The sequence below is a fragment of the Tachyglossus aculeatus genome, chromosome 24 (genome assembly GCF_015852505.1).
Source record: "Tachyglossus aculeatus isolate mTacAcu1 chromosome 24, mTacAcu1.pri, whole genome shotgun sequence".
Classification (NCBI taxonomy): domain Eukaryota; kingdom Metazoa; phylum Chordata; class Mammalia; order Monotremata; family Tachyglossidae; genus Tachyglossus; species Tachyglossus aculeatus.
In genome coordinates this window covers 15,837,943-15,982,121 of record NC_052089.1, presented here as the reverse complement: position 1 = coordinate 15,982,121, position 144,179 = coordinate 15,837,943, and the positions used below count along the sequence as shown (strand labels likewise).

Sequence of the window (144,179 nt, the reverse complement as noted above, 5' to 3'; positions counted from 1 at the left end):
GGCCCTAAAACCTTTATGAAGAACATGCATTGCATTGGCTCCTGGCCTTATGGGGCTATTTCTAAAGGGGAGAAATTAAATGATACAATATTACCAATAAAAAGAATCAAAATATCACAACAGTAAGTGAATCAGGAACATAATGAAGCAGCATCTGGTCTCATCTTTACTAATGATGGTTTCATAACATGTTTAGTTGGGTTGGTAGTCTTCCCTTTATTGGATTCTAATATTTCAAAACAATATGATTTTATAGCACTCAACAGTCCAACATCAAATGATTGCCTTATTGTCAGGGAGGAGAAATAGAAACTTGCAGAACTAATCAAAGGTGCAGTGTGGAACTCTTTGGAGAGGTATTTTAATGACCTTGAAGCTTTGTAGGTCTTTCAGGGATTGCAGTCTGTGACCTGAAGCCAAAGGCAAAATATTAAAAACAGTGCACTTCGATCACAAGGCAAAGATTTGATTATGAACCTTGGTCATGTTTATGAAGTGTCCTTTTTGATATTGGATATTGATCATTTGAATTTGACTTTCCAAAGCTTGTTGATCAAAAGCGGCTGTCTACATGTTGTCAAGCAAATTTTCAGTTGAGAAAAATTATTTCTTATTCTACTCTATCGTGGGCTTTTTTCCTTGTCTTTATAATTGAGAGGCATATAGCTTTTCAACTAAGAGGGATGTCGGAAGTCAAACCAAGGGCTCATCTTTGTGGTGGTCATCCAGTAGGTGAGGAGAGCTGTTCCCTGGTTGGAATCTGTTAGAAGTTCACCTCCGTCAGGCATTTGAATTAACCATTCTGCCATCTCAGTGTGTTGTTGAGGCAACTCCTGATCGTCTCTGGAAATGGGAGATGAGGACATCATGAATAATTGAAACCCACCGATAATTCAAAACCTCATTTTAGCCCCAATTTCCACCTTCTTTCCCCAGGAGAGACCTGTTAGCAAGTAGTAAAATTGATTGCCTAGAGTTTCCCCATCTTCCTCTGCTACTGCACACTCTCTATTGGGGTGTCCAAAATAGTTCAGGGTGCCAAAAGCAGAGCTACAATGAGCAAAAAGTGCTAGGCTCATCAGAACTGGATAAACAGTTTGAATCGATGAGCACTGGCTGTCCCTAAAGGAATGGCATATATTATGCCATTTTACTAGTGAAATTAGGGAAACTGCCTGAAGAACAATGGGCTTGTAGTTTATGTAGTCATGTGGCCAGGGATCTAAAATAGTCCATTCTAACTTGGAAGAATCAGCAATTTAAAAATTATACTTGCATTTTTTGAATCTCAAATAGAAATGTGATAGCATAAATGTGGGTTCTAAAATAAGTGTGGAGTGGATTTGGATACCAGCATTTAGATAACTGTCATTTAACAGAAAAATGTACAACTTGTTTAGTTTGATTTTCCTATTGTCAGAGGCAGTAATATCAGTTTCGAGAGATTGCCTGGGGTTAATGGTGTCATAAGAGTAAACCTACATTTCCAATTTGATCCTCGTCAATGCATAGAGCTGAGCTTTGATGTATTTTATACAACTGCTTACACAATTTCAGTGAGCCTTATTTTGTTTTTTTTTTTTGCCTTGTGCAAACCTCTGGAAGAGTTTAGAACCTTATATCCTCCACATAGTTGACTTTGCAATGTTTAGGCCATATGAGCTGGGCTGGAGAGAACTCGGCAAATGTTCTTCACTTTGCTCTGATATTATACCAGAGGAATGTATCACAGTGTGAATATCACTGTTGCACCCAGCCAGCAATCATTAACCAGAATGAGGTGTCAGGCTGCTTAGAGCAGGAAATATGGGATTAGAGAAGCAGTGTGGCTCAGTGGAAAGAGGAAGGGCTTTGGAGTCAGAGGTCATGGGTTCAAATCCCAGCTCTGCAAATTGTCAGCAGTGTGACTTTGGGCACGTCACAACTTCTCTGTGCCTCAGTTCCCTCATCTGTAAAATGGGGATTAGGACTGTGAGCCCCCCTTGGGACAACCTGATCACCTTGTAACCTCCCCAGCACTTAGAACAGCATTCTGCACATAGTAGGCACTTAATAAATGCCATTATTATTATTATTATTATTATTAGGGTAATGCCAGAGTGTATCATTTTTGTCTCCCAGAGCTGCATTGGGGATTAAGACTGTTAGCCCCACGTGGGACAACCTTGATAACCTTGTATCCCCCCCAGTGCTTAGAACAGTGCTTGGCACATAGTAAGCACTTAACGAATACCAACATTATTATTATTATTATTATTCTTACTATATCAAGCTTGAAGCATATTGGTAGCTTCCTTCCTTCACAACAGTCCCTGTCTCCCTAAGTAGAACCTTGATTTCTAAGGATTTCATTCAGAAAACCCTTCAGACTAATTAATGGTGGTATGATATTTGTTAAACTTTTACTTTGTGCCAGGCAGATGTACGCTGTTGTGGGTATGGTATGGAGGTACAGCTCTTTATTGTGGCTGAGTCCCTGTGCAAGCCTTCACTGGGTCTGTTAGAAATCCACAGGAAGGGGATAATGAGAGAAATTTTGTAATGACTGGGAATTTGAGGAACCCAACACCAGAGAAAGGGCTCAAGCCCTAGGAAGCCAGTCTTACTGACTGAAAATCAGAATTTATTGAGGTTTTACTGTGTGCAGAGCACTGTTCTAACTTCTTGGCCTTTCCCAACCCTCACTCTGTCATTCATCTCCCTGTTCCCCTTTTCCAGTCACTTTATAATGGATAAAATGTCCAATCATCATGGAAGCTACTGAACTGTTGCTCAGAAGGAGAGGTAAGGACTGAGGAAAATTTTTGAGCAGAACGAGAAAAAAGGATTTGTTTGAATTTGGGCCTCCATCAAAATGACCGTTTACTAAGAAGTCCACTGGTCAGGTATTTTTTTTTTTAATTTTAAGTCCAAGCCAGTTACTTTGCTCTACCAATGAAAGACTAGACACAGTGAAATATAATTTCTCGAGATAGACACTGTAGATAAAACAAGAGCTAGTCTTGGAATGAAGACTGCACACAAAAGTTTCTGAAGTCTTCTTTTAGCTAGAATTAAAAAACAGCTAAATGGAAAGGTAGGATTTGAATTATTCAATTAGAGTACGGTCCTACTTATGAACCATTATAATTATCTTGGCAATCCAGCATCTGTTCTCTTCAGTAATGATTCCAGAAAGCACGTTTTAATCTTCTTGTTGCAGGCATCACCAACACCTATATATAATTTTCTGAAGACCATAAAGCCGTTTAACCAGAAGGAAATCTGCTTTCCATTAAAATAAAATTAGCAAATGAAGGTCTTCTGAATTTCTAATTTGGATAGAATTTGTATTTTATGGTTCGAGCTAGTTGACGGTAGTGCTGTCAGAATTCCCAGCTCCTCCAGCAATGCAAAATGCTGAAGCAGTCCAAGTTTTTGTAGCAACTGAGATTTTCCCTCCATATGCTGACTGTCAGATTTTGAAACCTACTGCTGCCCCCCACCCTCATCTGAGCATCTGGCGTAAATCTATATCAGACACGGAGGAGGAGGGGCAAGTTCTGCGGTCTGCATGAGAAGAGAACATCTCGACAGCTGCCAGTTTATTCCCCTGACAATGCAAAAATTTCTTCAAGGAGGGAATCCCATTTAATATGCAAAAACTTAACCTCCAACAGACACTTTTTGTTTGGGTCCATTTTAGTGGCACCAGTTAGAATGAAACATATCAGAATTTTTTTCCCCTGAAAAGTAAAGGAGCCCCCTACCCTTGTCTACTTGCCACCAGGTGACTTTGCTTTACCTGTTTAGAGCCTGAAAACACATATTGTAAATTTACTCAATAAGCGACAGTAAGTGAGTTGAGCAACATTATACATGAAGTTCATGTGCAAAGCACTGTACTAAGCACTTGTGCTTTCTTAGTGATCTCGAATTTCAGCCTAACCTTGGTGTAATTCTTGACTCTCTCTCATTCTAGACTGTGAGCCCATTGTTGGGTAGGGACCTTCTCTATATGTTGCTGATTTGTACTTCCCAAGTGCTTATTGAGCACAGTAAGTGCTCAATAAATATGATTTAATGAATGAATGACTGTGCTGGAAGAAATCTGGAGAAACCAGGGAGGTAGAGTTCTGAGCAGACCTCAACTGAGTTTTAATCCCACGCAGCTAACTGGCTGGCCCTTTAATAAGAATCTCCAGAGCAAGAGGATGCCTCAGCCTCCCCTGGGGTAGTGTCTCACCACTCTAAAGGCAGGAAGCAACTGGATAATACTCCACAAGGGCCTTGCTGCAGTGAGCAGGAAGCACAATCGGTATTCTCCCTAGCCCCTGCCCCACGCAGCATTCATGCCACCAGTTCTCAAGTCCTGTTTTGGTCCACTACCTAGAAATCGTAGCCTTTGGCACCATGACCAACAGGTTTAGAGCCCTTCTGGGAGACCTATTCCAGGCTCAGGAACATTTCCTGCCCTGAAGGCCAGGCTGGATATTTTAATTCCATTGTTCATAGGAATGGTCCATGGGTTTTCAGTTTCTGCTTTGAGACCAGAACAGATGAAAATCGGAAACTTGCCAGCCCACTCAGAGCTCCTCTGGATTAGAACCTAGTCTAGTTGAACATCTCCCACAGTTGAAAACCTTCCAGAAAAGTGAACCCTGATGCCTTGTAAGAACCTGATATATGGACCTGTGCAAATACTCAATTTGAAAACCTCAGTTAGCACAAGTACCACTGGTGTCTAGGGCCTGTCATTTCCCTGGCATTTTCTGATGGATTGCATATTGTGACGCCTCTCCACTAAAATGTTATTGAACTTTGAGAAGTATGTTAATTCATGTATGAGGCCTTCAATTCAAGAAATGCTGCATGTCCCTTTTGCATCTTGATGAGTTTCAGTGAAACCTGAATGAAATGTGAAATATGCTCTGAAGCTGCTCAGTAAGGAGCAAACCAGAGGCAAATCCCAATCAAATTATACAACCTCCAACATATCTTTCTGGCAAGGTAAACTTGAGTAACAGTATTCACAGCTGATATGTGCATACACTCAGATGAATGTAGGATTATAGGTAATGTCACACTAAGTTAGACTGATGATCCATCCCATTATCCTGTTCTCTACAGTGGCACTACAGGAGAACTAGGATAATGGCTGCTCTGTTTACAACCATCTCTTCAGATTAATAATCCAGTATGTCTAGGAGTATCTTTGTGTGTGTGTGTATGTATATATCTATATCTAGATAACTATCTCTGTGTGCGTGTGTGTGTATGTGTGTGTTGAGGTTGGGAGGATAGGGTGAGAGAGAGATAAAGGCACAAGTTCTTTCAAAACTATGCACACTAAAAATACTTTCCACAAAGATCATCTCTTGGCTAAACTCCAACAGATAGCATATGATAAAATGAGTCTTCACCCAAGATAAAGTAATACATCTTTGCATTTTGCAGCTAAGACACTCTAAAAATGACTACTATGATCAATATATATTGTATAACATTTTTGTATGGAAAGTGTCCTTTTAGAAATCAAAGATAATTAAGTGTACATAATGAATGTAGCAGCTGCCATCACATATCAATCAAACCTTGAAATCTGAGGACTAGTAAAAAATAAACAACTCCGACACAACAGCTTCAGAACAGGGAAATAGAACAGTACTGCTCGCTTTATACTGCTTGCTGTAACGTTAAGTTGAGGCCTAATTAAGGAGTCACTGGAGCCATGTCAATGACCCCTGTGTAGCCATCTTTTGATTTTCTGGGGAGGGGTTTAGAAAGGAGAAAACGTGATGTACTTGACATTAGGGTTTTTAAATAATAATAATAATTATTATTGTAGTATTCATTAAGTGCTTACTATGTGCCGAGCACTGTTCTAAGTGCTGAAGTAGATACAAGGACATCAGGTTGCCCCTCGTGGGGCTCACAGTCTTAATCCCCATTTTACAGATGAGGTAACCGAGTGGCTTGCTCAAAGTCACACAGCAAACAAGTGGTGGAGGGGGGATTAGAACCACATTCTCTGACTCCCAAGCCCGGGCTCTTTCCATTAAGCCATACTGCTTCAAAATTGATGTTTGTGCTGCCATAACTCTGTATTTTTACTTTTCCATTGAGCAATACACTTGGCGAAGGAGGTAGATTAACTCTGTCATTAAATAGATACAATTTAAGATATCTTAACCATATCCTTTCCTTCACTACTATCCAACAGAAGTTGGGATATACACAGCCTGCACTGTATTGATCACAGCTTCTACAGCTTGATGGCAAGATTTTGTTTCCATGCTTTCATTAACATGGAGAAATTGTGGCTTAGTGGAAAGAACACGGGCTTGGGAGTCAGAGGACTTGGGTTCTAATCCTGGCTCCACCACATGTCTGCTGTGTGACCTTGGGCAAGCCACTTAACTTCTCTGTGCCTCAGTCACCTCATCTGTAAAATGGGGATTAAGACTGTGAGCCCCATGTGGGACACCTGATTACCTTGTATCTATCCCAGCACTTAGAACAGTGCTTGGCATATAGTAAGCACTTAAGAATTACCATAATTATTATTATTATTCATTCTTCCATCTTAAACTGGGATTTTTCCACCAATACAAACTGAGTCACTGTCTCTACTAGGAAAAGAAAATTTCTAAGTCGTTTCCTCCCACCACCCATTGATTTTTTGAGGCAATATCTCAGTGATATTTGGTCCCAATCTATGCTCTCCAAACCTAGTAGACCAGAGTGGAGAATTAGAACAACACTTACATGTACATAACCCACAATTTTTAATGGTATTTGTTAAGTTCTTACTATGAGCCAGAGAAATAGCATGGCTTAGTAGATAGAGCATTTGGCCTAGGAATCAGAAGGACCTGGGTTCTAATCCCAACTCCATCACATGTCTGCTGTGTGACCTTGGGCAAGTCATTTAACTTCTCTGAGCCTCAGTTATCTCATCTGTAAAATGGGGATTAAGACTGTGAGCCCCATGTGGGACAGGGACTGTGTCCACTGTAATTAACCTGAATCTACCCCAGGGCTTAGAACAGTGCTTGGCATATAATAAGTGCTTAACAAGTACCACAATTATTGTTATTATTTGATAGTGAACTAGGTTCTGAGTCTGGACACAGTCCATGTCCCACCTGGGGCTCACAATCTTAATCCCCATTTTACAGATGAGGTAACTGAGGTATAGAAAAGTTGTGACTTGCTCGAGGTCACACAGCAGGTTAGTGTTGCTGTCTGGATTAGAACCCAGGACCTCTGACTCCCAGGTCTGTGCTCTTTCCACAAAGCTACGCTGCTTCTCACGGACCATTAGCAATCCTTTTACATTAAAGGGAACCCGCAGTTATTTAAACTAAATAGTATCAAGCGACTCTGAGCATATTTCGGCTGGGATTTAGAAGACCTTGCTTCTAGAGTCACCTGGGAGAAAAAGATTTCCATTGTTTGGAGTGGTATGGAAATCCAATTGTTTATTAAAGGCCAAATGCTGCTTTTCAACAGATCGGGGACAGGGGTTCTCTAGTCTGTCTAAATTCTCATTCTGGTAATAGCCCCCTCAGCTGTTTTGCTGGATTTGGTTTTCTTCCCCTCATCACGTCTTCAAATAGAAGATGTGATCTTGGATAAAGCACCCACGATTAGATCCAACATTCACTGCTAGGAAAATGATCAGCTTGGGGATATTGCACTATGTACCAAGAAAAATTGATATTTGCACTACCATAACTCTGAATTTTTACTATTCCTTTGAGCAATACACTTGGGGAGGGAGGTAGATTAATTGTGTTGTTAAATAGATTCAATTTAAGATATCTTACCCATATCCTTTCCTTCACTACTACACAAGGATCTACCAAGACTTTGTTGGTTCATCCTAAACTGCCTACCAAGAGACGCTTATCTGGCATTACTATTTTAGTAATGTTAGCCTTTCTCCTTGATGAGGAGTAGTTGCTGTTATTATTTTTCTCTTACCAGCATGTACTTTTTGAGAGTATTGGGTCAGACTGACCTGAAGTAATAGACCCTTAGCATTTCATACTATCCTGATTTGGTGGGATTTCAACTTATTCTGTATCACATTTGAGGCACCTCACTTGACTCCAAGAAGAAAAATGAAAGGAGAATGCGAAAATGAACCTGCTCCTTACCCCATTTTGAGCTCCTGTATAGTTCCATTAAATTCTTATTTTTTTATATGGAAATAATTTTCATCCTTATAATTCAAGAAAAAATATCAGTCAAATTTTCTTGAATTACTAATATTTTCATATAAGCTCTCTGAATCCTCCCCTCTTGCCCCATGAACTATTGTAAGTTCTGTTTATAGTAAGAGCTCAATAAATTGACTGACTAGCAATACTGTTCCTTGATCCTAACTGCAGAGTCAGTATTAAAATATCCTGTTCCCACTTTAATTTTCCACCAAATTTGAAATTATATGAATTTAGACATGAAAAATTTACATGAGTTTATATAAATTAGAGCAGTAATACTCTTGGTAGCACCATCATTGATCTATTGTTTTGAGTGATAACAGAATTTAGCTTCCTAAAATAGAATTCTTTTACTCAGAGAAATAAAGTTATAGAAAAAAAGGAGTTCTCCACAACGATAGCAAGCAAGAAAGAAAAAACAAAAAATGATTTTTTGGGGTGGCTCCATTGCAGCTTTACATAGGCTGAGAAATAGATTGTAATTCTAGGATCCTGGAGGGCACTTTGGTTTCTCTCTATCCTTCCCACCCCTACCCTGCTGAGAACACATGTGACTTGACAAAATGCCATAAGAGCATGCTGGAAAACAGTGATTTTACTGTGAGTGCTCAAAGCTCAGGCCTCAGTGCATTTAGATGAGTGCAACATATATAGCAGATGTAAAATCTGTGTAATAATAATTATTATAATTTTGGTATTTGTTAAGCACTTATGTGTCAAGCACTGTTCTAAGCACCGGGGGAGATACAAGCTAATCAGATTGTCCCACGGGAGGCTCACAGTCTTAATCCCCATTTTACAGATGAGGTAACTGAGGCCCAGAGAAGTGAAGTGGCTTGCCCAAAGTCACACAGCTGATAAGTGGCAGAGCTGGGATTTGAACCCACGACCTCTGACTCCCGAGCCCGGGCTTTTTCCACTGAGACACGCTGCTTCTCTAATCAGGTTGTCCCAAATGAGGCTCACAGTCTTCATCTCTATTTGACAGATGAGGTAACTGAGGGCACAGAGAAATGAAGTGGCTTGCCCAAAGTCACACAGCTGACAAGTGGCAGAACCAGGATTGGAACCCCAGATTCTCAAGTGGGGAGCACACTTCCAAAGACAGGAAATGAAGCTGTGCAAGAGGTATAGAGAAGCAAATGTTTTCCTGTTTGAGGGGAGAACTACCTCAGGCATGGTCAAATTACCAATGTTTTTGGATTCATTACTGCCCACAGTTACGTGTCTAGCTTGTTGCAGTTAGGGCTTTCCCTGGCTATTTTAGTAAAAGATAGAAGTTCTAGACTTTTCAACCCCTTACTGCACTGAAATTTAAAAAAAATGCTCTTTGGCTAACTGGAAAATGTAGTTTTCCCCTTTCATTCCTTAGGAAACCCTTGACATCACCAAAAGTACTTCTATTAGGATATTTTGGGCCACCCAACACTCCCCAGTGACTGACTGCCATAGTTCACTCTGGCACAGTGTAACACATATGCTTCTTTAGAAAGTAGGAGTTTGCCATTCCAGAATTCAGTTTCCTGAATATACTAGACTTCAGAACAGAAGCGTTGCTTCAGTATAAAGTTTATTCAGCCACTTTATACACAAAATCCAACTCAATGGGTTTAACTTAATAATTTTTGAAAGAATGGTGCTTAGAGGGTGAATACAGAAGAATGGCCAATCTTACTGAGAGCCCTTCTTTGAGAATTGCATGTTTTGGTTGAGGGGGTATTTTCATAGCTGCCGACTCTCTAGGGCACCTTACACCTCCTGAAGGAGGCTCATTTTTTGTCAGCTGGATGGGCTTCATGGCAAAAGAAGTTAGATGAATTTCCAACCCCCATGCCTTGGGCCCTTAACCTAGCCTTCCTCCACTCTTGGATACTGTGATGTAATGGATTTCCAGGCTTTTTGCCAAGATTGCCGTGGGAAGGAATGTGGCTCAGTGTAAAGAGTATATACCTAGAAGGCAGAGGACCTGGGTTCTAATTCCAGAGCAACCATTTGACTGCTGTGTGACCATTGGCAAGTCACTTAACTTCTCTGTGTCTCAGGTCCCTCAGCTGTAGAATTGGGATTCAGCACCTGTTCTCCTTCCTACTTAGTCTATGACTCCCGTGTAGGACAGGGACTGTGTCCAAACTGATTGGTTTGTATCTATCCCAAGCACTTAGAACAGTGCTTGACACATAGAAAGTGCTTAACAAATGCCACAAAAATTACCTCCCCACCCTCTACTGGTTATCTGCTGAAATATAAGCTCGGTTGAAGGCATCACTTGTGGAGTTGAAGGCATCACTTGTGGACTTTTATTATTAATACTATTTACAGAGCACTTTCTGTGTGCAAAGCACTGTATTAAGTGATTGGGAGAGTACCCAACTTCTTTGGTTGGCATAAAGAAGGTTTCTGTATTGGCCAAATGTGCCAAAAAGTGCTATACTACCCACTCTCTGATAGTTGAATTGAATAAAGAAAAATGATTGACTTAAAACAATAGAAGCTTTAGCCCTGAAATCTCTGCTGAATGAGCACCCAGTATCAGGTTTTTTTTAATGGCATTTATTAAGCGCTTACTATGTGAAAAGCACTGTTCTAAGCTCTGGGGAGGTTACAAGGTGATCAGGTTGTCCCACATGGGGCTCACAGTCTTAATCTCCATTTTACAGATGAGGTAACTGAGGCCCAGAGAAGCTAAGTGACTTGCCCAAAGTCACACAGCTGACAATTGGCAGAACTAATGGGGGATATGGTTAGCCTTAGAAATACCTCTATTGTAGTTTGCTGGAAACAAAAAGCAAGTGGTTCCGACAAACCTTTTTTTAAAAATATTCTTTTAAACTGTTTCAGAGAACAGTTTGTACTCATGATTGCTGGACATTGGAGAAATGCTAGTCTGTTTAAATAGATACCTGGGTCATCCCAAGTACTTCCTTATTATTTGAAATCAACACTCCAATATGCTTTTTGCTCAATTTAGAGAACTTGTTAGAAAGGTGAGCATGTGTTCTGTTGAGAGACATACTCTGAACTGCTTCCTTTCTTGAGATGACAGAGACAAAATTGGTCCATTCCCAAGATTCGTTGCAAATTCACTTATTTTGCCTCATCTGAGTGGAAAGAACTGAACTACCCAGTTTTAAATTTTCTTTTTGTTTTGTTTTTGAGGGAATCAATTTATACTTGTCTACTTTGAGAATTGATATATGATAGAATAATATAGGACATGACAAATATTTGAATCATTAAAATAATTAAAACAACGTTGCTTATTTAGTCAGCAAGAATTGAGTATTTAAACTGAAGACCAATTAGATGGCATTCAAATTATCTTTCTAAGCAGTTTTCTCAGGGGTCTTATTTTTAGTGAGGACCACTTGAAATTTCAATAATTTCTCTCAAAGTATTGTTTGGGGAGGGAAAATTCTCAGTACCAATTTAATAACCTGAATGAAGAAGCCTAAAGTAGAAACAAATCCATATTTGCCTTATCTTCAACATGCGTGAACTGAAAGGTTTATTCTCTGTGAAAAATTACTCAATTTTAAGTTTCCCCAAGGCTTGTTGATCTAGAAAGCAAGAATGACCAGAAGAGCTAAGCATTTTGTATCTTGTGTGCTGTGAGGAATAAAGAGGCTAATCTCCCTGACCTTCAAAGGGATAAAAGAAACCAGTGACAGGGGTGAGCTTTTCCCTGGAAGAGCAGTTGTTTGGTGGAAGAAGCCATTCAGGATGACTATGATGCCTTGAAATGTTGAATGGTACTTTCACCAAGCAGTTTTTAGCCAAGAACATGGAGTTAGTTTCCCAGTCCCAGTGCAGGTGTATTTGCATTACAGAAACTTATTCTAGGCCTTGCCCATGTGGTGGTAGAGTGATACTTTGGAAAACCTCAGAATCCGAGCAATTGCTCTTTCAGGGTGCCTCCAAAACCTTCCAAGAGAGCCAATGGCTAGAGATTGATTTGTTTGTCTGATCTGTAAATAAATATTGAGAATCATTTTACAGATGGTGTCTAGACCTGAAAAATTTTCCCAGAAGTCTTTCAGTGCAGTCATTTTCAGATCTGGTCAACAGCTGTAGGATTCCTAGACCTACAATGAATAGTGAAAGCTTTTTTATTATCAGTCTGGACTGTTTAAACCCTGTTTCCATGGAATATCTCAGCTTGTCCCAATGCAAGTTACATGAAATACCGGATACCTAGGTGGGTTTTCCTCATCTTAGTTAATCTGGAATTTTCTGGAAATGTTCCAATCGTCCTCCCTGGCACCTCCCATGGCTCCTTTCTATTTGGTCATTGGCTGCCTATACTGAATGGAAATGCTACATTGTTTAATCTCAGAGCATTGATAATGTTGAATATTGCTTTCAGTTAATTATTGGGTTCATGTGTGTTGACTTGTCAGAATCTGACACAACTAGAAGCCAGTAGCTATATCTTTTGTGCTTTTCTGGGAGAGACACACCTGCCTAACTCTACTCCCAAATTCTTGTCACATATGATACAGCCAATTGCTAGAAGCCTCTGCCAAGGAAGTTCCATCCCTTAAAGCACTGGCAAGAAGGGAATTTGTCCAGGCAGGTATTTGGAGATAGACTGGTCTCATGCATACACATAACAATAAGCCACAACGGGAAACATAGATAGCCATAGATTATGTCTATCATCGGTAATTGCTGATTACCTGTTGAATGCACGGAGTGTACCCATAAGTAAGATAGGCATTTCCTATTCTCACATTCAGCTTCAAGGCTCTCCCCCAAATTGCCTCAACTCAAGTACCTGCTCTCTTTACTTGCCACTCCCCTCCTCTATATCTTTGTTCTTACAAAGCTAACCTAACCCTACCACATTCTTGATTCTCTTGTCTCCTTTCATCACTCATACTATTCCCTCAGTTTGGAATCCCCACCCCAAATCTGAAAAACCAAAACTTTCTCCATATTCAAAGCTCTTCTAAAATGTTATACTCCTCTAACAAGCCTTTCCTGACTACTTATTAGCAACCCGATTGTATAAACCTTCCAGCCATCAGAAAGCAATCATGTACATACTTATATCCATTCTGACCACTTTCATAGATTCATTATACTTTTAATTATTTATTTTCCTTACTCATAAATATTTGCATCCCAAATGGCACCAATATAAAATCCAGGCATATTCAATCAGAAAAACAGGGAGTAAAGGATAGTTCTCAACATAATCTTTCAACTCTACCAGGAAAGAGCAAAATATGACATGTAATTGTCTCTCTCCCCCCTTCAAAGCCTTACTGAAGGCACACCTCCTCCAAGAGGCCTTCCCAGACTAAGCCTCACTTTCCTCATTTCCCACTCCCTTCTGCATCACCCTGACTTGCTCTTTTTGCTCTTCCCCCCTCTCCCCCACCTCAAAGCACTTATGTATATATCTGTAATTTTATTTATTTATATTGATGTCTGTTTATTTGTATTGATGTCTGTCTCCTCCACCCCCAGACTGTGAGCTTGTTGTGGGCAGGGATTTTCACTCTTTATTGTTGTATTGTACTTTCCCAATCATTTAGTACAGTGCTCTGAACACAGTAAGTGCTTAATACATATGACTGAATGAATGAATAAAAAATTGCAAAGCGTCTATCATAAGCTTTTCTTCATATTGATCTGTGAAATATTCTAAGGACTCCAATTCATTCATTCAGTTGTATTTATTGAGTGCTTACTGTGTGCAGAGCACTGTACTAAGCACTTGGGAAGTACAATTGCATGGTACTAATAGCTTGGGCATTCCTCTTTTAATATTAGGCTACAGAAGAAGCTTGTGTAATGTGATTCAAGGAAGCTCTCTTTCATTCATTCATTGTCGTATTTATTGAGTGCTTACTGTGTGCAGAACACTGTACTAAGTGCTTGGGAAGTACAAGTTGGCAACATATAGAGACGGTCCCTACCCAACAACGGGCTCACAGTCTCTTCTTTGTGATGCATGCAGAAAAGAGAGTCTCTGGGGGCAAAGGCAACAATCTCTCCACTTCCATCATTCAAATTATCTCTCCGACCCACGACAGTTTTGGGGAAGGTAAATATAGAGAGATGATCATACAGTTCCACAGGGAAAACATTTGGCTCCAGTTTCAAACATCAGTTGGACACAAGTGTAGGCTGTCATTCCTGACCGACTGCTGAGAAAGAAAGATGACCATTGATAGACTCAATTCCTGAGATGATATGTAACTTTGAAAGTCTCTCGTGCATGGGAGACTATGGCATCATGTTTATTTTTACAAAAAACCCTCAATTGGGAATGTGGATGACACATACAATTTTTAGTTATTTTTAGCATGGTTCAGACTTTAATTTCATTGGTGTACCTTTATCGTTCCAAAAGGTTCTGTAAGGAATAGGCAAAAGGGAAAATAATTTGGGGGAAAAGGAACAAAATTAACCTGGCCTAATCCCATGAATAAAATTCCCTAGACTTTCAACTGAGAGTAATGCCTCTAGTTGTGCTAGGATTGTGTTTTCTCATTCATTTCTTCCATGCTGTCACTCGCTTTCCTCACTCCTCTGGAAGCTCTTTTATTAGCACAATGATTAATTATCCTCAGGCATTAGATAATCACTGGACACTGTAGACAGCCTGGTTTTTTTTTTTTTCATTTTGGGGGGACAAATGTTTTCAAGTATTATGGTCAAATGGATTTATCTAGGCTCGCATCTCCCATGGGAATATCTCCCATAGAAACTAACTCAGCAGCCCAAGCTGTGTATTTCCAGGGATAATAAATGACTCAGTACAGGTATACACCAACTCTGTTAGTCCATCAACATCTGTAATGATTTGGTCCATGCAGAGCAACATGCATACTCCTAACAGAACCTCAGAGGTGACTCAGAAACCCATTGCCAGCATCCTTGCATGACTGATAGATCCTGCTTATCTGTGGGCCGGTTTCTTTGTTACGCTATTTATTCAGCTCTTATTCAGCAGTGGGCTAGGCGTTGGGATAGCATTTAATTCAGAACCCTATGCTCAGGGTCTGGAAATCAGGTGGTGGAGGTAGGAACTGTGTATGGGGGAAGTAACCAGAGAAAGTGTGAAGCTTGACATTGAAATACCTTAACTCTTTTGTCAGATTAGTTAACTGGGTAGTGACTTCGAGTAATTGTATTATCTTTGAATATCAAAGCAAATTCACAGGTTAAAAAGCAAATAAAAGTTCTTTAAAAAATTTCAATTGGTTTCTGTTCCTAGAATAAACCTCAGAATGGGGTTTAAATGCAAAATAGCAACAGAAGTTTTGCTTTAAGACGTAATTAGGTCTTGTATAGAGCTATATAGCAAGACTGCGTTGTTTTGTTCAGCTGAGAGAAACTGGGCAGCATTTTATTTGTAAAATATAATTGCAGGGACAGCTGGCCCAAAAGTGGAAGAATCTTAATCTCTATTGCCTAAGTGGTTGGTTGTTTACTTCCCATCCTGGGAGTGGTTGATAAGAAGAGCAGTCATTGTTCCCTGGAAGGAGTCTTTATTTCTTCTCATGTGGCTTAAATGAATTTGAAAGTGAGTTGTATTGTTAGTCCAGAAAGAGGCATGGAGTATGTGAGTCTCCCATTCTGTCCTCCATAGTTCTTTGTCTTCCCTTTCTCAGTTAATTTCTTCTTTAATTTTCATAACTTTCCCCTTGAACTATAAACATTGGAAAGAGAAAGAGGTGGAAAAACAACTGTATTTTGCTTTAATAAGGAAGTGCTGCTACACTGAGTATTCACAAATAGGTTGATAGTAATGTTTTCATTTTTATCCCAGGGAGCCACTGGGCTCTTGACTTTTATAAGTCAACTCCACTTTCACTCAAAGACATTACGTTTCTGGGCTTGGCAGAGTATTTATCAAATATGAATATGAATTTAATAAAATTGATGCAGTAGAAGAATGTACTCATAAAAGACAATAGACATGATTTGACACCTACCCATGTCTCGTTGTGGTTAGGGAATATGTCTGCTTTATTGTTATATTTTACTTTCCCAACCACTTAGTACAGTGCTTTGCAGAGAATAGGCCCTCAGTAAATATGATTTATTGATTGATCGATCGATCCATGCAGGAGTTATATTTGATAAGAAATCTCTGTTTCATTTAAGTGCCCATAAAAGACAAATCAGTGGAAGGGGGAACCTTTCGCCCATTCATCGATCCAATGTTTCAGTGAAAATGTTTGTCAAAATTGCTATGAATGTCTCAAAGTAATCACTTTTCTGAGTGATGGTTCACTAAGTGTATTAGATATCAGATTGATAACTGATTTTATAAAAGTGATAGCTTAGATTCATCATGCCTCGAAACAAACATCAAACTTATTATACAGATGAGGATGTAAAAACAACCTAGAGGTATTAACCAGATCTATTGCTTTTAAACTTCATTTTACAATTTCTGTAGCCTCAGGTTTTTAAATTTTCAAATAGCTCACCAAGCCTCTGGGTAATATGTGAAATAGCATGTTTGATTTTTCTCTTGAATTCTGTCATATTTTCTTTAAAAAAATGACCATTAGATCAATTTGCTTGTTGAGGTACCGTGGCCTAATGGATAGAGCACAGGCTTGGGAGTCAGAAGACCCTGAATTCTAATTCCAGCTCCTCCAGTTGTCTGCTGTGTGACCTTGGGTAAGTCACTTAACTTTTCTATGCCTCAGTTTGCTCATCTGTAAAATGGGGATTCAGACTGTGAGTCCCGTGTGGGACATGGACTGTGTCTAACCTAATTATCTTGTGTTTACCCCAGTTTAGTACAATGCCTAGCACATAGAAATCACTTAAATACCATTAAAAAATACAGAAATGTAGCCTGAAATGCATGCCTGCAGCAGAGAAAGGATGCCTCCGTTATGTTGCCTATAGGAATACTGATCTGATCTCACAGATCAGTTTTTAGGATGCCTGGAAGAGAGTTGTAGTCCCCTGGCCTGGGGAAATTCATCCCTGTGAGAAGTCAGGGAACATAGAGCAGAGGAGGAATAACTACAATTCTTGGAGAGAGATGTGGTGCTGTTGCAAAGGAGTTTTTTCATCACTTCACAGAACTCCGGAGGCTTTCGGAGCAAGGAGGGAAGGAAAGAGAAAGAAACTTGGACAAATTTGGAATTCTGATGGCTCTGGAGCATTACTAAGTCCTTCCAATTTCCTGATAGTTCCATGATTTGTCAACATCAGCATGCTGCAGACTATTTATAGAATTTGGGTCTTTTTACCAGTTGAGCTGAAAATTACATACCAGTGAATGAAAGATGATATTTTGCCATCCATCAGTTCTAAATTTCCCTGAATGGAATCTAGCCAGTTATATAATTATTTATAGTATTAATCAATAGTCACAAATCAACTGGCAGCACGTTATAGCAGAACTGTACTAAAATCTCTTACTTCCATGATACTCTTGAGAGTTCAGAGTCCAGACTTGTGCGTAGTTATAATCCTTGACGTATGGGCCCCTGCTGGTTTTTAATCAACTTTGAAACACATTAAGATTCAAAATAATAATCTGTGGTTTTCTACCTTTATCATCAAAGTTCAGTAGATTAGGGCTTTGTGTACATTTTTTGATGGTATTCATTAAGTGTTGTGTTCTAGGCATTGTACTAAGCACTGGGATAGATACAAGAAAATTGGGTTGGACACAGTCCAGGTCCCTACTGGGGCTCACAGTCTTTATCCCCATTTTACAGATGAGGTAACTGAGGGACAGAAAAGTTGAGTGATTTACACAAAGTCACTTAGCAGACAAATGATGGATCTGGGATTAAATCTCAGCAGCCCGAACTTCTGGGCGTATGCTCAATGAGAAGCAGCATGGCCTAGTGGATAGGGCATGGGCCTGGGATTCAGAAAGCCATAGATTCTAATCCTGGCTCCACCACTTGTCATCTGAGTGACCTTGGGCAAGTCACTTCAGTTCTCTGGGCTTCAGTTACCTCATCCAAAAAATGGAAATTGAGACTGTGAGCTCCATGTGGTACAGGGATTGTGTCCAAGCCATTTACTTGTATCCATACCACTGCTTAATACAGTCCCTGGCACATAACGAGGGCTTAACAAATACCATTATTATTATTATTATTAATATATTGTAAATTATCTATTTAATTTGAGTTTGAATAATACATTCTGTCTGAATTTTCAAAAATCTAGCATGGTTTTTGGGGGTTTTTTTTAATGGGGGTTGGGGTAAGGGCTGAAGTATATGGATAATTTAGGGCAAAGTGCACATTGTAGGCCTGAATTTTTCAGACAATGTGTAAATATAGACATAGTCTATATTCCTTTTGGCTTACCTCCTTTGACAGTTAAGACCAGATCAACTATCCTAGGGGATCTTTTGACATTTGTCTTGGGTCCCTATCCAGAAACCTGGGGAATTGATTGATGCTGAGATTCTTCAATGGACTCATCTGCTCATGAAGGCTATGTATTAGATTTACAGGGAGTGTGTTTGTTTATTGTTGTACTGCAGTCTCCCAAATGCTTAGTCCAGTGTTCTGCACACAGTAAGTGCTCAATAAATATGATTGAATGAATGAATAAATGAATTTAGGTAAGCTCACTAAGACACCCATCCCAGTGTCTGTAAGATAACTGTCCAAATGGGAAGGATAATCCTATTAGCTCCCCAAGTCTCTGGCCAGGCCAGTGGGAGGCCCTGTGCCTGTTGATGGTGTGACTGTCAGATTAATGATCTGGAAGCAGTTGTGACTCATGTGAATGGGAGAGATTCTACCGAATAGCAGGTCTCCTGCAGTGAGAGCTGAAATGGAGTTGTTAAAATAGGATCCTCCCACTTGGTGGCATTGGTTCAGTATCAAATATATTGTTAGTTATTATTATCAATTCAATTATTATCGATTCATAGTGACTCTATGCATCTATTTTCTCCAGAACATCCTATCATCTGCCATAATCCGTAACCTTTCTAACAGTTCTTCCGTTATTCATTCATTCATTCAATCGTATTTATTGAGCACTTACTGTGTGCACAGCACTGTACTCTTGGGAAGTACAAGTCGGCAACATATAGAGACGGTCCCTACCCAACAACGGGCTCACAGTCTAGAAGAGGGAGACAGACAACAAAACAAAACAGGTGGACAGGTGTCAAATCGTTGTAATGGTCTCTATCCATGTTGCTAGTCTGCCTCTTCCTCGTTTTCCCTAGACTTTTCCTAGCATTAGTGTCTTCTCCAGAGAATTAGTCCTCCTGATTATGTGTCCAAAATATGCTAATCTAAGGCAAGTCATTTTGGCCTTCCAAAGATCACTTTAATTTGCTCCAAAATCCATTTGTTTGTTTTTCGGGTAGTCCGTGGTATTCGCAAAAGCCTTCTACAGTACCACATTTCAAAAGAATCAATGCTTTTTCTATCTTTATATTTTTCCACTGTCCAGCTTTTGGATCCATACACTGTCACTGGGCCATAGAATTAACAATTTGTATTTTGGTGGCAAATGTTACATCAGCACAGTTCATGACTTTTTCCAGGCTCTTCATAGCACGTCTTCCTAACATTAATCTTTGGCATATTTCTTGATACTAGTTCCAGTATTATTGATTATCGATCCCAGGACAGAGAAATTGTCAACTATTTCGATCTTCTCTCCATCCACTACAAATGTGATAAAACTTTCAGTTGCCATGATCTTTGTTTTCTTGTCATTCAAATGTAGACATTCATTGTTAGTACAGTGACATAAATGTGGGAACCCTGGACTTTAGTCAGGCCCAGGGTTTCAGTGTCTCAACTACTGAAGTAAAAACAGCTCTCTGGCTGGTCCAAGAGCTTCACCCTTCACAGAGATTATGTTCAGCAATATTATAGCATATGCAGCCAGTAGGGCCTCTTCTGTAGATTTCATCTTTTCCTCACTTCAACAGTTGGCTATTTCCTGCCAATTCAGGCAGGTTGAGTTCCTTCACTGCCCCCCACAATAGAATTCCCTTATTCATCTCCCTTTTAATAATATTAATACTAATAATGGTATTTGTTAAGCACTGGGGTAGATACAATCTAATCAGGTTGGACACAGTCCCTGTCCCACAAGCGGCTCACAGTCTTAATCCTTGTTCTACAGATGAGGTAACTGAGGTATGGAGAAGTAAAGCGACTTTTCCTAGGTCAAACAGTAGACAAGTGTTAGAGCCAGGATTAGTACCCAGGTCCTCCTGACTCCGAGGCCCAAGGTCTATTCCCTAGGCCACGCTGCTTCACTTTTTGCTGGGGCTAATAGGAAAAAGTATTAGGCTTCATTCATTCATTCATTCATTCAATCGTATTTATTGAGCGCTTACTGTGTGCAGAGCACTGTACTAAGCGCTTGGGAAGTACAAGTTGGCAACATATAGAGACGGTCCCTACCCAACAGCGGGCTGACAGTCTAGAAGGGGGAGACAGACAACAAAACAAAACATATTAACAAAATAAAATAAATAGAATGGTAAATATGTACAAGTAAAATAAATAGAGTAATAAATATGTACAAACATACATACAGGTGCTGTGGAGAGGGGAAGGAGGTAGGGTGGGGGGGGATGGGGAGGGGGAGAAGGGGGAGAGGAAGGAGGGGGCTCAGTCTGGGAAGGCCTATGGGTTAGGGTCAGGCCAGAGACACCACCTCAACTTATTTGTCCTCCCCTCCTGTGACTTTAATTGGCCCTGAATCTGCTACCCAGAAGACTTAGCTGAAGGATTGGGTGTAAATTAATGGGTGCATATTTGAAAGATGGCCAAGCATGCAGTCATGCGAGGACCTTATTCAGTCACTCGATGGCAGCAAAAACTCCCTGGCAAGATCTTTTTCTACACTAACTTTAGGTGGATCTATGACAAGTTGTGCAGTTTAAGGTCACCAGGTCAGGGAAACTCATGGGAAAAGAGTGATAATACAGTTTTCCATGTTTTTTCTAATTTTTTTCAAGAAGTTTTATATAATATTTTCTCCTCATAATAATAATAATGGCATTTGTTAAGTGCTTACTATGTGCCAAGCACTGTTCTAAGCACTGGGGGGAGTGGAATTCAAGGTGATCAGGTTGTCCCATGTGGGGCTCAGAGTCTTACTCCCCATTTTACAGATGAAGTCACTGAGGCCCAGAGAAGTGAAGTGACTTGCCCAAGGTCACACAGCAGACAAGTGGCAGAGATGGGATTTGAACCCATGACCACTGGCTTCCAAGCCCGGGCTCTTTCCCCTGAGCCACTCTGCTTCTGAAAGATGATCTGCTAGCCTTTCCCTTCTTCTATCACATCTGGCTCTCAACCCATTTTACCCATCTAAGGGTCGTGGGTACGATAATAATATTTATGGCATTTGTTAATCGCTTACTATGTGCCAAGCACTGTTCTAAGCAGTGGAGGAGATACAAGGTCATCAGGTTGTCCCACGTGGGGCTCACAGTCTTAATCCTCATTTTCCAGACGAGGGAACTGAGACACAGAGAAGTTAAGTGACTTGCCCGAAGTCACACAGCTGGCAAGTGACGGAGCCGGGATTAGAACACACGACCTCTGACTCCCAAGCCCTTGCTCTTTCCACTGAGCCACGCTGCTTCTGAAAGATGATCTGCTAGCCTTTCCCTTCTTCCATCGCTTCTGGCTTTCAACCCATTTTACCCATCTAAAGGTCCTGGGTACATCTGAAGTCAGGAGAAAAGGAGAAGGTGAAAAATTCCCACCTTCAGACAAGTAGAATGGAGCAGATAAGAGGTGGACTTTCTTAATAATTTCTAAAGTATAGAAACATAATTATTTGAGGATTAGAGAGTTCTTCTTTTTCTATTTGAAAGTACCTGAATTACATGAACTTACGAACATAACATATACTGGGAAGCTGCAGAAGATTTTTAAATCAGACATATAAAGATAGTTTTTACTTAAAAGAGTTCTTCAAAGCATATTTTTCAATTGTTCCAGTGTACTGAAACATATGGCATGACCATAAAAGAGCATAAACCCTGGCTTTGCTCCGTGTAAAATTACCACCCGAGTGCCAGAAACCACTTGCTCTAGACTTTTTTGGATATGAGAGAATCGTGTCATTATGAAGTATTTCAACCCAAGGACAATGGACAGATATGCAACTTGAGCACAATGCTTGGCATTTATTACTTTTTAAAAATGAATATAAAGAATAAAGGTCAGGGGACCTTTATTCTTTTCAGTGGTAGTTGTTCAGTGCTTACTCTGTGCCAAGCACAGTACTAAGTGCTGGACTGAGCCCCCTTTTTTCTCTCCTTCCACCCCCCCGGCCCTACCTCCTTCCCCTCCCCCCAGCACTTGAATATATATTTGTACAGATTTATTACTCTATTTATTTTACTTGTACATATTTACTATTCTATTTATTTTGTTAATGATGTGTGCATATAGCCTTAATTCTATTTGTTCTGACTATTTTGACACCTGTCTACATGTTTTGTATTGTTGTCTGTCTCCCCCTTCTAGACTGTGAGCCCGTTGTTGGGTAGGGACCATCTCTATATGCTGCCAACTTGTACTTCCCAAGCGCTTACTACAGTGCTCTGCACACAGTAAGCACTCAATAAATATGATTGAAGGAATGAATGAATATTGATCATATTTTAAAATCTAGGAATTGGCAAGCCCAGCCTTACAGTGTTTTGGTATGAACACCAATGAAATGGATAATCAAAATAGTAAATGTTTTCATTAAAATGATAAATTTTAAAATTACATTATAGTGCTTGGGAGAGTACAGTACAATAGAGTTGGTAGACACGTTCCCTGCCTATAGCAAGCTTTCAGTCTAGAGGGGAAATTAAATAAAAGTTAGTGAAGTAATTTTAAGTTCTAAATTACCCAGATTCTTCAGTCCAATGTATTTATCATCAACAGCCACATTATAGTGTGTTACTAGTTTTTTTAAAAAACTGTATTAGTGCCCTGAGAAAACTGTTCTTTGAGAATCATTGAGAAGTGAAAATATACCAATAGGAGTAGTCCAACGTCTTTTTTCAATCCTCACCTGCCCTGTTTCCTGGAAGAAAGCGTTGGCCCTGAGAGCTGGAAAATAACCAAAAGGCTGATATAACTAAAGAGAGAAGAGTTGAGGATTTGGTCAGCCAGAGAAGCAGTGTGGCTCCGTGGAAAGAGCCCGGGCTTTGGAGTCAGAGGTCATGGCTTCAGATGCTGGCTCTGCCAATTGTCAGCTGTGTGACTTTGGGCAAGTCACTTCACTTGTCTGTGCCTCAGTTACCTCATCTGTAAAATGGGGATTAAGATTGTGAGCCCCACGTGGGACAACCTGATCATCTTGTATTCCCCCAGTGCTTAGAACAGTGCTTGGCACCTAGTAAGCACTTAACAAATACCATCATTATTATTATTATTAAACTGGTAATCCATTCTTGAAAAATCAGAAGTTGGCTTAGGTGTGCTTTCAAAGGAATAAAATCCCCCTTAATTTAACTTTCTGCTATTTGCAGCTGGGGCCAAATTCAACTTGCCAGAAGATAGGAATCAAGGCTGCTTGTCTGTTCTGTTTTGTGTTTTTTTTCAGTTTGTTTTTGTTTCCAAACCACATTTGCATAGCTTCTGTTCACCAGCAAAGCTCCAACCTTTTAGCCTTGCAAAACCATTGCTCTGCAGAACTGAAAGGGTAGCTGCATTATATAGGCAGGCATTCATTTCAAGGGACAAATTTGAAACAGGGAATGTCTTCTTGGCCAGCTTAGCATGTCATCTCCATTGGTGTAGTGACTCTGATTGTGGTGTGTTTGGCAGAATGCCCTACCTAAGTTGGTGTCTATAAATTAAACCAGAAAATGGCAGAGGTAAGGTCTTGGTGGCTAATTTACTTAGTGCATTGTTTGGTCTGGTTGCATTTTAAATTTACTTTGTTCATTACCTAATTACTTCATCTTCGGAGTAAAGTTAATCAAAATAAAAAATTTTGATTTTGGGCAACTCACTTCACTTAGAGAAGCAGCGTGGCTCAGTGGAAAGAGCATGGGCTTTGGAGTCAGAGGTCATGGGTTCAAACCCCAGGTCCACCAATTGTCAGCTGTGTGACTTTGGGCAAGTCACTTAACTTCTCTGTGCCTCAGTACCTCATCTGTAAAATGGGGATTAAGATTGTGAGCCCCCTGTGGGACAACCTGATCACCTTGTAACCTCCCCAGTGCTTAGAACAGTGTTTTGCACATAGTAAGTGTTTAATAAATGCCATCATTCACTTCTCAGTCCCCCAGATCTCTCAAATGTTAAATTGGGATTCTATATCTGTTTCCCCTTATACTTAAACTGTGAGCCTTATGTGAGACAAAAGCTATGTCTGACCTGATTTATCTTGTATCTACCCCAGCACCTAGTACAATGCTTGGCACATAGTAAGCAATTAAAATATCATTATTACTATTTATTATTACCTTGTCTCCCCACTTCCAGGCCAGTGTTCTTTCCACTAGGCTTCTTGCAACATTCACAAAATTCAGGGTTTCACATGTGGATTAATTATACTGTTATGGGTATGATTCCAAATGAAATTTTTGAAGGCATGATGAATGTATCCTACCGAAACTAGGTTTTGCTTAAGACTGGTACCCTTAACCCTTGTGTGATGGTGTTAACTCATTGCTCCCTGGAGAGTTTAATCACAGAGAGTTTTATCAAGGGATCAGGATAGTATAGTGGCTTATACCTTTCTAACTGCTAAATAAAGCTACGTCTACATAGCAGCTTAAAAGGATAATTTGGGGACAAAATTATCCTTTATCCTCAATTTCCCAGGGAACGCAGGTGAATGTGGTAATTTGGGCTTGAATTAACTAGATAATCATTCAGATTTTCCATTTAGGCCATCTCTAGATTGCACAGAGTGAAGGGGAACTTGGGCAATCACACTCAGTGGTCTTATACCATGAGCACTGCACCCTTGTAAAGCCTCTTATTAAGGAAACTCTTTGCTGTAGTACTCACCTGTCCTAATGATTCATGAAGATCACAAGCAAGGTTCTTCAATAATGCAGCATGCCAAGCACAATGGGCTCACTTTGTAGGAAGAAGGTTCCTCAATTCCCTAATCTTGTTTTAGGCTAAGCACATGTTGAAAACACATTATGGTCGAACTAAGTGTATATGATTAATTTGATTACCGCTGCTCATCAAAGTGGATTCAGTCAGAGCCCACTGTACCATTTTGGCCAGAATGATCTGGTTTGTCTGCATTCATTGATCAAATTAATGAGATGATTAGTAAATCTAGTCTTCAGGCAGTGTGCAGCTTCAGAGTGTAAAAACAAGGAGATTGTTCTTTAGAAGGGAGAGAAGCATAAAAGTATTTACAACTAGAGTGGTCAAAATAAATCAATTGAGTGGCTAGGTGAAAATAAAATAGAAAGTCCTGGAGTTAGAATTTTCACCAACCCTGCCCTTTTTCTCTCCTAACACCTAATTCCACCTTAGGATATATTCACTGGTAGTTTTGAAGGAAAATTAAGTACTCCCACAACAGTAGTAGTGGAACCCATGGAAATGATGCTTTTTCCTTGAGGGGCCTCAGCCTATGGTTGCTTTTTAAAATGTGAATATCTGTGAGCTATCATGTTCAAAAGTAGCCTCCAACCTGCCCTATGTGTTGAGGTTTCTTAAGTTTCACCTATGTTGACTTCAAAATATTTTCGTTTCCTCCTCAAAAAACATAACCTTGACTTTAGCATCAGGGAGGTTCATTCTGAACCATATGGGAAACTTGATACATATCTGTGATAATGGTAAAGATAACAGGGCCTCAAGATAAACAATTATTAAATTGTCCAAGGAATTTCAATATTCAGTTTCTATATTCAGCTCTACGGTTACAAGAATCAAGAGCCACTCATGAAAAATGAGTGAAAACTGAAATAAATTATTTTGACAAAAGAAGAAACCAGGTCTCTTTCCCCTGTAAGCTCATCCTTCTGATGTTTTCTTTCACAACCAGGCTCTTTTAAGCTCACAGGCTCACAGAATTATCCTAATTCTGACAAGGAGATGACAGTGAGGATTCTGATTTCTCAGAGTGAAGCCTTGCCAACTCTAGCATCTTCTGTTTGAACCACTGGAATTCCCATGTGTGACCCATAAGATAATTATACAACTCCCTTGCTAAGTTGAAATGCTCAGTGGGTAAGGAAGGAGCATATCCACCTGTTGTAGTACCAGATGAAAGAAGCCTATAACCAAAGACCTCCTTACTACAAATGTCTTGCCTACATTTTTCTTCTAATAGTTTAGAAAGGGCTTCATGATTAGCACAGATGTGCCCCACAGTCTATTTTCAGGAAAAGATCTTTAGTGATGTTCCTGGACTGTTTTCCCATTATTTTATAATTTACTGTGGAAATAAGCTTTTAGAAAGTCATGGTGTATGTCTTTAGAAACTGAAGTTATTTCTGTTCCTGAAAACACTGTTTAAAAGCAGTCAGTAGGATGGTATATGTGACTGCATGAGGAAGGGTCTGGAAAGTTGCAAGTACCTGGAAATTATAAATGATCTTCACTGGTAATGATCTCACATAACTCAGTAATCTAATTATGCAAAATTTGACAAAAATAATATTGTGATTTTTGATGGAATCTTCTATTCTTATAGGGCAAAAGGTCTAAGTGGAATTTTGGATAGTACTGCAGGGAAAGTCTGCATCTTTTGGTACCCTTCTCTACTGGAATTGATAGAGCTCCCATCTGCTTAGCTCTGACTAGCCTCTTTCCATATTGCAGTAACACTTCTCCAATAAGAGAATTAAGGATAACTAAAAAGAAGGGAATCAGTAAAATTTCCATGCGGGGAACAAATTTAGTCTCCAATTGTTAGTGGACAATTTTTTTTCCCCTTTGTCCAAGGTGGATTTGGCATGAGGGATCTGAAAATGGAGCAAAGCAAATAGCAAGAAAACTGGGTTATGACTACCATATGTCTTGGTACCTTTTATTAAAGAAAATGAGGGGGATGGTAGTGGTTAAGTAGTATTAGGCTTCAAACAGCTGGGATCGTGTTTGTTAGTATAATCAGCCATCTAATTATATTGGAATGTGGCAAAAAAAGTTTTGTTTTGACAGCTCAGTGCTTAGGATTCCCAACAGACAGCCAGTTAGAGACTGGAAAAAGGAAATAAATCGTAAAGGAAAAAAAAAAAGTTAAGCTCAGTTAGGAGATCTAGATTGATTTCTGTTATTAATTCCTTTGTTCAAATTCCGTTTCTTTTTTAAGAACATTTTCATTGAATGGAAACAAAAGATTCTTTTGCCAGGTGGCACGTTGGCCCCTTTGGGATTTTCAAACATACCATCCAGTTTCAAAATAACCTCAAAGGTGTTTTCACAAATATGAAATGCTATCACTGAACGCTTGTGGTGGAAACTCCTGATGCCAAAAAGAGTTAAATGAAACAGAAATGTAGGAAATGTTTCCAATATGATTTATAGGAGTTCTCTCCTAAGTGAATTTGGTAGCTCATCCTTTCTCCTGATGATAATCTCTTTTTCTAGAAACTGCTCAGTGAAGACACCGTCTTCCAGAAATAAGTGGTTTCTATTTATCTTGCTTTGAGGCACTTCCTGTGTGTAGCTCGTCATGCATTCATTCAGTCATATTTATTGAATTCTTTCTGTGTGCAGAGTAGTGTAGCAGTGTGACTTGGGAGATACAACAAAACAAACAGAAACACTTCCTACCTACAGTGAGCTTACAGTCTTGATGTGGGAAGACAGACATCAGTACAAATAAATAAGCTACAGATATGTACATAAATGCTGTGGGAATGGGAGGGGTGAAGAACAAATGGAGCAACAAATGGGGCATCATTCCCTGTTCTTGAAAGAATACTAATCTCAGACTCATTATAGTTAGGTCTGTCAAAGATCACTACTGCCCCTAGGATTCAGAAAATACTCTATAAAAGACAAGATCCTATCCATGGATATAAGTGATCTAAAAAGGCCTGTGAATAATGGGTACTCCATTCCACTCTGTTGATCCATGTAAGTGTTGCACTTCAACACGTTGAGGGGTTTTTCAGTCCTAGTAGCTACCAGTGCTTTTTTTATCTTCCTCTTGGTCATTCAACCTGTCCGAAACCTCTGCTCATGGACGACAATCTGTCTTCCAACTATTTCTACTGTGTTACTGCTCCTACTGTGTGTCCTGTCAGCCCACTCTACCACACTGCTCCATTTGTCAGTCAGTCAATCAATGGTATTTATTGAGCACTAAGAGAGTGCATTCCAAGTGAGAGGATAGATACAATCCCTGCTCTAAAGGATCTTGCAATCTTGGAGACTCTGAATTTGTCTCTAGACTGTAAACTCTTTTTTCTTGTTTTATTTCATTTTTACTGGTATTAAAGTGCTTACCATGTGCCAAGCACTGTACTAAGAACTAAGCTAGATCCAAGATAATGAAGTTGGATTCATTGTAGTTAGGCTCACAATCATAATCCCCATTTTACAGATGAGGTAACTGAAGCACAGTAAAGATAAGTGAATTGTCCAAGGTCACACAGCGGACACTGGCAGAGCCAGAATTGGATCCCAGATCCTCCATCTCCCATGCCCGTTCCACTAGACCACACTGCTCCTCGTGAGCAGGAAACACGTAAACCAATTCTGTAGTAGTGTACAGTCCCATGGATTTAGTCCAGTGCTCTACACAAAAGAAGCACTCAATAAATGTCATTGATTGATTGATTGAAAGACATTTAAATACATCACAGATGGGGCTGTGGCAGAGTATAAGAATATAAACATAAGTGCTGTGGGCAGTAAATCCAAGTGCTTAAGGAGTCCCTCTGACTTACACTGTGAGCCTCCATGTAGGACTTCATCCAAACTGATTATCTTGGATCGATCCCAGTGCTTAGGGAAGTGCTTGGCCCATAGTAAGCACTTCACAGATACCATGGTAGTAGTAATAATAATTAATGCTTCATAGAGGATTTGGTTTTGCTCCCTGATTTCTCTTATAACCACCATGCTGGAAATATTACGCTTGCTTGGCCACGCATTGGTCAGTAGCCATATTGCTATTCAAAGAAGCTTAGTTAAAAGTCTTCAGAGCTTTGTTGTACAGATCTATTACTCTATTTTACTTGTACATGTTTACTATTCTCTTTATTTTGCTAATGATGTGCATCTAGGTATAATTCTATTTGTTCTGACGATTTTGACACCTGTCTACATGTTTTGTTGTCTGTCTCCCACTTCGAGACTGTGAGCCCGCTGTTGGGTAGGGACTTTCTCTATATGTTGCAAACTTGTATTTCCCAAGTGCTTAGTACAGTGCTCTTCACACAGTAAGTGCTCAATAAATACAATTGAATGAATGAGTGAATGAATATGTTGCCGACTTGTACTTCCCAAGCGCTTAGTACACTGCTCGGCACACAGTAAGCGCTCAATAAATATGATTGAATGAATGAATGAATGAATGACATGGATCAGGTTGGACAGCAATGCCATACCTAGTCAGCCATCTCTCCATGGTGATTATGATGGCTTCTCTGACTCACAAATTATCATCATGCCAGATCTCCCAGATGATCCTTACAGAGGTGGAATTTCTGTGGGGATGGGACATCAGAGATTGATGATGTCCCTAAGGGACGAAGGAGTGAGTGGTGTGGAGATTAACTGCCACTGTTTCCTTTTCTCCCCTCCAAAAATTATGGTCTTCATCATGGACTTCCCAAACAGTTGTGCAAATGCCTCTGAAATATGGCCAGCTAGATTATTTCCCATGAGTCTTTCCTGGGTTAAGTTTCCGACACAGGTCATATAAAATGAGCAGGTTCACCTCTTACATGAGGGGTATAAGTGTCTTTCAACATGGCATAAACCTCTTTTATAAAAAGAAAAAACGCATTTGTAATCTTACATAAAGATAACATAACAGCCAAGTATACAGAACATCTGGAGAGTTATGCCCTAGGAAGATTAAACTGCCAGTGGTTGTATATAAAATGCACAACATCAAAATAAAGAAATGTAAATAGGGGAAAAATTTTTCACAAGATACTCAATACGTTGCCTGAAATACACGAAGGCTTACTGTGCTTTCCAGATTTCTTCGGTGGCACATTTTCTAAGAATGATGAATGTTGTATCATTTTACCTCAATTATTTTTTCTTTTGCGTTTAATTATCTTCCAAGTTAGATAGCGTTAGGCATGAATTTACACAAGTTAGAAGACAGACGAGGCAAATAACAAGTATTTATCCTTAACCTTTCCAATCTTCAGGAAGTAAACAGTTAAAAGATGGCCATTGTATGTGTCCAACATCAGTGTTTCAAATTCTCCCTCCAAACTCTAATTCCACTTTTTCAGAAGCAACTGTGTTTCTGCTGAGAATCAGGAGGTGGTAACAGAGAGTGGGTTATGGGGAGCTACAGAATCTCTCCTACAAGCATTATATTTAAAACATGCCTGAACACAGCTGAATATCCTGCTTTCAACTCCTTCATGAACATCCTCAAATCATTTGCTCTGAATGAGCAACAATTTGTGCAATTACATTTATCTACGTCACACCTCAAAAAATCCATTAATCCCAAATTTTAAACCTGATACACTCCCTCTTTCCCTTGATTTCAGACTCATAACCTCTCTCTAGGGGCTTCTGACACCAACCACATATCATTATGGACTGGAGAGTATAAATATAAATCTGCTTATGTTCTCTATGTGTCCATATTTATGTTTCCAAGTCAGAGATGCTACCGAACATCTGTCAGAAGCTTTTGTGTGACTACTACTTTCAATGAATAACTGCCCACCTTGGGGCTGTATCCTAGCAACCCCTTATCTGCCATCCAGTCCTCTTTTTAATCTCAATTTACCTATCTAGACTTTCTAAGAGATTCTCTTGGAGCCTCAAAAACTCCCAGGATATGTTAGGCATTTGTGGTTCTCCAGTAACTCCCATGGTCACTAGGACACATGTTTGTATTTTTCAGGGCCAGTGAAAACCCAAGGGAACTCTAATGAGTAGAATTTGCTCTTTGTGTCTGCCTTGCTGCCAGGGAGAAACTACAGCAGTGTGAATAATTTCATGATGAAAGTCTCACCAGTGCAGGCCAGCCTTAGGTATAGAAACTCAGAGCTCCATCTCAGATTGTCTCTGCTTGTCTGGGTGATCTTGTAAAGTAATTGAACCTCTGGACCTTAGGGACATCAGCGCTGTCTTAGCACAGAAGGCTAGTGTGAAAGGGACCATTGGATTACTCTCAAATACTTTAGAGAAGCAGGATGACCTAGTGGATAGATCACAGGCCTGGGAATCAGAAGGACCTGGGTTCTAATCCTGGTTCACCACTTGTCTGCTGTGGTAACCTTGGGCAAATCAATTAACTTCTCCATGCCTCGGGTACCTCATCTGTAAAATGGGGATTAAGACTGTGAACCGTATCTGGGACTTGGACTGTCTCCAACCTGATTAGCTTGTATCAGCCCCAGCCCTTAGTACAGTGCCTGGCAAATAGTAAGCACTTAACAAATACCATAAAAATGTCATTTCGATCCCCAGAAGGTATCACACAAACTTTGGGAAAAAGCAGCATCAGCTCAGAGCTGCAAAGGAAAAGCTGCAGGGCCTGTGAAACTAAATCTAAAAAAGAGGTTGAGAGGAAAAATAAGAATAAAATAAAGCGCTCCCAAAAGAGGCCAGATTAATGATTGAGAGATCAACTTGTCAATGCTGTGGAGGAGGAGCCTGGGGACAAATGATTTAAATATTAAATTCTACATAATCCACATAATCACATATTTTAAGTAGTGAAAAGAACCAGATCACTTTTAAAATTCTATTTTTAACTTGCTTGACCTTTGGGGCATTTATTAACATTGGATTTTCAACAACTCATTCTGAAAAATACCAGCAGCCGATTATTCCTAAAGCATCAACTCAATGTCTTCTTATTTTCATAGTGAATTAGTGATCACTTGCATGATCCAAGTAGTCTGTGTGGCCCAGTAGATTGAATCTCTGGTTCTATTACTCATGAGCGTGATACCTTGACACCACGCTTTGAACAAGGGGTTTGATTGGACACTTACTAAGTAGTAGTAATAATTGTGGGATTTATTAAGCACTTACAATGTGCCGAGCACTGTACTAGGTCTAAGGTAGGTACAAAGTATTCAGGTGGGACACAGCCCCTGTCCCAATGAGGGCTCACCTTCTAAGTATGAAAGAGAACAGCAATTGAATCCCAGTTTTACAGATGAGGAAACTGGGGCACAGATAAGTGGAGTGACTTGCCCAGGTTTACATTGCAGTTAAGTGGCAGAGTTGGGATTAGAACCCAGGTCTTATGACTCCCAGGCCCCCAGGTGTCTTTCCTCTAGGCCATGCTGGCATGAAATCATCAGCTCCAGAGGCCAAGCTCCCCACCCTATCACCACCTGGAATTGGGAGTCTCATAACTACATGAGAAGCAGCATGGCTCAGTGGAAAGAGCCCAAGCATTGGAGTCAGAGGTCATCGGTTCAAATCCCGGATCTGCCAGTTGTCAGCTGTGTGACTTTGGGCAAGACACTTCACGTCTCTGGGCTTCAATTAACTCATCTGTAAAATGGGGATGGAGGCTGTGAGCCCCACACGGGACAACCTGATCACCTTGTGTCCCCCCAGCACCTAGAACAGTGCTTTGCACATAGTAATACCATCATTATTATTATTACTTCTACTACTGCTACTATTAGCTTTCAAGAGGAAACTATTTCACATTCATATTTTCATCTGATTGCTCTCCTTTTTTCTCTTTTCTCTCTTTGTCTCTGTCTTCCTCTTTCCCCCATTTCTTCCCCCTGTGATTGCTTCTGGCTTGGTGACTGGCTGGGTGACTGGTTGGTGACTTGGTGACTTTCTAGACTGTGAGCCCATTGTTGGGTAGGGACCGTCTCTATATGTTGCCAACTTGTACTTCCCAAGCGCTTAGTACAGTGCTTTGCACACAGTAAGCGCTCAATAAATACGATTGAATGAATGATTGAATGAATCCATGTGCTGTGAAGCTGAATACTGTATATGGCTGGCCCAGCAGAAGCAGCTCCCTCCCTCCTGCTTGGCCCCATGGGGAAAACCTTTCCTCACAAACATTCCCATCTGCATTCCACTAGACACAGCTGGGCAGAGCTTGCCTTCCAGCATCTAGGGATGTAGGGAATGGACTGACAACTCGGTCCAGAGCAGTGAGGAGCTAGAAGAGCCAGAATACTGGTCTTCCTAAGCTGCAAAGAACTATTATATTCTTTAACTCGGTTTGGAATTGTTGAATTTAGTCTGTGACCCCGTAGTTCATAATGGCTTTCCTCTATGTGTCTTTCTTCCTCACCTTTAGACCATGAACCTCTTAGAAGCCCAGAGCCAAGATTTCATTTCTGGGCATTCACTACAGCACTCAGAACACTGCTTCACTTATTGTGGGTGCTTAATCCATATTTTGATGAACTAAATAGGAACCAGGAGATGGAATGGTTTAGTTGGAGGAAGCTGTGGGATCCCAAGAAGTCTTTTTAGCAAAGGAGAGACCTTCGTATTTTTGAAAGCAGTAGGCAAAGAGCCACCAGAGCAGGAGCAATTAATTGCATTGAGGGAAGAGATAAAAGTAGGAGCAAGAACTTTAAAAGGATGAGAAGGGATGGGGTCAGAGGAACAAGAGGAGAGTGTTGAATTGGAAACCTGGGAGAAGACTTTTTCCTGAGAGCCTGCTGGGAAGAAAGAGAAAGGGGAGTTGAGCAGTGAAAATGGGATAGAGGGATTTTGGGACTTATGTCTCTGAATACATTGGCTTTTATTTAGAAAAAATAATATACATATAAATGTGTCTGTATAGGTGTACACATTTACTTTAAAATTTTCTTTTATACTTTCTCACTCGAAAGAAGTCCAGAAGTTTAACTTAGTTTCCTAATTTTCAGGATTACATGTTCTGGAGCGGCATAAACAAGAATGAAAACAAATGACAGGGAATCTGTCATTTTTAACTTTTCTTATTTCCCAACATCTTGTTAAGTCCTGACACTTTTTTCTTCATGTTATAAAAATCCTTCCCTTTTCTTCTTCCCCCGAGATAAACCAGGTTCCCATTTAGGCCATTTTGACTTTCCCTCATCAGCATTCCCATCTGTATTCAACCGGGGGCAAGATTCCATGAGCTTGAGCAATATCATCTTTTTCGCTTGCCATTTCACTGATGCCTAGTCCCACACAGATTCTTCTACCATGTTTCATAATATCTTTCCTTCTTCCTTTGTCCTTCTTCATTCTTTCTTCTTTCTTCGGCCTTCTTCCTTATTTTTCTTCCTTCTTTCTACTTCTTTCTTTTTCTTCTTCTTCTTCTTCTCCTCCTCCTCTCTCCCCCATCATCCCTCTTTCCCTCCTTTCCACCCTTCTCTCTTCCCCTCCCTCCCACTCTCCCCTAAGTTGAATCATTGAGTCAGCTCTCCAATACCTTGGTAGAGGGTCGATAGTATTCTGAAGAAGTCCTTTATGAGTGGTCCAAAGTTTTAATTTAGCTTCTAAAGAAGACCCACTGAATCCCAAGCAGAGTTGATATAGTTCAACGTGTTTCCTGCAAAAAACACAGGCATATGCTTGTTGTAAATAATGTTCGCTGTTCTCCCACCAGAACGCATTTCCACGAAACCCAAAGGAAAAAAGAAGGAAAATAGAGGCCTAAGGTAAAAAAAAAAAAAAAAATGTCCCTCTTGGTCCCGTGCCTGATTCTCTTTAAGTTCACTGCGGTTCTTTCTGCCCTTGGGTACCTGGGCCAATATATTTTTTCAAGGCTCTGTAAGTCAGGATAGCTTTTTTGGTAATGTTGATCTGTATTAAATATCATATCCCAATTGGTAAAACTATTTGGGATTACTCCTGCCAACCAGGCCTGCTTCTGAACTTTATGGGTCTACAAAGCGGTATATTCTCCGACTAAGCATAATTCTTTCTCTGCTCACAGAAGTCAACTTTACCATAGTGCAAGAACACTTTTTTGCTTTCCACCTTCCCACACTGTGTTGAAAATGTGGGTGCCAGTGTTTTGCTCCTGCCTGATATTTTTATGACATGAATGAATCCAGAGTCAACAGCAAAACTCACTACCACTAATAACCCTGATAAAAATGAACAAACGGGAGTCAAGTTTGTTATACTTCACATTTCAGTGTATCGTTTACCTGAGAAAACCAGTGGCGCATTCAACCTGTGGTGTGATTCATATAAAACTGATGGAGAATTTGTTAAGCCGATCAGCAGCAGGAAATGTCAGATACACAAGTAGAGAAAGAGGATCCAAATAGTCCAGCTCTCTGCAAAGCTTTCCTCCCAGTCAAGTGTAGTACCATGGTTTTGGTTTTAAATGACTATTGTGGCTTTTGAGATGAGAATAAAACTTGGGCATTTGGAGATATGGATTGGGTTGAGGGGGTGGTGCGGGTGGTATGGATTGGATGGGGAGGGGTGTGTGTTATATCCAGGACCATGGCATCTGGCTCCTAATCATAAAGACATCCCAAAGCTTAGAAAATGATCTCCAAAGGCATCTTGGATGTCAGATAGTTCTTACACAACAAGAATTTGATGAGTTAAGTGTAAATGAATCAGAAACATGTGGATTAAATTTTCCTTAAAAATACACAAGGGCTTAAAAATTAAGGGTGAAAAAGTGTTTGGCATGATGCATTTAGATGATGCCAAACCAAAAACATTTCAAACAGTTTGAAATGCTAGAATGACCCAAAATGTAGGCTGTGTTCCTGTAGCATGAAATCAGTCTAAAAATAGGTAATGGCACTAAGTAAGGGGGCTGAATCAATAAGCTCCTCTCAACTTCAGGTGTTGAAACTGTTGTTGGATAGGGACTGTCTCTTTGTGTTGCCCACTTGTACTTCCCAAGCGCTTAGTACTGTGCTCTGCATACAGTAAGTGCTCAATAAATACGATTGAATGAATGAATTAATACTTAAATTTTTGTTTACTAATATGCCTCTATACCTGGTGTCATTTCCACCCTAGATTCCACAGAACAGCATCCATTCAGTGAGTCATCCTACGTAGACACTTTTATTTTATTCTTAATAACCTTTTGTTTAAAGAGGAGAGACACACACACATCTTTTGGAGGTAAGATGCCAGAGCTTGCCTTCTTGTTGAACTATCATTAGTGATGAGCTGTAGCCTCAGTTTAATTTACTGTGAGTATCACCTAGTGTTAAATTTGACTTTTTGTAGAAGCTGCTTTCTAGGCATTACATACATTTGTTGGAAATCCATGTGCTGAGAATATTTCATTCTTGTAAATGGGGGAAAAGATTGTGAAATATTTAACAGCTTTGTTAAGTGGAGTTGACCCACAATGTAGGCCAACACAGCCATATGCACAGTATCACATGCATCCCTGAATCTGGGGGCCAGCCTAGCCTTGTGTGGAGTGAGAATCAGGAAACTTGTGATCTCTTTTTTCTTTTGCTTCTGAGTCAGGCAAATGGTTGCTTTGAGGAATGGATCTCAATTTCCTGTCCTTTAATGGGATGGGGGAGACTTGCTTTCTTGCCTCGACAAGGAATTTGTGGGAATGAAAGGATAGGATGCTTCAGCTTTATTATTTCTTCGGAGAAAGGCACTTGAAAAAGGATAAAACAGGATGGTTGTTATGATTATCATCATCATTATTCTGAAGTTTTAGGTATCAACTTGATCTCTTCCTCATGGAAGGGGAGTTGCCAATTCATGGACTAATTTCTGAGTTTCAGGAAGAAGTTAAGTCGTTGTCTCTTCCCTCTGTGATTTCAGCACGTTGTCCCTATAGGGTAATACTGCTCATGAAAAGGGACTTGACTGAAATATTGGTGAAAACACTACCCACAGTCCTTCAGTATTCTCTGAGGTCTCACTTGCCAGTTCCTCGTCATTGCTCAGTGAGGATGTAACTGTGCTACTTTGCAAGTGGAAATTTCTTCAGGCTAGAAAGACAAAACAGGAGAAGAGTTATTGCAGATTTCAAAATCCTGAAGCAGGCCGACAGGGCAAACATGGACTTGTTATTCACCAAATCCTGCACCACCAAGAAAAGGGAACATTATTGAAGAGTGGAGTTGGTAAATTAAAAACAAACAAAAGGAAACACTTCACAGAGCAGGTTGTAAGCATATAGAATTTCTTACCATGGGATGTTTTACAAGTTGAAAATATCCTAGGTTCAAGTCTATTTTGGATTACTAGAGGGAAACAGGGATATAAAGGGGAAAATTAGGGTGTTAGCTGGCATACCCATCAATCAATTGTATCTATTGAATTCCTCACTGTCAATTTTAAGGCACTCAATCACCTCTCTATGCCCTACCTAACCTCACTACCCTTCCACTAGAGCATAGACCACACACTTCACTCCTTTAACAAATCTACTTACTATACCTTGATCTCCTCTCTCTTACTGCCAACCCCTTCATTACACCCTCCCCCTCCCTTCATCTCTGACACGTCTCCCCTCTCCCCAAATTCAAAGTCCTGCTAAAATCACATCCCCTTTCAGAAAGTCTTTCCTGATTATTTTCTCATCTCTCCACTCCATTTCCCCCTTCCACTGCATCACCTAAGCACCTGAGTCTGTACCCCATAAGCACTTTGATACTAACCCCAATACCACACTTACGTAGCATTTACATATACATCCTTATTCTCAGTTGTTTCCATGACCAGTAATTTATTTAAATATCTGTATCCCCTACTTGTGCTTGTACAGAGCACTTGACAAAGCTTTTAGGAGGTAGGTAGTGATAGATGTCATTCTCTCTGCCGGGTAGCAGAAGAAAGCACTATCTCTGCCCTCAAGGAGCTGGCCATTAGGATTGATAGTTAAGAGAAGTGATCACATTGTATCTCCTAGAATCCTTTGCCATTGTAGGTGAAGAAATACTGGGCTGCATGGACCATTTATCCGACCTAGAAACAGCATAGCAGTGTCTGAGGAAGCTGCTAACATCTTGGGAGCCAGAAGCCAATAGAGAGAAGAATAACCGTAATGGTTTTTTATCAGTTGCCCACTGTGGACAAAGTACACAAAGTAAACATTTATTTTAATGTCTGTCTCCCCATGTAGACTGTAAAATCCACGAGGTCAGGGATCATGTGTACCGACTCTATTATATTGTTATATCCCAAGCGCTTAGTACAGTGCCTTGTCCACAGTAAGTGCTTGGTAAATTTGAATGATTGATTATTTGAGGTTATCGACAGACATGTAAGAAAGATGAAAACAAAATGAGACGGGGGCAGTGATGGAAGACAAGGAGGGGAAAGTGGAAGGATGTTTTCCCCTCTAAAATATTGCTTATACCTGCATAGACCATGTCAGAAAGAAGCAGCCAAACTAGATTTTTGAAAGAGTGCAGTTAGGTGCATATCTTGATTATGATTTTCTTCTAAATTCCTTCCCTGAGGAACTTAATTCCCTGAAGAAACAAGGGAAAAAGATATAAATAGCAAGTTGCTTATGTTTTTCTGCAGCACAATTTAATGTACCCACACATCAAGCAGTCATAATTCATCAACCATTTGATGTATTTGAGTGCTTCCTGCATACAGACTACTGTAGAAAGTTCTCGGGAGCATTAGCAGACCTGATTCCTGCCCTCAAGAAGCTTCCATTTTTGTTAAAAGAAATTACAGAGAGGCTATGTAGCAGAGCATAAGGATATGTAAATAAGTGTGGTAGGGTCAGGGAGAGTATTAAAGTGCTTAGGAGGTACAGGCCCATGTGCATAGGTCACTGAAGGGAGGGAGACTAAGATGAGAGGTTAGTCAGGGATTATTTCTTAAAGGAGATATGATTTTAGAAGTGCTTAGAAGAGGGGGAGAGTGGTGATCTGTTCCAACAAATTCTTCTCTTACCCAAGATGGTCTAACCATCATTATTACCAGAAAACGTGTTGGGCAACCACTCTATGATTACCACTGACTTAGAAACTGTTGAGGTTTTTACTTTATCATTGTGCCATCATTTAGGATCCCATTGATTTTAGAAAATCCCTGGTTTCTTTGGGTGCCCAAACCTGTCCCTAGCCTCCAGAATTTGCTTATGCCCCTGGCTTGTTTCCAGATGACTAGACATTGCTACAAGCCCTGAAAAATTACAACTTGATGAGAAGATATTGGAAGATTTGTGAGACTGGTACTTCAGTTATGAGCTTCTGATGGTGGGACCACATCTGTAGGGGATTCAGAAGGAACGTAGAGGAACAGTGAAGGTATATGCATTTAGGGGGGTGGGGAGGAGATTCTCATTTTTTGCCCCTGTTTCCCTAGAATGAAGCATGCACGGGGAGAAGACTTGGGATATTATGCATCCAAGAACTCAAGTCACAGAGAAACACAAACAAATCTCTGTCAGTGGGATCAAATCCTACTTCACTATTGGAAACCAAAGCAAAAATTGGATCGCAATTGCTCCCCATTGAAGTCAATCCTCACAGAAGGCAGTTGGAATTAAGTCCGTGAGAACAAATGTTCAAACACCCAGGAACAAGTCCAAACCTGGAGCCCTGAAGGGACTCTGCACTCCCTTGCCAGTTTAGGGATGAGACAGTAGTAACCCTATTAAAAGCTGAGGTGCACGGAAAACTGTTTAGTGAAAAGATATCAGCAGATGAAACCTTGGTCACGTATGTTAAAATGAAACATCTCTATGGCAACTGATGCAACTTGATTAGAATTCGTGCAGAAATCTAAGTAAAGCCTATACCATGAAAATAATCCTGGCCTAAATCCAAGTGAGTTAGCCATCTTTCCACCCCCAATCAAGTTTGGTAGAGCATATTTTATTCAGGCATTTTCACACTTGCCTAATGATTTATCCACTTAGGTCATGATGTAGGCAGCATATTGCAAGGGCAGACTTTAAAAGTGAATTGCCAGGTTTGTTCGTTCTCAGTCCAGAAGTTCTGAATTTAAAGACACACTTCGCCCTGTCCTTTCCAGAATTGATTTGTGTAAGTCACCTGGAAAGATATCACTTATTGGTTTCCAAATACATTAGCGAAAGAGGGAAACACTCAAAAATTTAAATAGTGCTAGTAGTTACTAGATTATTTAATATTACAAGGGGAGGTTTGTGAACTGATTCCCCATTTCCCCGAAGAATGGTATGTCCCCCAAATAACTGCATTTTGCATCCAGTTCTCCTGAGAGGCCATTTTTCTTTTGTGTTACCCCCTTCATGGCCAAAATGAGGAGAGCAAAACTGAACTGATAAGTAGCTTAATTTTTTTTTTGGAAGAAAATCAGGCAGAGACCACAGAAGTGACAGATGATTTGGGGGGTTTTGAGGCCAGGATCAATGGCACCTTATCAAGGCCCACCTAAGAAATGAACATGGAAGTCATACTTATGGAAAATATGGAGCTGGCATTAGGTTTAGGCTCTGAACAACTTAATTATAGTGGACAGTTACAAATAGCGAGTGGATTAAATACCTGAAATAATTAAAAAAAATATTCTTTCACTGTTAGCAGATGTCCATTTGGAAAACAGCTCCAACCCCTGCTTTCTCAGCTCCTACTGTAACCTCCCATATTTTCCAGACTTAAAAGTGGACAGGACCCAAGAATCACCTATAGGCTACCCTCAGCTCCACTCCAGCCAAATAGCCTCCAGGGGAGAAGCCATCCCGAAGCTCCATTTATCCTTCGTACTGAGAGACGATGCTACTGATGGTGAAATTTACCCATGGATGCATGTGTGAATGAAAAGCCCAATGTGTGGCTCTCATCCTGACCTCAATGTGAACTCACGCAAAGGCTGATTTCTGTCATGTTTCATGTCTTCAGTGCCTGGGGCTGTTTTTGCTAAGCTTATATGAAGAGTACATAGAAAGACTCTCAAAGGAGTAGTAGAGGAATTACAGATCCCAAAGCAGTAATCATTAGGATGCCGCTGGTTTGTCCCCTTACCTTCCATATCCCACCCTTAAGAGGGCCTTCATCCAGGGATTGTCTCTCTTTATTGCTGAATTGCACTCTCCAAGTGCTTAGTACAGTGCTCTGCACACAGTAAACACTCAATAAATACAATTGAATGGATGAATGAATCCAGGGCCAGATTAATCTCCTCAGAGGAGGAGAATCAGGGTTGGCTGAAGTCGATCAAATTTAGGAAAGGCTGACGAGGTAAGGGATATTCTTTGTAAATTGAGAGTTTCCTAGGCTGTAAGCTAGTCTTCTAGACTGTAAGCATGTTATGGGAAGGGACTGTATCTGCTGTTGTATTCTGTTGCATTGTAATCTCCCAAGCACTTAGTATAGTGCTTGGGAGCACTAAGCAGCATGGCTCAGTGGAAAGAGCCTGGGCTTGGGAGTCAGAGGTCATGCTGTTGGGTAGGGACCCTCTCTATATAATAATAATAATAACAGCATTTATTAAGCGCTTACTATGTGCAAAGCACTGTTCTAAGCCCTGGAGAGGTTACAAGGTGATCAGGTTGTCCCACGGGAGGCTCACAATCTTAATCCCCATTTTACAGATGAGGTCACTGAGGTCCAGAGAAGTGAAGTGACTTACCCAAAGTCACACAGCTGATGAGTGGCGGAGCTGGGATTTGAACCCATGACCTCTGACTCCAAAGCCCGGGCTCTTTCCACTGAGCCACGCTGCTTCTCCATGCTATGCTGCCAACTTGTACTTCCCAAGCATTTAGTACAGTGCTCTGCACACAGTAAGCGCTCAATAAATATGATTGAATGAATGAATGAGTTCTAATCCCAGCTCTGCCACTTATCGGCCGTGTGACTTTGGGCAAGTCACTTAACTTCTCTGGGCCTCAGTTACCTCATCTTTAAAATGGGGATTGAGATTGTGAGCCCCACGTGGGACAACCTGATCACCTTGTCTCCCCCCCAGCGCTTAGAACAAGTGCTTTGCACATAGTAAGCGCTTAACAAATACCACCATTGTTATTATTATTATAGTGCTCTGCACATCAGCACTCAAATACCATTGGTTGATTGATTAAAGTGGTGAAGGGAGCCAGTCATCTGGTTTTATAAAAGACAGTCCAGTTTTCATCTGGTCTGTTGCTTGTCCAGTATGCATTTGGCCCTAGTCACCTTCAGCTCTAAAATGTTTAAGTACCCAGCCTTCCTCTGCTTCTTTCTGGGAGTCAGAGGATCTGGGTTCTAATCCCAGTTCCACCACTTACCTGCTGGGTTACTCTGGGCAAGTCATGTAACTCCCCTGTGCCTTGGTGCCTTTATCTCTAAAATAGAGATTCGGTATCTATTCTCGTCTTCATTCTACCTGTGACTAAGTAGACTGATGAAACACCTCTCATCCCCCTCGGAATGTGCACATATAAAGGTGGCTCTTGTTATCCTGCGTGGGTCAGAGATCCAGGCCTGTCTCGGCCAGTAGTGGTCCTTGGTGCAATCAGTGCTAGAACTCTTCCCTCAGGTAGTAGTGTGTGAACTGAAACCGAGCCAGAAGTGAGAGGTTCTTGCAGGTCGAGTCCCAGAAGGCACCAAAGGGTGTAGCGCCCCATAGAAATGACTCCCAACCTATTTCCAGATCAGGTCCCAACTTCCTTTCAATATGGCATCATCCTGCCCAAACTCAAGGCCAGGCTGGGCAATCCTGACATTTCAATTTTGCTTTTTGGTGTCACTTTACTCCTCAAACCCATTATCAATAGTCACCACATCCCTACATATTAGATAATAATAATAATAATAATGTTGATATTTGTTAAGCGCTTACTATGTGCCAAGCACTGTTCTAAGCCCTCGGGTAGATATAAGGTAATCAGGTTGTTCCCACATGGGGCTCATAGTCTTCATCCCCATTTTACAGATGAGGGCCCAGAGAAGTGAAGTGACTGGCCCACAGTCACACAGCTGACAAGTGGCGGAGCTGGGATTTGAACCCACGACCTCTGACTCCAAAGACGCCAGGCTGATCTGTCAACTATAGAGTGTATTTTTCATGGAGCTTCGGAAATGGAGAAAAGTTAGAGAGAGGTAAGTTGGAACAAGAATCTAAAGAGCAATCCAGATCAGTTTGTTCTAACAGCACCCCCGTTTGCTCTGACCCATGAACCGTTTTGGGGAGGTGCAAATAGTTTTGCTAACTTTTGCAATTGTCTCAACTGCAAACAAATTATGGTGAAGCGAATGTTTATGAAAATGTTTGGCCCATCTTAACTGCCAAAATGATTTCACGCATGTTTCTGCAAGGCAGCCAATAAAGCCCACAGAATTTCTGGCCACTGGGAAAGCTCACTGGAGAGGATATGAGTGGCAGCCAGCTTTTGGAAACAGTCGTGACAAGATTTGAAATACAGGCTAAAGGAAAACATTTGGGTCGCTACAGCAATTAGCGTCCTTGCTTGCATTTGAGAAGTTTGGCCAAAAAAATAAATGTTTCATCTTCTTTGGAGCTGTACTTGCCACCACAGTGTTTGGAATAGCCAGGGAAAGGATTGCCCAATGAAGTTTTGGTTATTGGGATTCCAGAGATTCTCAGGTCTGAATTTAAGAGTCAGGATTTGCAGGTGATCTAATAGTGAAATCATTAAAGTTCTGCTTGGAATATGTAGGCAGGAAATCTCCTTGAGGGCAGGGATCTTCCAACTCAGCTGTACTCTCCCATTCCCTTAGTACAGTGCTCTTTCACTAAGTAAGCAATGAATAAACACCATTGATCGACTGGTACTCCTAGAGCATTTAAATTGCCCAGAAGAGGAATGAAGTGAGAAATGAATGCAGTGATAGTGGGTGGGGATCGTCTGTCTTTACTCCTGTATTGTACTTTCCCAAGCACTTAGTACAGTGCTCTGCTCACAGTAAATGCTCGATAAATATGATTGATCCAATAAATTATTGTACTTTCCCAAGCACTTAGTACAGTGCTCTGCTCACAGTAAATGCTCGATAAATACGATTGATCCAATGAATGAATGAATGACAAGAAATCATCAAAATTTGACCTAAAATCTAAATCAGAACTGGGTACTTTTTTTAAGAAGAAATCTAACCTTGAAAACAGTATCTCCCAGCACCGGCTTGGTAGCCATGACTTAATAGTTTCTTGGGAATTAGTGGTGAGAAATAAGCCAACCTGATATTTTTTTAGTAGTACTTGTTAAGCATGTACTATTGGGCAGATGCCATTCAAAGCACTGGGAGAGATTCAAGATGATCAGGTTGGACACAGTCCCTATCCCACATGGAGCTAAATTGAGGGGAAGAGGATGTAATCCCCATTTTACAGGTGAGGAAATTGAAGCCCAGAGAAAGTTAAGTGACTTGCCCGAGGTCACGCAGCCGGCAATCAGCAGAGCTGGGATTAGAACCCAGGTCCTCTGATCCCAGGTCCGTGCTCTTTTCACTAGGCCACCTGCCCTAGAATTTTAGAAATCTTACATAATTCTGTTATTTCTAAAATTATTTTGTTTACCTCTTTTCCATTTGTAATGTAAGGGGCTTGGAAAGAAATCTTTTCCCTAGAAAATTATTGCAATACATGCAGAATAAAAATCACACAATGCAATGAAGTCCATATGTTTGGTGAAAGTAAGTCTCACAGAAAATTGGGTTTTTCTGTGTGTGTGTGTGTTTTTACCCCTTTTTTCGCAGGGAATCTAATAATGCAGGAATAAAATCCTACTTTGGCAAACCAACTGAAACACTACGTGAAAGCATCTTCAATCTGTTTACTTGATGGGAAGAAACAGCAGGATTTGGAAAGGTTACTTGGAAACACTGGGAACTGGGAAGGATTGTAGTTGTTTCACTCGCAAGTGGGCATCTGAGCCTCCCGGGAGCGTCTTCCAAGCCCAGATTTTCTATCATCTCCCACCTGCCTCCTGCCTCCCGCACTCCATAACGTGATTCCCACAGTTGCCGCTGTCAGACGCCTTCGTTTCTCCCCTTCGTCAAAAGGAAGCCATGTGGGTGATGATCCCAACAGGAAGAATGTGGGTGTGGGAGGTGTGAGGAAAGTTGAGCCGGGTGACGACTCCATTTCTTTCCCTTGGAGGAGTGGAAATCGCAAGGGGGCTTGATGAACCCCAGACCAAACAAAACATTTCTAGGAAGAATCAGCACCGTGAGAGCCAGGAAGAACATTCTGCAGTGATGGCTCCGTCACCTCATTTTCCCACACGCTCTCCAAGTACGGACCAGTCATGTGAAGGGTTTTTTTTTTTTCCCCTGTCCCTTCACCCAGGATATTGTGTTCCCCGCTTCTTTTGTACCACCGACCCTGTCGCAAAAGCACCCCGACAGCTGCATGAGGTTTGAGTAACAAATATAATTCCACTTTACTTTTCCATCTGCTTATAGATGGTTTAAATTTGACCCCTCCGAAAAAGCAAAAAACATATAGAGAAATGACAGTGATTGTTGATTTCACATGAGCCCGTTGTTGGGTAAGGACTATATGTTGCCAACTTGTACTTCCCAAGTGCTTAATACAGTGCTCTGCACAGAGTAAGCACTCAATAAATATGATTGAATGAATGAATCAAGAAAATGCAATGTTTGTGATTTGTAGAGCAGTCCTCAGTTGTAGATTATGTTGGGCACCAGAGAAACAAAGGTTCTGATGCTCTTTGGGACTGTCATGCCAATATTCCTTTTAAATTTATTCATAACAGCAATCACCCACTAGAGAATAGAATGGTTGGGCATTCACTGTGGCAGAAATGCAGGATTGACAAAGCTATCAAGACAGATTTTAGATTTCTAGGATATTTCAATGTCAAGGAAATAATTTGATTCCAGAATGTTTCCATTTAATTCAGAACAGTCTAGATTTCCTGTATTAATTATGTTGGACAAATTTCCACCTAGTTCACCTGAAAACCATAACAAGAAAACTGAAAAAAATCCCATGGAAGCTGCTTGTATTGCTTCTTTTTTTCTTTTAAATGGTATTTAAGCACTTACTATGTGCCAGACACTGTACTAAGTGCTGGGATAGATACAAGATAACAAGAATGGACATAGTTTGTGTCTTACATATGACTCACAGTCTTAATCCCCATTTTGCAGATGAGGTAACTGAGGCATGGAGAAGGTAAGTGACTTGCCCAAGGTCACACCGCAGACAAAGTGGTGGAATCAGGATTAGAACCCAGAGCCTCTAATTCCCAGGGCAATGCTCTTTCCATGAGGCAACGCTATTTTTCTTCACTGTAAAGTGTTGCCTAAAAGTACAAAAAACAACGTTTCCTAAATTAGTTGCCTCATTTCAGTCTCTGACATGTCATTTGAAAATTTGGGACACATAATTAAAAACATAAATGAAAAACATGAAAAACATTAAGTGTATCTTTCCTCCAGTAATTTCAGAAATGGTGCATTGGGTCGAAAAAGGAAATGTTTAAAGATTTATTTCCTAAACACCTTTACCAAACTGGCGATAATAATTAAAAGGTAGTTCAAAGACAATAAATTCCATCATCTTCCCTGTGGTCTGTGAGAAGTAAGAGAAAAGGATCACTTCTATCTAAATAATGAACGGTAACAAATGTGATAGAAATACACATCAGGATTAAAACAGGTTCTTAAGAGGGCAGGAGATGTATTTAATGTTTGTGAGTATCCTGCACAGCACACAGAACAGGTCGGGACTTCTATGCTTAGTGGTGGTGGTGGTGGTGGTGATGATAATGAAGATGAATTATTCTTCCGAGTGAATGACTAGGATAATGGGGTAATACTTAGGAAAGAGAAGTTAAGCTGCTATAAAAAATATCTTGACAGTGAAATCTAGAAGGTTATTAAATAGTTTCCCAGAGGAAGTGATGGAAGCCAGATAGCTTGTACTGTTTAAAATTAGATCCGACAAATCCCCAGAATGCTCTATTGTAAGCAGGAGCAGTCATAAGCTGCTAAGGGAAAGCTCTGGGTGACCTACTATGTCATTTTCATTACATGTTTTCTATGATTTTATGTCTACTGCGTGATACAAAATTAACCCCAGCAACGCCCTCAAAATTCTGCTTTTCTTCACTTTCCAGCACTGAATAATTCAAAGCAGCCTGTGTATCGCGTGGAATGGTGACAGAAACTCATTGGCATTTTAAGGTTGGATTGCTCTCTCCTCGGAGGAAATAATGGATAAAAATTAAAAATGATCCATGTTGAGTTCCCTTCAAAATTCACATCTTGATGGAAATATTCTCTGCCAAAAAATCCTGTGAAATTATTTGAAATACTTATCAAATTTAGTTTAGTATTTGAAATCTTTGTAAAATATCTTCGTGCCTACGCCGCCCCCCCTTCACCAAGAGAGTTATCTGTTTTTTTTCAGTAAGAGACTTGTCTCCTGAGAACTCTGTAGCAGAAATGTCAACTCCATTCCCTAATGAATACAAACCTTAGAATAATCAAAGTATAGGTGGGGTCGTCTGTATCAGCCAGGGCTAATTAATGCATACTATAACAGCTGTGGGTGACTGTATTTCTCCCCGCAGGCAGCAGCATTAGGGTAAGGGCTGCCTCCTCACAGTTGTGGCATCCACCTATTTCTCTTCATGATATTTCTGTTTGGTGGGTTTGTATTTTATTGCTTTGCCTGCTTTCCTGAATCACTACAGTTTCTGAGAAAGAAGATTGCCCTGTTTATGAGCGCTAGAGCTCCTTACAGACTTTCTGTATGCTTCCTGAGAAATGGACTTTTTCAGTAGTTCACAGCTATCACTGAAAATATTGCATCCACATTGTATTCCCTCCTGAGGAAAGGACGGAGTTTTTCTATTTTCTCAGTGGCCTGCTTACTACTCAGGCCCTCAGAAACTCCACCTAAATCCCTGTAGACTTCCCATTTCTACCTCATGCCTTTATTTTTGCCTATATCTCAAATCTGGAGTTCTCTTTAAAGAATAGCCTTTCAAATTCCTCTTTAAAATACATCTCCAGTGGAGAAAATGGATAACTCCAGAAGAGAAGCAGCCTTATAATTGTATCGGTTTGAGGTCTGTCCAATAATGTCTCTATCTCATAACTCTGCCATCTCAATTTCAGTCAGAGTTTGTTCTTGGAAGCTCAAATTCCCTTTGAGATTTAAAAAATTTATTGCATAAGAACAAATTTTAATAATTATAATCACTGTATTTGTTAAGCACTTACTGTGTGCCAGGCACTGTACTAAGCACTGGGGTGGAGACAAGTAAATTGGATTGGTTACAGTCCCTGTCCCATGTGGGGCTCACAGTCTCAATCCCCATTTTACAGATGAGGTTACTGAGTCCCAGAGAAATGAAGTGACTTGCCCAAGGTCACACAGCAGACAGGTGGTGGAGCTGGGATAAGAACCCATGGCTTTCTAACTCCAAGCCTCATGCTCTATCCGCTATGCCATACCGCTTCTCTGAGATTTTGGTCTCAGAATTGTATCTATATGTTTCCTGAAGAACTAACATAAAGCTGACACCTAAAAATAACCCAGTGATAATGGACACTGTCAAAAGTGAAAGAAATAAACGGACCGATTAGTCTAGATTATTTTCACAGTAACAGCTTTCCTTCAGGCATGTTGTGCAGTACTTACAAGTGCTTGACAGTAATCAACATAATTCCCAGCTGGGAGTCCTAAATACTGATCATGAATATGAACATTTGCCACTGAATGTTGTTCAGTAAGAAACGATGAGAATACAATGCAGGATGAATCTGTTTTCTAAATACTTAATGTCATCAGCCTGATTCTCTGCTTTGTCACCCAATAATACCCTCTCCCCATTCATTTTCTCCTTCCCCAATTCTTAGGTACCTCTCAGATTGGAGTCAGACTGCATCTGAGTTTGAGCCAATCATTAGCTGCAGGTGGGCTCTCTGCTACACTTTGGCCCTACAGAGGATTTGAATGTCACATTGGGAGCAGGCTTCGATTGAGACACGCAGTCCTGTCAAAGCAAAAAGGACCTCAAAAGTTATGCCCGGGGGAGAGGTGGAGTCCCCGTGACACTGAGAAGGAAATGGAATCGTTCCCATCTTGGTCATGCGGACTTGAGTTAAGAGAAAGCTATTTTGTGATGAAGACAGGATTTCAACTAAATGGCACCTGAAGCCCCCAAAAGAGCATGGGGGGTAAACTGCCTTTCCAGGCAGACAGTTCTGGAGAAGGCAGAGTGACCTTTCGGCTAAAGGGTTTGATAAGCGATTGAGAAACAGATCTGCAGAAGGTGAGTTCTCATTCTTCATTTTTCAGAGTGAGTGAGTGGGCAAGGTGATAAAGTGCTTTAAAGCAACAGGAAGGAGTTTCTGTTTGAAGAGGATGTGGGGGCTCAATCATTGGAGGTTCTTGAGGAGTGGGAAAACATGGATTGAATGTTTTTGTTGAAAAATGATCCAGGCAGCAGAGTGAAGTATGGTCTGAAGTGCAGTGAGGAAAGAGGCTGATAGAGTAATCAAGTAGGGATAGGCTAAGAGCTGGGATTAACTTGGAAGTGGTTTGGAGAGGAAAGGATGGAGTTTAGTGATATGAAGACCAGCAGTCTTTGAGAAGGCAGACAACCCTGCAGGGTCTATCCTCAAAGATTCCCCTATGAAACCCAAATTGGAAGGGAGGAGGCAGAATGAGAAGCAGCGAGGGAGTTAGAGGACTTGTGTTCTAATCCCAGCTCCACCAATTGTCTGCTGGGTGACCTGGGGAAAGTCACTAAATTTCTTGGTGGCTCAGTTACTTTATTTGTAAAATGGGCATTAAGACCATCAGCCCTATGTGTGACAGGGACTAAGTTCAACCTGATTACCTTGTGTCTACCCCAGAGTTTAATTCAGTGCCTGGCACTTACTAAGTGCTTAGCAAATGCCAATATATATATACTAATATATATATTAGTATTAGTATTTATTCATATGAAGGTCTCTCTCTCTCTTTCTGTATAGACAGTATCTGTGGTCCTGCCTGATTCCACTTAGGCTTGATCTTTAGCCACATGATGCATGTTTGTGAGCTGACAGATAACCAACTTTACTCTTCCAATACAAGCTTTAAAAGGTGGACTCTGTAATCCGGGCCACCCCCTCTACAAGTCACTCTGAACTAAACTTTCTAGAGCTTCTAGGGTGATCTTTCACTGACTCTAGCCTCTAAAATGTCTGGTTATGTGGTTGGCTGGTTTCAGGTCAAAGTCTGAGCACATTCCCTGAAGTTCAGACTGTCTTTCCAACATCATACAGCTCAGAAACATCCCACCAGACACCACCCACCTTTTCCAGCGGGAATAGAAGCAAATGATTCTTTTGGAAAAGAAATGGGGTGTACGGGAGAGGGAGGAAGGAGAAAAATTAAAAAAAGACAAGCCAAAATGAAAAAAATAACCACCCCTGCCACCAAAATATTCTCAGTGTGGATGAGAGAGTACACCGTACAGCTGTTAGCTCTCTGGCATATTTTGCATATTTACATATACCAAGTATTTCCAAACAGACTTGTGTTTGTTTTAAAATCCCACACTATGAAGTCTGGTAAAGCAGTCACGGTGGAAATCTATTCTCTTGGTGACGTTTGCAGAGCTGTTTTCAATATACTGTACATCATGTGTTCAGCAGACAAGTCACTTCTGCTTAACAACCTTTAGAGCAAAGAAGCCAAAATAGCTTCATCTAGTAACATTTTCAGAACTTCAAACTTTCAAAAAGTAGTTCAAGCTTGTATTTAGGGCCGTTGGTATTTATTGTGTTGAACACGGTATCCCAGAATGCCACTCAGTCATTGCAGTTCAACTATGATGGGTATTTTTCATTTTGGTTCAATTTTGTTAATTCCATTCACAATAAGAGGATAGGGTCTTGCTCAAGCGGAAATGGCCTTTGTGATTTGGGGCCAGATACATAACCTTTAGTTGCTATATTTGTTTCTCTGCAAATAATTTTTTATCCAAGCACAGAGAGAATGCATCAGTGCTAGTGTCTTTCATTCAGCAATAGCCAAACCTGGAATAGAAAACTAATCTACACTTAAGGTTGAGTGTTGGTAGCACCATAGACAGCGAGTCACTTAATTTGCCAAAGAGGCCCCAAGGCATTGATACCCGCCTGAATGGGATAAAATGTTTGGGACGTTTTGAAAAGTAATTTTTCCCCCCCACTGGCTAACTGATTTCGGAGGAATGCAATTTTTTTCAAGACAAAAATCCTGAGTCCTACCATGTCACTGATGTCTGGGGGGGGACGGGGGAGGAGTGTGTGTGTGTGTGTGTGTTTAATCAATTGTTTACAAGGTCAAAAGCAATGTTTTGAAATTTAGGATGTTACAGGATGGGCATATGTTCCAAAAAAGGAAGCAAGACAATTAAATGGTAGTTTGAAGTCCCCTGAGAAAACACACTTCAGCTATGAAGAATTCTCACCAGATGTCTTGAGCTCCACCCTACTTAGCGCCTGTCTTACACAAATACTGAGTAACTCTTTGGATTCTGAGGTACAAAAGAATTTCACGTGGAATTGAAATTTAGGCCGTTGTATTCTTCTTTAAATTGGTTTGCTTGAATCCAATACCTTGTCCTTTAGGTGTCTTAGTCCTAGGCTGACATATTGGATTGGAATTGAAAGCAGTTAGTTCATGGTGATACTTTGCTAATGAACTTTCTCAGTGATTTTTCTCCAAACTGCAACCTCTCCAGATTTTTTCACCTGCTTGTTAATCTTAGTAAATTTCCTTCGAAAGGAGAACAGGTGGGACAAGTGAGATTGGATGATGAGGAAAGGATTGATGGGAAGATTCAACTTCTCTCATACATCCCAGGCCAGATGTACTTTCCTGCATTTAAACAGATGCAGGCAAGTAAAGGTTTTGCTCTGGGTGAGTTCCTGTGGTCAAATTGAGGCAAATCAGCAAGAATTAACAGATTAAAAAAATACTTCCCAGTGATTCAGTTGATAACTTTGGAATTCATGGAAAAGTTTGTTGCAAGGCCCCGTCTGTTTTGTGGCTAATATACCAATTTCACTCAAGCTTCCAGTATAAACACTTGTTTTATAACCTGTTCCTCATTGAAACATATGAATTCCTTGGCTCTGGAAATTAACCTTATAAAAAAAAACAGGACGCTGTAATTTATAAAGATGTTTATGAGTTCTTTAGTTGAATAAGAGGGAAACAAGAAAGCATGAGCTAATTGTCAAAAAAAGTACAGACAAAACCATAACGTGACATAAAAATATAGCCATAAAAATTCACATTAAATTATTTATTGAACAATGAAGATGACACTTTTTTAATACAAAGTCCTCCATTAAATCCAACTAAATTGCCTGGTAGGCTGTACTGTAGCTTTTAAAAACTGTACACTTTAGGGCTTTAGGAGAGGTTTGTTTTATTAAAGAAAAGTTTTCCTCCCATCCATATTTAAAAGTGAAGGTTCTGCTTGGGTGTGAGATCAGAGTGACTCAGTAATGGTTAGACTTGCAAATATGCTCCCTTAAAACTGTAAACATCAGCTAGTAATAGATACTGCTCCTGAAGGAACTCCTTAGGGAGTTCTATTGTTTTATTCTAATGCTGTATGTCTAGGGAGAGAATGCTTTTCCCTTTCAAGAATTACCAATAGGATTTACAATAAAAGGCAATAATACTTTTCCAGTAGTTTTTATGTATTTGCATATTAACAATGCAAAAAAACCTCCCAGCTAAACTGGAGATCTCATTAATTTTGCTGGAATATCATTGTTTTTGATCCTATGTCTTAAAATCTATATTTAAAGACTCATGAAAAAAATGTAAAGTCAAATGTCCTGTAGGTCATTATCAATTACTGTCTTCCTTATTTGCATTCTGAATAGTTGGAGTTAACAAAATCCCCAACTTCAATTTTATATTACTGTACTACACATAATTCTAGACTTAAACAGAACGGCCTACGTTCTTTGAATTGTTTGTTGGATTTTGTGTGCTGGTGACCTGTTCTCCAGGAAGACCTCATTTGTGGCACTTGTACAGTGGAGTAGGTAGTGGTTTTAAGTACAGTGACATGTTAACTGGTAAAGGCCTTGGGGAAACTATAAGAAAAACATCAGTTTTATAGTATTACTAGATTATAGACATCCCACACAGAGCTGAGAATTTAGTAAACTTCCTTTTAAAAAAGGTTAAAGGAAAAACCTGAGAAATATAAAGGTGGTCTTTTAACTGGTTCCTCTGAAATAATGGATGCATTTATCAGTTTATTGAAGATTAGGGTTTTTTTTAAGGTGATAGTATCTGAAGGAGAAACCTAGGTTCAAGCAAAAGAGAAACATATTTCTAGAGCTGGTTGGGCAGAAATCTGTAACGGTACCATTTCCCAAGATTTGAAAATAGGTTAAATGGTATTTTGGGGCCACTGTAGTTTGTTTTGGTTTCTTTTTGTTTTGTTTTTTTTTTACAAAATAAGAGTGACAGTATTTCCAAGTTAAACTTTCTGTCAAAATTTGGAATATTCCCCCAAACTTGTGCCTTTTTATAAGCTGTTTAAATCCATTTTACTCTGTTCAAAAATAGATTGATATATTTCACTGGTTATTTGCAGTGGTGGTTGGGTTTCCCCCTGGTTTCGGAGACCTGTTTTCCTCTCCTCTTCCTGAAAAGGTGATCAAGGGTACTGTCATCAGTACCCTTTTATAACTGAAATGGGTCTAGTAAACTTTCCGTTTCCAATAATGGATACAGAATCAACATCTGCTTCTAATAAAGACGTTTCTTTTTTTTTTTTTCCCTGAGGTGGAGTAAATCTGCTGACTTAGTTCATAAAGTGTTTCTTTTTTTCAAGTGGAGGTCTTTTTTTCCACCATATTTTGCTGTTTCCTTCAGGTTTTCAGTAAAGTAAACTAGCAGACAGCTTCCAGTGCAGTGTTTTCCATCTAAGTGCCAATAGTCCAAAATGTTAGAGAAGATTTAAATGATGAAAAAATGTGATGCTCTAAATCAATGGATGTATTAATTTCTTGAAGTTTACAATGTATTTGAAAATACCTGAACTGAAAGTTACCAGTGGGCCCACTGAGATGCCTACAGGTTTACATGCTTCAGATTTTCAATTCTAGCTGCCTAACAAAGTGTCCAGAAATATCGTGTGCAACAAGTGTTTCGGGCCTAACTTTCAAACAGTGGAAATTCAGCATTGCTCCCATAGTTGGGAAACCTAGGGCAAACTTCAAGCTTTTTAGGACCTGCATAACTAGTTTCACTGGATAGGCAAGGTCGTGGTCAGAATGTGTACAAATTGCAGAATGAAAACATGCCTACATTTGGCAGTTGTAGATCTTAAGGCAGTATCTGATTTAGAAATGAAATTAATGACGGGCCCTACAGGTGAAATAGCGAGAGTTATAGGAAGGTGGATGTCAGGGTCTTGAGGATGGTTAGACAAAGGATTTAAAGATGGATCTGAAGATCTAAACTATAGCAATGGAGCATTTCTGAAAAAGATAAAGCTGTGGAAAAACCTGCCTAGCTAAGCTTATTAATGTGAAGTTGAATATACTAAGATAAGATATATATATATTTATATATATATGTATATACACACATATCCATATTAAATTTGCAGAGTGGTATTTTACTGTGTTTTGAATCTCCTAGGAAAAACTGAGGAGAGATTCTATTAACCACACTTACAACTTTTGAGGACTTTAAGTTTTACCATTGCTGGCAGCTACAGAGTGGCTCAAAGCACTGAAAGCATCGTGAAGCACAGGTATTAGCCAGTTATTTTCTTTTCACAATGTAGTACAGTTTAAGCCAGGTGGCTTTCTAAGACCATTTGAGTTTTGCTCTCACAAAGATCAATATTTGAAACAAACTGTCCATTTGATTCAAGCCTTGTCATTTGAATCCTCTTATTTTCAGTTGATGGATCACTCCATTTCAAATGAACAGTACTCAAACTGAACTTTTATTCTCTCCCAATTCAAATCACACTGTCATATAAGCTCCTTGTGGGCAGGAAACATGTCTGCCAACTCTTTTTTTGTACTCTCTCAAACTCATAGTTCAGTGCTCTGCACACAGTAAGCACTCAATAAATACCATTGATTGACTGATGTATGGGCCTTAACAATCACTACTAAAAAATCTGAAAATACAAACAAATTCCTAGAGTTACAGAAACACATGTGAAATACCATTTATTAAATATATTGTTCAACAAAAAGCTCCAGAACACAAAAATATACATGAATATGGGAGAACTCTTCAGCTACCGCCACAGGGCTAATAGTCTGGTGACCAGTACAGAAATTTGCTTGTTAGATTTGCACGTTTGTCTTCCAAATCCCTCCCTGTGTGTGTGGGGAAAAAAAAAAGATTCTACTGAAAGAGTAATGACATTTCATATTGTCATGACTAGATAATTAGAATGATGGACCTAACTCCTGTTTCTTAGAGGTTTCCAAAGATAGAACAATTTTTTCTCCTACTGTACTACATGAACCCTAGGTTCATTTATGCTGTTGGTACAATAACTTTCCTACCAGCCAATTCTTCTTTAGACTGAAGAGATTTTATTTATTTATTTTTTTTGCAAAACCGTTCTTCTCATTTGCCCCCAAATAGTCTTTCGAGAACAAACTATCATTTTTTTGACAATATTTCTGAACCCTCTGTGCGTCTGAGTCATGAAAATCATAGTTTGTCACTGTTCACTTCATACTGTTACAAAAGGAAAAGAGTTCAGATCAGCTCAGCAATGGTGCTACTGGAAAAAAAAAACACACTTGAGACAATTCCCCTTCCCCGCAAAAAAATATAGACACGTCACATCACAGACATCTATAAGAAAGCATTTTATACATTTTTTTGCCAGTGCGTCTCTGAGAGCAAGTTCTTTAAACAGAACTTAACAATTTTTACAATTTTTTTAAAAAAATACATCCCTCTCAAACAGCCCATCAATGCTAAACCAACTTTCTGTATTTCTACAAAAATAGAGGCACAAAGAGTTACAAAACGGTATTCCTGAAAGGGTGAACATGGCCACAGAGGCCTGCCTTTCCCTGACAATTAAGGTGGTTAGTTCAAAAACAGCAACAAATCAAACAAATGAGAAATAAGCCGAGCAGTTAAAGAAGCAAGAAGGAGCAGGGTTGGCCAGCTGGTGCAGGCTCAGATGAGGAGAGGATGGAAACCGAGGCTTTTCAGCAATTGTTCCACATCCCGCCAGCGGTTCCAAAGCAGAACCTGTTTTGGCGGGATTTGTGCTCTTCACCTTCTCCTCTCCCTTGCGTCCTTGACCCCGGTACAGAAAAAGGGATCATTTGTGGCAGTCCTCTCCCAGCTGTGGGGCTCACACTATCACTGGTGCCTCAGAACCAAGGGGCTTCCTTGCTCTTGTCCTGGTGCTGTAGACCTGAGTAGTGACAGAAAAGGGGGAGAAGGGGAAACACATCAAAACAGAGTTCCTGGCGACACTCAAATCAAAAGAAATGGAAATCTCAGGTAAAATCCCACATCAATTCGGGAGGACACTGGAGATGAAACTAATTGTGGTTTAGGCTTACGAGTCCCTCAGGAGAATCTGATAATCACAAGGACTAAAATAAGTGGGACTGGATGTGATTCCTCTCCAATTTTCCTTCCACGCAATCAATCCATGGTGTTTATTGAGCACTTACTGTGTGCAGAGCACTACTAAGTGCTTGGGAGAGTACAGTGCAATTGATTTGGTAGGCACAATCCCTGCCCACAGAGAGATTACAACCTAGAGAAGAAGACAGACTTTAAGGTAAATTACAGATAGGGGAAATGGCAGTTAATGGCTGCAGCCCCTGACCAGTGCACCTCTTGGGAGACTTCTACACCATAAGATTTACTCTATTTTATGCTCCAAATGGTTGACGATCATTTCTCATTAATGAAAGATCAGTAATAAAGTGGAAGAATATGCAATGCCCTTTTTCCTAGTCTTTGTTTCAAAATTAGGTGCTGTGGTGAAGTACAGTTAATAATAGCAGCATTTACTGAATGTCCATTTGGTGTGATGCATTGTACTAGGCACTTGGAAATACACAGTAATGAAGTGACACATTCCCTGCCCACAACAAGCTTACATTCTAACAGAGGATACAAACATAAAAGTATTTAGAAGTATAGAGAAGCAGCGTGGCTCAGTGGAAAGAGCCCGGGCTTTGGAGTCAGAGGTCATGGGTTCGAATCCCGGCTCTGTCAGTTGTCAGCTGTGTGACTTTGGGCAAGTCACTTCACTTTTCTGGGCCTCAGTTCCCTCATCTGTCAAATGGGGATAAAGACTGTGAGCCCCCCGTGGGACAACCTGATCACCTTGTAACCTCCCCAGCTTTTAGAACAGTGCTTGGCACATAGTAAGCGCTTAATAAACTCCATTATTATAAGTGCTGAGGGTGGGGTAAATAATTTCATAAGTTCAAGTTCAGGACCTAGGTTCTAAGCCTAGCTCCACCAGTTGCCTGCTGTGTGACCTTGGACAAGTGACTTAATCACATATTTATTGAGGGCTTACTGTGTGCAGAGCACTGTACTAAGTGCTTGGGAGAGTTCAGTATAACCAAGTTGATAAATCTGTTCTCTGCCTAAAGTGAACTTCCTCAGTTTCCGCCCCAGCAAAATGGGGATTCCATACCAGTTCTTTCTCCTATGTAGACTGTAAGCCCCACGTGGAAAAGGGACTGTGTACAACTTGATTAACTTTAATCAAGGAGAAGCAGCAGTGTGGCTCAGTGGGAAGAGCACGGGCTTTGGAGTCAGAGGTCATGGGTTCAAATTCCAGCTCCACCAATTGTCAGCTGTGTGGCTTTGGGCAAGTCACTTCACTTCTCTGTGCCTCAGTTACCTCATCTGTCAAATGGGGATTAACATTGTGAGCCCCCCATGGGACAACCTGATCAATCAATCAATCAATCAATTGTATTTAGTGAGTGCTTACTGTGTGCAGAGCACTGTACTAAGCGCTTGGGAAGTACAAGCTGGCGACATAATCACCTGGCAACCTGATCACCTTGTAACCTCCCCAGCACTTAGAACAGTGCTTTGCACATAGTAAGTGCTTAATAAATGCCATCATTATTATTAGGCCAGTACTTAGAATAGGGCTTAAGGCATAATAAGTACATACCAAGTACTAAAATTTGAAGTGCTGGTGAGGGGACAATGGGAGACATTTCAACATGGGAAGAACCTGATTTGTCTTATAAGGGGAGGGAAGAGATTCCATGCTGGAGAAACAGCATGAACAAGAGCTTGGAGGCTGGAGGGTCAAAACCAAGGGACAGCTAGAAGGTTGGTATGTGGGGAGTGAATAAAGTGAGTTGAGAAAAGCAAGAGGAGAGAGTAGGTATGGTGAAACCATATGGGTAAGAGCCCTGAAGTAAGTTGGGAGGAGGTTTTGTTTGCTGCAAAGAGATTCAAGGAGGCAGGGGAGGATTCTGAGCAGACAAAAAAAGTAGGCGGAGTATAGAGAGTCAATCATATTTATCACGCAGCTGGAGGAAGGAGATCAGTGAGAAGGCAAATGCAGTAGTATACCTCAAGCAAGGCCAGAGATTGTGCCAGGTTGATTGCAATTTGGGTGCAAAGATCTGGAAGGCGTTGTACAGAAGAAACTGGCAGGATTTGAAAGTGGACGGCATGTGTTAGTTGAAAGGCTAGCAAGGAGTCAAAGAAAACACCAAGGTTCTTGACTTTTGGGACAGGAAGGATGATGGGGCTGTCGACTTGGCATTGGAAAGTCAAGGTGAAGGAGTGAGTTTAGGAGGAGAGTTGAAGAGTTCAGCTTTTGTCCATGTTGAGTTTGAGGACAAGAGGATATCCTACTGGAGATGTCCTGGAGGTACAAAAAGATGTAGAATTGCTGGCCAGATGAAGATCAGGACTAGAAAGTGAAGGGAACTTTGGTCCCCAGTTATGTTCCCCCTTGAGACCTTTTCCAACCCCAGCCTGCAACATTTACAGCACTGTAACTAATCTGGACACTGGAAAAATTCAGTGCATGACTTCATCAACTGTGGGACTGTTTTGGTTGGTTAGTGCTAATACAACAGTCCTATAAATGTTGCCTTTGACCCCTGAAGTACTAGATCAAGTTGGATTTCAGGGCCATCATATATGTCCACAGAGGTATATTTAAATGAAAGAACAGCTGGTCAAAAAGTAAGACTGCATACAGGATGTTGAATGACCTGATTGCAGACTGAGGGGATGAGAGGCCTAATCTGACCAAGAGGTAAAATGCCAGCAGGCAGCCATAATTTTCCTAGCTCTCTTGAAATGGAGGCTGGTTGATAGCCTAAAGTTTACCTCAATTCCAGGAGATCACGGAATTGTGACACTCAGGATCACCCAGGAGTGCCCCGTCCACCCAACTTTTAGCCTGTCTACCCAAGGCTTACAAGACAGGGTACCTTTTGTTTGGGGTGTGCCTTAAACTTTCATCCTTTTCAAGGCTGTGTGCTATTGAGGTAGCAGAGTGCTGTTTTAACTGTAATTGCTCCAAAACCAGCTGTGCCGATTACATCCTTCTTCCCCTGTACTTGTCAAAATATTTTATAAAACCAGAGGGGAGCCATTACAACCTCAGGCACAATTAGAAGTATAAGGAAGTCATTAAGGTGATCCCCCAAGCACATTAAGTGGCTGCTGAAAGAGAAAAAGGATAAGAGGTAGGAGGAGAAATGCTGAAGCGGTAAGGGCTGAAAGAGAAGCCATCTGTTTATGGTGTCATCTGATTTTTAGTCAAGGTTAGTAGAGAGTCAGTCTAGCTCTGACTGTCCAGAAAGACCAGCAATATGGCAAATCACAACTGGTCTCTAACACGCACTTCAGCGCGTGAGATAGCAACAAAGCATTTTGCATAGAAATACAGCCACTGACTAACTTCCCCCTCCCACAAAAGTGTTATCTTAAAAATCTTGGGAGCATCACAACTATTTGGTTTTTTCCCCAGCTCCTTTTTTTGCCAAAGAATGTGCAGTCCTGACAAGGTACTAGCCAATTCTGGTGACTTATCTAACCCAAAGTGCCTTTACTGATAATATGCTTATTGAGCACATTTTTTTTCAGTACATAAACACCACTGAAGACACGTGGATTGATAAATCCTTGTAAAGACAATTCAGCAGGTCAGTGATGCTATTATCATTTTTTAGTGGGTTTTGAGGGTTTTCTTTTCAGTTGGAGAAGCAGCGTGGCTCAGTGGAAAGAGCCCGGGCTTTGGAGTCAGAGGTCATGGGTTCAGATCCCGGCTCTGCCAGCTGTCAGCCGTGTGACTTTGCGCAAGTCACTTAATTTCTCTGTGCCTCAGTTACCTCATCTGAAAAATGGGGATTAAAACTGTGAGCTCCCCATGGGACAACCTGATCACCTTGTAACCTCCCCAGCACTTAGAACAGTGCTTTGCACATAGTAAGCGCTTAACAAACACTATTATTATTATTATTATTATTATTATTATTATTAACAAGGGCAAAATCTAGGGACACAAACTGTATAGTCAATCAATGCTATTTATCGAGCATTTACTGTGTGCAGAGCACTGGACTAAGCCCTTGGGAGAGTAGGATACAGCATTTAGTGGACAGGTTCCCTGCACACGATGAGTTTACAGTCTAGAAACGAGCTTGTAGTCTAGAGAAGGACAGAAATATTATTCAGTCTGGAATGCCCAGGGAACTCTGTGTAGACAGATGGATTGTGTCTTCTTTTCCTACTCTGAATCATGATTTCCCAAACCACTTTAACAATTACCTTATCTCTTTCTGTCTCCCCGTGACTATGCCAATTCACAATCTGAATCTGGATTTTCAAGGTGTACATTGAGCAGCTGAGAGCTTCCTAAATGAAATGTGGTTTTCGAGAATAAAATGGCACTTGTCACAGATGTCCTTTAGGTTTACCTAGGAGCCTGCCACTCTGCCTCTCTGTATTTCCATTCAGGAAAGGGTGGTGAAATCTAGAGATGTAATGTGATTTCTTACCATTTTGGGCACCTTTGGGGCCCAAAACTGGAGGATCCGGGCTGGTGGGGAATGGAGGAGGTTGGGGATATGCTGCTGTTGCTATTTAGGATATGAAGGAAAAAACTGAACCGTATGAGTTCAGTTGAGACTGAACTGTATGAGACTGAGCTTGCCAGGAAAGCAGACGGATCGACAGTCTTTGGAAAATTTAAATGTTGCCCAATCTGGAGCATTTTAGGTCTGAATTTTGGGGAAAAAAAACTACATTCAGGACTATCCAGACTGATTACCTCATCTACTAAGTTCTTTGCTTCTCTTTGAAAGTAACTGGCCTAACCTGGACCTATGCTGACCATTTTCATCACCTAAATTGTCAATCAGGCAATGCGGAACAGCACTAGCCTTGCTAATGGAAGTGCCTCTGTAATCCAGGCCCCACAGGCAAAAAAAAAAAAATCAATAATCTGAGCAACTCGAAACTGCACAACACTGTTATTAGGCACAAGACATGCTATAATTATAGTATAAAAGCTAGCATGGAAGAAAGCATTATGATTGATGCTATGCCCTCTGCTTAACCGTAATATGCTTAATACTATGCCTGCCACATCTTATTCTCTATCCTGAAAGCGGATATTGAGCTTGTATTGGGAAGGACTCGATCAGCTACTGAACCCAGAACTAGGATCTCACTTGACATGGCTACAGGGGAAAACTGTGCACACCCAAGGAGGCTGTGCTGTAGTCTCCTCTCCATCCCCACCCCAGAATCTGGAGTCCCTAAAGTGGCTGTGGGTAGTAGAGATCAGGAGAAGGGCAGGTAGGCCAACAAGCCCAAACCGGTCTCTGCTGGCCAGCTTAGACCACCACCTCATCGTGGCTCACCAGAAAGCCTTCACTGATGCAATGAAAAAGTTTTGCGGGTCAACATTCAACCTGAACTTCAAGAATTTCAGGCTCCTTGGAACAAATCCTGAGCCCTTTGTGAAGTGAGACTAAAAGGAAAAAGTCATCTCAAGTAAAACCTGTGCATACTGTACCCTTGCTGTCCCTGACCTGAGACCCAAGGATGTCTATTCAGGAGAGATCACTGTCATCATCCTCTCTGATCTTTCTTGGTACTTTTACTGCATGTGTTGGTTGTTAAGTATTTGTAGGTCTCTTCCTGAGTGGGTAATATGTATCCTCAATAAGACTGATCATTTATCAATAGTGGCTGTGAATCACTAGTCCTGAGAATTTTCTATGACTGGCTTACTTGGTTTAATATATACGTACGTATCTCCAAGTACCAGCACCACAAAAATTAGTTTAGAATTGGAAAATTTGTGCAGTGGGCTTTACTTGGACAAGGCAGTGGGACATTTATATAACTTTCTAACTCAGTAGTCACTTTCTCAGTCAAACCGGAGGTTAGGTTGCTAACAGGCCTTTTCTAATCAATGTGTAGTAGAGGCACAGCACCTGCATAGGGAAGCAGCATGGCATAGTGGATAGAGCCCGGGCCTGGGATTAGATACCTTCTCATCTCTTCACCCTACTGCTTCCCATCACTCATCTCTTTTTCCCAATCCTCCAGGAAAGTGCTTGGCCCTAGAACTAGAGCGGGACTTGTCCCTCTCCTTGACCCCTCCTAGTCTGCACCGGGAGCCACAACCACTTGATCCCATTCCTTCCCTAGAGAAGGGGAGGAAAGGGTTGAAGGAAACGGGAAATACCTGTCAGGAAGGGTATTAGAAAGCCAGCCTATGTTATCACAAGACGATCCCATTCATTTCAAGAATGGGTACACAACTGCAAGGGAGATTGGGAATTTACAAATCACGGAGATTAATTTCTTGTGGTCACCACTACAATATTATGAGCCTCATGATTGGAATCCCAAAGGTGATGAAAATCATCTTGAAGAGATAGGATAAGAAAATGAATAGTAAAGTCGGTAGCCAGAGATCCAACAGAATTAACCTTTTTATTTGTGTTAGAATAATGAATCTCTGGAGAAGGTTGCAAGAAATGGGAGGCGGGGGGGAACACTAAGATGCCCACCATAATTTCTTCTACAGATGTTCTCCTAAGACTGGAGAAGAGAAAGAACAAAAAATTCCTGGATCAACTTGATGTAATTGAAACCACAAGTTATAGAACTCACAGGGGATTCTAACTATCCAGACATCTGTTGAGGAACAAATACAGCCAAACACGCATCTTTAAACAGGTTTCTAGGTTATGCAGAGATTTATGATCCAGAAAATAGATAATCCAACCAGAGGAGGAGTTAATCTAAATGTACTGTTTACCCACAAAAATGATTAAGAACAGAAGAGGAAAATGAGCCCAAACTCTGAGCCCAAGAGTGTGAATGATCTGAAATGCACCGAATAGATAATTAACTTAAAAACCACAGTAGCACAGTCTGCTGTGGAAAAATGTTGCAAAATCAAGTAAATAAATATTGAAAGTGATGTTTGAAAATTAGCCCTGTGAATACCAAGGATCTGTCCACAGATACAAAGACACTTAAAGATCCATTTTTTCTTTTAATGTTAAAGCCCATGTACTATCAGCGCAAGTGATAATACCTGCTGCCCAGGGCAACTAAATATTAGTTTGGCCTCTGGAGTATGAGAAAGCATTGAGGTTTCCCATAATCCTGCTGCTTGGAACAGATGAAGAACAGGTATGGAAGCCAGCCTGGGTTTAGGAGCCCAAAGCATAACGTAAGATTAGGTCTTAAGGGAATCAGACAGAGGACTTAAAATGCATTTAAGTATGATTTGCATCACCTCTGCACTTTAATTTGCCTTCCATAAGAAACTGCTTGTGAAGGCACACTGTACCTGCTACAAAGAGCAACAGTAAAAGATGCAGAAGACAAGAAATGGGTGATAATTATAATAATAATGGCATTTATTAAGTGCTTACTATGTGCAAAGCACTGTTCTAAGCGCTGGGGTGGTTACAAGGTGATCAGATTGTCCCACAGGGGGCTCACAGTCTTCATCCCCATTTTACAGTTGAGGTCACTGAGGCACAGAGAAGTTGAGTGACTGGCCTGAAGGCACACAGCTGACAAGTGGTGGAGCAGGGATTTGAACCCATGACCTCGGATTCCAAAGCCTGTGCTCTTTCTACTGAGCCACACTGTGTGGGGAGCCAAAGCAGTAATGGTCCCTTAAGTATGCTAGATGAGTTTTGCACTATTGGCTAGACTGACAAAAAAAAAACAACAAAAAACCTCCCACTTTGGGCAGTCACCCAAAACACAGCTCCAAAGTGGACACTGAAAGTGTATCTCTACTGTAAGTCTTCACCGTTCAGGAGCACAGAAGGCTCCGTGGTTCATTAATCAGAGATAGACCAAAAAAGCTCTCAGTATTTCAAAGGCAAATGAAGAATTTAAAATAGATGATGTTTTTCTGTATTCTGGGTGCAATTTAGAAGGAGGAACAACATGAAACTTCAGGAAACTGGTGATACGATAGCACAGCACAGTGGATACTGGACCACAGTTTGGTCCCTAATCCATTTAGTTTTTTCAGCACAGACATTCTTTGGAGCAGTTTACCTGCTGAGAATGTGTTAACTAAGGGTTAACAGTGTAATTAGTGTTCAAAGAGCTGAGAATGTCTTTAGGATAGTCACTCCAAGGGTAAGGAGGTGGCAAGTGCCAAAAATGTACTGCACTTGGAGAGATTACTGATAGATCCCTTGAATATTGAACTCCTACACTTTTAAGGTGAGAGAGATTCTGGGACTCCGTTTTTTCTTGATTTCTGTCTTTCGATTTGGGTGACATGGAGAGATAAGAAGCAGCGTGGTTCAGTGGAAAGAGTACGGACTTTGGAGTCAGAGGTCATGGGTTCAAATCCCGGCTCTGTCACTTGTCAGTTGTGTGACTTTGGGCAAGTCACTTCACTTCTCTGTGCCTCAGTGACCTCATCTGTAAAGTGGGGATGAAGACTGTGAGCCCCCCCATGGGACAACCTGATCACCTTGTAACCTCCACCAGCGCTTAGAACAGTGGTTTGCACATAGCAAGTGCTTAATAAATGTAATTATTATTATTATTATTACTGGGGAGAAATCTCCAAATGGAGGACTAGCCAAAACCTTCCAAAGTAGTCTTAACAGCATTTCACTCTACATGTGTTATGGGGTTAGAGTTTGCTATGCTCTGCAAAACATCTGCATAAGAAAGGGAGTGTTAATTTAAACAGCTACAACTGATGTATGGATAGATGTCAACAACCAGGCATCATACTCACCAAGCAACTTTCTGCTTTGGCTCAAGGACAGCAAGCAGCATAATTGCTAAATGCTCCACAGAATTTTACCCGGCAGGAATCTGAGCAGCTCACATAGTCACCTCCACCCAGACCCTCCCCCCTTCAGAAGAATCAGTGGATTCTTTCTGCCTTGCACATGCCGATGAATAGCAAAGACTCTCCAAGGGAAGAAATTAAACCTCTTTTTTAAAAAATGGTACTTGTTAACAATAATAATAATAATGATACTTTTAAGCACTTACTATGTACCAAGCACTAGATAGATACAAGACTGGACACAGTCCCTGTCTCACATGGGGCTCACACTCTTAATCCCCATTTTACAGATGAGTTAATTGAGACCTAGAGAAGTTAAGTGACTTGCCCAAGGTCACCCAGCAGACATGGTGGGGCCGGGATTAGAACCCAGGTTCTTCTGACTCCCAGACGTGTGCTCTACTCACCAAGCCACGCTGCTTCTTATAAGTGTGTATTGTTTGTCCTGCACTGTTGTAAGTGCCAGGGTAGATACACGCTAATCAGGTGGGACATTCACTCACTCATTCATTCATTCATTAGCATTTATTGAGCACTTACTGTGTGCAGAACACTGTACTAAGTGCTTGGGAAGTATAAATCGGCAACATATAGAGACGGTCCCTACCCAACAATGGGCTGGCCTCGCAGCCTTAATCCTCATTTTACAGGAGAGGTAACTGATGTCCAGAGAAGTGAAGTGACATGCCCAAGGTCCCACAGCAGCCAAGTGGCAGAGCCGGGATTAGAACCCAGGTCCTTCTGACTCCTAGGCCTGTGCTCTATCCTCTAGGCAATGTTGCTTCTTTTCTCAATAACTGATTCCTGTGCCTCCCATCTACGGTCAGAAAGCTCTCTATTATAGGAAGTGTAAATCCACACAGCAATTTGAATCCATTCCCTCAATCATCATCATCATCATCAATCGTATTTATTGAGCGCTTACTATGTGCAGAGCACTGTACTAAGCGCTTGGGAAGTACAAATTGGCAACATATAGAGACAGTCCCTACCCAACAGTGGGCTCACAGTCTAAATCTCTTTCAGTAGAGATGAAAAAATGTATTCCTACTGCACTACCCTAATGGTCCCTTGACCCTCGATCCACTTTTGCAAGGGGAAACAGCAGTGATGTGTCTGTAAAAAGAACATCTCAACCCAAAGGGTAATTTAGGGGTAACACTTTTGGATCAGCTGGGAGCCACTGAATCACTGTAGGACTGCCTCTTCAACCAAGTCTCCAATTGCGCAGGGAGTCCATCTGATAGACACTGTAGCTTGGCCCTGCTGAACGCTAAATGCTCCTTCCGTTCTTCCACTCCTTGAATCCTGGAGGAGGTCTTGAGATGCCCAGGTCTGCAGCAGGGCGCAGCAGTAATAATAATAATAATGATGGGATTTATTAAGCGCTTACTATGTGCAAAGCACTGTTCTAAGCACTGGGGGGTTACAAGGTGAACAAGGTTACAAGTAGGTTTGGGGCTGGCAGGCTCAGGGATGCTATATTAATTTAAGTCTCGATTTCTGGGTGGCCTCAAGTTGATGTGGAGAGGCAGAGCTGCACAAGCATTATTTTTGTCTGCCCAGTACTTCCCCAGAAAATATTAATTTGGCCAGATATGCCCAAGCGCAGTCACAGCAAAAGAAAGGGGGAAAATAACCCATACTTATACTGTTTTGTGTTATACTCTCCCAAGCACTTAGTACAGAGAAGCAGCGTGGCTCAGTGGAAAGGAGCCCGGGCTTGGGAGTCAGAGGTCATGGATTCAAATCCCAACTCCGCCAATTGTCAGCTGTGTGACTTTGGGCAAGTCACTTCACTTCTCTGAGCCTCAGTTACCTCAACTGTAAAATGGGGATTAAGACTGTAAGCCCCACGTGGGACAACCTGATCACCTTGTATCCCCCCCAGCGCTTAGAACAGAGCTTCGCACATAGTAAGCGCTTAACAAATGTCATTATTATTATTATTACAGTGCCCTGCACACTGTACCTGCTCAGTAAGTACACTTGATTAATTATTGTGGCTTGATGAATGAAGTGGCCTTATTCAGTCTTCTCTGTTCTCTAGCTTAATGTATATGACAGCTATTAATGTGATAATATTGGTACTTAAATGACCTGGCTGGACCCCAAAGAATATTAGCCAAAGGTGGTGGTAGTAGCTTAAGGGCCGGAGGATTGGGGTTTATTTGGTGCAATTCTGTAATTCTCAGCTTTCCTGGAAGGAAAAACTAGAAGGCTTCAGGACCTTGCAGGTACTATCAAGAGTCTGAGCCCTGATAGTATATATAGATATATATATATCTATATATACTATATGTGTGTGTGTATATATACACATGTGTGTACATATGCATATGTATAAACACATACACACACACATATTCACGACTTTGGTCAATTTTTTGGCTTTTGAGATATGTTGCTATGCTTCACATTGTTTACTGGGGAAATTATTTGGTATTGAGAGCTCATTCCCATAACACACTATTTTCATGTATTCAATTAAGAGCAATATTTCAGGTTTTTAGGACTTAGCCCACAAAGTTAATATGGACACAAAAGGGAATGTGCATCTTTTAGATAAGTGCATTAGTGTGCATGTGTATCACAGCAAGCTTCAATCATTTAGAGAAAAATACTAATGTGATAATTCCTAATGGCAGATGTGATAATAATAATAATAATAATAATAATGGCATTTGTTAAGTGCTTACTATGTACAAAGCACTGTTCTAAGCCCTGGGGGGCTACAAGGTTATCAGGTTGTCCCATGTGGGGCTCACAGTCTTAATCCCCATTTTACAGATGAGGTAACTGAGGCCCAGAGAAGTGAAAGTGACTTGCCCAAAGCCACACAGCTGACAAGTGGCGGAGCCGGTCGACCAAGCACTGTTCTAGAGGCCCCAGGGGCAGAATTTATGTGAATTGAATTGGACCAGCAAAGGAGGGCAAATAGTATGACCCCAACTGCTCCAGGAAGTGTTGAGGAGGCATTCTTCCATCTCTCACTACAGTAATTGCTTAATAAGCACTACTACTACTTCAACCATTCTAGTCAGGGTCCAACAGTTTGCCTGGATTTTCCCTGTATCTGAAGAAGAAGCCCTAAAATCTTTCTTAGCAACTTAGACATTTCCATTATCCTTTTGAGCATCTAATTGCTTCTCTTACTCCTTGACATTTTGGAATATCACAGCATTGCCTAGTGGATAGAGCATGGGCCTGGAAGTTAGAAGGTCATGGGTACTAATCCTGACTCTGCCACTTGCCTGCTGTGTGACCTTGGGCAAGTCACTTAACTCCTCTGTGCCTCAGTTACTTCATTTATAAAATGGGGACTGAGACTGTGAGCCCCACATGGAACAGAGACTGTGTCCAACACGATCTGCTTCTATCCACCGCAGCACTTTGTACAGTGCCTGGCACATTGTAAGTGCTTAATGAATATCATAATTATTATTATCATTATTATGGCAGCAATCAGCGATATTTATTAAACATTTACTGTGTGGAACACTAAGTGTTTGGGAAAGTACAATACAAAAGAGTTGGTAGACACGATCCCTGCCCACAAGGAGCCTACAGTCCACAGGGGAGCTTACAGTCAATATCTGCGAGAACAAGTTAGTTGCTGCATTCACAGCAGCACCTAATTGCTTCTCCTACTATTTGGTCTATCCTCCTATCTTCACTCCATAGTGGGCATATTTTCTGTTCTGTCTTTGATGGGCTAACCCCCCACAGTGAATTGGGAATAGAAGCCAGATGAAGAATGCAGAAATATCTTCAAATTTTAAGCTGTTGATTAATAACTGTTATTGGCAGAAGATCCAGATCAGATTTTTTTTTAAAAAGAGATTTATATAACCATCCTTTTCACAGAGCCTCTTAATCACTGCAAGCTTCTTCTCTGGAATGTATTATTGTAGTTGATTCTTACACATTTATATGGGTTTTACTGACACTTTTTACCTTGCGTCAGACCGACATTTTGGGATATCTAAAGATCTTTTAGCAGCAATCAGTGATATTTATTAAATGAGCATTTACTCTGTGGAACCCTGTACTGTTTGGGAAAGTACTATACAACAGAGTTGGTAGAAACGATCCCTGCCGACAAGGAACTTACAGTCCACAGAGGAGTTGGTTGAACACGGACATAGGACATTCAAAGAATATAATCGGAAGGGGACCATAAAGGCCATTCTGTCCAGCCTTCTTCCTTCAGAATGACACTTTACCCATCACAGAAAGGCAAGAACCCCTCATCCTCTTTCAGCAGTCCACTCTAACCTTTAACAACACTCATGCTGAGAAAATCTTTAACTGAGAACTCTTCTATTTTTAAAACCATGCTATTTATTCTAAGTAGAAATAGAAAAGAATTGGTCACCACTTTCTGTGATGAGCCCTTCCTTTGTTGAACAGGATGATTACTGAGTATCAGTCATTTCTTGATAACTATGGTATTTGTTAAGCGCTTACTATGTGCCAAGCACTGTTCTAAGTGCTGAATCATGTCCTCCCTCTAGCCTTGAAGTCCCTCATCCTTCATATCCCACAGACCACCATTCTCCCCTTCCTCAAAGTCCTACTAAAATGCTACCTTCTCCAAGAGGCCTTTCCTGACAAACTTCTTATTCCCCCAACTATTTGCCCTCCCTCTGTGTCACCTATATACTTGAGTCTATACCTTAAATTCCTTTGATTTTTGTGTCAACCTCAGCCACATGTCATCCTCAAGCACTTTGATACCACACCCCTGCCCCACCGAATGCATGTACAATATCCTTATTTCTTCTATTTGTAATTTATTTTAGTGTCTGGTTCCCCAACTAGATTGTAAACTCCTTGAGGACAAAAATCTTGCCTGCCAACCCTATTGTATTGTACTCTTTCAAGCACTTGCTGTGTGACCTTGGGCAAGTCACTTAACTTCTCTGTGCCTCAGTTACCTCATCTGTAAAATGGGGATGAAGACTGTGAGCCCCATGTGGGATAACCTGATTACCTTGTACCTCCCCCAGCGCTTAGAACAGTGCTTGGCACATAGTAAGTGCTTAACAAATACCAACATTATTATTATTATTAATGTAGTGCTCTACATGTAGTAAATACACAATACCGTTGACTGATTAATTAGGTAAATTACAACCCCCTAGTTCAGGGCCTCATGGGGAGGGGGATGTGAGGTGCTTGTGGTGGAGAGATGTGATGGCAGCAAAAGGTGGGACACCTAGAAAGAGCTGGGCCAGGGGAATTTGGAGTCAGAGAAACACCCCCTTCCTCCCCCAAACTTTTAAGGATAGCATTTATTAAGTGATTACTATGTGCAAAGCACTGTTCTAAGCGCTGGGGAGGTTACAAGGTGATCAGGTTGTCCCATGGGGGGCTCACAGTCTTAATCCCCATTTCACAGATGAGGTAACTGAAGGGCAGAGAAGTTAAGTGCCTTGCCCAAAGTCACACAGCTGACAAGTGGCGGAGCCAGGATTTGAACCCATGACCTCTGACTCCAAAGCCCATGCTTCTTCCATTGAGCCACGCTGCTTTTCGTGAATCTTCCCGAGTCAGCTATTTCTCCACAGTTCTATTACACCCGGAAGAACAACTGGACAGGTGGTACATGCACAAGTTTCTGGTAATCATTTACCATCCCTGCTAAATCTCTCTACGACAAATCAAACTCACAGTCCATTATGTCATGCATAACCCTGCCTGCAGGACATCTGACCTCAAGAGGAGGTACAGTTGAGGATTCCATCGCCACTTTTGCTGGCTGCCCAATTCCTTACTCCTGCTCAGCGCTTAGAACAGTGCTTCGCGCATAGTAAGCCCTTAACAAATGCCATCATTATCATAGAAGTGTGGCTGGCCTACGTGTGTAGCTCCAACTACCACACATTTGGAAAAGAAGCGGCGGCAGCCCCTCCAGGCCAGAGGAGAGAGCAGATCTGTTTGCAACATCTTGCTGCTACTGTTTATGCTATCCAAGGGAAAAATCACCTGCATGCTTGTGACTATGAGGGCATGTGTATATCCATTTTTCTCTATATGTGTGTCAAATAAGCCTAGTAGAAAGACCAAGGACATGGGAGTCAGAGAACATGGGTTCTAATTCCTGATCTGCCAGTGGCCTGCTCTGTGACCTTGGACAAGTCACCCAACTTTTCTGTGCCTCAGTTTCCTCACCTATAAAATGGAGATTCAATACCTGTTCTCCCTCGTTCGTAGACTGTGACCCCCTTGTGGGACAGTGTCTGACCTGATTGACTTGTAGGACTTAGTACAGTCCTTGACACGTAGTCAGAGCTAAACAACTACCATAACTAATTGATTTCTCTGTATCTGTGTCTCCTAACTCTTTTTCACATTCTGCCTGTCTCATTACTATCCCTGGATCTCTCTCCTCCCAAGGAATCCCTTCCCACTAACGTTGAGGCTGCAAGTAAATAAGGTAGTTCTAGTCAACAGTTTTACTTAATTTCCCTTTCATTTTGTAATGCTGTATTTGGTTCCTATTAATTGCACAGATCTATTGGGTATCTGCAGCTTTTTGAAGTGTGGCCGCTTAGGAATGTAGAGCCGAATAGGTGGCCCATCCACAGGAATGAGTTTGGTTGCCTGTTCTAACCTCCCTGCTCATAGGTCTACTTTTCCAATTCTTCACTTGCTATTGTGGCTCTCTACACTCCATATTTTCTATATTGTTCTGTATTTGTAGAACCCACAGCTGGGTTGTAATAGCTGATTCGAGTTTATAGAGCATCCATTGGGTCATGAAGATGTCCCATGTACTGATCCTTTGCTCAATCCATTTACAGTAGGAGATGTTTTCCAACAGATGATTGGACTTCTAGTTTCTCAGCTGGGTTGAAGCATATTTCCTTAGCCACAGAGGCATAAAAATAAGCTATTTACAACCAAAAAATGGAGCTAATAAAACTGAGATCTTTTAAGACCCTGGTTTAATAGGATTGCCTTGACTTATTTGCTCAGTATTTATTTACATTATTGTCTGTCTCCCCATCTAGATTGTAAGCTGCTTGTGGGCAGAAAATGTGTCTGTCTACTAACTCTGTTTTATTGGACTCTTCCAAGTGTTCAGTACAGTGCTCTGCATACAGTAAGTGCTCAATAAATACCATTGATTGATGATCAGTATCAACTGTGAAGGTTTGGCCAAGAGAGGCATATTGTGGAAGTATTTGGATGCTAAAGTTCCTAGCCATTTTTCCATAAGAAGAGTAGGCCCTGTGCTTTGCATGACCACTAAATCTACTATCTAGGGTTTTCTGCCTCCTTGTCCTTCTAGATTTTGGGGTGCCAAAATGAAGTAATATTTAGATGAATATGGATTCATGCTTGAGTGCCACTTTTATTTCACGTCCAGGGGCAACCTGTCAATGCATTCACCAAAGAATAGGTTGTACCAGAATCGTTGAATAATAATAATAATAATAATAATAATAATAATGGCATTTATTAAGTGCTTACTATGTGCAAAGCACTGTTCTAAGCGCTGATAGTAATTTTATGATCATATTTCAATGTAGATTCGTCTATTAATAATAAATAGGCAAGGACTTGAAGATTTCCATTATGAGACACATAATAGCTGCAATGCTTCAGCTCACCTATAAAGAGGTGGTTTATAAAGGAACATGACGAAGAGGCTTATGGGTTAAAAATTCCTCTTTAGCCCCAGGATGTAAATCACTAGTTTGAACCTGCTAACTTCACTTTGCAGTAAGACTGCCTAGTTGAGCAAACTTTGAAAATGCTTGTGTGTTTATGAGCTATAGTCAAGTGTTTCTTAATTTTTAAGTGATTAGATTCTAGAAACCTAGTAAATCAATGAATAGCCCATCTACAAGTAAAGTAACATGAATGGAAGTCCTTCCTCTCCCTCTCTGTCTCTCTCCCTCTGTCTGTTTCTGTCTCTATTGTTCTCTCTCTCTCTCTCTCTCTCTCTCTCTCTCTCTGTTTCTCCCTAAGTCCACTCTCTCTCTCGACCTTCAGGTCCCTAAAACTGGCTTAGCCCAGTAAAGGGGGATTTCTGGGGAAGCATGAGAAGCAGTTGTGGTCTAGTGGATTGAGCATGGGCCTGGGAATCAGAAGGACCGGGGTTCTAGTCCTGGCTCCGACACCTGTCTGCTATGTAACCTTGGGCAAGTCACTTAAATTCTTTGTACTTCAGGTACCTCACCTGGGAAATGGGGATTAAAACTGTGAGCCCCACGTGGAACATGGCTGTGAGCCCACTGTTGGGTAGGGACCATCTCTATATGTTGCCAACTTGTATTTCCCAAGCGCTTAGTACAGTGCTCTGCACACAGTAAGTGCTCAATAAATACAATTGAATGAATGAATGAATGAACATGGTCTTTGTCGATTAGATTGTATCTATCCCAGCACTTAGTATAATGCCTGACACACAGTAAGTGCCTAACAGTGAGAAGCACTGAGAAAAAGGAATCTGTGGATAAAATGAAATATCAAGCAATTGTGCAGCTAGTGTTTAGAGGGAACAAGTCAAGCCATCAAATGTAATTGCTTTTTTCTCTCAAAATAATTCAAAGGCAGGGATGCAGGGAAGGCACGGAATAAAGACAAGTAGAGATTTGTAAAGAACAAGCCTTCATTAAATGCAATCTTTGCAAAATTAATTTAAAATGATTGAATTTGTGCCAAACCCCGCAGTTTAAACCAATTTTACGCTGGCAGATAGGTGTTAAAAAAGCCACTGCACTTCACTGAGGTTAAGTGTCTAGTCAGGTATCAGAGTCTGAATGGCAGGTAGGGATTTAATATCTTTGCTAATAATCGAGAGGCTAGTGGGGAGGACAAAATCTATCTTCAGTACCAACCTTCCATTCTCACGCTGAGGGTGGATAAGCCCTCCTTATACCTGAATGGAGGCGAGCAGAAGAAAGGCATAGCCATTTATCTTTGAATCGCCGGGTGCAATAACCCCTCTATAGCTGGAATAATAGTGCAGCCAATCTGCCCTTTGCAACCCCATTCGGGTCATAATAATAATAATAATGGTGGTATTTGTTAAGTGCTTACTATGTGCCAAGCACTGTTCTAAGCACTGGGGGGGGATACAAGGTGATCAAGGTTGTCCCATGTGGGGCTCACAGTCTTAATCCACATTTTAAAGATGAGGGAACTGAGGCACAGAGAAGTTAAGTGACTTGCCCAAGGTCACACAGCCAAGTGACGGAGCTGGGATTCGAACCCATGACCTCTGACTACTAAGCCCCTGCTCTTTCCACTGAGCCACGCTGTTTCTGTTGTGCTTTCCCACCGTAATTTAGAACTGTGCTCTGCATACTCGGGGTGCTCAATCAATAAATAAGGGGGGTCTACCTTCTCTTTTACATAATTATATTCAGAACCTCTGCCCTGGGTCAAATGTGTGACTCAATGAGAGGTATTGGCTATATAACAGGAATATCAGCATTGATGAGATGAGGCGGACTGTATTTTTCTGCAGGAAATTTACACAAAGAAAAATTTGGTGTTTTCGGTCCAAATCCTCTTGAAGCAAGACTAACACGAGGCATGAAACTGTAGCATTAGTGGTGACGATACCTTGCAGACAGCACTCAGGTTTTCAAACGCTGAATCCTGAGGCCTGCTCTTGACCTAAACATAGCCATCTGCCTCACACAAGATTGAAAAGTTTTTCCTGGGGTCATCCCACTGTCTCTAGTCTTCATCCAGACTCTACTGCTTCCCTATGGCTATCCCCAGGCCAAACTCCAGGATATGGTGAGACACCAAACCTACTGACAGTGGCTGTCCATCAAAGGACAAATAGGAAGCATCGATGCACATACAATCCCAAGGAAAAATATACCCTTGTTCTCTAGTCACAGCTTTTAATGCCTGAATCAAACTCTGGCAATCAGTGCAAAGTAAAGAAATGGATGAAGATGATCATTATTAGGGCTGTTAAGGGCCTACTACGTGCTAAGCACTGAGGAAGATAACCATGTTGACCACATCTCTATCTCAGATGAGGATTACAGTCTAAGAGGGTGGGAGATCAGGTATTTATCCCTGTTTTACAGATGAGGAAACTGAGGTACACAGAAGTTAAATAGTGACGTGCCCAGGGGCACAAACAGCAGGGAAGTGGCAGAACTGGGCTTCAGACTCCACTCCCATGCTTTTTCCACCAGGTTATGCTGCCAGATCACTAGGATTGGGGTTATGCGTCACAGTTTCTTGTTGCTGCCTATCAAAGATTGTGCTCAGCCACTGCCCTGTGATAGAATTCCTTGAAGTAGGGTTTCTCGCAGAAATTTTTGATGTCATAATTACTTGGAACTGCTATGGCTTACATGAAGGGCAAAAAGAAAATTAGTAGTTTTCATTTCCTCTGTGTGTGTGTGTGTGTGTGTGTGTGTTGTTTTGATTTTGCTTCACTGCATCTATAAGCAGTAGAAATGATAGGTAAAAGATAAAATCCAAAAGCAAGTTTACCTGTATCGAATCCAAAACCAGGCCCAATGTCCACCGTTCCGTGAAAGGCTCCAGCCCACGCTGAGGTAGCAGTGGTGGCAGTAGTAGGATCCGTCTTTATGTCACACTGTGGAGCGGAAATCCTGGCCGCACGAACCGAAGGCATCAGCAAGGATCCGTACCGGGGGTCGAGGTGTGAGCCGGCTGGGGGGGTGTGGTGGTGGTGGTGGTGGCGGTGGTGCATGTGAGGATGGGGGTGGTGGTGATGCACGTACACCTCGTGCATGTGTGAGTACGAAGGGCTCACCTGAGATGCCAACGGGTAAGGCCAGGGCTCCGAGCCGGCCGGGGCGGGGGGCGGGGCAGTCTGGTGCAGGCTGGGCCCCGGCCAGCAGCTGGGCTCTGCCGTGGGGAAGGAGCTTGGGGTGGGACTTGGGAAGTCGTGGTGCCCTCCACCCAAACAAGGCCCGGGCGGGGGCTGGTAGGAGCTGGTCCAGAACGAAGTCGGGAAACCACTCCGCTGGCCGGGAAGGGTTGAGCTGTCTGGAAGGACCGAAGGAGAGGGAAGAGAAAAAAAACCAATGTTTACACAAGACTAAGTTCTTGGGTCAACCCGCCATTGCTTGTCCGCCGATATCTGACGAGGGGGAGTCATTGCTACGAATTGGGTTTTTTCCCTTTGTGCCCGGCGGTGGGTTAACGTGTCTCAGGACCCTGAAGACCCCTCCATTTCCAGGGGGCTGAAACAGCTGTGCACTTCCTCATCTGGTGGTTACAAGTGAATGCATAAGGCATTTCCCCGATTACCATGACTTTGCACCATAAAAGACCATATTTCCAAGAAAACATTTCCACTCAACATTTTTCTCAGTGGACTCGCCGTCACCTGTTTTTACCTATGGCAAGATGCCAGATGGTAATTTGAAATAAGATAGCAGTGGACAATTCTCCCCAGAGCGCCACGAAAGAGACCTCTCTGTAACTCCTTGTTACTTGAGGCAGTCCCAGGAAGAACTACTAGAAACACAATCACTGGAAAATTTGACATATTTGTGTTCCACGACCCTCAATTTCCAGAAAGTAGGTTTTTGTTTTCCTCATGGAAACTTAAGCAACTCGAGTCATAAATTACACACATTATATACGCTATTTGACTGGAAGCAGATATCGAATAACCAAAATAAGTATGAGAATTTTCCTTTTAGAATATGAGAAAGCACTCATTCATTCAGTAGCACTTACTAAGGCCTACTGTGTGGAGAGCACTGTACTAAGCACTTGGGAAGAGCACCACAACAGTGAAAGGCATGGTTCCTGTCCTCAAGGAGATTACATTCTGACCATGTCCTAATTGGAAAATGACTGGCAGACCCAATATATCTGAAATGATTCTCCAACTCAAAATAGTTCATGGAATTTACGTTTTAAATGTTATGTTTTGATTAGTGGTGTTACTATCAAAGATAGAAATCTATTTTAAAATTCTGGAAAATTCTAACTGAGGAGCAGTTGCATGTTTGCCTGGTGAGGAGTCGTCTTGCATAAAATATAGAATTCACCAAAATATATACATTCCTTATTTTTTTGCATATTGTCATGCATTTTCCAAGCAACTGAAAATCCCTTTGAGAGAAAACATCCTCTATGAACAAATCCATGCTCCCAAACCATTATTCAGTACTCTGCTGGTAAACACAAAGTAACTTCTGTTGATACAAAGAAACAGATGAAATTTTTCTGGAGCCAGAGAACCAGTGAGCTGTTTTCATATGTTTGAAAATACGTATTTCCTCCTTAGGGGTATTGTTTTTGAGACCCATAATTATTGTCATATTTTTTAGCTGAAAATTTAAGTGCAAAGTGAAAAATGACAATAATATTATTGTACAGGTTTCTGAAGTCAATTTGCAGCTAGCTAATCACTACCCACTTCTGTGGCTACTGACTGAATGGGACAAAGTTTTAGAAACTATGAAGACGATCTCATTGAGACCGATGTCTGCCATTGTTTGAATTTAACATTAACAGAGATACGCTATTTCAATTCTAAACACCTTGTGCAGATAGGTCCTGTCTTGGAGAAAAACACACTGCTTTATTCATGTGTGTGTGTGTGTGTGTGGTGTGTGTGTGCGCATGCGTACATATGTGCAGTGAGGGAGCATAGGCTCCTGGAAAGAGCATGGAACTAGGAGCCAGAGGTCCTGAGTTCTAACTCCAGTTCTGCCCCTGGCTTTCTCGGGGGTAGCTGGGTACAGTTGCTTAACTTTGCCTCAGTTTCCTCATCCGTAAGTGGGGAAAAGATACCTAATCTCTGTAATCCTAATACTGTGTGGCCCACGTGGTACAGGGGCTACACCTGATCTGATCAATTTTGTATATACTTTGACATATAGTACACTGTAAGGGCTTAGTAAATCCCATGATTATGGTATATCCTTATACCTGTATATAGCTGACTTTCGTTTTAGAGAGGATGCTATTCACAGTGAAACCCTAACCATAAGTGCAGGTGTGCTTGCATGAGCACTGTATAACTGACAATCATGAACATCAACATAGTTGCTTGCTGTGCTGATGCGTTTCTTCTTACAGGATCTGTCTCTGGAGCCTGCATGTGCTTAGCCCAGTCTTTGCAAAGTTTCTGTCCAAGGAGAGCACGTCACTTCTCCAGGGGATTAGAGATGGTTCATCTCTCTCTTCTGCTCTTGAAAGTGGCTCCATAATAGACTTTGGAGAAAGGGCTATCCTAGGAGAAGTGGGCAGAATTGTATGCAGGTATATCTGCAGCAGTGGTTTTGGTTCGCCAACAGTCCACTGACATATTGCTTATTTACAACTGTGCTTCATTACATGTTTAAAACACTTGTTTGGCACCTCTGTGTGTGTGTCTGTGTCCCCTTTTCAGTTCACCATACAGAAGCTGCGTGCAAATCAGTCAATCAATGATGTTCATGGAGCACCTTGTGCAGAGCACTCTTCTAAGCACTTGGAAAAGTACACTAGATAAGTAGACAGGATTCCTGCCCTCTAGGAGCTTCATTCATTCTTCTGTCTTGTCCTTATCAGTAACAGTGCCTGGCACATAGTAAGCACTTAACAAATAAAATAATCGTGATTATTTTTATTAATAATAAACATTATGAAAATTACTTTATTGATTATTTTGTTTAAAGGTTAAGCACTTACAATGCACTAAGTGCTGGGGTCGATACAAGCTAACGAGATTGGACATGGTCTTAATCCAATCCCCATTTTACAGATGAGCTAACTGCGGCACAGAGAAGTTAAATGACTTGCCCTCGCAACAGACAAGTGATGGAGCCAGGTTCAGAACCCAGATCCTCTGACTTCATGCATTCATTCATTCAATCGTATTTATTGAGCACTTACTGTGTGCAGAGCGCTGTACTAAGCGCTTTGGAAGTACAAGTTGGCAACATATAGAGACAGTCCCTACCCAACAGCGGGCTCACAGTCTAGAATAATAATAATGACGATGGCATTTGTTAAGGGCTTACTATGTGCAAAGCACTGTTCTAAGCGCTGGGGGGGATACACAGTGATAAGGTTGTCCCACGTGGGGCTCACGGTCCTCATCCCCATTTTACAGATGAGGTAACTGAGGCTCCAAGAAGTTAAGTAACTTGCCCATGGTCACATAGCAGACATGTGGCGGAGCCGGGATTCGAACCCATGACCTCTGACTCAAAAGCCCATGCTCTTTCCACTAAGCCATGCTGCTTTCCAATGTCATTAACTGTTTTTTGAGAGTTCAGATTAGAGAACTTCCTCCCTGTCATTTGATTTTAACCATGATTTATAGGCAACACTTGTAAAGCTGCTCAAGAAGCTGTGTATGTCTTCCTCGAGGAATTGCTCAACTATAAAGAAGATTACACGGTACTTAAGTTTTAATTTGTGGTGAAACTGATCTATTGTTACCAAACTGTTATGCTGCTTTTTTATTCAACGGTTTGCTTCTTTGTCTGTCAGTGTGACTAATAATAATAATAATAATAAAAATGAGGGTATTTGTTAAGGGCTTACTATGTGCCAAGCATTGTTCTAAGCGCTGGGGGAGATACAAGGTAATCAGGTTGTGCCACTTGGGGCTCACAGTCTTCATCCCCATTTTACAGATGAGGTCACTGAGGCACAGAGAAGTGAAGTGACTTGCCCAAGGTCACACAGCTGACAAGTGGCAAAGCCGGGATTAGAACCCATGACCTCTGACTCCCGAGCCCGACCTCTTTCCACTGAGTATAATTCCCAAGTAGCAAAACTGAAAGGCATTAATTTGCTGATAAGAACAATAATGGCATTTGTTAAGCGCTTACTATGTGCCAGGCACTGTACTAAGCGCTGGGTGAAAGTTTCTGCTTGTTTATAGGTTAGCACATTACCTTCATTTTCTTCTGAGTTACTGTGAATTCACTAGGCTGACTTCAAGTGATTGATTATTACATGTTTTGTTTTGTTGTCTGTCTCCCCCTTCTAGACTGTGAGCCCGCTATTGGGTAGGGACCGTCTCTAGCTGTTGCAGACTTGTACTTCCCAAGCACTTAGTACAGTGCTCTGCACACAGTAAGCACTCAATAAATACGATTGAATTAATGAATGTCATCTGGTACATGTGCTTCAAGAGCCCAGGCAAAACGTAGAGCAGTTTTTGGTCTACTGGGTCAGAGATTTTTGATGACGTTCATAGCCTGTGAATTGGTAGCATTCCAGTGCTTTGGAATTGTATTCTGATTTCGGTTTCCAGGTCCCTTGACACATCTTCATGCATTGGAGCTTGAATAAGCCTGGACTTACCCACAACCCTGATTTACTGCATTGATTAAAGGGAGAGGACCAAACAGGGCATTCTCAACTCCAGCTTGACCAAACATATTTGCCCAACGAGTTGTGGATGGATGTTGGTGAACTCGGATTGTTTGTTCAGAGCCATATAGCTTATTTAGTTACGAGTGCAAGCTCCAAGTGTGATCAAAAGTTAACCTATCCTGGATCACTATCTTTAGGTTGACAGAGCCCATGGTTGTTGCTTTTGTGCAGACTACAAAAGTAGTTGTGGAGCCTTGGTGTTTGTGGGCTCCTTTCATGCTTCCTATAGCTCTCATGATGCAAATGGTGGAAGACCTATTGTTATCATTTGTAGTGTTCTCATTTGTTCCATCTGAACACTTCAGCAGTGCTGTAATAGAGTTTGTTCAAGGTCCTATAGCTGCAGTAGCAATGAGACACATTCTTGGCTTGCTGCAGGCCAGTATAGCCCCAACTGGACACGTGGTTTTAGCTTTATCTGCATAGCTGGTCAGAGGGTTTTTTTTTGGCCTCCCTTTTGATTTAATCATAAAGAGCTGCTTGAATGGGGTTGATTTCCATCTTGCTTTTGTGCAAATAGTTTTTTAATCTCCGGGAGCATATGTCCTTTAGACAGCAGATAAGGATTATCTTAGCCTAAACCGCGTAATTCAGGGAAGTCCACATTTGAGCCAGTCCACTCTTGTATTTTTACACAGACCAACAGAGGAAGAGTAGCTGGCAACTTATTTCAAGCAAAACTTTGCACAGGCTACTAGCTATTAGCAACCCACGAAACTAGGAACTAGTAGGGAAAGATAAAACATGAGTATGCCTTAAAAGAGCTGAGGTGCAGGCTGTGGGTAAGTGCAGGCTTATTCAAGCTGCAATGCTTGAAGATGTGTCAAGGGACCTGGGAACCGAAATCAGAATACATTTCCAAGTCCCTAGGGAAATCATCAACAATCTCACACTTGCCCTCCATCTCGGAACTTTGTTCAGATTCAAGAGCTTATTTCTGGGCTTAGTCAGATGATTCATATCTAAGAAGTTTCAAATGCCTGATGTTGACACTCTCACTAAAGAGTGCATCTTGAGAGGGATTCAACCCACTGAAGCCATGACACATTTTTCTTTAAATGATAACTCCTGGTTGGGAGAAATTAAAATCAATTCAAACTTTCCCCTGAAAAAAATAAGAAAACTGTTGATGACATTTGGAGATATTTCAGTTTTAAAATTTTCATTATTTACAGTCATATAATTTGCTCAAACAAAGGTTGAAAAGACAAGGGGGGAAAGTGTACTTTTGAGAAAGGAGTAGGCTAGGGGATATAGGAAGTACTGTACCCCCAACAGAATCAACATGGCAGAACTCACTGGTAAAGAGTTTAATTCTTTAAGGTTTTTTTTGCTTTACGAAACTAAGTTTACTAAACTTGTTTACTTCTCGGTGAAGAAGAATATAATACTTTAAGTTTTTTTTTTCTCCAAACTGGCTCCTGTTTTTATCCCTCCTACTCCCGAGGATATGTGATAAGCGTCTCTGTCTCCCTGCTCTGAATTACTCTGTCTTCTGTTTCTCTGTCTCTTTATCTTTTCTCCCTCACCTGTGTCCACTGTCTCTCTCAGGTTCTCATTCTGTCTTCTCTCGCCTCTATGCCTTCACAGGTTTCTTTTTTTATGGTATTTGTTAAGCACTTACTATGTGCCAGGCACTGTACTGACAGCTGGGGAAGATAATGAGGTTGGACACAGTCCAGGTCCCATGTAGCGTTCCCAGTATTACTCCCCATTTTACACTTGAGATAACTGAGCCACAGAGAAGTTAAACAACTTACCTAAGATCACAAAGCAGACAAGGGGTGGAGCCGGGATTAGAACCCAGGTCCTTCTGAGTCCTGGGTCTTGGCTCTATCAATCAGTTAATCATATTTACTGAGCACCTACTGTGTGCAGAGCACTGTACTAAGCACTTGGGAGACTACAACATAAGAAGAGTTGGTTGACATGTGTCCCGTGCACAGCAATCTTTGGTCGTGCTGCTTCTCAACCAGTCAATCAATCCGTTATATTTACTGAAGGCTTAATGTGTGCAGAGCACTGTATTAAGTGCTTGGGGAAGTACAATACAACAGAGTTGTGAAACACCAGAGCACCCCACTCCCCTTCTCAGAAACCTTCAGTGGTTCCCATGCATTTCATATAAAACAAAAAATTGACTGTAAGATTTTCCACCAGTCATCTCCCTCTTGCCTGTTGGCTTTTCTCCAGTTTCACACCCAAATTCATCCTCTTTGTTCCTCCCAAACTAACCTTCTAACAACTATAGCTCAGACTCTTCTTTCTCCAATCTGTTGCTCATGTTTTCCCATGTGTGGAGCTCACTCTACACTCAAATCCACCAAGGCATGTCCCTCCTCACTTTCAAAACTCTCTTAAAACGTCACCTCTTCTCATTTCATTACTTATTTCATTGCTTCATTGCTTTTGTTTTTAACAACTGCATTGATGATCTCCCTTTTAGGCCTATTATCTATTTGGCAGTTTATATCCTCCTGTCTTCCTCATTAGACTGTGTGCTTCTCCTGGACAGGGACCAAATCTGGAATTAAATCTTTCCCAAGTGCCTCGTCAGTGTTCTCCCCAGACATTCAGTAAACACTACTGATGGCAGCAGTGAAGCACAATCTGAACTGGATTCTGGACCTGATATTTCTCTGCTTCTCCTTTTGCTCCCATTAGACTATTTCTCCCATTAGACTGTAAGGTATTTCAGGGCAGGGATCAGGGGTATTGCTTCTGTTCTTTCTCAAATGACTTGGGAGTCTATGCAGTATGGGAATGTGATGGCTCAGTAATTGAACTGGGGAGCTAACATCGCTTTGGCTTATGCTTCTCTCCACCTTGGGCAATGTGCTTTTGTTTGTAAACTCCAAGAACAGCATTAAGCCCCTTGAATACCGTTGGTACACACTAGCCTAAGGTGGATAATTTTTTTATTGTTATTGTTGTTGTTTTTTGCTTTATTTAAAAATAGGGATTTTTTTTCTTCTGTAAGGGTTGTGGAACTATCAACCCACAGGCTAATATCTTGGCACTGTATGTCTCTGTTTACTGCACACAGAACCAGAGAGATTCCTTGGGCAAGGCTTCTAGTGAAGTCCATTTAGGTGGGGACAGCCTGCAGAAACCATCTTTTATGACAAGCTACTTCATGCCCGCAGCCAAGTCAGGTGGCATGGTAGCAGATTTCCTCAGCAGTCTCCTTCAGCAGTGGATTTAACTGGGCACTGGATTCCCAACCTAAAGTTTCACTTTGCCTCAGTAGAAAAAAGCCACAATATCATCAAAGGCTGATGACATGAATTTTAATGCAAGTCAGAGACCTGTCTGTAGCTTTGTTGTCTTCCCTTTCCATTTTGGTGATCTTAAGAGCAGAGCATCAGTACTACAAGTCCTGGAGTGCTATGGTACCCGAACTGAGTAAATACTGGGTGTGCTCCAGTCCGGCCATAAACCAAACACTCAGACATAAAATGGGGCTGGGCCAAAGTAGCCAAACAAGACATCCAAGACAGATCCAATTCCACTGACTTGAATATGTTTTCTTTAATTGCTCCGGGGCGGCCTACAGAAGTCCAGGCTCTTAGAACCAATGCAGGAATCATTAGATGGGCTATCTAGGCAGGACAGTGAGTAAATGCTGATCCTTGGTAGTAATAATTATGTCATTTATTAAGCACTTACTACGCGTCAAGGGCTGGGATAGATTCAAGGTTATCAGATCAGACACATCTCGCAATTTATCTTATCTCCATTTTATAGATGATGAAATGAGGCCAGAGAGGTCAAGTGATTTTTTTTCCCCACGGTCACACAGTAATAATAATAATAATAATGATGATGATGGTATTTGTTATGTGCTTAGGCCAATAGCAAGGCTAGGGCAAGAACCCGGGTCTCCCGACTCCCAGATGCATGCTTTTCCCACTAGGCCATGCTGCCTAGTGGAAATCAAAGGGGCTTTCAAATTCGGCAATTCTAGATCCCTATTGCCTGCCACGGAGCACCTAGCAGCCGGAGCAGTTGCTGATTTTAAAAGCAGATCTGGGCTACGCCTTCATTAAGATATCCAAATTAGGTCACCGAGCCGCAGGAACCATATTTTTCAGTTCCATCCTGCCCCTATAAACTCATGCTGTTTGCATCATTACTTTCCACAAAGAATTTAAGGGGTGTGACTGCATCCTTTCCAACCCTGCATTCCACATGTGACAAAACGGATCCAGCTGTTTGTCTGAAAGAAATTCCTAGCTGTCCCTAAAAATGAAAAAGCAAGTGGATATTTGTCCTCTGGAGGCACATTTCCAGCTGGAACCCGGTATGAGAATTGCAAAACAAACAGACTAAATGAGCTGGAGAGCATCTGATTCTCAATTCTTACCTCGCCACAGGGGGCTTAACCCCATCTTGTTTTTTGAAATGGCAGGTTCAGGATGGAAGTTGCTGGCTTGACCCAAAGCTCTTGAGAAGTGTTCGTCCACTACTGACCCAATGTCTCCCTGGAAATAAGTGAAAAGGACACAGCGAGAGTTAAGGTACTCCATCTCGGCAGGCTGGTCCTTCTCTTCCTCCTCCTCCTCCTCCTCCTCATCCTCCTCCTCCTCATCCTCCTCTTGTTTGCTGGGAAGGGACACCTCCAGAGACTCCTGCATCTTGCTGTATCCCGCTAACTTCTTCTGGGGTGGAATAAACAAAACACAGTATCAAAAGCAGTTTGTCAGAAAGCAATAATTAGCTTACAGTGATAAAAGAGGCTTCTCAGTCTACACATTCCCTCCTCTCCCTCCCCCTCAGTTGAATGGCTGTAAATTTGGTTTTGGCCATGACCTGGACAAGGTGTAGCTCGGACTCGGAAGACAAATGCTGGGTGGCAGGTTTGTCATTGAGGAGTAACAGAAAAGAGAAATCAATCCTCCTGATGATTACGGCTAGCCCACCCTGTCCCACTGTAACTTCCTAGAGCAAAGTTTCTAAAAGGACAAATAGAAGGAGGCTCTAATTTCAAGGGGAACTAAAAACAGAATGGGAGAGGGAAGAGGAGGAAACACCTTTTAAGTACAGCAAATGTATTTAAGTACAGCAAACGTAGCATTTTTTGAAAAAGGATGTGGTAGATATCCCTGAATTATTTCTTTTTCTACAATCCAACATAAATGGTGGAAAAATATGTGTGAAGATTAATTTGCATGGACCTTATGTTTCAGATACTCCACTTGAACTCTTCTTTAAGGGGAAAAGGTATTAGAATGGTGAAACAAATGATGCTAATTTCCCAGATACTCAGACAGTCAAGTCATACAAATGCAGAAATGTCCACAAGGCAAATTAAAATAAAGACACAATCCTAGAGAATAGGTCTTAATAATGTCTTACTAATTTCAACATGCGAACCCCCCCCACCCCACCCCATTCAATTCCTTGAGGCTTTCTAAAGGTGTTACACTGTGTACCTCTCATGTTCTAGGGTATTTGAAAAATCTCATATATTTCCCATCTCAGAAGCATAGATAGGGGATGAAATTGTCTTTCTTAGAAGAAAAATAGTTTGAGTAATATGAAACCACTTCTTGCTGGGTTGCTAGGCTGTTTTCAGAGTAGAAAGAAGTTGTCCTTATTTTTCCATTTTCCTGACTTGGAAATTAGGAAGCTGTTTTTGGAAAATGGAAGCAATGAGTGCTCTCAACCCTAAATGCCACCAAATCATATAAACTGAAAGCATGCCCTTCTTAATGTAGTCACCAGCCACAAAACCCATTATCTGGGAACTGGTGCTGATGCTAAATGTGTTAACGTGATAGATAAGTCTTCAGTGTTGGCTATAGTCATTTAGTGTTTACACAGGACATACGCTGATGACTATTTGATGATGGTTACTTATAAGCAGAAATACTATCTTCCATTCAAACTCTGGGGTATTCATGAGAATGGCATCATCACACACTTCTTGTTAAATTAGCTAGACCTCCCTGCATTTTAAGACCTTTTGAAGAAGTTTTTAAAGCCTTTAATAATAATAATAATAATAATAATTGACATTATTATAATAATATATTTAAGCACTTACTATATTCCAAGTACTATACTAAGTGGTAGAATTGAGGCAGGATAATCAGGTCCCACATGAGCCTCACAGTCTGAGTAGGAGGACGAAAAAGTACTAAATCCCTGCTTTACAATCAATCCTATTGATTGAGCTCTTACTATGTGCAGACCACTGTCCTAAGGACTTGGAAGAGTACAGTATAACAGTGTAGTTAACTTCAGTGGTGGAATTTAACAACAGAGTTGATAGTTGGAACAGAGGCACAGAGAAGTTGTGACTTGCCCAAGTTCACACAGCAGACAGGTGGCGGAACGGTGATTAGAACCCAGGTCCTCTAACTCTCTAGCCTGTGCTCTCTCCACTAGGCATCACTGATTAGCCGTATTTTAAAAACTAGGGGCTCTGCTCATATTTAACTTAATTTCTTAGCTAAATATAAGGAATTGCAACATTTAAGTAACATGTATCACAGTTATCACGCCAGAACACATGATACATCTAATGAATAACTGAGACTGTAAAATCTTGGATGCTTACGATGTTCCACTCTCTCATTATGAACTGGATTTACTGAGCACTTATTATGTGTCCATGAACACTACTTGGCACTGACAGAAATTCCCTGATGAAAAGGACAAGGTCCTTTTGCCCTTGGGGAGTTTTGGGTCAAAGGTGGGAGAACTCAAAGAAGAGAACAGAAGTAACTGACATACAATACATACACTTACAGATATGTACTTAGCGTTGATGTCATTGAAGTATTCAATAGGATGAGCAGGGTAGCGGCGGGGAGGGGAAGAAGTTGCTAAAGACAGTATGAAACGATTAAGTGGGGAAGGTTTCTTGCAGAAGTTGGGGTTTCAGTGGAACTTTGAGGGACAGGAAGAATGTGAGTTAGTTAAGTGAAGAAGAAGCACTTTCCAGACAAGGGGGTTGCAAAGGTAACAGAGTGTGAAGGAGATCAGGCCTCAGAGTGTAGAAGAGGACATCTAGTTAGGAAGGGGCAAATTCATCCGAGTCCCGAAATTGAGCCAAGGACTTTATTTTGAAAGTGGGGTTAAAGAGAGCCAGAATTGGTTTTTGGCTAGGAGAGTGTTGAAATTCTGTTGGTATTTCAGAAAGACGTTGCCTGTATTGTTGAATGAACTTCAGGTGGGAGAGACTGGAGGCAGGGAAGCCAGTAAGAAGAATAGTACAGTAATTAAGGTGTGATATTTTTGGCTCATAAACTAGGGTAAAAGTTGTATGGTGAGGAAGAGGAAAAAAAAGAATTAGCATATGATTTATTGAGACTGGATTCAGGGCACAGAGAAATAGGAGTCAGAGATAGCTAACATAGGAAGACAGTAGTGCCGTTGACAGGATTGAGCAAGTTAGAGGAGAGAGGGTTTCAGGGGAAAGATGAAGAGATCAGTTTGAGGTGGTGACATTTTAAATGGAAATGTCCCAGACATGGAAGAAAATTTAAGACCAGGGAGCACAGGAGTAGTCAGGACTGAGGACTAGTTTTGAGAGTCTTTCACTTTGAGATTGTGGTTGAAGTCATATGGGAATATGAGCTTCTACAGAAACATAGATCCAGCACCTAAAGGGTCAATTAGAGGTAAAGGATGAGAGGAAAAGAGATCAGCAAAGGGGTCTAAATCCATGTAAACCTAAAGCTAAGATCCTGCACTCAAATGTGTTGGACACTGACTCCCTGGGTACAACAAAATAGAAAATCTTTAGTGTTTCTCCAATGAGAAACTAGACTTCAGAAAATGAGAACTGATCAACTGAATTGTTTTTCTCCACATGAATATTCTTTCCTATTGATGATCTGCTTCCTTTCTCCCATGTTGCTTCCCCTTCCGTGAAGATGGTCATTCAGGATTTGGGGTTAGTACTGTTTTGCCTAATTTCTCTTTAAAAAAAGTGATACAATGTATGGGGTTTTTTTTGGGAAAACAGTTGGGTAGCTGTAGTGCAATATTCTCAAATTAATTTTAAACCTCTGATGAATACTAGTCACTTTACAAAACAGATTTTACTTTAAACAAGATACTGACTTTAAGATTTGACCAGAATTCTATACAACCTTGGGAATAGTTGTTGTGGTGTTTTAAGTGGTATAGTATTAGGATAAAAAAAAAGAAATCTACCTGTTAAAAGACCTAAGTCTACCAGTGCCAAGCAGTTACAGGGCATATGTTGAAACTTTTTCCTTTCCTGAGCTGAAAGATTTCTTTAGATGAATCACTGAAAGTTGTTGTTCAGCTCAATTTAGTTTGGTTCTAGAGCCACGAATCTCTAACTGCTGAGATCCTTTTATGTTCAAAACTGGACTGACTCCCTTCTCTATTCTCCCAGGAGTTTCAAAAAGAATAAGCATCCTTGTGCCAACACTTTATTATTTGGTGACATTGTGCTTCATTCATAAAGTGACCAGGTTTGCAAATGGGAGGCTTTCAGGGAGAAACCTGTGGAATAAATAATAAACAAACCCAGCAATTTACCAAATCCAAAAATTAAGTAAACTAGTGTGAAACAGTCCAGGAGACTCCAATTGCTGGGATTTTACCTAGCCGAGAGTTTCCATAATTTAAAATAACTGAGTTGGCCCAGTTTTGGGCAGACTTGATAGTTTAATGCAAATTTGGAAGGATGAAAGGATGACTACTTCTCCTCACCTCCCCGACTCTGTAAAAGTTACAAAACACTATGGAATGTTCTGCTGCCCTTCCCTCTCCTCCACTGCATGAGTATCATTGGCCTTGGTGTTTTGAACAAAGAATGATGTAGATAACTCATCCTTCCACAGTTACGGAACACTTACTTTATAATAATTGCTCAGGTAGGAAGAGTGATTTCAATTGTGTGTTCGATATTTCCAACTCACCAGAGGGAAGCTGAGGATGAAGAAGGTGGAGAGAGAAACAGGGAAGTGGCATTCACATTCCCTTGGAATTCTACAGAGTAGAATCGGGGCCAATCAATCAATCAATCGTATTTATTGAGCGCTTACTGTGTGCAGAGCACTGTACTAAGCGCTTGGGAAGTACAAGTTGGCAACATATAGAGACAGTCCCTACCCAACAGTGGGCTCACAGTCTAGTTAAGGCTGTCTCCCCCTTCTAGACTGTGAGCCCGTTGTTGGGTAGGGACCGTCTCTAGATGTTGCCGACTTGTACCTCCCAAGCGCTTAGTCCAGTCAGTGCTCTGCACACATTAAGCGCTCAATAAATATGACTGACTGAATGAATGAATGAATAAGGCTGAGCAAGCCACTGGGTTGACGATAGTGAATTTCTTCACAAAGACTTCCATCGACTAATTTGCAAAGTGTTGGGGGGAAAAAAATTGGGAATGGACAAAGGGTGCCAAGAGGTCAGAACCGGTGGGTCCTTCACCCAAGGGTTCAGTGGACTGTCTGATCCACTTAGCCAGCTGATTAAAATAGTCCTGATTGTTAACACAGTGCCATCTTTCACCACTTCTACTAACTCTGTGCTTGGAAATTTAGCTTGTCTGTGTCCGAGTATTGCCGACAAGATTTTAATAACAAGTGGGATGAGGTTTTCAGGTGTACCCCTCAACTCCAAGGGAAATAATGAGACTTGAAGCCATTTCTCAACTCCCATCATTGTCCTCTTAAAAGGTTTTATGGCTTTTAAAACACATTGTGATATTTACATCCCAGTTCGCTTTAGGGATACCTAAAAGTGCCCCCCCCCTTTCAGAACAAGAACCTAAATGTAGTGTTGTCTCCTGTCTTTTGAAGAAGCTCACCACGGGCAGGATGAAGCAGCAGGAATACATAAGTGAAACTGCATTTTAACCGAAGCCATTCATCTCTTAATGTATTTTCTTTTCAAAGGCTTGTGATGGTTATAGCATGTGTCTAAAGATCCTGCCAAAGAGAGAATGGATCTGTTTTTATTCACCCACAGTTAGACAACAATAAGGAAAAGTTAATCATCCTTTTCAACCTAAATTTTGCAGTTTCAAGAGGTTGAGTACGAGAGATTGGCAGGGGGGAGGTCATTTTATCCCAGCATTAGGTGAATCCATGCTACAAAACAGATCTAAACTAAAAAGCATAAACTTGAAAAGACGAAAATTTAATCTATTAGTTTTTAGGGACCATAGTTCTCAATTCAGAGTTTCCCTGCTACAACTACACAATAGGGCCGGCCATACGGAATTTTCCTTCTCTCTCTCTCTCTCTCTCATATCATCTCATTAAACGAGCCGATTGGTAAATTTGAGTTTCCTTCCTTTCCTTCACTTTTCTTCCTCTCTTTCTTCTGCCTCCCTTCTCAATAACAAGTTAAAAAAAATGCAGTAGGAATTTTAGAATTGTAGTTCATATTTTTGTCTCCCAGGCAAGATGCTATTAGGGGTCACTTCCCATGTACGGAGAAAACAATCTTCATGGATAATAATGATAAAACCTTATGGAATGCAACAACAACCAAAAAATGTATTCTCGGATGACTACATTAGGGCCAAGTCAATATTAGTCCCACTTCACCCACGCACCGCATAGTCTAAAAATGCTGTCAGCCTGATAAGAATTTCCTGATTTACTTTTTTTACGTTAGGAAATACGGACCTTCAAATTAAAGAGTGAAACCCGTACTGTCTAATCCCGTAAAAGTACAACAGTAGTTGGATTTTTCAAGACCGTCTCACTCAACAGTTGATTATAAAATTATCTGAAAAGAGCCTTGTGATTTTCACAAACGAAAAATTTCTGATGATCCATGCCCCAAAAAGTCTGACAAATACTCAGAAAGACTAACAAAAATTACCTATGTAGGCCTACCCGGCACAAAGTCAAAGGCTAGTGAGTACTGGGTAATGGCATACAGTGACCCCGAACCTACTTGTTCTTCAGGTTTCCGGAGAGTGCACACAAACCCAGTTATTCTGGTCAGAATTGCCCGAGAACGGAAAAATTAACTCTAGGTCATCTCTGATGGTAACATCAATCTGACTGATAATGCAGTGTTTACTCTGCATGGACACTGATTAGGACTCAGAGATGTTTCTGCAAATCACAAAATTCTTATTTTTGCTAGCCTACTCCCTCTTTCTCCTCCCCCCCGTCCCCCCGTAAGAAGTAATTCATTTTACCCGTACATTGTCTGAAAAGAGAGACCGTATCCTATATGTACATCAGTGAACTAGTACTAAATGTATTCTTGGAGCTGAGGTGGGAATGAACACTCCCTGAATCGTCACTAAGGCTCAGTTCGGTTGTTAATTTATGTTTCCCACTGACAATCACATGCGGTTAAACTATATACCAACTAAAAAACACCTCCACTTAAGAAAGTCGCCAGGTTTATCTCATGATGAAATGTTTTATCTGGTACCTAGTCTTCCTATTCGACATGAGTTAATGCCAGATGGTTCTCTGTCTCTCTCAGTCTTCCTCCGTCTCCCTGTGTGCATTGCTCTTGCTGACCAAGACTGTGTCCTGCTCCTTCCTGAGCATCAAAAAGACCTGGGGTTTTTTGAAAAAGCAAAACTCATTCTGAGATCCTGGACCCAAATGGCTTTTCTCCTAGCACAAGTTGATAGCTTAACCTTAAAAACTAGGAGTTGGAGGCTGGTGGGAGCAGAGATGAAGATAGGCAGGTTCCTTTCTAGAGGGAATCAGTGATGCTTCCATGGTCTTTCGGATAAAACCCAGTGCCTGAATCACAATGCAGACATGTACTGGGCACAAACAGCACCTCTTTAAAGACAACTGTCTCCGCTCAGCTCCCTAACCCCAAGTTTATTTCTAGGAATCGAAGTGGAGTATAGCAGAGGAATAGCGGTGGGATTAAAATTTTGAGGAGGAAAATCAAAGAGTTGGAAATGGAGAGAGAATCCACCCTTTCCTAGCAATGCAGCTTTGAAATCTGAGCGGACGAGGCTGTGGAAAGGGAGAGGAAACGCTGGAAGGAAGATCTGATTCCTTAGAGGGGGTGGTAAGATCTGATGCCCAACACACGGAAAGGGACCACCACCTTGAGAGGACCCCTGCCTCGCCTAGACTAGAATAGGAATTAAATTGTTTCCAAGTAGGAAGAGGCGATATCGAACAACAGGTCCACAGAAGGGTTGGGCGAAGAAATTATGAACTTTCTCTTCATTATCTCTAGGTCGCCTCGTCAGGCTTTTGAGAAGCTGTGGACACGGCCATTGCTTCAAAGTCCGCGGCTCAGTGGAAAGAGTCCGGGCTTGGGAGTCGGAGGTCATGGGTTCAAATCCCGACTCTGCCCCTTGCCAGCTGTGGGACTTTGGGCAAGTCACTTAACTTCTCTGGGCCTCAGTTCCCTCCTCTGTAAAATGGGGATGAAGACTGTGAGCCCTACGTGGGACAACCTAATCACCTTGTATCCTCCCCAGCGCTTAGAACAGTGCTTGGCACATAGTAAGCGCTTAACAAATGCCATCATTATTGTACTAACCCCTGGAGCTCTCCCATAGGAGAGCTGTCCTGGGCTGGCCTAGATGTCTTGGCTGGGGCCACCCGGGTACCCGGTCCTCTCTGCCCCAGCCCACCTTCCCAAATTAAGGGTGCCCTTCTCTTGGCTCTCTTACACCGGGAAAGCTCCGGCTCCCATGTCTCCCAATCCCCATCTCTTCCAAACTTCCAGTGGGAAGCTCTTTTCGGCCAGCTTCCCCGCCAGTGTTCGTGGCAGGCCGTGTCCCCGGCCCCCTCACCCAGCCAACTGCCAGGAGCTGTGGATTTTGCCACCCCTCCCTTGCCCGTCGGTTCTGCCGGCTCAGTGGCAAGAGCCCGGGTGTCAGAGGTCGTGGGTTCTAATCCTGACTCCAACACTTGTCGGCTGTGTGACTCTGGGCAAGACACTTCCTTTCTCTGGGCCTCAGTTCGCTCCTCTGCAAAATGGGGGTGAAGACTGCGAGCCCCACATGGGACAACTTTGATTACCTTGTAAACCCCCCCAGTGCTTAGAACAGAGTGCTTGGCACCTAGCTTGGCACTTTTAGACTGTGAGCCCACTCTTTTAGACTGTGAGCCCACTGTTGGGTAGGGACTGTCTCTATATGTTGCCAATTTGTACTTCCCAAGTGCTTAGTACAGTGCTCTGCACATAGTAAGCGCTCAATAAATACGATTGATGATAGTAGGCGCTTAAAGTAAGTGCTTTTCACCTGTCTACATGTTTAGTTTTGTTCTCTGTCTCCCCCTTCTAGACTGTGAGCCCGTTTCTGGGTCGGGACTGTCTCTATATTGCCGACTTGGACTTCCCAAGCGCTTAGTCCATTCATTCATTCATTCAATCGTATTTATTGAGCGCTGACTGTGTGCAGAGCACTGTACTAAGCACTTGGGAAGTCCAAGTTGGCAACATACAGAGCCGGTCCCTACCCAACAGCAGGCTCACAGTCTAGAAGGGATGAGTCCAGTGACCCGCACATGGTCGGTGCTCAAGAAGTACGATTGAATGAATGAACAAATACTGATTTTATTATTATTTATTGTGCCCATTCTGGTTGGCAGAAGGCCGGAGCTCTGCCCCTTTGGAGGGGGCTCTGGGGCGGGCAGGGGCCAGCTGGGGATGCCCTTGGATGGAGACACAGTAAGCGCTCAATAAATACGATTGATTGAGAGCTGGCCCCCCATCATTCATTCATTCATTCATTCAATTGTACGTATTGAGCGCTTACTGTGTGCAGAGCACTGGACTAAGCTCTTGGGAAGTAGTAATACTAATAATGATGGCATTTATTAAGCGCTTACTATCAATCAATCAATCGTATTTATTGAGCGCTTACTGTGTGCAGAGCACTGTACTAAGCGCCTGGGAAGTCCAAGTCGGCAACATCTAGAGACGGTCCCTGCCCGACAGCGGGCTCACAGGCTAGAAGGGGGAGACAGAGAAAGAAACCAAACATATTAACAAAGTAAAATAAATAGAATAGATAGGTACAAGTAAAGTAGAGTAGTAAATAGGTACAAACATAGATACATATGTACAGGTGATGTGGGGGAGGGAAGGAGGGAAGGCGGGGGGGGATGCTAAGCACTGTTCTAAGCGCTGGGAGGGGGGAATACAGGGTGATCAGGTTGTCCCATGTGTGGCTCCGTGGAAAGAGCCCGGGCTTTGGAGTCCGAGGTCATGGGTTCGAATCCCGACTCCACCGCAAGTCACTTCCCCGAGCCTCGGCGCCCTCATCTGTGAAAACGGGGATGAAGAGTGCGAGCCCCCCGTGGGACAACCTGAGCACACTGCATCCCCCCCGGCGCTTACCTTGCACAGGGTAAGCGCTTAACAAATGCCATCATTATTATCATTAATTATTATTATTATTAACCCCCGTTTTCCAGATAAGGTAACTGGAGCGGCTTGCCCAAAGTCACAGGGCCGGTAAGTTGGCAGCGCGTAGAGACGGTTCCTAGGCAACGGCGGGCTCCATCCTCCCCCCCACCCGGCCCGGGGGGCAGGTGAGGGGCAGACTCACCTTTGGGCTGGGCTGGGCGGGCGGGAGATAGGCGGCGGCGGCGGCGGCGGCGTTAGTGGCGTTGGGGTTAGCGGCGTTGGGGTTGGGGCGGTAGTGCGGGGCGGCTCCATAGGGCTGCGGGGGATACATCAGCCCCAAGCAGCTCATGGCAACGGCGGCGGCGGCGGCGGCGGCTCCCGACCTGGCCGGGCCGCCCGGTGCCCGGACGCCCGCTGCCGCTGCCTCTCCCTCTGCCTTTGGGCCTGGGCCGGGGGCGGGGGCTCCGGGGCTCGGGCGGCGCTGGGCGGGGCCCCAACCGCCCACAGCTTCATCTTCGCTCCCCCGGCCGCCCTGCCCTGCCCTGCCCGCCCGCCGCTTATATAGCGGACGGGACCCCGACACCGCCAACTCCGCCGCGGCCCCGGACCCCGCGGCGGGAGGAGGAGGAGGAGGACGGGCCTCATTTGCATATTCCTAATGAGCGCCCGGGGCTCCGCCTATCAGCGCCTCCTGGGCCGGAGGGGCGGGAGGAGGAGGAGGAGGATGCTCCTCATTTGCATATATTCCTAATGAGCGCCCGGGGCTCCGCCTATCAGCGGCTCCCGCGGCTGGTCCAAAAGGGTGGGAGCCGGGGGGGGGGGCGAGGAGGAGGAGGAGGACGCTCCTCATTTGCATATTCCTAATGAGCACCCGGGGCTCCGCCTATCAGCGGCTCCCGCCCCTGGGCCGGGGGGGCGGGAGGAGGAGGACGGAGAAGAAGCTCCTCATTTGGATATATTCCTAAAGAGCGCCCGGGGCTCCGCCTATCAGCGGCTCCCGCGGCTGGTCCAAAAGGGTGGGAGCCGGGGGGGGGGGGGGGGGAGGAGGACGGGCCTCATTTGCATATTCCCAATGAGCGCCCGGGGCTCCGCCTATCAGCGGCTCCCGCGCCTGGGCCGGAGGGGCGGGAGGAGGAGGACGGGCCTCATTTGCATATTCCTAATGAGCGCCCGGAGCTCCGCCTATCAGCGGCTCCCGCGCCTGGGCCGGAGGGCTGGAAGGAGGACGGGGAAGCTCCTCATTTGCATATTCCTAATGAGCACCCGGGGCTCCGCCTATCAGCGGTTCCCGCGGCTGGGCCGGGGAGCGGGAGGAGGACGAGGAGGACGCTCCTCATCTGCATATTCCTAATGAGCGCCCCGGGCTCCGCCTATCAGCGGCTCCCGCGGCCGGATTGGAGGGGCGGGAGGGGGAGGAGGACGGGGCTCATTTGCATATTCCCAATGAGCGCCCGGGGCTCCGCCTATCAGCGGCTCCCGCGGCTGGGCTAAAAGGGCAGGAGCGGGTGGAGAAGATGACTATTTGTATATTCCAAATGAGCGCCCGGAGCTCGGCCTATCAGCGGCTCCAGCGGCTGGGCCGGGGGGGGCGGGAGGAGGAGGAGGAGGAGGACGCTCCTCATTTGCATATTTCTAATGAGCGCCCGGGGCTCCGCCTATCAGCGGCTCCCGCGGCTGGGCCACAGGAGCGGCCCGGCGGGAGGGGAGGGGGATGGAGGAGGACACTAATGAGGTTGGTATTCGTTAAACGCTTACTATTCATTTAATCATTCATTCAGTATTAGATGCCAAGCACTGTTCTAAGCGCTGGGGGGAATACAAGGTGATCAGGTTGTCCCACGGGGGGCTCACAGTCTTCACCCCCCTTTTGCAGAGGAGGGAACTGAGGCCCAGAGAAGTGAAGTGACTTGCCCACAGTTACGCAGCAAAGTGGCAGAATCGGGATTCGAACCCACGACTTCTCCCTCCCAAGCCCGGGCTCTCTCCACTGAGCCACGCTGCTTCTTATTTGCATATTCATAATGGGAGCCCGAGGCTCGGCCTATCAGCGGCTCCCGCGGCTGGGCCACAGGGGCGAGGCGGGGGGGAATTGTAGGACGCTCCTCATTTGCATATTCATGTTGCTCATGCATATGCATATTGCACGGGGAAGCCGCGTGGCTCAGTGGAAAGAGCCCGGGAGTCAGAGGTCGTGGGTTCGAATTCCGACTCCGCCACTTGTCAGCTGTGTGCCCTTGGGCCAGTCACTTCACTTCTCTGGGCCTCAGTTCCCTCATCTGGAAAATGGGGATGAAGACTGCGAGCCCCATGCGGGACAACCTGATCGCCTTGTATCTCCCCCAGCACTTAGAACAGTGCTTGGCACATGGTAAGCGCTTAACAAATTCTATTATTATTATTATTATTATTATTATTATTATTATTATTATTATTATTATTATTATATTTATGAGCACCCAGGGCTTGGCCTCTCAGCGGCTCCCGAGGCTGGGCCAGGAGCGAGAAAAGGAGCCTGTTATTGGGTAGGGACCATCTCTATCTGTTGCCCACTTGTTCTTCCCAAGCGCTTAGTACAGTGCTCTGCACACAGTAAGAGATCAATAAATCCACACTGTGAGCCCGTTTTGGGGAAAGGACCGTCCCTCTATGTTGCCGACTTGTACTTCCCAAGCGCTTAGTACAGTGCTCTTCACACGGTAAGCGCTCAATAAATACGATGGAAAGAGCCCGGGCATTGGAGTCAGAGGTCATGGGTTCAAGTCCCGGCTCCGCCAACCGTCAGCTGTGTGACTTTGGGCAAGTCACTTCGCTTCTCTGGGCCTCAGTTCCCTCATCCGTAAAATGGGGATTAAAACTGTGAGCCCCCCCCGTGGGACAACCTTATCACCTTGAAATCTCCCCGGCGCTTAGAACAGTGCTTGCACCTAGTAAGTGCTTAACAGATACTATTATTATTATTATTATGATGATGAATTCATTCATTCATTCATGCAATCGTATTTATTGAGCGCTTACTGTGTGCAGAGCACTGTACTAAGCGCTTGGGAACTACAAGTTGGCAACATATAGAGATGGTCCCTGCCCAACAGTGGGCTCACAGTCTAGAAAGGGGAGACAGACAACAAAACAAAACATATTAACAAAATAAAATAAATAGAATAAATATGTACGAATAAAATAAATAAATAGAGTAATAAATACGTACAAACATATATACAGGTGCTGTGGGGAGGGGAAGGAGGAAAAGGAGGGGGAGTTTCCCCAACTTGGCCTTCACTGGTGACCCGATTGGACCAAAGTTAGCAGTCTAGCGGCTAGGGCAGGCTAGGGACAGGGGCTCATTCATTCATTCAGTCAGTCATATTTATTGAGCGCCTACTGCGTGCAGAACACTGTACTAAACTCTTCTCCAACCATCCCGGTGCCATCAGGAGGAGCCAAGTTGAGGGGCGATGCGCTGGGCTCCCAATTTGGAAACGGCACCGCAGAGGGACACGGACAGGCTTCCAAAGTCCAAAGCTCCGGGAGAAGTCGGGGAAGCATGGGTTGAATCCATCCCGAAATGTCCCAGGATGAAATGTGATACTTCTACAAGCTTGCACATGTTGAGAAGGTTGTGTTCTTTTCTACTGGCAATTTCCATTTTAATTTTATAAGCGTGACTCTGCGGCACGCATGCCCAAAATCGGTCTCCCTAGATTGCGAATTCAGCGAGAAATAAGAGTTGAAACCAATTCTGTTTTCTATACTATTTCTAAAGAGCTCTATGCCCAGTACAGAAGAAAAAGATCTGATTCACGCAGTCATCTTAGGATGTAGGAGGAGACACAACGTCCAAGCACTCATTCATTCACTTATTCATTCGTATTTATTGAGTGCTTACTGTGTGCAGAGCACTGTTGTACTAAGCGCTTACAATTTGGCCACAGAGAGAGACAATTTCTAGAGTCTAGAAGGGGGGAGACAGACAACAAAATAAAACAAGTAAACAGACATGGACAGCCACGCTGCTCCTTCTGGGGGACCACAGGGCAACAGGGCAGGTAGATGGGCTCCCTGCCCTTCTCTCAATATGATGTGTTGAATCTGAAGGATCATAAATAAGAAGGATAGGGCACGCTCAGTCCCCCATCCCCAAATAGCATGCCATAATTGACCTGGAAGACGTCAGCAGTAATAAGAATGATAATAATAATAATGATGGTATTTGTTAAAGCACTTACTATGTGCAAAGCACTGTTCTAAGCGCTGGGGACGTTACAAGGTGATCAGGTGGTCCCACAGGGGGCTCACAGTTTTCATCCCCATTTTCCAGATGAGGTAACTGAGGCCCGGAGAAGTGAAGTGGCTTGCCCAAAGTCACACAGCTGACAGTTGGTGGAGCGGAATTTGAACCCATGACCTCTGACTCCAAAGTCCAGGCTCTTTCCACTGAGCCACGCTGCTCAGTGAGGACCATTGGAGGCCGCAACAGGGCACTGTATTAGAAGCTGGGGGGCAAAAGAAATAAGCCATAGCCCTGTCTTGAAGGAGTTTAGAGTTAAACGTGGGAAGACAGTAAACAAAGTAGGCAATAGACATAACATGTTAGATTATAAAATCCATTTGGGAAGGGATCGGGCTGCTTATGTCTAATGTACTCTCCCCAGCGTGGCTTAGTGGAAAGAGCCCGGGCTTGGGAGTCAGAGGACGTGGGTTCTAATCACGGTTTCGCTCCGCCGCTTATTTGCTGTGTGACCTTGGGCAAGTCACTTCACTTCTCTGGGCCTCAGTTACCTCCACTGTAAAATGGGGATTAAGACTGTGAGCCCCATGTGGGACAACCTGATTACCTTGTATCTACCCCAGCCCTTGGAACAGTGCATGGCACATAGTTAAGTGCTTAACAAATACCTCATTATTATTGTTACTCTGTCCACAGTAGGTGCTCATATGTTTTATCGATTGATTGAATATGCCATAGTTGAGAGGAGAGAATAGATATAAACAGCAGGCATAAGTGGAGAGAGAGAGAAAGAGAGAGAGAGGGAGGGAGGAGTCATGGAGTGAGGGGAAAGATGGTGATGTCAGCAACTGATCAATCAATCAGGAGTATTGACTGAACACTTACTGAGGGTAGAGCATTGTGGTGAACGCTTGGGAGAGTAGAATAATTAATAGGGGAAGGCCTCTTGGAAGACAACAGAAGAACAGTGAGGGAATTTAGTGATGGGAAGGTTAAGTGGAGGAAAGGATTTAGGAGGGATCCCCAATCTTGAGGATCCCGGGGAACAGGCCAGTTATTTGAGTTTCTACTTAAATAGACCTTAAGTTTCACTTGGACTGGGACCTAGGACCTAATTGACAGTCTGTTAGACTTGTTAAGGGCAGGGATCCTGACTACTAACTTGTATGGCACTCTCTGATGCGCTTAGTGTGGTGCTCTGCACACACAGGAAGTGCTCAATAAATACCACTGATGGATTGACCTCCAGGTTATCCATTAGGCAAGTTCTCATGATGACTGAGGATGAAAGACTCTCCCATCAGAATTGACCGATGAACTTCAGCGCTGAGACTTCAGCACCAAGAACTGCTCAGGGCAATTAAGTGCTAGTGCCTTGTTTTAATAACAATGATGGCATTTATTAAGCGCTTACGATGTGCAAAGCACTGTTCTAAGCGCTGGGGAGGTTACAAGGTGATCAAGTTGTCCCACGGGGGGGGATCACAGTCTCAATCCCCATTTTCCAGATGAGGTAACTGAGGCACAGTGAAGTGACTAGCCCAAAGTGGCGGAGCAGGGATTTGAACCCATGACCTCTGACTCCAAAGCCCGGGCTCTTTCCACTGAGCCATGCTACTTCTCCAACACCACTCATCTTCTCTCATCCCTGCCAGGTGTGTTACTGCTGGAACCCAGCGTTCAGGAAGCAAGTAAGTGGACAGCGGGAATTTATGTACCATGTTTATCCACGTTAGCCAGCTCCAGGCAGAACCAGGACAGGAACACACGTCTCCTGATTCCAGGGATCCACTTTCCATTGGATCAACAGAAAACCTACACCCAACTACTTAGTATGTAGACTCCTCCCCATCCCCCCCGCCCTACCTCCTTCCCCTCCCCACAGCACCTGTATATATGTTTGTACAGATTTATTACTCTATTTTACTTGTACATATTTACTATTCTATTTATTTTGTTAATGATGTGCATCTAGCTTTGATTCTGTTTGTTCTGACCACTTGACACCTGTCCACATGTTTTGTTTTGTTGTCTGTCTCCCCCTTCTCCCCCTTGTTGGGTAGGGACCATCTCTATATGTTGCCACCTTGTACTTCCCAAGCGCTTAGTACAGTGCTCTGCACACAGTAAGTGCTCAATAAATACGATCGAATGAATGAAGAAATAGCAAGGAATATTGCTGATGGAGTAAAGAAAAAAGCATCGTCTTTCTCCTCGGCAGCCCAGTGCCTAGTGGGCTTTATTTGTAGTTTGGCTACTCAAGCCCTGGAAAAAAACAGGTTTGTCGTGAGGGAGATTGTGATTGAGTGGCTGGCCACACCAGGGATGATTCTCCTGCTGAAGGAACTTGGTTCACATGGGAGTTCATGTTAGATGAAATTTGTGTCGGAGATAGTTTTTCTAATTTCCCTCTGTGACAAGTAGAGTCCTTGCTGCCCTATAGATGAAATCTGCCCTCTCAAGAGGGAATCAGGAGGAAGAGAACAGGTGGTTTCATTATGACAATTGCAGTCAACTGTCCTGAGGTTGCTGAGAGAGACAGAGAGATACAGATTAACTAGTAACAGAAACTCAAAGGAAAAAGGAAGTCCTGATCAGATTTGGGAGGAGGGCACCAGCATTTTGCTCTCTTGATCCTGCTAAAGTAAGAGCTCTACATCTGCTGGAATGCAAGGGGAACTGTACATAAAGTTCCTTCAGGCTGAGAACTTGAAGAAGTGTTTAGGAGAAATTCAAGAAGGGTTGTTCCTAAAAAGGTCTCAGAAGCCAAGAAAAAGGTTTCAAAGATCAGATCCTGGGAGATCAGGGACTTTGCGAGGAGATTAAGCCACATGCTGCTGAATAGCCGGGGACCATTGGTATAGCTAGCCAGTTCTGGGAAGTGTGGAGATCATCTCAGTGGCCACAGCTTCAGGCACACAGCTAAAGCGCTCCCAACCTTGAAAGGAAGAACCCCTTTCTGAGGCAGGAAGAGAGGCAGGAGGCACTCATCCTGTCCCACCTGGATTACTGCATCAGGCTGGTCCATGCTGACCTCCCAGCCTCCTGCCTCTCTCCACTCCAGTCCATACTTCACTCTGCTGCCCAGATCATTTTTCTACAAAAACCTTCAGGGCACGTCACCCCCCTCCTCAAAAAACTCCAGTGGTTGCCCATCCTCATCAAACAAAAACTCCTCACGGCTGGCTTTAAAGCACTCCATCACCGCGCCCCCTCCACCGTCACCTCCCTTCTCTCCTTCTACAACTCAGCTCGCACACTTTTCCCCTAATAATAATGATGGCATTTGTTGATGCCATAGCTAGTGCTAACCTTCTCACTGTGCCTCGATCTCACTTGTCTCTCGCCTCCGACCCCTCGCCTGTGTCCTGACTCTGGCCTGGAGCACCCTTCCTCCTTCCTTTTCTGAACCCCGAGACAAGGTTGAGACTAGAAATGTTTGGAAAAGGTTGACGATGAAACTGGGAAGGTGTGGCCGGTTTAAACAGACCAGACTCAAATTTTTACAGTCAGAGGTATTCATCTAAAGTCCTGTGGTTAGGGTTTTGGCATGAACACAAGTGTCTCCGAGACCCAACTCCGGTTCTCACAACTACTGCCTCTGGAGGGTAACAGTGGGTGTCGGCATGAAAGACTAGTTTAGGCTCCCTCGCATTCAAATCCTTATTGAAGGCTCATCTCCTCCAAGAGGCCTTCCCTGACTAGGCTCCCCCTTTCCCCTTTCTCACTCCCTCCTGCGTCACCCTGACTTGCTCCCTTTTTTCCTCTTCCCCTCCCAGCCCCATAACACTTAATGTACATATCTGTAATTTATTTATATTCATGTCTGTTTCCCTACCTGTAGACTGTAAGATTGTTGCGGGCAGCGAATGTGTCCGTTTATTGTCATTTTGTACTCTCCCGAGCACTTAGCAGAGTGCTCTGCACACAGTAACTGCTCGGTAAATGCAACTGAATGAATGAATGAATATACGAGGTGAGGTTTGCAGGGGATGGTCTAAAGTCATGACTGCCATCAACAGTCTCCCTCACCAGTGCCATAATAATAATGATAATAATAATCATGATGATGGTATTTGTTAAGCACTTACTATGTGCCAAGCATCGTTCTAAGCGCTGGACGTGATTGGCAGTGGCCAAAAGGGAGAGAACACATGCGAGGGAGCCTAAACTAGTCTTTCATGCCAACACCCACTGTTACCCTCCAGGGCCAGTAGTTGCGAGAACCGGAGTTGGGTCTCGGTCACACTTATGTTCATGCCAAACCCTAACCACAGGACTTTAGATGAATATCTCTGACTGTAAAAATTTGAGTCTGGTCTGTTTAAACTGGTCACACCTTCCCAGCTTCATCGTCAACCTTTTCCAAACATTTCTAGCCTCAACCTTTTTTCCGAGTTCAGTAATCATTCTTAATGTTCTATTCCTTCCTTCCTTGGCCACCGGTAAAAACAAAAGTCAGATATTCGGTACGTCTGCAGCAGTTAAGGCTGGACATAACCGCCTATTGCCAGTAAAAAGCTTTTCACTGGGGAGTTTCCTCAAGGGCATCTATAGCAACAGTCTGGGGAAAGGACTGTCCGTGTGATGTGGGCGATAGGGTTTTTAGAGGGAGAAGACTTATCCAGCACAAACCTGTGCCACTTGGATTCAGTGTTGAGGAGCAGGGGTGGAAGATTCATTCAATCGTATTTATTGAGCGCTTACTGTGTGCAGAGCACTGAGGTTGGGAGAAGCTGGACTCTTTGAGCAGGGTACTTACTAGGTGGGTCAGAGGATCTGCTAAATCTCACAGAAGAGGCTCCTTAGGGGGCCTAAAAGATGGCCCCTCTTTGTGATAGGGGCCAATCCAACCTTCTAAAATAACTGCTTTAATCCAACTCCAGCAAGGGGCCTCGTTAAAGGCATGCAAAGAGACACACTGGACATTTTCAAACTCCAGTAGCTCACTCTGATACTGCTCAATGGTGAAGTGTAAGCAAGGAGTTAGTCAGAAGTTCCGTTTTTCTAATTTATCCACTTTCTGTATTTCCTCAATCATCTGTTGGATCCTTTCACTTCTTCCACTGCCCTCTCTCCCCCAGTGACTTTTTCCTCAATTTCTGTTTTCTGGCTTCCTTCCTTTAAAACACAATCGCTCTTTCGTTGAGGTTTAGAGAAAACTGTTGATCCTATTGTTGAATGATTTTTTTTTTTTTAAATTCACAAAGCAGGGTGAAATTGGGTGGGCTCTCGGAGGATGTCAGATCTAGTACCCTTTTGTTCAGTATGGTCCCCTTTTTGCATTGGTATGTGAAGAAGGAGGTGGAACAAGTGCCCTTAGCTCGTGTGCAGAGGCAGAAATCTTTTGTGTTGTCATTGATGAAGTCCTGAGGAGGCTCAGGAGAGAAGAGCCTCTTGCCCCTTTCTGCTGTGGCCTCAGTAGATAGGCCATACAGCTCTGAAAAGGCTAAGACAATTTGAGAAACTGGAGGCAAAGAGCTTCGCAGAGTATTTTTTCTTTCCTTCAAACGTCACTTTACTGCCTGGCGAGAGTTAATAGGTAAACTGGCAATCATCGGTTCAATCATCTTTGGAATATTTCTAAGAAAACAACTCTTGCCACATATCTAAGGCAAGCAACATCTTGGGATGAGATTCTCTTCATTTTTAACAGTGCTTTTCCAAAGTGTGGTAAAGCAGAAATAGTCATTTGCTCGCTATTATTGTATTGTATTGTTAGCGGGACTCTTTAGGCAGATACCACAGCACTCTTATAGTGCAACACGTTGCAATGCTGTTTGCGTGCAGACTGCAGGGCTGGGGCTCAAGCTGTTGACAATTACCACAAAGGCTTCTTTTTGTTTGTGTTTTTTTAAAGCGATGAGTGAGATTTTTAAATGTCTCTGATTGACGCAAGAAAGGGAGACATTTGGAAAAAAAAAATCCCCTCGACTCCGGGGTCTGTCTTCCAATGCGTTTCAAACTTGTGTGTAGCTCCTTTGCCAAGCATGGGTCGTGACAAGGCGGAGTTCGCTGTGCTCACCACCCATGACACCTCTGTGCCTTAGAATCCCTCAGCCCTAATATAATCCATGTCCTGAAGCATTCCAACTTGTTTTTCCTCCTCTCTACAATGTACATCTTTTTTTTTCCATGCTGAGGTGAATGCGCTGCAAAAGAGATTTGGGAGTCGTAGGAATTGACAGGGTTTAAGATCCAGTTGTTTGGGGAGAGAGAGAGGAGGTGGTGGGGGCAATTTGCTGATGAAAGCAGGGACCAGGAAAAGCTTAGCAATATAGGAAGAGACATGTGGGACTCTGTCATTATTATTATTATCATTATTATGATTATTAAGAAAGCTGGAGTGTGATTCGCGTGAACATTTTTAGGTTTGTCTTCCCCAGTCGAATGCAAACTCGTTATGGGAGGTGACACGTTGCTCCTTCATTCTGAAATTCCCACATGCCTAAAGGGCATCACATCAAGTGAGCCCTCAGTACCACTGTGCAAAGCACCACAGAGAGCCTTGAACAGCGCTCTGCCTCATGTAGCTATCCAGTAAATACTGTGCTTGGTGGTAGTAACAACGCACGCACATATACAAAGTGTGCTGTGACTAATAAATCAGGGCAGCTTGAATAATCTGTTCTGAGTTTGTTTTCATTTTTTACATTGGCTTAGGAATTTTGTTAGAACAGTTTAGGATAGATGAAGCCCAACGGCTGCTCTTGGGGGAAGGGCAAGGAGCAGGGAAGCCCTCCAGAGGTCTCCTGCCACCCTAGGGGCAGTCTCACATGAAAGGCTCCTCATGCCCACTTTTTGAGGCAAGAATCTTGGAAGAAATACCAGGCAGAACCAAGTCATGTCCCGTGGAGTTCAAGGAGAAGTGTTTATAAATAGATAATAAACACTTTGAGCCATGGGAACTCTCGCTAATCCAGATCCTGGAATTCCCCATATCATCTTTTTTGGTGTCAGGTCCCTTGTGGGTGTGGACTAGATGTTTTTTGAAGGTTACAGAAGGGCCAGCATTCCTTGGAAGTAAGTATACGGGAGTCTGACTCTCAAGAATATAGCCTGCCTCTCGTATTCAGTCAAATTCAACCCATCTTAAACTGAATTTAGACTTGGAGGCATAAGGGCGAGCGAAAGTAGACTAGCAACCAATTACAAGTCTTCTTTGAAGCCTCAAATTTTAGGAGAAGACATTCGGCTGCATTTTTTGCTTTTTTGTAAATTTTTTAATGAACTGGATGCTTCATTTTGACTGAGTTCTAGTTGGGTAACTAGTTGGGGGTTTGAGGGAATTCCACCATAAGCCTTACTCACTTAATGTGAGTAAGAGGTTGTCGATCCTTGGGTGGCAATTTGTCCTTGAACAATAAATGGATGTTCTAAATCAAGGGGGTTTTCCCTTTTTTTTTTTTGTGAAAGACACTATGTCTTTGCATCTGAATAAAATTAGTGAAAAGTAGAATAGAAGATATGCAATTATTTACAAAAATTAGTTTATTTGAAGTGGACTATCTCTGGTGCCCATTTTATGTTATTGCTGAATTCAGCAGCAGGGCATGATATTCCACCATCTTATGTTGCTCATTTGGTCTTTACTGTCACTTATCTCTAGCAGAATCATGAGTCCACGCTTTTTTACTTAGCTACCTAGGTACAGGACTACAGTATATCAAACTCTGAATCAGGCAAGTCTGGACCTATCTGAAAAGTCTGGTAGCTATGATTTCTATGTACTAGAAGTCCAGATATGAGCATTCTAATTGTACTGTAAACTATGAGGGGAATGTATGCAATGCAGTCTACCAGGCTGCAGTCAACGCCTTGGATATAGTGAAATATATGTTCCTAGGGTGAGGGATGAAAATTATTTTCAAATTCAACATCTATCCATAGAGGCTGAAATCATCTTGAGTTGAGGTCATCAATAGGTTTCATTTGCTCATACCATGTATGTTGTAGAATAAAGCACAAATAAGCTGTACTCTATCGTGGCTCATCAAGAGTTAGCTATCGAGGTTTAATTTTCCCCAGATCAGCTAGACTTTCTGGTAAAAGACCTTTGAAAAGTAAAATACTTCTTTTCATACTTATTGTCTTAACAGGATATTCGCTGACAGAACATTAGAAACATAGCAATGGCTTTGTTTTATGGGCGATGGAATAAACATACAATGGAAAAACTAGTTCATTTCAAAAACAGAGAGAAATCATTACGATGCTATGTGGCTGTCCTTGGGTGTGAACAGAGTTCTATGATGACAAAGTGCACGTAACCCACAGCTTTTGCGTTCTGTGAAATGTTATATTCTTTTGTTTTCCTTCACTTTTCCTATACTTTGCTGTGGTTCTGCTGCTTTTTAAGTAGTACCGTCTGGAGCTCCACATGTGGCCAAAATCTGGGATCTAGCCTGGAGTAGAGCCATCTCTGGGTAGTTCTGCTCCTGCCTCCGTTTGAGGCAACCCAAGGCGAATGGCTCATGCCCAGCCCGAAGTCCCAATTGGGAATAGGGGAACCACAGGATGGCCCACGTGCAAAGCTGAATCTCTCGGCTATTGAAACTTTTAGAACATCAAGTGAGTGGGCTTTTCCACACATAGACTGCGAGCGCGCTGTTGGGTAGGGACCGTCTCTATATATTTCCAATTTATACTTCCCAAGCACTTAGTACAGTGATCTGCACACAGTAAGTGCTCAATAAATACGATTGAATGAACGAATGCTCACAGTTTGGGGGATATACATAACAAACTCATCAACTACAATATAAACTCCTTTAAAGTATGGGTTCTTTCTACTGACCTTCTCATACTCTACAGTGTGTTTAGCACGCTGTTCTAAACAGAACAAAAACTCAGTATATATTCCTGTCCTTCTTAGAAGAAGATATTACTACTGATGTCCGAAATGATCGACGCAGCCAAATACTGATGTGGGACCCTCCTGTATTGTTTGCTGCTTGCTATTGCACCTCAAAATGAAAATTCCTCGGGCTCCTCTGTTGAGCCACTTTTGAGGCTGTCTCACAAGTGCCATAATTTCACGGGCTGCAGCCTGCTAGGCCTCTATGTTTACGGCACCTTTTCCAGTCCCTCCCCCATTCAGTGATTAGTGAGGCCCAAATAAGGCCACCTGGACACGTAGGTTCACCCAGAGATGCTACTGCGTCATCATCAATCAAGCAGCAAGTATCCTGAGTTTTGCTTAGTGATATCCCCATTGTTAAGAGGGACATGTGCTGGAGTGATTTTTCCGCTAGTGGTAATGGTTGGCCAGAACTATCTTCTCTGGTCCCCTGCGATGAGCGGCAGGTTTTATCCGATGAGGCCAATCTCTTGAGCAAGCATGGTGGGGCTCAGAGAAGAGCATTTAAGCAGCCCGAGGCCTGTCCTGCCATTATACTCTATGGAGGAGCAGTGTGGTCTAGTGGAAAGATCATGAGCCTGGAAGACAGAAGCCCTGGGTTCTAATCCAGCAGCGTGGCTCAGTGGAAAAGTGCACGGGCTTTGGAGTCAGAGGTCATGGGTTCAAATCCAAGTCAGCTGTGTGACTTTGGGCAAGTCACTTAACTTCTCTGGGCCTCAGCTACCTCATCTGTAAAGTGGGGATGAAGACTGTGAGCCTTCCGTGGGATAACCTGATCACCTTGTAACCTCCCCAGTGCTTAGAACAGTGCTTTGCACATAGTAAGCGCTTAATAAATGTCATTATTATTATTATAATTATAATCCGGCTCTGCCGTTTGCCTGCTGTGTGGCCTTGGAAAGTCACATAACTTCGCTGTGTTTCAGTTTTCTCATCTGTAAAAGGAGGATTAAATACACACTCTCCTCCCCCCTTCCTGTGAGACCCACGTAAGACACAGGCTGTTTCCAACCTGATTTTCTAGTATAAAGCTTAGTATAGTGTTTGGTACACCATAAACACTTAACAAATACAGTAATAATAATAATCATTAGTCAGTCCTATGTGATGTTGAAATACCACCTTCCCTTATTTTCTGTCATATTTACTTGATTGGCTTTCCCACATTTTGAGACAGATTCTCCTCTCTGAGCTTGATATGGCACCCGATTGCAAATAGGGGGGAAAAAACTCAACAACTCTGTTTCGTCAGAACAAGACACATCAGCAAAAATCTGGTTAGGCTGTGACCCTGGTCAGATCAGTCCTGTGGCAGAACCTATGGGTTTTGATCTTTGTGGAAGTGGTGTAATTGTTATATAATCATGATGAGCTCATTAATCAATCCATAGTATCTAGCGCTTGCTGGGTGCAGAGCATTATATGAAGCATTTGGGGGAGTCCAGTACATCGAAGTTGGAAGACACGGGCTGCCCACCACGTCTAGAGGGGGAGGCAGACATTAATATAAATTGCAGAGAGGAGAAATAGTTGAGTGGAAGTTTAATTGATGATTTGATGACACTGTCCTGAAAGAAACTCAGAAATATGCCACCCTCACACGGCATATTGTTGGAGAGATGGATATGGGAGTTGGGATATGGGATATGGGATATGGATAGTCCCTCGTCCCCCTCTCCATCCCCCCCATCTTACCTCCTTCCCTTCCCCACAGCACCTGTATATATGTATATATGTTTGTACATATTTTTTTACTCTATTTATTTATTTTATTTGTACATATCTATTCTATTTATTTTATTTTGTTAGTATGTTTGGTTTTGTTCTCTGTCTCCCCCTTTTAGACTGTGAGCCCACTGTTGGGTAGGGACTGTCTCTATATGTTGCCAATTTGTACTTCCCAAGCGCTTAGTACAGTGCTCTGCACATAGTAAGCGCTCAATAAATATGATTGTTGATGATGATGATGATGATAGGCGAGGGCCAGTGTGACAAAACTAGGGAGCAGAGCCAGATTTGGAGCAAAGAAACTAACAGCCTATGTTGCCCCCTACAGTGTCGTGTGGAAATGCCAGTTTTTCTCAGTCCTTGCACACCACGCAACATCCCCACACCACACAACATCCCCATCCCCTGTCCTCCAAAGCCTCTCATTCCTGCCCAGGCTAACTGGGGGAAACATGGAGCTGCTACGTACCATGCATGTATGGCTGCATGGAGGAACACAGAAGAGGAGATGAGCAGTCCCAACTAAGTGACACGGCTGGCCTCCGTCCCAGTCCTTTTTTGGAACGTCTGGGGAACACTCTCACCAAGAGATACACAGCCTAGAGAAACGGGCAAGGAGGATAATCAGGTTTAGAGCTCCTCTCTCTATGCCACTGGGAGGACCAGAATGGGGCAGTGGGGCTATTCAGGCCCAGTATACCTCTCATCATCATCATCATCAATCGTATTCATTGAGCGCTTACTGTGTGCAGAGCACTGTACTAAGTGCTTGGGAAGTACAAGTTGGCAACATATAGAGACAGTCCCTACCCAACAGTGGGCTCACAGTCTAAAACCAATTATAAAAAGAAGAAAAAATCCTAAATGGAGAAATGATCTTTGGCCTAATTTTAATGTGACCAGATATCTAACATTAGGAAAGGAGGCCCTGCTTTGGTGGGGATCAATCCTGTTACACAGAAAAAGCTCTTAGCAGGGACCTACTTCTGGCTGGGGCGTGGGAGGACACATTACGTAGGTGGAGGCAAGAAGGAAAAACTCCTTTATTGTCTTTTTCAGAAGCAGTGACTGAACTAACCTTTCCTTAGCCATTTCTTTGAAATTTCCTGCAGAGCTAGGATGATGTCTGATGCACTGAAAACCTCCGAGAAACCATCTAAGCGATCTTTCCATCTGTTCTTTTCCATCACTCTTTCTCCCTCTCCCCTTTCTCCCTCTATCCCCTCCTCCCTTCCCTTCATCCACTCCCTTCTCCATAAAACTGGAGAAGATCTGAAGAGGTCCCTTATCTAAATTCTTGCCCACGATAGGGGTTTCTCATTTTTAATGGTCTCCGAAGAAGGAAAGTCCACAGTCCTCTAGCATGTAAGCTTGTTGTGGGAAGGGAACTTGTCCACCAATTCTGTTACATTGTACTCTTCCAAGCTCTTAGTACAGTGCTCTGCACTCAGTAAATGCTCAGTAAATATTGATTGAATGAGTAACCTCCCTCCATAAACGGTTTCAAAATTGCACCTCTCTGACAGGCAGAAAGATTTTCCCATGTCCAGTTAAGCTCTCCTGCTGGAATTAAAACATATTTCCTCTTGTTTGGTTGTCTGTCGACACAGAGGAAATAAAGCTACTTAATATACAACCGGAAGGGAAAAACCTGAATAACTGGATTGCAACTATTTTAACTATTTTGGAGAGTGTTCTTGTCTGAACTATAAACCTTTAGACACTGTTTCTCTGATAATATACTGTCTTGGGCCCCACAGAGATTTTTCAGGGAGTTTGTTGATGATATAAGCTTTAATCAAACTCATATTAACGTTTATTATTCATCTTTTGTTTGTCTATCACCTTTCTCTAAGGCATTCAAAGCATTTTAGAATTTAGCATCTTCATCTCCTAATGGATAAAGTTAAACAGAGACAGAAAGGCACAGCAAAAATCCAGAAATGATCCCAAAACGGTGAAAGGCAAGTGCTCTACAGCGAGAGGAATTTGTAGATGCTTCGGCAAATAATTTTTCATTTTTTACATGACAGTTATATAGTGCCTCCTTTAGAAGGCAGTTTCAAAATGTCTTTTCTCAACATTTCAACTGTGATTTTGGGATGGTGGAAAGGATTTAGTTACGGTGAGGTACAGGAGCAGATGGAAACTTTGGTTTGGAGAGGAGGGTAAGGAAGGGACGTGGGGGCCCTGACACTGACACAGCGTGTTCTGGGCGCTTTGGTGGGATTTATTCTAAAGCAGCCGCCAACCAGGGCTGTGTTATATCTAAGTAATCAGGATCTTGCCACTTTGGTAGGGCATTATGACCTGTGTTTAAGATGCCCTGCTAGTAGGCACTGCTAGCCAAGCCCAGAAAGATGGGGGACTGTGACTTCAGGGATGTGAGAGTTGCCTGCATTGAATTCTAGGGGTGGCAACAGGCAGGAGTCTTTAAGCAGAGCTGCCCTGGCACAGCAGGAGGAAGTGCCAACCACTGATTCTGCCCCTTTCCCCCCGCCCGCCCACCCAGCTCTCTGTCTCCTCTGGTCACAGAAAAGTGACAAATATAATCCCCTTCCTTGGTACTCATGCTGATCCTCTCAGCTGTTGTAATAACATTGTGATCAGCATTGTACCTGTTACCCTTCAAAATGGGGTCCCACCCAAACTCCAAGTTCTGAAGAGTTGCGGGCAGTGTTTCCTCAGCATGCGGATCTGGGATAAATTTGTTTTTTCTCTACTAAGATTGAAATTATCTTTGCATTTAAAGCCTATTACTACTTGTTCTGTCCTTGCTAATGAAAATGACTGGTCCCTGTACTCTAATAACATCCTTTTACATATTTATAGACAGTTACCATATCCCCTGTAGAGCTTATTTTTTTCTTCAGTTTTAGGAACCAGGGTTTTTTTTTTCTTCTTGCTGTACTCTTACTTCTCCAGACAATTATTTCTGTGAATAATGCATGAAAATCCGATTTACATATGTTCATATAATTTGCAAACTGCCAGAAACAGCACGTTGTGTCTACCAAATTAAAATATTACACTCATTAAAATGCATCACGGTCTTAAGAGCATGCAGCATTTCTTAAGGAATGGGGATGACTTTATTTTCAGAGCTGTATACAAATCACTGGCTGTCACAGTCCTCTTCAGGCCCAGAGGTCATAAAATGAGAAGAATAGGCACAAAATGTTTCATTTTATTTTCTGTCCTTGAACTGTTTTCTAAGATAACTCATTAATCGATGGTATTTATCAAGTGCTTACTGTGCGGAGCACTTTACTAAGCACTTGGGGGAGTACAATATAACAGAGTTTGATAGACATGTTCCCTGACCACAAGGATCTTAGAAATGGAGACAGTCGTTAAGAAAAATTGCAAATATGTACAGAAGCGAGTGCTGTCTGGCTGAGGGTGGAGTAACTATCAAGTACTTAGAGGGTACAGATCCAGGCAAATAGGTATCACAGAATAGAGAGGGAGTAAGTGAAATGAGGGTTTATTTAGGGAAGGCCATTTGGAGGAAATGTGATTTTAATAATCTTACTATTTTCATGCCTTTGAATCAATGTAATGAATATCTCCCACAGGAGGAAAAACATCTCAAATAAAAAGTTTTCCTCAGGGGCTTGAAATGATTTCCCCCATGCTCCCAATTATATTTCAGTTGCAACTTTCAGGATAAATAGACCACCCTGATACCTCTATTGTACATATGTAAGTAGCCTGTGATTAAGTGAAACAATGTGATTGGGTGAAACAATGTGATTGCAAGTGAACCCATGCTTTTCACTCCCTAACCTCTGTTGTTGGGTTGCCAGGTGATCGAAAATGCAGAAATTGCAACATTTGGCCCAACAGGGCAACTGCATTTCAGTACAAAACCACATCATTCTCCTACAGTTTAAATTTCAGCTTCAAAAGGTTGTAAGAACCAGATTTTTTTGATGCATAATGTATCAAGATCCTAGTCTTTCAAGGTGCTACTTTTACAACCTTTCCCTGACCATAGCCTGTGATTACAGGTGGCCCCTTTACTTTCACAGAAAGCTAAGATTCTGGATTTTTGCTGGATAACTCAGTAGGTCTCAGATGTACTTCAGCCAAACTGAGGGTTTTCTCATTTTTCATCAGATGCCCTGCCTTCAATGTCTTTCTTCTAGTATAGTGCATTTACTTACATCTAAAACCTAAATAGGAGGCAGAGTGGCCTAGAGGAAAGGCTTGGAGTCTCAAGTACCTGCTCCTGCCTCCTGCCTGCTGTGTGTCCTTGGGAAAATCACTTATCCGACAATCAATCAACAGTATTAATTGAGTGCTCACTGCATTCAGAGCACTGTACTAAGCACTTGGGAGCATAAAATACAATACTGTTGGTAGACATGGGAATGTTTCTGTTCATTATATTGTACTCTCCCAAGCACTTAGTACAGTGCTCTGCATACAGCGCCCGATAAATACGACTGAATGAATGAATGAATATGACCCCTTTCTCACAGGAGCTTATGGTCTAGTGAGAGAGAAGACATTAAAATAAATTACAGAGAGGGGAAATGTCAGAGTGTAAGGACATGTGAATAAGTGCGCCTCTCTGTGTGGCTCAGTTTTCTCGTCAACCAAATGTTTTTTTTAAAAAAACAACTATTGTCCCTTTGTCTTCGCTGAGCGCTCGGTGGGACGTGAACTGTGCTGGATCTGTTTGACTTGTGTGTTCCCCAATGCTTGTGCTTACTGTGTGACCTGTATATATGTATATATGTTTGTACATACTTATTACTCTATTTATTTGTTTATTTATTTTACTTGTACATATCTATTCTATTTATTTTATTTTGTTAGTATGTTTGGTTTTGTTCTCTGTCTCCCCCTTTTAGACTGTGAGCCCACTGTTGGATAGGGACTGTCTCTATATGTTGCCAATTTGTACTTCCCAAGCGCTTAGTACAGTGCTCTGCACACAGTAAGCGCTCAATAAATACGATTGATGATGATGATGATGATGACCTTGGGCAAGTCACTTAACTTCTCTGTGCCTTAATTTTCTCATCTGTAAAATAGGAATTAAACACCCGTTTCTCCCTTCCCTTAGACTCCGAGCCTTTTGTGGGACAGGAACTGTGTCCAATCTAGTTACCTTGGATCTATTCCAATGTTTAGTGCATTGCTTGGCATATAGCGCTTAACAAATAGCACTGTTATTAGTAGCACTACTAATACATACCATCGTTAGAACCTTTTCAAAATAATTATTCATTTAATGTGTATGGTAGTTTTATTTTACCAAAGTGTTTTCATATCAACTGTCTTTTTCCCTATGAGGTAGGGAGGAGCAAGCATCATCCCCATTTCACAGATGAAGGAATTGAAATAAAGAGAATTATGTGACCCGTCCAAAGTTACACAGCAGGGCAGTGGCAGAGCTGTCTAGAACCCAGGTCTCCTCACTTCCACACCAATGTTCTGCCTCTTTTCCCTAGCTCACATCGCCATTGTAATTAATAACAATAATAATAATAATAGCATTTATTAAGCACTTACTATGTGTAAAGCACTGTTGTAAGTGCTGGGGAGGTTAGATGGTGATCAGGTTGTCCCACTGGGGGCTCACATTCAAATTCAATTCATTCATTCAATCATATTTATTGAGCGCTTACTGTGTGCAGAGCACTGTACTAAGTACTTGGGAAAATACAATATGATGCTAAGTTTGTAAGTGACTTGGTTAGTGTTGGGGGGCAATTGCTTATAATGTCTTAGAAATATAAGTTCTAATTATGTTTAGAAAGTCTGGGAGGTATAGTTTCTAATTATACCAATGTATGAGGAGAGACTAGACTGTAAGGTGGTTTGGGGCAGGGAACATGTCTGCTAATTCTGTTGTATTGTACTCTCCCAAGCACTTAGTACAGCACCCTGGACATAGTAAGCATTCAGCAAATACTATTAATTGATCAATTAGGGGGCTGGTGGGAAGGGAAGGAGGAGAGATACTCAGTAATAACAACATTTGAGTTATGTGGCAGGTGGGACAAATCGCTTCCCCAAGAAAGGCCACACATGCTCCGTTTTTTCCACACACCGGGCCCAGCAGTCTCAGAGTATAGCACAACGCAAAGGGGAGCAGAGCAGGGCTGTGGTGCTCGCAACTGGAAATTCCCCAGGGTTCAGAAGGCACTGTTGCTCTCCTTTCCCCCACAACAGCATCGTGAAGTCAGTTTTGAAGCTAAACACCTTGATTGGCTGGCAGCTGTGGAGATAACCAGCTACAGTGTTCATGTTTTCCTTAGAGCTATCCATAAACTTGACTCAAGAAGAGGGGATGGGCTGCAGGGCAAAGCTTCTACATCATTGAAGCTGACCTTGGTTGGGACTCATCCCACAAATAGAGTGTATGTGGCTGACCAGTTCCACTTCCAAAGTCACCTGGCCAAGCCTCTTGCCAAGTAGTGCGAGCAAGGGAAATATATACACTCCAGGGAAGCCACTATGGGCATACTCCCTAACCCTCTTCCTGATGAATTTTGGGCCAGATCTCAATTATGCTTTCCCCCCACTTCTAAGCGTCTACTGTTGGGCTAGCCTTTCCTATGTTCTCAACTGTTAAAATGGGGTTAAAATGGCTGTTCTCCCTCCTCTTTAGGCTGTGAACTCCATGTGGGTCAGAGACTGTGCCTAATCTGATTCTTTTGTATCTGGCTTAGCGTTTAGCACAGTGCTTATCACATCCAATCCTAGCACCTCCGTTTGTCTGCTTTGTGACCTGGGGCAAGTCACTTAACTTCTCTGTGCCTCAGTTCCCTCATCTGTAAAATGGGGATTAAGACGATGAGCCCTATGTGAGACAGGGACTGGCTCCAACCTGGTTAGCTTGTATCTACCCCAGTGCTTAGAACTGTGCCTGGCACGTGGTAAATGCTTAACAAATATCATTATTATTATTATTATTATTATTTCAAGATTGCGCATGAAGAACTCTGCAGAGGCCACCCAGCCACCACAACACCATATTTTCTCCCTCCTACTCACCATTTGCAGAAGCCCACACTGCCCTCCTATGAGCAGTGGCAGTTGTCCAGTTCATGAAAATACTACGAAGCTTCCCTACTTCCAAGCCTAGGACTGATGAAGCGTTCTCCAAATGGAGTGTGGGCAAGATCTGATGGGGCAGAGTTAGTGCAGGCTGAAAGGCAACAAGTACACCTTCTGGTGAGTCATCTGCTAGTTGGAAGATAACAGATGTACAGACTAGAAAACCATTTCTCTGAACTAACTGGTTAGCCCAACTAAGACTCCCGACCAAAGCAGTAAACCTTAGGTAAGTTTGACCAAGACCAAGCAAGCCCATTTTGTTCAGTCAGGCAAACTTTAGATTATCCGGTCTTGGGATGTATATGTGTATGGAATTGAATGTATAAAACTTGGCACCTAGAACATAAACCTAGGCAAAATTAACCAGATGAAAATGAATGAAATGGTTCAGTAAAGATTACATATTGTCTCCCCCTTCTAGACTGTGAGCCCGTTGTTGGGTAGGGGCCGTCTCTATATGTTGCCAACTTGTACTTCCCAAGCGCTTAGTACAGTGCTCTGCACACAGTGAGAGCTCAATAAATACGACTGAATGAATGAATGTTTTCTGTGGGCCAAGTGGAAATGTGTTTTTCAATTAAACTTCTTCCTGTTTGGGATTCATTGGTGGCTCTACACGTTGGGCTACTAGGGTTTGAGCATCAGCAGTGAAGGTTTCTGAAAAATATCTGGCTAATATGGGCAGGGTAGATCATATCTCCCGCTGGCCCAGAGACACAGCATCAGCACCATGCTCAGTCACTTTTGCCATAATCATATTTTATGGTGTGCAGAGCATTGTCCTAAGCACTTGGGAGAGCACAACAAAACAGAGTTGGTAGACATCTTCCCTGCCACAAATGGGTTCTGCTTGTCAAACCCCTTTGCAAGAACTTCTCAATGTGCTATCAGTCGGCCCACCTACTTGCTTATTGCCATGGCTAGGACAAAAGAGTGCGAGTGGTGCTTTGCAAAGCAGCTTCTGTGAAATCAATACCTTAGCACGGGTTCTTGGTCCTGAAAACCCAAGAACAGAAGAACATGGGTCATTCTTGACCCTATCTAATTTGAATATTCTAACTTAAATCATGATCAAATTTGATTTTTCCTTTAATCATTCTGAATAGAAAACATCTTTCACATGGAGTCAATAATCATTTATACTGAAACCTGTTTTCTCATATTTTTACCTCTTCTTTCCACACCCTTTGAGCTGCCCAGACTTTTGATGCTCACGGTCCTCTAAAGTTGGCTGTTTCCTAGGGATAGGTGGTAGAGTCCTGAGTTGCTACGCAACCAGGGTCCTCTAGGTTTCTAAGCAACCAGATCTTACTGTTTTGTCATTGCAAATGGCAAGTTTAAGAGTGAGATCTGAAAGTCTAGAAAGTTGTAGCTTCAGAAGGATATTTTCTAAGCTATGTGCAGCCCATTTTCATCAAATAGAAGACAATCTAATGTTTGGAATATCTGTATTTCCAGACGCAGTCTTCAGAATAAACCAGACAGGTAGTAGAGAGAAGCAGCATGGCTCAATGAGAAGCAGCGTGGCTCAGTGGAAAGAGCTCGGATTCTGGAGTCAGAGGTCACAGGTTCAAATCCCAGGTTTGCCAATTGTCAGCTGTGTGACTTTGGGCAAGTCACTTCACTTCTCTGTGTCTCAGTTACCTCAACTGTAAAATGGGGATTAATACTGTGAGCCCCCTGTGGGGCAACCTGATCACCTTGTAACCTCCCCAGCGCTTAGAACAGTGCTTGGCACATAGTAAGCGCTTAATAAATGCCATCATCATCACTATTATTATTATTAGAGAGGGGTCATAATCTACTAAATTTGGGTGGTATAGTTAGGACAATATAAATTTCCTTCTTATTCTTGCGGCTTCAGATGGCAATTTCTCCATATCCACATATGCCCAATTCTTGCTTTTAAGTCCTAGCAGGGATAATAGGATTGTGTATGGGGGTTGTTAGAAAGAAATACGATTTTATCAGGGCTTTGAAGATGGGGAGAGTGGTGTGGTGCACTGGTTGTGAAGGAAGAAGTGAGAAAGGGGTCCACAGCAAGAGATTGAGGCTCAGTAGGGAGGTTGATGATAATAAAAATAATCAATCAGTGGTATTTTAGTGTTTACTATATGCAGAACACTGTACTAAGCACTTGGGAGAGTACAATATCACAGAATAATAATGATAACAGTGTATTTAACACTTAATATGTGCCAAGCATTCTGTAAGCCCTAGAGTCATTAGAAGATATTCAAGTCAGACACAATATCTGTGGTAAGAAAAGGAAGTGTACGGGCTGGATGGTAGTGAGAGAGGGGTCAAGGTAAGTAAAAGGGGAAGAGCTGTCCTTCTCTTTTCTTTTTGCCTTATCTGGGGTCTCCCTTCAGAATCAGCATGCTCATGGCCACCCATGAATAATGTCAAGATGGGCAATATCATGGAAAGAGAAGAGTGAAGGGGTTATTTTACCACACACGCACATACACACAAAACCCCAGCATGAGTTTATGAAGCTCTGCTCTCTCCAAATCACAGGAAGAATTAAGCTCAGTAAATTCCAGAAGTGAGACAAGCTTCAAGATATAATAATAATGATGGTATTTGTTAAGCGCTTACTTGCATATTGTGTTTCCAGGTCCTGTTAGGGAAGTGGATTTTTTTCCCTGAAACACAGTTTGTTTGTGTTTTATATATAACTGAGAAGCAGCATGGCCAAGCGGATAGCATACGGGCCTGGGACGTAGAAGGACCTGGGTTCCAATTGCGGCTCCACCACTTGACTGCTAAGTGACCCTGGGCAAGTCACTTAACTTCTCTGTGCCTCAGTTACCTCATCTAATAGCTTGTATCTACCCCAGTGCTTAGTACAGTGCCTGGCACTGTACTAAGTGCTTAACTTAAGTGCTTAAGTGCTTAACAAATAAGCACTTAAGATTAAGCACTTAAGCTAAGCACTTAAGTGCTTAACAAATACCATAAAAACACCTGGTATTTTAAAATAATCAGTGTTTAGTTATAAAATGAGCTCGTTTAATAGAAAAAGCAATTAGAGTAAACCAAAGTGCCTTTAAAGTGAGTTTAATCAAATTCATAGAAAAATTAGAAAGAACAAATAATATCCTATCCTTCATTTTTAATTTCTGCCCTCAGTTTGTATTATGGCTGTGACTGTGACTGTGAGCCCACTGTTGGGTAGGGACTGTCTCTATATGTTGCCAATTTGTACTTCCCAGGTGCTTAGTGCAGTGCTCTGCACACAGTAAGTGCTCAATAAATATGATTGATTGAGAAACTGAGTCAAATTTTCAACTGTGGAAATAATATTGCACATAACTTAATCTTCATTTTTACAAATAATGCAAAGCCTGTGTATGAATTTGGTTGTTGTTTAACTTTATTCTATAAAATTTTGATTGTCTTTTCACTCTTCTCTGTTGACCTACATTTCCTCAGTTTTTCTCCTCTACACCCATCTTCTACTCCCCTTATCTTTGCCAATCTGATACCCTGGCCTAGTGGAATAAAAACGGGTCTGGAAGTTGGAGGACCAGAGTTCTAATCCCAGCCCTACCACCTGCCTGCTGTGTGACCTTGGGCAAGTCACTTAACTCCTCTGTGCCTCAGTTTCCTCTTCTGTCAAATGAAGGTTCAAAACCTGTTATCCCTCCTACTTAGACTCTGAGCCCCATGTGGGACAGATACTGTGTCTGACCTGATTATCTTGTATCTTCCCCATTTCTTAGTACAGTGTTTGGCACAGGGTAAGTGCTTACAAATACCAACATTATTATCATTATTATTATTATTATTATCATTCTTTAGGGAACAGTGTAAGTGCTCAAATATATTTTTTGAAGTCCAGAGACTTCAGCATCAAATAATCCACAGTGCAACAACTTTAAAAATTATTTCTGGATTTTTCATGGATCATTAAAATATGTTGATGATATAGTATGTAGAATTTTGGTGTAACCATAGATCATGCTTTCTAAGTATCGAATGGAACAGGCAGTTCTTGTGATAGATAAGCATGGGTATTTTTGTCATGCAACTACAGAATCAAACTGCAATCAGAACATGAAAAATACCATCATTGCATCTCAATAATGAGTCCTTCCAAATGAATAATCAGTTACTAAAAATGGTAAAATGATGTTTGGAGAAACCTTGTTTCAGTTACCCTCCCTAAAGTCCATCCTGAAACTTAAGTTTACTATAAACACCCTGTTGATTATCCAGAAATTTTTTTTACAAAAATCATTTTTAAACTTGGTTTAATCAGTCATTCTTATTAAATGCCACTTGAATTCCATTGCTTTTTTAATGGTAGCCTTTTTCCACAGCCTCTCCTACTTGTGCTGAAATTTCACTTTTGCCATATGCATATATTCCAACTCCCCAAAAAGAAGAGAAGACGAAGTCTTGTTTGCATTATATAGGTTATATTTCTTGCAAAACAAAACTCTGCAATTCCACTGTCTCAGAAGCTGGCCCATATATGTACCTTCATAAAATCCAATACAAAGACATCCTATCTATTTAGTGGCTTATGTCAGACAGCCAGGCTCAGGAGTAGACTATAAGCAGCTGCTACTCTCATCAAGCATTTCTCTTAAAGCACACACATATAATTGGCTTTAATGCTATAAATACAGATATGTAAACACATGTGGATGGTGTAGAGGATATGGTGTCCCATGATAATAACACCAAGAAGAAATTATAACCAAAGCTACTCTCACTCTCTCTGTTTCTTTTTAATGGTGTCAGACCTCTGCTTACAGCTAACAAGGGCCATATCCCAAATAAATGTGATCTTTTTTTGCAGGAAAAGCCCTGGCTCAGAAGGCCCTCCACTCCCTAGGAAGTCCTACTCTGAGCCAGGACTTTAACGAGCAGAGCTCTGAAATCATTGTTGGTCAAACTAAATGAGGATAACAGGACGAAGGCGACACTTCAGGGTGTGGAACATCAAAATTAAAAACCTATGGATCTCACAGCAAAGGGGAAAAAATGGAAATATATACGGCTCCCTGTTGTCACAGTACATTTCCACCCAAGTGACTCTGGCACAATTTCCAAATTGTGCAGGCACTGCGTGTAGATTTATGAGGATTGCAGCACCAAAGTGCACCCCCGCACTTCAGCTTAATAGAGCAGACCCTAATACACCTGGCCAATTCTAAGATGGGCCACGGTGGACAATTTGACACCAGCTCTACAACTTCCAGGAGTCTATTTAAAAACATGTTCGCTTAACAAATGAACCTACCAGGGGAACTTGCAAGTAAGCAGAAAATATACTGCTAGCCAACTGTCCAGCACCTCAGCACCAGGCCAAGAAGACTTTACGAGAAAGAGTCCATAAATAATTTAAACAGGTATTTCCGTAATGTCAGGGATTTTATTGTTCTTCATTTACCTGACCCTAGTCACGCAGCCATCTTCAGAATATGAACTGAACCTGGAATCTGCTTGCTAAGAAGAGAAGGGAGGTGGAGTTGTTCACCAAGCATCCCCTTCAAACCCTGTGACCGTGGTTCCTAAACAAGAGTAAAGACAGCTAGTGGGCCTTAGTTCATTTCCTGAATAAAATGCTGGATGGGAGTAAAACGTTACAGTGGCAAATGACCTGTTTAAATCACAGTGAATTAAGACTGGGTACAGCTTTAGGCAGGGTGGCTTGAACCAATATGATAAACAAAGGAGACTGGAGTGATACTCTCAAATGGTAAGTCAGGCAGGTCACCAGAATGGGTAGGGGCATCAAAGGAGGCTGGAAAAGGGCAAAGAACTGTATTCAGGCTGTAGAGGCCCAGGTGAAAAATGTCAACTATGGCAAGGGGAAATCTCCTCCCCTATTCTGTTCCTCCAATGGAAAGGCTTTGTGCAGCCTGGAGGCTTGTATAGAGAAAGAGCCAAAATGTCAGCTGTGGTCAGGTGAAAGGATATGACCATTCCAGGAGGCTGAAAGCCACAATTTTCTAGTGGAGAGGAATCTATCAAGGAATTTCTTTTAGTAGTGGAAGAAGTATTTCTCCAAAAGAAACTAGATCAGGAGTAGAGACTACTTTCCTCGAAGACCAATACAAATGACTTATGGAATCTCGTGAAAATAATCACTGACTAGAACCAATAAAATTGCCAACTTGTCTCCCCTACTATTTTTTTAAATGACATTTATTAAGCGCTTACTATGTGCAAAGCACTGTTCTAAGAGCTGGGGAGGTTACAAGGTGATCAGGTTGTCCCATGGGGGGCTCACAGTCTTAATTCCCATTTTACAGATGAGGTAACTGAGGCCCAGAGAAGTTAAGTGACTTGCCCAAAGTCACACAGCTGACAATTGGCAGAGCCGGGACTTGAACCCATGACCTCTGACTCCAAAGCCCGTGCTCTTTCCACTGAGCCACGCTGCTTCCCTACTAGACAGTAAGCTCATTGTGGGCAGGGAGTGTGTCCACCAACTCTTGTATTGTACTCTCCCAAGTGCTTAGTACAGTGTTCTGCACACAATAAGTGCTCAATAAATTTGATTGAATGAATGATTGAATGAAGTGCTCAATAAAAGCATTTGATTGATTAATTGAATGTACCTCACTTTTCATCTTGCAGTTATAAGTTTCAGTCTCCAGGTGACATTTCCACTTGTCACATCTGGTTTTTCTTTTCTTGGTAGACATTTTCAATACTAAACGTTTTCTTTATTTCTCAAAATGAAAACTAATGGATCGCCATTCATTTTTTTTCCACCAACCAGTGATCTTAATAGCCATGGGTTGTAATGGAGGGATATTGGTTATATTCCTCTAAATTAGTCTTGCAACTTCTGACACTACAGTGTAAAAACCAATCAAAACTAAGTGCTACAATTTGTAACACCTCTGAAGGGCTTCAGTTCTGCTCATTGTTTGCCAGAAGAAATAAATACAAATATTAGTATCCAGAATATCAACAGCATTGAACTTCTACTGTGTGCAGAGGACAGTGTATGAATACCTTGGGGCACGTATAAGGAACACTAGACACAATCCTTGTCCTTGAGGAGTTTACAGCATAATGAGAGAGACAGAAGACAAAACAAACAGGTGTCCTAATTTCCCTTTATTCATCACTTAATGCCCTCAACCAAGACAGTAAGATTGGTGGTCAGTACTTTCATTCAAGAAGATGCCTTGTGAAAAAAAAAACATAAATGGATTATTCAAACAGCCTGTCTTCACTTTTTTTTTCCCTCTCTCTTATTCAAATTAAGTGGACTCTGTTTTCTGGGCATCATTAGTTAACATAGCTCACCCTTCACTGGGTAACTAACCTGTGATTACTAATACAGATCTTGTTCATCCTGGGATAAAAAATGGTGAAAGAATATATAGTGTTTAAAATTTAAAAGATTTACAAGTTTCGCATAGATTGTTTTTAAATCCAGTACTGCTGACTATATCAGGGCAATGAAGGCTACAGGTAAATAACCCCTATTTTGGAAATGTGATGGTTTCTACCATGCTCTCACCAAGACAGGGTCTTACCCTCAGTCATGTAGTATTTGAAAATGAAGAGCAGTTCTGTAGAATAAGCTCTTGGGAAAGCACAATACAAGAGAGTTGGTCCCTTGCCCATAAGGATCTTACAGTCTACAGGAGGAGGTTGACATTCCCTGCCCACAACAAGCTTACGGTCCAGAGTATTTATTGAGCACTTAGTCTGTGCCGGGAACTGTAGTAAATGCCTTGGGAAAATACAATACAGTAGAGTTGGTAGACACAATCCCTGCCCACTGACAAAAAGGGGCATGGTGAGAAGCTATTTATGTAGCCCACAAACTCCTCCCAGCTCCCAGGCAAGAGCATCTATGCACTGCTCTTGAAAGGGTAGTAACATCTCTTTTACCAAGGGCAGCAGATGCTGCCAACTTCAGGGAAGATTCCTGGAAGAAGGTTGAGGTTGGTATTGCTAGTGATGTGCCACCCTGAAAGGGAAGGGATGATAAACTCTATGATCCTGTGAATCTGGGCTGAAGATTATATGTTCATTTAGAGATTCTTATTCCAAAACTGTATTCTGATCTAGTCCTATAAAACTGCTCTCTAGGAATCAGTGCCATTTTGCAGCCATTTACCATGCAGAAGCCTTTCTTAATTTAATTTGTGTGCAGTTACTTTCAGGAGGCATAAATCCAATTCCAATTTGCACTGTAAATTTATCAGGGAAATAGGTGGAAATAGGTGGGAAACTGGACAAATTCCAAACTTCTTAAATGAGGAAATGTTGTCAACACCAATCATGAAAAGTCCATTTCAATTTCTCTCTCATTTGCACATAGCTAAATGGTCCCACCCCAATTCCTGGACATTCAGTTGCTCGTTCTTGAGAGACTTGACAACTTCCAAATTGGAGTTTTTGTTAAACTTGCACTTGCTGTGCAAATCAAAGGATCCATCTACTGTGTTGTTGGTCAACTTTCTGTGACCCTCACATCAATAAATAAAAGGTAATGGAAACTTTAGTATCCATGGAAAAACATGAACCCTTTACAGACTATTAAAATATAGATAAGTAGTTTCTAGGAAGAAGAGTTAAAAATAACATAGAATTGATTCAACTACCTGAGAAAGAGAACATGACCAAGAGAGGAAACCTTTATAATGGAGAATCTAGTTTTTTCCAACCTGATATTTAAAAACAGCTACTGAGTAGGCATTATTGCCATTAAGATCTGGAAGCTACAGGAAATGCATTAATGGAGAGGTGGGAACAACTCTTGAATCAGCAGATGGAATTCAGTGTGACATGTCCTGTACAAAAAGCACATTCAAATTCAGCCATGTTGAGAGGCTGCCAAACCAAAATAACTCATGAAAGAAGTATTCACCCCTGCGGGTTGAGACATCTCAAACAGACGTCGTAATACCTTTATAAAATGAAGATGTTCTTTACATTCTCTGAATTCCCTTCTGACAATTTCCTTTATTTTAATTTAAGATTCTGTGTCTTCTGATTGTAACAGGAGAGTGAAAGGAGACTGAACATGGGTTACTTGGTCCATTGGAATAGCAAGTGTAACAGGGGGCCACAGCTGCATGCAACTTGGGTTTCCCAACAGTGGGGGTTATGCTTCTCAAAATCTCAGTGGTTAGCAAAACCGCTACTGCTGTAAAAACAAAGTTTCAGGAAAAAAAGGAGCAAGGGGCTGAGCCAGGAACTGCAGCTTCCAACACACTGGGCGAAATTCATTTTTGACAATTACAACAAAAACCCAAAGCACTCTAATCCAGTTATAATGCTATTCAAGTTACAAAGAAAATAAAAAATGACTCAATTTAACCATTATATATGTTATAGGAACTGCTTTATGTTCCCCCATTCATGTACCTGGGAAACTTACTATAGCAGATATGATGATCGGGTAATGAGCTCGTTGTGGGCAGGGAATGTGTCTGTTTATTGTTGTATTGTAGTCTCCCAAGCGCTTAGTACAGTGCTCAGCACACAGTAAGCACTCAATACATATGATTGACTATTTGCACAGTAATGTACAATGCACAATGTGATCAGAGTGCCATTAGTATTCAATCAATCAATCATATTTCATCATAAGCGCTTGGGAAGTACAAGTTGGCAACATATAGAGACGGTCCCTACCCAACAGTGGGCTCACAGTCAAAAATGGGAGTATAGCCTTGTGGTAAGCCTAATTAATACACTGAATATTGCGAATGTACTCAAAACTGTGATTGGAAAAACTGAGTTGATAAGGGAACTTGTACTTTATCAGTCAATAATTTATTGGCCGGTTATTAATGTGCATAGAGCGTAGTACTAATTGCACAAGAGGCATCATGTTCTAGTGTAAAGAGCCTGGGACTGAGAGTGAGGAATCCTGCCCCAGCTTCACTTCTTTTCTGCAACAACATCTTGGGCAAGTCACTTAATTCCCTAAAGTGACCCCTGCATGCTGCTGGGGCGTGCACCTCCCCTGCTGTTGAGGCCTGCAGTTCCTATATGCCTCCTGTCCCACCCCTAGACTGTAAGCTCATTGTGGGCAGGGAATGTGTCTGTTTATTGTTGTATTGTTCTCTCCCAAGCACTTAGTACAGTGCTCTGCACACATTAAGCACTCAGTAAATATGATGGCATGAATGCCCTGGCAACAGGAAAGATGCGCAAGGAAGGAAGGGAGAGAGAGAGAGAAAATTTGAGCACAGAAGGAGGAATGAAAAAGGGGAAGTGTGCTCCATCTGAATGTGTTTGAGGGTGGCTTTTGGCAGAGGTGAGGTGAGGGTTGGAGAGTTCTTCCAGCTGGGACTTCACTATGGAATATTGAGGAGTTCCTCCTTATCTCCAGTCCCCTGGGCTTCAGCCCTCTGAGCCTCTTCATTAATACAGACTTAGCTATGAGCCAACCAACCAAGACTTGATGCTGCGAAAAATCAGACATCCTAGAAATCGAAAGCTAAGTGTTACTAGTCTCTTACCTGAGAACCAAATGTAAAACAAAAGGTGTAAGAATGATTTTATGAGTCAGACTCTGAAAATGTCCCAACAAGGATGACTGCATGCTACACCACTGGACCTGTCTCAAAACCAGCCAAGCTCCCGAACATAAGCATCCAATAAGTGACCTGCCTGATTTAAGTTGATTTAATAGTAATGTTTAATGTTGATAAAAATTTCTTACCATATTGCAGTCAACCTTTACTGAATTAGAGGAAGCTTGACTCTACTTTCCAATCAAAAGGTGAGCACTCAAAATAAATCCCAAACACCTACCCATTCATGGGACCCTAATTGTTATTTTTCTCTAACTCTGGCCTTTCAATTCCCTGATAATTACTCCTTTGGCCACTAAGTCCTTCCTGTTTACTCTTTTTAATGTTCTGTTTACTTGTTGATTCTCAGTTACTTTTAACTTGAGGTCTCTTTCACAGGTTGCTCTCTTCCTGATACAATTTGAGATGCAGTTGCACAGTCATAAATCCTAGTTGTGAGCTCTTCTCCCCATTTCTAACCACTATGGTTGTAATTGAGTCTTAGGAACAACTTGAAGGAATCGTCATAAAATGAATTAATATGTCTCATTCCTACTCTTAGCAGTAGACAATAGTGTAAGCCTTCTTTCATGGACTGTAATTGAGTCTTAGGAACAACTTGAAGGATTTGTCATAAAATGAATTAATATGTCTCATTCTTACTCTTAGCAGTAGACAATAGTGTAAGCCTTCTCTCATGGCCTGCAATTCTAAGGTCATATAACGAGTCAAATGTACTTAATAAGGGGGAGAAAGGGTGAGGAAGGAAGAGGAAGAGATTATTATCATTATGTCCTTCTGCAACCTCTGCAATGCAGCCACAATTCCTGCTGTTCACTGCAGGACTACCCAGCTGGAAAAGGGATAGGGATACTGGGAATGGAATAGGGAGGAGCTATAGTGGAGCTTTGTGGTGTCAGTCTTCCCCTTACTTCCCCACCTTGCAACTGGCATTTCAGCCAGCTCCTCAGTCAAACCTGGGTTTTGAGGACTTCTAGTGATCTCTGGGGTTTTAGGCCTGAAAATTTCATCAGACAGTATCTTTAAGTGAGAAAAACTCTCCCCTCTGCTTCCTGCCATTCCCGGAATGCACAACAGTTGCATGTTAATTGTTGAAAATTCCCATGGGAGGCAGAGAAAGCAAAGAAAAATAACGATTTCTACGAAGTGTACAGAGCTACTGTGACCTCCCTCACTAGCTTTCTCCTCCCCATGTAGGTGCAAGTCTAGTCAGAAGGTAGAATGAAGAGTGGAGCAATGAAAAGGATTGCCCAGGCTAATGCTCTTTCTCAAAAATCTACTACCAAAGAGGATAATGGGCCTAGTTGGCTACACAACATAGGAGGGAGCAGGCTGATTTGGCTGTCAAGTGTGCGTTCTTGTGTTGTTCAGCAGCATGGCTCAGTAGGAAAGAACAAGGGCTTTGGAGTCACAGGTCATGGGTTCAAATCCTGGCTCAACCAACTCTCAGCTGTGTGACTTTGGGCAAGTTACTTAACTTCTCTGTGCCTCAGTTACCTCATCTATAAAATGGGGATTAAAACCGTGAGCCCCCCGTGGGACAAGCTGATCACCCTGTAACCTCCCCAGCGCTTAGAACAGTGCTTTGCACATAGTAAGCGCTTAACAAATGTCATCATTATTTTTCACGCACTTAGTACAGTGCTCTGCACACAGTAAGTGCTCCTAAATACTATTGAATGAATCAGCTGCAAAAACCGTTGCTGTCTTCTAAGCAATCTGCAAGCATAATTGCTGGTATTTCTTTTTCCTTTTTCTAACTCGTCCCTTTGTACAAAGGTCATTTTGAATTCAGTTACTAACTGTAACTGATAGGATGTCCCAAAAATTAATTATTGGAATCGATCAGTACTACCTGCCAAGTCTAATTTAAGGAGACTGTAATCATTTTTCCTTTATCATTTCCATGTGCATGTGTCTGTTAAGCACACTTGATCTTTTTTTCACAGAATCTGAAAGATTTTTTAACACTTCGGCAGAGCCTTAAACCAAAACATTACCCTCCTCTAAAGGGGAACAGTTCACCTGGGCACATTTGATGTCCTCGAGGAGATTGTGCATTCAGACCAGAGTGCCAGTAAGAAACACAAAGCATCAGGCAATAAACTAATGAGAGAGATTCCTAGAAGTGCTAAGGCTGAACGATGAAACCAGAGCCTGTCCGAGCACATTCAGGTAAGAAGTGTTATTCTTCTCAAAGCCTCTGTCTTTTGTTCCAAAGAAATATGGGCCAAGGGCAATGACTGGTACTCGCTGGTCTCTTGGTTCCGGCAACATCAGGCCAAGAGTAAAACCTTGAACAGCCACCAAACCGTTGAGGTTTGCAATATCTCTGTTTTTCCCAGCTGTGCGTTCTGAGACAGACTACAGATATCTAACAGTTTACATTTTGGAAATTTCACTGAAAGGGAAAAGAAAACAGTTTTTTTTCATGACAGGAAACCACTTTTGGTAAATATAGCTGTAAATGAAACCAGAAGGTGAACATTTAGCTAAAGGGAAGAATTTTAGCCCTTCACTAAATTTGGGTGCATTTTCTTCTCATTTTTGACTTAATTTACCTCTTTCACCTACCCTTCATGGGTCCCTTGGATGGCTAAAGTTTCTTCTCTTCATGCCATTTGGAGAAGACTTTTGAAATACATTTCTGAAAGATAAATTGTGTTTACTTGTCTTGAAGTGAACCAGTCCTCTGTTCTTCTGACCAAAAAGCTAAGCACAGCCTGTCTGTCACAGAGCGAGTGTTTTTTGGGTGTATATGTTTGCTTATTCTCTCTCTCTCTTTCTCTCTCTCTCTTACTGTCTCATTCTGCTTCTTTTTCTCTCTATCTGACTCTTTCTTTGTCTCTGTCTCTCTCTGCTTAGGAAAGCATCCACATTCATTTTTTTTCTGGCATTCCTTTAGGGAGTGCGGATCATTTGGCAAATGTAAATGATTGGGCACTATTTGTCCCAAAGCAATTAAGTTCCTGCCCAAGAAACTTCAGTTAGAAATGGACTTGGGAATGGCAATGTTTGGGAATGCCAAACAAGTTTCTCTTTTCCTGGCACTTTACCCAAATCCATTTCTAGGGTAGGAATTAGGTGGCCTTCCTACCATAGACTTGAAAGCAGGCATAACACATTTTGATTTTTTTCCTGCACTTTTTTTCTTTCATAGTTTCCCGTAACCCCAGTGTATCCATTATGTTCTGGGCTCCCTTCTATTTTCAATCTACACCCATAACTTTTGAGAACTCATGCCCTTTCACAGCATAGACTATTGCGTGGCTCAGTGGAAAGAGCCCGGGCTTTGGAGTCAGAGGTCATGGGTTCAAATTTCAGCTCCGCCACTTGTCAGCTGTGTGACTTTGGGCAAATCACTTAACTTCTCTGGGCCTCCATTCCCTCATCTGTAAAATGGGGAGTAAGACTGTGAGCCCCCCGTGGGACAACCTGATCACCTTGTAACCTCCCCAGCGCTTAGAACAGTACTCTGCACATAGTAAGCGCTTAATAAATGCCATTATTATTATTATTATTATTGTCTCTAGGCAGACAATTCCCAAATCTACCTCGCTAGCCCCAACCACTCTCCTATTTGTAAACTGTCATCTTACATCTACTCTGTTCCTAGGGTATTTCTACATTTACGTCCCACCAACACCTTAGACTCAGCATGTCCAGGAATCCTTCTCCTCATATTTCCTCTTAAATTCTCTTGTCCTCTTAAGTTTCCCATTCCTGTTGACAATACCACTATCATTCCCTTCTCTCAAACCTGCAACCTTTCCATAATTCTTGCCTTCTCTTTTTCCATCCCCATATTTAGTTAGTTGACAGTAGTGAAATAATCATAACAGAGTACTCTTTGGCATCAGTTTTCCTTTCCTGACCAGCATGACTCTGGTAATGCATTTCCATTTTCATTCCCCTACTAGAGATCTGCTACAGCAAGGGGGAGTGGCAGAGAGAGTAACCTACACGGTAAACAAGCAGATGGGTGGGAAAACAGAGATAATAGAAAGAAGCCCATTGTTTATTCAACCTGGATGAAGACAGGATCTGGCATTTTATGGAAGTTAGAACTGAAAGGCAAATTTCTTCTTATGTGGGATGTTGGCCATTAAAATTGAACGGCTAGTCCCTGAGAGCCTCTAACACGGATGTCTCAAGGAACAGTTTGGAGGAAGCAGAATAACTACTGTTTTAGAGTAGTTGCTGTGATGTAGACACTTGCACGTTTGCCAAAAGGGGCATTTTTACCATTGATTGTCTTTATTTTTCACAGTTTTAAATCAGTGGGATATTAAGAACATATTGGGGCATCAGTGCTCAGACTCCAGGGAGCCTTTCTTCCCTTAATTTCTCCTTCCCATTCCCCCTCTGATGTTCACAGCCAATATATCACACTACAATTAGGCTGGCAAGAACTTCTCAGGTCCCTGAGGCCTGAGCATCCCTTCGTTACAGATATAAATTCACTTCAGTTTGCATACATAAATGTGTGCCAACATGTTGTATTATCTTTATCATTGAATCCATATGTTGGAGTGCTGTTCTACACATAGTATTGCAGGGATGTTGCTGAGTTGGAGGAAAGTTTTATTTGGCTGTGATAGCGACCCAAGTCTCCATGTGGGTGGAAACCAAATAGGGGGTGGCCATAGTCTGCTACTACAGCTTCTTTGAAAATGCCAAAAATGAAAGGAAGCGATCAGAGCTGGCTCGTAAAAGTTATTTTTCACCCAGAGTTTACCCATTAACCATTAGTCACTTACAATGTACCCAGTTAAGGTCAAAAACAACAGAATTTAAGCAAGAAGACATCGCTTCCAAGACATCAGCTGGGAATTCAATTTGTTGGAACAGCCTGTGTAAAGACAGTTGGTGAGAGAGCATATTTTCTGACCAAGTGATTGGCAAAATCATTCTGTTTTTGGTGTATCATCTGTTAAAAGAATGGCATCTGTTGATTTTTTTTAGACACCTGTATCTTAGCTCACTCCTTTGTACATTCCTGAAATCAAAGCAGTCTTGCAAATTGATTGGGTACCAAAACCATTAATTCCCTGAAGAGAGGCTCTCCTTAATCTTCCTGAAGATAACGAAAAATGTATTTTGAGTTAAGTAGAGTAGGGTACAGAGCCTGTTCCTTTTTGAAATGTTTTCAGAAGGTGGCTTTGTTGAATTATGCCACTGAGTATATATATATATTGGAAGTGGAAAAATACAGTCTAAACATGGCCAGCGGTGTGTAGACTTTGTTGAAGAGATGGCCCTTGATTTTCCCAGTGATGTAGGTTTGAAATTCTGGTACCACAATCTAAGGCCATGATATCTTCCAAATGAAACCTTGTGAGAATCATGGTTCAACTTGACATGTTGCTTCCTTAGGGATTTGGAGAACATGACTAGCTGTATTTCTGTAAAGACAGATGCACAGTTTCTATTTGAGTGAAAGCTCTTTCTACGGTAAAGAAAAGGTCAGTGGTGACAATTCATTGGAAGGAAAGGAGGATGAGTGGCACTGTGGTATGTAGTGAATGACCTAGTTAAAAGAACAGATTGTGAACCTATAATTCCTGCAAGCTTTATACTAAGTTTATTCTGCTACCAGAAAAACATAATTTACTAGGAGAAACCCTGCTTTTTAGAACTGCTCTCCTGGATGTTGCTCCAGAGCATAGATTTTTCTGGATTTTGTTATCTTATAAACGTCTTGAGAACACTCATTACAATGACAAGACTTTCATTTTTAAGAATGCTTTGAAAGCGTGTTATTTGTTTTTAAAATGAATGTGTTCATCTCAGAAAAACATTTTCAGATGAATAACTATAGATGCTCTGATATATAAATATGTGACTCTTGTCTAATGTATTTAGTAATAACATGTCCTTGAGCAATACATATTTTGCTCTCTCTCCTGGATAGTGAGAGTTGATTTCACTGTGGGGTTGGTTTTTATTGTTGTTTTATTTTTAAACTGCTACCAGCTTCATAACCTTTTCCTTCATTGGCTGACCATGTCTGCCAAACCTTTTACTGGAGTTTAGTGGGTGGAGTTCCTGGACAATACTTCAAGCTTCAGCTGAAGTAGAGCAGTACTAAGCTCTTCTAATGTTCTTCAAATTAAAGTACAAATGGGAAAAAAGTGTCATTTAAGTGGACTTAACAGAACTGCAGTTTGAATATTGATTTTTGTCCCTTAAATTCCTCTTCATGACTCAGTTATTTTCTTAAGGTTTCTCCTTCCCACCCAGATATAATCTTTAAGGTGCCTGATTGTTTTGATCTAGAAAACTGTTAACTTTGGCTCATTATCTTCAATTGGTTTCACTGAAAACATTCTAGCATACATAATGGGAGTGACTTTTCCCCAGAATATTAAATGAGGTCATTTGTCTTGTCTATGGAAAAAATAGTTTGAAAAGCCACTAACACCTTCAGAAGAAGAAGAAAAGAAGTAGACAAAAAGATATGGCTTTGGATGAGGAAAAAAATGGAGAGAAATCAAACTTGATATCTTCATTTATGCATTGCTGAACATATTAAATCCTCCACATTTTAAACTTAGAGCCCTTTCCTCCACATTTGCCCATCATTATTACTTAAAATTATTCAGATGAAAAATGTCTTCTCACTTCTGGAATAGGGAGAAAAGAACTTTAGTGAACTCCATATACACCTCTACAGACTAATGATAATAAAAGAACATTGCACACATTGGGGTATTTTCAATGGAGGATCTGTTTACTGAAGTAAACTATTACTTTGGAAGGATTAGGGAGCCCACCAGCTTTACATTATACGAAGTGAATTTTAAGAATTGAAATTTGGCTGTAAATATAGAAAGAATAGAAGCAATATAGGAAGAAAATTCATGGTTCAAAACTACAGCCTATTAATTAAGCATTGACTATGCAATGCATTATTACAATTTTAAGAGTTGGTAGGTTTATACGTATATCTGAACCCCCTCATTCCACTATGGAAAGTTGAACAGTCTTTTATAAAAGTGATGCTTATAACTTACGGAATTGACCAACTATTTTGAGACTGGCCCAATGATTAAGTTATTAAAGGCAGCCAATGTTCCATGTAGAAATTCTTCCTTCTCAAGGTGAATTGTTTTGAAGGGAGGATACTTCCTAGATAGCTCCTCTGGGCCACAATTACTGCCAGCCCAAGCAGACCGTCTGGCATGATGCTCTCAACCCATCCATGTGTAGTAATGATCTAATAACTGGCACATCTCAATTCACTGTACTTGTGACTTTTTCTTGGACACAAGATGCAGTCTTTCCTCTTTCGACTTCATGATTTAAGCAACAGAAGCTGAAATGTAGAGCAAGAATAAGTGCTATATTATATGAGTTTGCTATTTCTGAAGTCAGTCACCACTATGCACTGCACACTATTATAATAATCAATCAAACTGTGGTATTGAGCTCTTACTGTGTATAGAACTCTGTACTAGGCACTCCAGAGAGTGCAATACAACATAGTTGCTAGGCACATTCCCTGCCCACAAGGAGCTTACAGTCTCAAAAAGGAGACAGACATTAAAATCAATTACAGTTCTGTACCAAAATCTTGTTGGGCTGAAGGTGGGTGAATATCAAGTAATGAATGAGTACAGATCTAAATGTATAATAATAATAATAATAATAGTAATAATAATGACATCTGTTAAGCACTTATTATGTGCAAAGCACTGTTCTAAGTTCTGGAGCACTGTTCTAAGTGCTGGTAATTGATACAGAAGAGAGGGCTTAGACAGGAAGGTCAGGGATGACCTCTTGGAGTCCGTATGCTTTTTGTAGGACTTCGAAGGGGAGGAGAGAGGGGGTCTGTTGTATATGAAGGGGGAGGGAATACCAGGCCAGAGAGGGCTCAGATGTAATATGAAATCAATGAGATTTTAGACTGTGATCCCACTGTTGGGTAGGGACTGTCTCTATATGTTGCCAACTTGTACTTCCCAAGTGCTTAGTACAGTGCTCTGCACACAGTAAGTGCTCAATAAATACGATTGATGATGATGATGATGATGATAAGAGGGGATGAGCTGATTGAATAATTTAAAGCACATTAAGGGACAGATCTCTTATGGTAATGAACCTTTATGACATTAAGGTGAAAGGAAGACTTAAATGGTCTCCTACCTGAGATTTATTTACAGAAAGCCCAAGCTGAGAGCATCAGGAAAGGAGAGCCAGTCTTGAAAGGGACCTCAAACACTGAATTGCTCCTTAATTTCTGATCCCTAAGCTCTAAGCCCTGAGGCACAATCAGGTACTCCTAATGACAAAAGTTGGAGCCCGATGAATAAGTGATGCTCTGTCTAGGTCCCTTGAGGTTGAGTCCTCACTGTAGATTTAGAAAAACTAAATCCCAGTTCAATATTTAGTTTTTGTAGAAGAATGGTAGTGTCCCTTCCAGTTATATCAGTAGGCTCATTTAGCTTTAGTTCGTGGATAGAAAGTTCTAATTGGAATGGGAGAATGAAAGTAAGGGAAGTAGAGGAAAAGTTATGGATTTTAAATAATCCATTCCTATTGTTCAATCGTTTTTCTTGAGCACTTACTGTGCGCAGTGCACTGTAGTAAGCGCTTGGAAAGTACAATTCCGTAACAGAGACAATCTCTGCCCACAACAGGCTCATTAGGATGGATATTTGAAGAGGAAAAGTATTATGTATTTTTTCCACCACTTTGTTGTCACTGTCAGAGATGGAAAATTGAGCTAGATGGGCCATTGATTTTACTCACCAGTTGTGAAACTGGTGATTCTATGTTCTTATTGCTGGCAGACAATTATATATAGTTGTTCTTATTGGAAGAAAATGTTCGTGCGTGTGTGCATGTGTGTGTGTGTGTGTGTGTGTGTGTGTGTGTGTGTGTCTGAAAAGGCTAATGTGGGATCCAGGCTCTGGCTACATTGTGCACACAAAAGGCGGACAATCCTGTGCAATAATTGCTTTTTAAGAAAACATTCAAGTAGTTAGTTTTGACACCACTCCAAGGATTGCTTGGCCATGAGACTCTCACATCTGTTTCTTCCTGTGGACGCACATGCTGAATGTAATTTCTCATAGCAGCATCACCTATCAGTCTCAACAACTGCTCAAGTGAGAGTTTTCATGTATTTTTCTTTACTTACTGTACAGTAACTGTGTCATGATCTGAGCAGGAGAGTAACTTGTGGGCTGGAAAGGGGAGGGACTGGAAGCTGCTGTCTGCTAGAAGGCTGATGCAGTAGTTGAGATGGGATATGACAAGTTCTTGGGCCACTGAAGTGACAGTTTGAATGGAGAGGAGGGGGCAAGGTCCTGCAGATGTTGTGAAGGAAGAACCAAGAGAATTTTATGACATTGAATTTAGTGGGGTTGAAAGTGAAAGAGGAGTCAAGAATAATGCAAAGGTAGTGGGCTTAAGAGACAGAGAGGATGATGACACCATCAATAGGGGCGGAAAAGTTGGATGGTGGAGAGGTTTTGGATGATGATATGCTTAATTTTGGCCATGTCAAGCTAGAGATGCCAGTGGGACATCCATGTAAGAAATATCTTGGAGAAAGGAAGCGATATCAGTCAGTCTGTCATATTTATTGAACATTTACTGTGTACAATACACTGTACTAAGCGCTTGGGAGAATAAAATATAACAAAAGACACATTCTCTGCCCACCCAGCCCCCTCACAATTCCAGTCTAGAGATGTGAGATGGCAGAGAAGAAGAGGAAGCAGAGCTAAGTGAGGTAAATAAGTAGCTGAAGTCTTGAGAGCAGATGAGATCCTCAAGAGTCTGAGTATATATTGAGATTAGAAGGGGAACCAGAACTGAGCCTTTCCAGAACCCCTACAGTTAGGGGTAGGAGACAGAGGAAGACCCAGTGAAACTGGCTCTTTCACAGGCCTGGGAATCAGAAGGATTGAGAAGCAGCTTGGCTCAGTGGAAAGAGCACGGGATTTGAAGTCAGAAGTCATGGGTTCGAATTCTGGCTCTGCCACATGTCTGCTGTGTGACCTTGGGCAAGTCACTTAACTTCTCTGAGCCTCAGTTACCTCATCTGTAAAATGGGGATTAAGACTGTGAGCCCCACGTGGGACAACCTGATCATCTTGTATCCCCCCCCCAGCACTTAGAACAGTGCTTTGCACATAGTAAATGTTTAACAAATGCCATCATTATTAAGGATCTAGGTTCAAATTCCAGCTCTGCCACATGTCTGCTCTATGACCTTGGGCAAGCAACTTCACATCTCTGTGCCTCAGTTACCTTATCTATAAAGTGGGGATGAGTGTGAGCCCCATGCGGAACAGGGACTGTGTCCAACCTTGATTAACTTGTGTCTGCCCCAGAGTTTAGAACAGTGCTTGGCATATAGAGCTTAATAACTTCCATAATCATTAATATTATTAATTAGTGACTGAGGAGTGGCCTAATGTAGCCATCATGGAGCTGGTTTGATGGAAACTTTGCAAAGTGACATTGGTAGCAGAAGAGATGGAATGTGGTTGAGCTTCCATAGTTGTTGGAGAAATTTTTTATTTTTTTCTTTCATTCAATCATATTTATTGAGCGCTTACTGTGTGCAGAGCACTGTACTAAGCACTTGGGAAGTACAAGTTGGCAACATATAGAGACAGTCCCTACTCAACAGTGGGCTCACAGTCTAGAATTCTTTAATGATATTTGTTAAGCACTTACTATGTGCCAGCACACCACTAAATGCTGGGTTAAATACAAGCTAATCTGGTTGGACACAGTTCATGCGCCACAGTGGGCTCACAGCCTTAATCCCCAATTTACAGATGAAGAAACTGAGGCACAGAGAAGTCACTTGACTTGCACAGAGCCACATAGCATACAAGTGGTGGAGCTGGGATTAGAACCGGTCTTTCTGATTTCTAGGCCTGTGCTCTAACCACTTGGATGATCATTTCAGGAAGACCTGGAATAGAGAAGAGGATGGGGCATTTCCTGGGTATTATGGATGCACTGTTAGAGCTTTGTTTGTTCAGTTCAGTTAAGTTCTTTGAACTTAAATTCTGATGTCTTTGGTAAGAAGGCTCAGAGGTGACTACTTTGAGATATATATCCACAAACTAAAGCTAATGAGCCTCAATGTCTTCAATCAATCAATCAATCAATCAATCAATCGTATTTATTGAGCACTTACTGTGTGCAGAGCACTGTACTAAGCGCTTGGGAAGTACAAGTTGGGAACATATAGAGATGGTCCCTACCCAACAGTGGGCTCACAGTCTAGAGAGACAGTAGTGTAACATCAGTTTGACAATTTAATTACTATTTTTCTTCATTATCTTTTGTTTTTCTAAAGTCACTTCTCTCTGTATAAATATGTGTATAAATCTATAAATTGTGTATCTGGAATAGATATAATGTTCAAATTCTGTTCGCAAAAACACATGCTTAAGAAGTTATGAAATCTACATTATTACATCTGTATACCAGAATGAACCTATATTCTTTGCATATAAAATCACTGCTTGTTTATATAGATGTTGAGGTCCTTTTATCTGTTTTATAATAGACTGTTTCAAACATAAACTTAATGGCCAATTAGATTTGCTTATTGATTCTTATTATTTTCTTCAGTCAAATGCTTTATCTTACAGATAATTCCATTTTGAGATGCTAACTGGAAACAGAAAAACCTATTTCCCCATCTAGTATGATTAGCATGGATATATAATTGCCTGCCTATTTATTTTGAAGCTGTCATTTAATGAAGTGGCTCTAACTAAAATTCTAATGGGGAAAACTCTTTAATTTCTTTTTAATATTTCACTCTGCCTGGTAATATAATTTAAAATAATGTGATTGCTAATTGCTAAATTGTGTTCTTTCACATCAGTACACAACGCTGCTTCTATGTTTATAAAAAACAATATTGTTCATTTGGGATCATAGACAAAATAAGCAGACAAATAATGGTTGAAAGATAATCAAAATCCTCAATAATGACTTCCATCTAAAGTCAATTCTTTTCCAAATAACACAGTAGAAACATATGAATAGGTTTCTTTCTCTACATCTCTACCAATGTGGGTATTCAACTATTTTTTCAGAAAAAAAGCAAATTCATTTAATTTGGGGGAGTGAAAAAATATTATTTCTGCAATATCTAAATTGCATAGCGTGAAAGAACATACAATTGCATTTATAATGTGGTCTGTACATTCAACAATTTTGTCATTTTAAAATAGAGGGATGATTTCCTCAAGTTATTTATTCAGTTGTTGTTTGCATAGCATACAATTAATTATGTTCACGTTATAGCACTGAGTAGAATAAATAGGCTTATTCATTTTGTTTACTAAAATTGATTTGGTGCTAAGGCAGAGATAAAGAAACCATATAAAACCAAGTCCATGAAAGGTTTAGCAATTTCAATAAAAAAGCATTAGCTTCTGAAAAATAAGGGTAACAGAAATCAAACTATAGGCCACGTAACTTTTCATAAAAACTGAAAATTAGGGCATTGCCAATAGAGAAAAATTGAAAATAATATTTATAGACCAGGGAACCAAGGCAATCCAAACATCCTGGATCAATCGGCTCAGTCCTAAATTTGTGTAAGCTGTTCTGATACAGTTTTATGTACCAATATCCCACAGTTTGAACTGTCCTGACGAAACTAGTCATCATCATCATCATCAATCGTATTTATTGAGGGCTTACTATGTGCAAAGCACTGTACTAAGCGCTTGGGAAGTACAAATTGGCAACATATAGAGACAGTCCCTACCCAACAGTGGGCTCACAGTCTAAAAGGGGGAGACAGAGAACAAAACCAAACATACTAACAAAATAAAATAAATAGAATAGATACGTACAAATAAAATAAATTAATAAATAAATAGAGTAATAAATATGTACAAACATATATACATATATACAGGTTCTGTGGGGAAGGGAAGGAGATAAGATGGGGGGATGGAGAGGGGGACGAGGGGGAGAGGAAGGAAGGGGCTCAGTCTGGGAAGGCCTCCTGGAGGAGGTGAGCATCCTAACTTGCATCGGTTCATGGCCATTTTAGTCCAGGCCAAAGCATTCTCCTAACTTGTGAGAAAACCATACCATCATACATTTATAATGTGATCTGCATATTCAACAATCTTGCCATTTTAAATTATTAGAGGGAGGGTTCCCTCTTTCGTTATTTATTCAGTTTGTCTGATACCATGCAAGAAATGCTGTTCCCTTAGAACAGCGTAGAATTCTGGGTCACATAGTGAGCACACTCTGGATTGCTTGAACCTAGCAACCCACACTCCAACCCCAACTCCCCAGACCTGTGTGATTACTGAGAGGGAAGAGAGTATCTAGGCTTGGAATGGCTTTCTAATATCTCCATTTTAAAGAAAAACGATACGGTCATTCTATTGACGGACATGTCTGGCTTCTGGAATCCATGTTTGGAGTACCTGAGGTGATCTTATTACTTTTTGAACAATATATTTCCTTTGAAATATTACCGTTGGCTTCGAAGAAGCCCTGCTAGTATACTCAGATGGGTTCAGCTACAGTATTACTTGATTCTCCCACTTGGATGCAGACAAGCACCTCCAAGATATAAAATTCCCTCTCTAGCTCCCTTCATTTAGTCGTTTCATTAGGGTTTGGAAAGTGGCCCCCTGTCACTTGCTGCATAGTGAGATTAGTTAGCAATTCTAGGAATAATGGAACTAAATCACCACAATGAAAATTTACCCCATGGTGATTCATCGCTGGAAACGTTGGCTTTGAAAACTCCCAGCACCAACCAAGGTAAAACAACAATAGCTCGATCCCTTTGGTTTTAAATACCGACTTCTGGGGTGAGGCGCAATACAATTTAGTGATTTTACAAGATGATTATTAATGGAATTTCCAGCCTGGGAGAATTAATCTGTGCCGTAAATAACGCACCACTAATGGTGACTTTTTCACAGTCCTTTGACTTGAGGAGGATTATGACAGATTGTTGTCTATTAATGCAACAAAGCTGTTGGTTAGCTATCAGAAACTCCTGTACATGTGTCAAAATTTCTAGCCAACCCACCTCTGACCTGAAATTCTCCCTAGGGATTAGCATGAGGGTCAGAGAGAGTCCTGGTGTGGTCATATTAGAAGGGAGTAGCCGAGTGGGAAGAGTGGATATCCGAAGGCCTGAGTTCTGGTTATGGCCACGCAAGTAGGGAAATGCCTGTTGGGGCTGCGCCAATGACAGTGAAGGCCCCAGACCCAGGAACCAGGTTCTCTCAGATGATCAGGTTCAGCAGAGGTATTGTTTTGATTTCTGTCTCCCCCTTCTAGACCGTGAGCCCATTATGAACAGGGATTGTCTCTGTTGCTGAATTGTACTTTCCAGGCACTTAGTACGGTGCCCTGCACACAGTAAGTGCTCAATCCATAGGATTGGATGAATGAATTGAATGAATGAATGAAAAGTATCTGGTGAACAGGGGTAGGAAAGCCTGCAGCTGCTACCAAGACAATCACCTACTGGATTTTGGAAGTAATAATAATAATAATTATAATAATGATGGTATTTGTTAAGCGCTTACTATGTGCAAAGCCCTGTTCTAAGCGCTGGGGAGGTTACAAGGTGATCAGGTTGCCCCACGGGGGGCTCACAGTTTTAATCCCCATTTTACAGATGAGGTAACTGAGGCACAGAGAAGTTAAGTGACTTGCCCAAGGTCACACAGCTGACAAGTAGCAGAGCTGGATTCGAACCCATGACCTCTGACTCCCAAGCCCGGGCTCTTTCCACTGAGCCACGCTGAATACAGCTTAGCATTAGCATCATGCCTCAGTCGCATGACCTATAAATGGGTCCCTTTTGTAAAAAGGTTTGGCATGCTTTATGCAATACTCTGCACTGCAGCCATTTTTCAGGGCCTTATCTTAAAGTTGTCTTACCACCCTATGTATCTTCTTGAGGATTCTTTTTCCCACCACCTGAGGAAAAAAACTGCTTAACAATACACAGTGACAATGAGCAAGGAGTCAAATGATTTAAAGCTACTATGCCTTAGGCTAAGTGAAAGGTAGCACTGCCCTTCTCTAGCTCAGTAATAATAACAATTATGACAATAATAATAATAATTGTGGTATTTAAGTGCTTGCTATGTGTCAAACACTGTACTAAGTGCTGGATAATCAGATAATCAGATCCCACATGGGGCTCACAGTCTAAGTAGGAGGGAGAATGGGTATTGAATGCCCATTTTACAGATGAGGAAACTGAGGCACAGAGACGTTAAGTGACTTGCCTGAGGTCACACAGAATGTATGGTGGTGGAGTCAGGATTAGAATCCAGGTCCTCTGAGTCCCAGACCCATGTTCTTTCCACTAGGCTGCTTCCTAGTATTATGAGGCATTACATTATCATTGTCTTGGTGAGAATCATATTACATTACATGTTATAATTACTATTATGGTATTTATTAAGTATTCATTATGTACCAAACACTGACCTAATCAGTCGGGTAGATAAAAGAAAATCAGATTGAAGACAATCCCTGGCTCACAAGGGACTTGCGACCTCAAAAGGAAAGGAGAACAGGTATTTTATCCCCATTTTACAGATGAAGAAACTGAGGCTCAGAGAATAATAATAATAATAATAATAATAATAATAATAATGGCATTTGTTAAGCGCTTACTAGGTGCAAAGCACTGTTCTAAGCGCTGGGGGGATGCAAAGTGATCAGGTTGTCCCACGTGGGGCTCACAGTCTCATCCCCATTTGACTGATGAGGGAACTGAGGCACAGAGAAGTTAAGTGACTTGCCCAAGGTCACAAAGCTAAGTGGTGGAGGCAGGATTAGAACCCATGACCTCTGACTTCCCAAGCCCGTGCTCTTTTCACTGAGCCACGCTGCTTCTCAAAATAATGATAATGGCATTTATTAAGTGCTTACTATGTGCAAAGCACTGTTCTAAGCACTGGGGAGATTGCAGGGTGATCAGGTTGTCTCGCGGGGGGCAGTAATTATTCTGCGAGTCTAAGACTTGCTTTTCCTATTAAAAACATGAACTCCTAAGCACCTTTAATGCTTTTTATAGGAGCTGTCATCCCACTCCATGTCTATGGGTGTTTAATGAATAAAGATGACAAGAAATAATTTCCTGTCATCCTGAAGCAACCTCCTTGGCACTCTGGTAAACTGTTCTAAGTTTTCATGGCCCTAATAATAATAATTTAATTTGGTAAATAGTAATGATGGCATTTGTTAAGTGCTTACTACGTGCAAAGCACTGTTCTAAGCTCTGGGGGGGATACAAGGTGATCAGGTTGTCCCACGTGGAGCTCACAGTCTCAATCCCCATTTTACAGATGAGGGAACTGAGGCACAGAGAAGTGAAGTGACTTGCCCGAAGTCACACAGCTGACAGGTGGTGGAGCCGGGATTTGAACCCATGACCTCTGACTCTAAAGCCCTTTCTCTTGCCACTGAGCCACGCTGCTTCTCCTGGAGAAGTTAAATGATTGCCTATGATTACATAAGAGACAAGCGGCAGAGCCGGGACTAGAATCTGGGTCTCCTGACTCCCATTCTATGTTCTTTTCCATAGGCAGTCTTGCCTATCTTCCGCTATTAACCTTGACAAAAGATCCCAAATGGATTGCTAATGGGAAAGCTAGGTATGT

General features: G+C 41.9%; 1 protein-coding gene across 6 annotated transcripts; it reads right to left on the bottom strand.

Annotated features, from left to right (window-relative positions):
- Positions 1–52,876: 52,876 nt before the first annotated feature.
- Positions 52,877–118,195, bottom strand: VGLL3 (vestigial like family member 3). Of its 6 annotated transcripts, none has more exons than XM_038766365.1 (5): positions 118,159–118,195; positions 116,927–117,080; positions 85,174–85,468; positions 75,939–76,460; positions 52,877–56,555 (listed from the first exon to the last, which is right to left on the bottom strand). In XM_038766365.1, exons 2-5 carry the CDS (start codon positions 116,927–116,929, stop codon positions 56,512–56,514), a joined length of 864 nt encoding a protein of 287 aa, XP_038622293.1. In that variant the 5' UTR covers positions 116,930–117,080; positions 118,159–118,195; the 3' UTR covers positions 52,877–56,511. The 6 variants fall into 6 exon arrangements, with proteins under 6 accessions (XP_038622293.1, XP_038622292.1, XP_038622294.1 ...); XM_038766364.1 differs by having other exon boundaries at positions 118,139–118,183; XM_038766366.1 differs by having other exon boundaries at positions 85,174–85,465; positions 118,139–118,183.
- Between the last annotated feature and the right edge of the window lie 25,984 nt (positions 118,196–144,179).

Excerpts from the sequence above, each read along its gene's own strand:
- VGLL3 (XM_038766369.1), bottom strand. The coding sequence starts at position 95,448 with ATGAGCTGCTTGGGGCTGATGTATCCCCCGCAGCCCTATGGAGCCGCC. Across the intron at positions 85,469-95,301 it reads CCGCCCAGCCCAGCCCAAAG|AAGAAGTTAGCGGGATACAG; the intron begins GTGAGTCTGCCC and ends ATTCCACCCCAG. Across the intron at positions 56,556-75,938 it reads TGGTTTTGGATTCGATACAG|GTCTACAGCACCAGGACAAG; the intron begins GTAAACTTGCTT and ends GTCACTACTCAG.